The sequence below is a fragment of the Cucumis sativus genome, chromosome 3, assembly GCF_000004075.3.
Source record: "Cucumis sativus cultivar 9930 chromosome 3, Cucumber_9930_V3, whole genome shotgun sequence".
Classification (NCBI taxonomy): domain Eukaryota; kingdom Viridiplantae; phylum Streptophyta; class Magnoliopsida; order Cucurbitales; family Cucurbitaceae; genus Cucumis; species Cucumis sativus.
The window spans coordinates 4,017,701-4,139,846 of NC_026657.2; the positions used below are offsets into that span (position 1 = coordinate 4,017,701).

Consider the following 122,146-nt stretch of genomic DNA (forward strand, 5'->3'; position numbering starts at 1 on the left):
AATTATTGGTAAATGACAAAATTGTTGAAAGTATTGACAAAATATAACAAAAATTTCAAATTCTATATCGACGCTAGATACAGATAAATTTCTATCAATGTGACTGATAAAATACTAGTAGAAGTTTATCAATATCTATCATTGATAGAATATGCAATTTTGTAAATGATTCATACTGAAAATAGCTCATTTTGAGTTTATCGTGGTCTATCTGTATTATGATATACACATACAATAATGTGTTGTGGTCTATCGATCGCAATATTTTGTTATATTTATTTATAAATATTTTTAAAACTTTTATGGTTGAAAATGTTTATAATTCAATCAAATGAATATATTTTAGATTGTGATTACCTATTTACAAGTCAATGTTTTAAATTCTCATCCAAACCATTAATATACAATGGAAAAAAAAGAGTGCTTAATTTATTGAGGATTGAAGATTGTTGGGCAATAAATAATGTGTTGATCTTTATTATTGTTATTATTTATTTGGACAATAATAATGTGGTAAAGGCTAAAAGAACTATGAACTTTATTGGTGAATGACCATAGGCCCTCATGTTATTAGTATTTATTATTCTTATTATATACTCTAGGAGTGATTTTTGACTCAAAACAGACGATGGTCGTTTTTATGAAAATTTTGAACTATTTGATAAGAAAGGATAAAACTCGAGCTATATTAAAACCACACAATTGAGTCCAATTAAGTATGGGAAGATGGGAGGTTTAGATCAAGGCCCAAATTGAACTACTCCAGTTTAGTAGAGGATGAACTTCGACGCAGTTTTTTCTCATTCGAGAAATGGAGAATACTAGAATTTGTTTTGATTTCGAGAAAATTGTTTAGGTCAAAAGCTCAAACCAATCTTCTTAGCCTTCACTCAAGAATTAATTTAATTTTATTTGAAAACACTCATATCGTCACAAAGTCGAATCAACCTCTTCAAACTCTACTCTAAAATCTATCTACTTGAACCTCGAGAAGGAGGATAATTTGAGATAAATGGAACATAGCTAAAGAGTAAGTTGTATTTGCATTCTCGTTTGAGATTGAATGTTCAAATCCTAAAAAGACTTTATAGATTGTAATTGAAAAATTAAAAGATTTTCAATACATTCATTTTAAATTGATAATTTGACAATATTATAATTAAACACTACTTTGGATTTATGATTTTTTAATACTTTTATTGTATCCAAAATTTAAAAACGTTCAATTGTACCGTACAAATAAAAACAATGTTTGTATGCATGTGCAACTTTACTTTTATCATATCTTCTACTATACAACTTCATTTATTTTTTCAAAAGATCAATAATTATACGTTTTCTTTTTAGTGATTTTCTATAACTATATTTATAACCCAAACAAAAAGAAAAAATATATTAATTGTTAAGGTTACAAAAGTCAAAATGATCTAAAGATTGATGTTGGAGAGGTCGTAATAATGATGAGCTATGCTGACAAAATGAATTTTTTTATGTTAGATTTAGTTAATTATTCTAATTCATTCCAAATTGAACAAGTATAAAAATTTCTTGTTAAATCATTTACTTTAATTATTGTAGAGAGCTTAAATGTTATTTGTGATTGTATTCCATTTTGACATGTTTTTTTAATACACAAGATTCAAACCACTCATTTCAATTAGATTATGACTTTTTTTTTATAATGAAATTGAGATTTAGTTAAAGGAAAAAGAAAACAATCATATATCTAATTAATATATAACATCTTAATTAAGTGCACTAAAGAGATTTTAATGTGAACATGTATCAAATATTATACTTAATTGCTTGAAGAGGATATTCAGAAATTTTTAATTACAATAATACTTTTGTTGCTTTTAGAGAGTGAGATTATCAAGTAGAACAAAGAAGGGATTATTTATTGTAAAATATTGATATGAAATGAGAAATTTGAATAATTAGCCGTTATGATTCAATATTTTATTGGAGTGTGAGTGAGATGCACTCATTATTGAATGAAAACACTATATAAAATAATTCAATAATGGTCCAATAATTATTGGATATTATTATGCACACACATATCAAAACAATTATTGGATATGTGTACAAATATCACACTCAATTCTTTATTGCATGATTGAAAAAATATTCAAAGAAATACTACACTTGTGTTTTGTGTCAGTGTGTATATATATATGGTTTAGATGGGTTGGTGGTTAGCTTACATTTGTTTAATTATCATACATATGGTTAAATGGGTTGGCGGTTACTTAAATTTAATTATTGTTTCGTTTTTGATTCGATGGTGAATAGTTTTCGTTGAGGTTGAAGTAAAAGTGGTGAATTTTGTTTTTGACATTCGAAATATTGAGGCTTCTTGATTTTTCGTTGGCTTCCTTCCATCATGTTTTTCACGACTACAATAGTACGACTCGTTTGTTAGAAGGTTTGAGTTTCTTGAGGTTAAGTGCATTGTGGGTGTATCTTCAGATATTTATGCATGAGTTTCGTCTTTTTGCTTGAGTTATTTCGCTATTATTAATTATTTATAGCAATGTAGTAATGTAATTTTCCTTTTGGTTTGTACGTATATATATTAAAAAAACTTAAATTTGATCGAAAAAATTTAATGTTGAGGCATCCAACTGTACAGAGAGAAGGAAGATGGGTATAGGTGGAATTCTTTGAGACTATAAAGTGAGGGTAGTAGTGGAGTTTCTCAAAGTGCTCTAATGGATCTGAGGTATTGATGTGTTATCGATTGAGGCTTTGACTCTGCTTCATGCCTTACAAGTGCCATACGTGAAAGTTGATTTTTTGGTAGAATCGTACTCTCAAACTCTTGTGCAAACTATTCATTATTCCAGTAGTTTAAAAGACCCCATGGAGACATTATGGAGTGGAAGTTTCAAATTTGTGCCTGGATCTACCCATGCGGTGGCATATTCTATTGTGGGTTAGGCTATATCCAATGAACATGAGGAGGGGATATGGAAAAAAAATTATCTCCTAGTTGGCTTTCTTCTTATTATCTTAAGGACGATGATTCCAAGTTTAGCCCTTTGGGACAATCATTTTTTTTAATCATGTTTATGTTATTTTTTATCACAAAAATGCTTATGATTCTATATATCATCTTCTCATTATAAAAAAAATTATAATTATAAACGTGACAATCACATAGCATTTTTTTTTTCTTTTAAGAAAGGTTGCATAACACATATATTAAGTCAATGTGAATTTTAACGTTTTAAGTTGGATTTCAATAATGATTGAGTCAAACATTAAAATAAAGCATTGTTTGTTGCAATTGATACTCTATTAATTTAAAACCAATTTTTTTCAAAAGTTGATCAACTTGAAACCATGTTTAAACAAAAAGAAAAAAAAATTATGATTTAACAAAATCAAAGACACTTAGCTCGGCCACTAAAGCATATCAACTTTCTTCAAAAAGTTTCATAGGTATTATTCCTCCTATTCACATTTGATGTAATATTATAAAAAAGTAAATATGAATTGACCTAGGGCCAATAAGAGTAATGCAAAAATGGAAAAGGAATCCAAAGAGAATAATATGTGATAAGTTGTTTACAATTAAGAATACTCGATTGTGTGCAAGCTTACTCCAAATACCAACAACTATAAAATAATAGCAATAAAGGAAATCACGTATTTCTTCGAAGTTGTATCGATTAAAATTTCAGTGACATGTTTGATTGAAGGTGTAGAAGTTGGGGAATTTACCTCCAACAAGTCTATCCAATCTTTGAACTAATGCATTTTTAAATCTACAATGGATGTGGCCTCGCGACCAAAAACATATCAATCCCATTACTTAAGTTTGGGTTAAATTTAAATATTCATTTTCTAAAAGATAAAATGAGTAATTGCAATGAATTGACAATAACATTTTATAGAAATGATAATGCATTTAACAAAATTTATAGCAATAGACTCTATTGTTGATAAACTCCTATTAGTTATCTCGTCTATCACTCCTACTAATATTTTAGGCTTCATTGTTATATTTGTCCCTGCCAAATAAAATTTATCATATATTTTCTGGTTTAGTCAATTTTAGTTTATATATTTTAACACAGTCAATTTTAATTCAGAAATCTCAAGGCCCTCGAAACTAGATTGTAGTGGCACTTGGTTTAATAAGGAAAAGATTTGTGCAAAGAAATACAATATGTAGATATGTTTGTATGATTTATAATAAAAGTAGTAAAATGTAATAAACTTTTTGTTTGTTTGTTGAGAAAGACCAATACAATATAGTAGTAAAAATTAAATTTAAGGTTATGACAAATATCTCTTGAATTTAGGAAGTTAAATAATACCCTTTTCATTTAAAAATAAGTTAAAAAATATATTACCATTAAATATTATGTATAAAAGAATATAAGAATATCTTTTAATTTTGAAAAGTTTCAATACATCGTACACTCTAATAAAATTTTTAAAAATTATTTTTATTTTGATGAAACCGTCATTACTTCGTTTAAAAAATATTAAACTATTGTCATTAATATAACGATTAATTTATTTGAAGTTATCGTGTGTTGAAAGAAAACTAAATTTAGAATATACACATTTTTTTTATCTCTTAATATAGATACGCTAATTTTTCTTCAATTGTTCGATTCTTATTCATCAATTTTCTTAGCACCTAAATATAAAATAAAGCTTCAAGTAGAATCTAACCCAATGTCACAAAATTTCAAAATCAAAGTCTCACTAAGATAAACAACCAAATAAAAAATGATATGATGGAGGAGTATCGTTTTGTATCAACACGAGTCTCAATGTAACACAAGAAATAAATTTATTGCTATGGTTAGCAACAAAATGTATCTATTTACAAAAATATGATCGAAAACTTAAATGGCTTGTGAGAATTGTTGGATTTTAATATATTTTTTAAATAGTTTGGTATTTTGTTATTTTTAAAAATCAACTTTATAGTAAAAGGAAAAGGAATTATCGCACGTGTCGGCTGAGTATTGAGTGGGAGCCTTACTCCCTCAGCCGCGGATTCTCCACCTTCAGCATCCAACCAAGAACATACCACTCGAAGACTGACCGTTACTTCCATTTCCAATTCGATCATCGTTCAACAAATTGAATCAGAATCCAGAATCCTATCTCCTTCGATATGTGGAGCTTCTCAACATATTCCCATGGACTATCTCTCCTCATTCTCTTCGCTACTTCAAGTAAACCATCTCTCTTTTCTCTCTATATCTTCCCCAGTTGATTCCCGATGTAAATTTGAATGATAGCCAATTCAAACTCATTCTTTTAAAGCTGGGAAATCTGTTCTCTATCGAATTAAGAAACCCAGTTTGTAATGCGGCTTTGTTACTGTAATTTCTTTCAGGTTTGCTCGGATTTGCTTTTGGTGGAGAAGGGTTTTGTTCTGCACCATCTGTTGTCGACTCGGATGCTGATTCGAAGGCTTTGTATTACAAAGTGACCAATCCTACTCTTTCACCTTCTCATCTGCAGGGTCAGTAAGTTTTTGTGATTAATTAAAATGGGATTGTGTTAGAATGGGTACTCAACTCATCTTATGTGGAGTCTGCTGTTGAAATTTCCCAGTTTATCGAATACCCTCTGCCTTATCTGATGCATATTTTCATTGAGATTGTAATCACTCTTTGAACGAGATGGAATTGAATGTAACTAAGTAAAACATTATTTTCAGCGAATTAAAATGTAGAAACTGATCTAATAGACATATAGAGTCAGATGATATGATATTAAACTTACCTTAGTTGGTGGTCCAAGAGGAGGTCTTGTGTTCAAGCTTCTTTAATGTTTTTTACTCCTCCACTAACATTGATTGTCACTTGCTAGAATCTTCTATATATTTCAAGCCCAAACGTGAAAATGAGTGTTTGATGATATGCTTTTCAGTCAATTGGTGATATAACCAATATCTTGCTGACATTTTGACGATGTCATTTAGAGTTTAAGTTCACAAAGTCTAACATTGTTATTCTTGTTAAGTGATCTTTGTTTCGAAGTATGTAAAAGGCAAACAGAGCTTCTCTTTAGGATTTGGTTCGAATAATTTACACTGTGACAATAACATGTTACTTTCTCGACTTCATTTGATTTTTCTGTCTAGACTTACCTGGCTTCACACGAAGTGTTTACAAAAGGGATCATGCCTTGATAACCCCAGAAAGTCAAGTGTTCAGTCCTCTACCAGAGTGGTAAATTTGGCTTCTTTCTCTCCTTTTGAGTTCTGTTCATTCATGTTATTATTCTTTGCAATACTTGTAACTTGATGTACTTTTCAGGACTAATACACTGGGTGCATATTTAATCACACCGGCACTTGGTTCACATTTTGTGATGTATCTTGCTCAGATGAAAGGTTTGGATAAACCTTGCCATAAAATCTCCACACATCATGCATTCAAAGACATACAGGTTTTTTTAGTAATAGTTTGTTTGCATTTTCTTTTATCTCATGAGCTGCAGAGAAATCTAAATCAGGATTGCCCCCTACTGATGTTGAGAGGTGTACTTTTCATTTTTCTTATATACTTATATATCTTGACCCATACCAGAGAATTTGGTGATTTCTGCTGAATAATTATATTACCCAATTAACATTTCAAATTTTCATCGATTTTCTTCCTACTAGGTTTTTATTTGTCATTCAAGGAGCAGTGAAACTTACCAATTCGTCTGGCATTAGTGAAAAACTCACGGTGAGACAGAGTTGTCTATTTTCTTGTTCAAACTTTCTTGTAATAAGCAATTGACATGCCAAAATTTCATCTATGCACTTTCTTCTAGCTTTTATTTGCTCCTTTTGTAAGTTAAGATTGAACAAAAGGTCTTTTAAGTCATACTTCATAGATCAGGATTACATTTGATCTTCTCAGGCTGCAAATAAGTTCATGTATGTAATGTCTGTGCTGAAATACAATACTATTCCTTCGGCATTCTTTATTGTCCTGTTTGAATGCTTGGCTGCATGAAGGGTGAGGATTTGTTGCTAGTGAAGAAGTTCACAGATAACTGCAGCCCACCGAATTCTATTGTTTGATATGCATTTTTATATATGTCTTTACTTTCATTATCTGGTCTGTTTCTTATCTTAAAAAAGGAAGAGGAAATATAAATAAATAAGTATATATATTTTTAAAAGAATCAATATGTGAAATGCAGGTCGATTCATTTGCTTATCTACCTCCAAATTTCGATCATTCCGTCATGTCCGACTCTTCCGCTACACTTGTGGTATTTGAGAGAAGGTTTGTTTCTGCATGATACTTATAACGTACATGAATGGCTTTCACATTTGTGCAAGTGCACCCTTAATTTTCACCGAAGTTCATGATAAGTATTTATCAATACTTGCATCATGTATGTATACGTACTTTCACCTGAAACCAATGTTCTAAGAGATGATTATGCAATTGTCCACTGTATCTAATGTGACATATATCATTTACATCAACATGTGGACTTGAGAAATACTTCACTAACATTGTTAATAATTGGCTTATAAACTGTTCACCTTTTGTGACTTGAGATGTTCTCATTGAATCAGGTATGCTTCTTTAGTGGATCATCACACTAAGCAGATTGTTGGTTCAACAGACAAGCAACCCCTCCTTGAAACTCCTGGTGAGGTAAGCAACAATTTATCTCCTTGCTACTGAAAAGTTAAAAGGTAATGCAGCTTTTTCTGTTTCCTTCTTTTTTGAAGAAACAACACAACTTTTCATGGATAATATGAAAACCTGAATACAAGAACTCAGCAAAAATTGATAGAAAGTATCTGAACTTAACGAATTTAATAAACTATCCTTGGAACCAATGGTAATTCTAAACACTTTGGTTAGATATGTTCTTATATTGGCTTAGATATTTAAAACTTCTTCCTTGTTTCGTGTCAAATTACAAGGTCTTTCAACTTAGGAAGCTCCTTCCCATGTCCATGCCTTATGACTTCAACGTCCACGTAAGTTATGAGTTGCAATTGGAAGATTAGTTCTTCTGCCTCGTTCACAAGCTTTCTCATAGTTCAATTTGCATATCTTGGCCCAGATCATGGATTTCGAACCTGGAGAATTTCTTAATGTGAAGGTAATATCATGAAAATTCAAATATTTCATTTATTAGCTTTGATTGGCTTGAAACTTTGTATTATGCTGTTTCATGTCATTCAACGGAAGAATTTCTTCCTTGTAAATTGAATTCCAATTAAAAGTCCTGGATGATGAGTGTTTTTGCCTTAACCAAACCGAAGTGAGCTGAGGCTGTCTCTTGATCCTTAATCCCTGTTAAAAGAATACATGGTTTTAATAGTTATTCTAGTTCAAGCCTCTTAATTATATTTTGTTAAATTGTTGGCAGGAGGTTCATTATAATCAGCATGGTTTGTTGCTCTTAGAGGGTCAGGGTATTTATCGTTTGGGCGACTACTGGTAAATACTTCATTATTCTTACGTAACATTTTGTTGAAAGCATCTCATATATACAAACTTGAAACTAGCTTGACATTATCTCGGGCAGAGCTGGAAGTTTTCTATTTCAAAACCAATTGACAAAGAGAAGAATAACTCATCTATCTTATAAGAAAGTTGAGCTCTCTTGGTTTTTCCAACGTGGGATCCTCAACACGGTTTACCATACTTGATCGGATCTAATTTTTCTTTATTGGACCAAATATCCATTTGAGTTTATAGACTCTAATAATATATTAGGTACCATGAGTTTTCATCTCAAAACTATTCGACAATAAGAAAAGACGTCTATCAATCTTATAATAAGCGTGAGATCCTTCAACATGAGATCTTCAACGTTTTAGTATTGAAATTTTAGGGAAATAAATTATAGAAAAAACTTAGATTTAAGAGTTGACCATCTTGCTAGACATTATCCCTTGATCGTAAAGTTCACCATACACCACATGAACTTTAGATATATCAAGTAGAATAAAGGAGTTGTGAGAACAATGGATTTAAAATATATGTACAGCTTGTATCTTCTAAACTGCACTCTAGGCTTCTTCTTATGAGATATGAGGAAAATAAAAAGAACCACATAATTTGTTCCAGATATCCCTTGCTTATTGTTGATTCTGTTGTTGTAGGTACCCTGTTCAATCTGGTGATGCCATTTGGATGGCTCCCTTTGTTCCACAGTGGTTAGTTAAATGCCTACATGTTTCATATTTTCTCATTTCATCCACATTACAATATGGTGCAAACTATAGGGTTGGAGTTCATATGATATTTTTCAGGTATGCTGCGCTTGGGAAAACACGAAGTCGCTATCTGTTGTACAAGGATATGAACCGAAACCCACTTGATCACAAGTAATATGTTGCAATCTATCATATTTCATATATGGTAGAATTTATTTTAGATGGTTCAAATGAAAGTAGTGCATGTCACCTTGTAGACCCCCTTGATTTGTTTTTGGAATAACATAATATGTTGCAAATTTACAATCCACTTAGTTTGCTTTTTCTCAAACTTGGTAGTAATTTATATTCATTTTGACACTTAATTTACCCCATTTAAGTTTGGTCAAATATTCATTTTGATAAAATAAGATCTAACAATAATAGTCAAAGAAAAGTGCATATAACGTTTTTTTCGCACCTTGACTAATCTCACTCATTCACTTGACCCTACGACAGTTAGACGCCAAAGAAAATTATTGAGACTGTTTTTTTTATCACTAAGCCAACCTAAGATGGTTATGGATTAAATCCACATTTTAGCCTATAAATTTGAAATTCGTGTCTATTTATTTAAAACATCATAATCCATCTATGCTAAACCGTTAGCGTATCGAGATTGTGATATATTGTTACATTTGTAAGTATTTTCATTAGTTTTATCCTTTTAAATAAGTTTTCTAAATTTTAAGAATTCTAAAGACTCCTTAGATACGAAATTAAAGAAGTTTAAAGATTTAATTAGACATAAATCTCAAAGTTTGGAAGCGGTATTCGTAACTATTAACCTTAAAAAAAGTGCAAGTTTACCCTTTTTAGTTTCATTTATTAATTTTATAATATTAAATAGGATGATAATAAAAAAAAAATAAAGAAGATTAAGAATAAAAAAAATTGACATTAGAATAAATCGGTAATTTGAGAAAACTGAAAGGGAATGAAAAACTAACAAAATGAAAGTAGGCACTATACTTGTGTTAGAAACTAATTTTAGAATAAATGTTTTTGGTCAAAGCCTATTCATAAGCAATATTAGTTAAAAGATAAAATAAAAATAGGAGAAAATCATGTCAAAAATCCAAAGAGGAAAAAGAAAGGTTATATATTACAGTTTTCAGGATATTGTGCATTAACAATCCGAAAGATGAAGGGCAGAAAAATCAATTTCCGGATACACATTTTATTATTACCTCAACAGAAAACATATGGGAGTTGCAAACGGTTCATATATTATATATATATATTATAGCTAAGAACACATTATGAAATATCCTAAGCAACAAACCCATTTTCTACAAGCAGCCCATTTAAGCCAGCCTTAGATCGCATCCTTTTGCTTCTCAGCCTTTGGGATATCGCAAAGGCCAACTCCAGCGACTGCGAAGCATTCAGTCTCGGATCGCAGTGAGTATGGTAGCGAGAATTCAGGTCGTCGAAGGTCACTTCCTTCGACCCTCCGACGCATTCTGTTACATTCTGTCCAGTCATTTCTAGATGTACTCCTCCAGGATGACTGCCTTCTTGTTCATGAACATCGAAGAAAGCTCTCAATTCGGCCTAAGTAAAACAAAATAGCAACATCAACATTAATGTATGGAGTAAAAGTGCAATGGATGCTTGTAGGTAGAAAAGTTGGTTTGTACCCTTATTGAATCAAATGAACGAGTCTTCAGACCACATGGAGCCTTTATTGTGTTGCCGTGCATTGGATCGCTCACCCATGTGACGATAAGCCCCGCTTGGCGTACTGCTCTAATGAGATGAGGTAACTTGACTCGCATATTATCTGCTCCCATTCGGGTGATGATTGTAAGACGTCCGGGTCTGTTGCGGGGATTCAAAATCTCACATAACTGAACAAGCTCCGAAGGATCCATTTTGTCACTTACCTGCATAGCATAAAAAGCCAGGGATTAATCAAGCACAGATATAATGTTGTTGCAATGTTCTCTTTTCTTTCACTACGTCTCCAAAATATACCATCAAGCAAAAGGCTATTAACGAATTTGGCCAGATATAAAAGGACCATGTGATATTCAGAGAGAAAAAGGTCTTGGTTTGAGCCTCCAAATATAAAGTTCAATACATTAAAATCTTTGATGTCTCCTGGAGCAAGTATTTTGGGTATGAGAAGTCTCCACGAGAATAGGTGGTATGGACAATGCCACAGAGATATACATAAATTAATGAAACTAGTCAAAACTTGCATAATAATTACTTATAAACGTTGAAACAAAAGAAATTTAATCAAAACTTAAAAAAGAAAATCCTCACAAGCAACGGGGACCATGCTAACTAACACATTCAAGCAAAATACCTCCAAGTACAGATGCACTCAACTTTTTTTTCTCTTTATTATTGTTTTTTCCTTTCTAATTCAAAGAAGCTGGACTTTCATTGAGAGACTAAAATAATACAAAAATGGAGCACCCACAAACAGCCCAACACGAGAAAGCCAACCTGTTACTGCATGCCAAGTGACGGCATATTATTGGCGATTGAACATTGGTTAGTGTTTTAATGAAAGTCGATGACATCAATGAATCTAAATCCCAGTATAACGGCAGTAGTTTGGTACCTTAATTCCAAGAGGATTAGACACGCCTCGCAGAAATTCAACATGTGCACCATCCAACTGTCGAGTCCTCTCACCAACCCAAAGCATGTGAGCAGAACAATCATAATAGAGGCCTGTCGTTGAGTCCTCCCTCGTCAAGGCTTGCTCATATGGTAAGTGAAGGCACTCGTGAGAAGTCCAGAAATCAATTGTGTTCATTATAGGATGGTCCGTAGTGATTCCAGCAGCTGCCATAAATCCCAGCGCTTCATCTACCCTCTGAGCAAGTTCTTTATACCTGCACGCAATAAATAATATTCACTCAAGTACTTAGACCTTCATTCAATAAGATAATCTGCATTATGGGATGGTCCATGGTCTCACATATAGACGTGCTCATGGTACATCGGTCACTAATTCTGACTAGGCTTTGTCTGACCAAAAGCCAAGTCCAAAAGATAGTAAATTATGTGAAATTCCTGAGCTTCTGAACTCAGAACCTTAAATAGTATCTCAAAACCTTGTAAGTGCTTACCACTAAACTAAAAAGCCAACAAATGGGATACCCTGAATATGATGGAGGATGTGCAGGCAACAAAAATATGCCTCTTTTAAATTATAAGTAAATTACTTAATTATTTCACAGCCAAAGAGAATGTTCACCATAGAGCAATGTGTCACGGACGGCAACAAAGGTTCTGACACAGTGTCAGTTAAATGTTATTCATTACAATGTCAGTTAAATGTTATTCATTTAGACACTTAACAATTATGAAAATATAAAAATTCAAACTAGGAAAAGCTTTTCCTCTTTTTAAGAAGATGGAAAAGTTGAGTTCATATTGAAGAGCATAAATTTTAGAACATACAACCCATAGTCTATTGTTCAAGTAAGTCTGCTATTAAAGATCACAAATTGTAAGATGTTAAAGATAATAATTCGAAATGAGTACCTGTCTCCTTGCTCACTGTGTTGAACGAAGTCAAGATTCCATTGAGAAACTCTCTGCATTGCAGCATATCCTCCAGTGGCAAACGCTCTAAGAAGGTTCAATGTGCCTACGGATTGGAGATATGCTCTAACCAATCTTTGAGGATCTGGGGTTCGAGATTTCTCATCAAAAGCATCTGCATTGATGTTATCTCCACGATAACTCGGTAGCTCTACACCATCTTTAACCTCAAACGGGTCTGACCTGGGTTTAGCAAATTGTCCTGCCATTCTTCCTACCTGTCAACGCAGTTGGTTGACCAAATTTACATCAAATAAATTCCAGACTAAAACATTTCTCATCTTTTACATTACAACGCAAAGCTTAACGCCACGGTTTCAAAAGAAAATGTTCCAAATTCTAAAAACAGAGCTGTATCCTATGTTTTCGAGGCTTTTGAATACGTGCTTGATATCAAATTTAATATAAAACATGTTGATCGTTATTAGTTTCTTAGAATCTAAACCGAGATACCAACTAGACATTCCCAGAATTCATTTAACAAATGAATCTGAAAACAATGGACTAAATTTGGATAAAAAGCAGAACAGATCTAGATGGAGCCTTTGCAATCTCTTCCGGAAGAGAGTACGAAGAGAGAGGAGACTGAAAAAGACATGATAACGACAAACGCAGGGAAGAAAAAACATGGACAGAGATAAAATAATGCAAATCCCAATAAATCATGAACAGTGTAGTGAAATATGAATTAACAAATGATGTGGGGCAGTGACTTTGGTCTGCACCCATATCCAAAAACAAACACTTTTGACCAGAAAACATAAAAAATTTCCAACTGACAGAAGAGAGAGAAGAAAAGTCCTAAAAGAATCAGAGATAATCCTATAAAATTCAAGCAACAACACTCCATCATCCAAAACTCATGGGGAAACACAACAATTGAAAAGAAACAAACCTTTATAATAGGCATTTGAGCGCCATATGTAAGAACAATACCCATCTGCAGCAAAACCCTGAACGTATCCCTAATATTGTTCCCGTTAAACTCCTTGAAGCTCTCAGCGCAATCCCCACCTTGAAGCAGAAATGCTTCGCCAACGGCAGCCTTCGCGAGGCTCTCCTCGAGCTTGCGAGCCTCGCCGGCGAAGACGATAGGAGGGAAGGACTCGAGAACGCGAAGAACGGAGTCGAGCTCGTTTGGATCAGGATATTGAGGGAGTTGAAGGGCCTTCTTGGATTTCCAAGATTCAGGCGTCCAATTGGAGGATCCAGAAATGAAATGGGTGGAAGAAGAAGAAGAAACGGCGGAGGGAATGGTCCGGCAGAAATTGGCGGCATTAGGGGTGAAGAAATGGGGTTTGAAGAGGAAACATTTGGCGATGGAAGTTGTAGGAGCGGCGGAAGAAGAAGGAGGAAGGAGATTGGCAATGATCATGACGGTGATTCGCCGGGAAATTGTGAAGTGGGTTTCTTTAGTGGCTGGATAATGAGCTTACTACTACCCTATGAACGCAAATATGTTTGGTTCAAATACCCTCATTTCCCATTAAATAAAAATATATACATTTTTTTCTACAAAAAATAAAAATTTGCTATACTTTTTCATTATTTTAAACGATTTATCATTTTTAAAATTTTATTTTGTTAAAATATACATCTCAAACTTGGTCAAAAATTGAAATTCACTTAAGAAATTGACCTTGTGTTAAAGTATAGTCACTTAGTGTAAGAAGGATATGATACACAAACAAATATTGGTTTCTTCCACTCCCTTCTTGCTCCATATTTTTGTTTAAACACAAATACAACTTTTGTTATCCTTCCATTTTATTCTTTGTTTATCGGCTTCTTTCGTTGTTTTATACATTTATATACTTTTAAAGAGTTAATTTTAGTGAAGGTTATTTTCAAATTCAATTTGTATACATATTTCTATAAAGTTTTATTTTTCATTTTTTTCTAGATATTTTGTTAAAAGGAATACTCAATGGTCAAAAGGTGGATATGTATGAGAAACGTGTTATTTCCAATAAAAAATATTTGATTGCCATTAAAGTTACAATTCTGCTCAATTTTCAATTCTGTGTTTTATTGAAAAAAAATGGTGTATTTTGTTTCATAAATTTTGTTTCCTCAATTCTTAAAATTGTATGTTTTTGTACCAACTTCAACAAAAAGCTTGTTTTGATCCCTATATGTATATATTAAAATGATATATTTTATCGTATTAATTAGGATTTTGTCGGTTCTTTAATGAAATGATGATGTGATTGAGTTTTGAATTCATCATATTAATTAGATTTATAAATAACAAAGAAATCTCATTAACTTGAATCAAATAAATCTGTAGGCCGGAAAGCTACGTGTATGGACTCAAAGAAACCACTTATTTGCATGTAATGGTAGGTTTTCTCTCCATTTGTCACTTACTTTCCATTTCTTTTCACTTTGCGTGTAGACGTTGATAACAAAATATTAAAGAAATCCTCTACAAGACTTTCTTCTTCTTCTTTTACTGTATTTTGTTCTTTGAGCTTCTTTAGAAGATGGTGAGATGAAGAGAGGAAGAGGTAGAAGATGAACACACCATGTTTTAAAGTGGTTCGACAGGTACCTATATCCATTGTGCTCGAGAGCAAGTTATTATTTTAGTTCAATGATGAATTTCAAAATGATACATGTATTTATAGTATTCCCTAAGACTTTAGTTAAAACTCTAGTTAAAACTAACAAATTTAGCTACATTTCTTTTACAATAAGTGATAAACGGTTTTAGTAAAGTGTCTTCCACAAAACCAAAATTAAAATTTAATTATGTTTTTTCTTTCTCTTCAAAACTCAAATATTTTGCTTCCCCTCCTTGGCAACCTTACTCATTAATTTTAAAAAATTAGAATCTTGAAACAAATCAGAAGAACACTGAGTAAAATAATAATAATAATAATAAAAATAGGCATATTGAATTAAACTAGAAAAACAAAATAATTACAACGCATTATAAAATAAACTCTACAATATTGTAAGTAAATATTTCTAATATGACTCACAAAGCCCCCCAAAAAGAAGAAAGAATTGGGCGGAAGAGAAAAAAAAATACTTCAATTAATCACAAAATATTTCAAACTTGAGGTACTAAAAAATTTATATGTGGATGAAATTGCATTTAGCATATGAGTTGAGAAAAAGAAATAGAATGTCAATATGCCAAAATAGTGACTATCAAAATCTCAAACGTAAAGTAATTTAATTCATTTGATTAGCCCTTAACTATTTCTATCACAATACATAATAGATAATTAACCTATCGTAAAGTATTGTTACGACAAGAGTGTTCCAAATTTAAAAATATAAAGATTAAATTGAGATTAAAATTGTTTTTTTTTTAACAAATACTAATCATTCAAATAAATCTCTATACTTTGGAGAAGGTGGGAACTTGGTCCTTTATAATTTAGTAAAATAAACTAAAGTATTTAAATACTATAGCAAATCTATCAAAATTGATAAACTTTTATCATTGTTAGACAATATCACTTATAGAAATATATTAGTGCCCATCCATATCTATTATAGATAGAATCTAAAATTTTATTAGATGTTAGTAAATATTTTGTTAAATTTACTATATTTGCTAATAATTGAATAAGTTGTTTAATAATGAAGGAGAGAAACATGTAGTATATTAGTATTAATAAAGAGGGTGAAGGGTTTTAGGCGACGACTAGCATTGAAGGAGAACATGCAAAGGAGAGTTCTTCGAAATAGATTTTATTAGTAGTCTGTCATTTAGGATACAACGTGTCTTATTATTTGTGATAGAAAAGAAAGGTGATGTTTTTGGTATTAAATTAGTTTAATTGCTTTATTTTGTTTGACATGTGATGAGGGAAGAAGTTTGTTTTAGGAGAAGTTATTGAAGAGTCATCAAGCAATTTACAACAAAACACACACAAGTGTCATCCATGCGAGTAAGAGAATTCACTTATGAGTGACAAATTCTTTAATTACTTGGGGTGAACAATATCACACTCTCACTCTACTATTTTCCCACATACAATACAAGTTGTAGCACTTACACTTGTTTAGTAAAGGAAAAGGCAATAGTAAAGTAGTTTGTTTATGTTGATGATTCTATACGTTTTTCTAGATTGCATATTGCAATGAAGCTTATTGAAAAAGGTAGGATGAACTTCTCACTTATAGATACTTTGTAAGAAGTATTAGGGAGGGATATGTGTCACATGGTAGCTTCAAAATCACAAAGGAAAGACCCATACAAATAGTAGCTCGAATCTTTTGAGAAAAGAGGTAAGAGTTGAGAATTGATAGAAAAAATTGTTATGGTTAAAGAAAAATGGCATAATACAGAATGATAATAGTTCTCTCATAGGCTTTGTTAAAGCTAACAAACTTGTGTTTTTTCTTTAATCATAAGGGATTGTTATATATATATATATTTATTTATTTTATAGGATGAACTAATCACCTTTTAGGTGAGGATAAGTATGGAACAAACTCAAACTAATAAATGCTCCTTTAATCAATATATTTTAGAGGTACTCTTATTATTTAATATTGATGTTTCTAAGTTTGGGAAAGAAAAAAAAATGGGGGCAGTAGCAAAATGAGGAGGTTAAGTATATGTGAATGAAAAAACTGCTTTCATTGAGAGTCGAACTCAAGACCTCCCGCTTACTAAACGGGTGCTCTAACCAACTGAGCTATGAAAGCTTTTTGTTGGAATAATTAAAAATATCATTTAGTTTTAAAATATTTTAAAATATTTTCCCCTCAGAATTCGTTTATCAGAAATCAGATTTTCAATAATTCTGATGCTCTGAATAGAAAACAATAAACCTAAATTCTCTATTTAAAACATCATTTTCCAACTTTTACTATGGTTCAGCAATGTTATAACTATTTGTTATGACATAACCTTTTCTGAATAATTTGATCTTCATCCTATTAAAAAGATTCGGTAAATAGGAATAATATTCGCTTAAAAAAAACTAAACATAAGTTCTTGCTTGGCAAAAAGACCTGCTAAAAAAAGCACCCAAACCAAAACGAACATTTGGATAAAAAGAATAGGTAAATCACTCTCAATGTTGATACATGAAAGAAAGAAGAACTCCTTTCTTTTTTTAAAAAATAATAATCGTGGGCAGAAGAGAACTTCAAACTAATATACGTACCTTGATAATTCTAGAATGAAGTCCAAATTAAATTAAATTTTTTAATTTCAAACAGGATGTTCATTAGAAGAAAACAAGTAAAAATTCAAGAACAACCACCACAACCTTATTTGAATTGAATATCACTTGATACAAACCTAGATGATCTCAACCAAATCTTCATCAAACCTCATAATTGCTCCAGTTTCATTCAATACAAGGTCAATAAAAGCAAGAATAAAGTACAAAAAGACAGACAAGGGTATTCATTTCTTGAACTTTTCATTTAGAGCTGAAATCCAAGACCTGGAAAACATCCCATTCTAATGGAAGTTTGAGAAAAAGACATTTATGGACCTTTGTTTCTGAGAAACAGATAATATGGACAAGGACAACTAAAGAAACTATGGACCTATTTATTTGTCTGTCTAGAATCCAAAAATGGTACAAGAGGTCCTTCAAACAAGTTGAAAGTTAGGCCATGAAAATAGAGACTCGCAAAATTCACTCTGCTTTCGTATCGTCAGGTTCCACATTGTATTCTTCATCATCGTCGTCGTCTTCATCTTCATCTTCATCTTCATCGTCATCACCCATCAAGTTAAGTCGACTTAATTTTTCAAGTCCATTCTTGTCATCATCTTCGCCAAGGAATTCCAGGCCAAATTGTCTGTCACGGTGCTTCACTAAAATCCAACGCAACAACCGATCCTCCTTGTTTAAGTAAAACAACTCCTTGTTCATGTTGGGAGTAGCCATCATCGTCATCTGCATAAGTTGGCCCTTTACCATAAAAGAAAGAGTAATAATATCATTAATTGATTTAGATACACATACAAACAAATAGATCAATCTTTTGTAGGAACCACAACAAAGTCAGGAAACTTCACAATACATCTGATGAACAAGTTTTAGATAAGAACAATGCAGGGGCGTTTGGAGCAAGAAGTTAGCCATTATAGTCCTAAGTTATTATAGTTGGATTATAATTTATAATAATTTGTGTTTGAAGTGTAGATTATTTAAGTTTAGGTTACAATATTATGTGTTTGAAGTGTAAACTATTTTAGTTTGAGAAGAAAATAGTAAACATTGTAACAAAAATTAAAAAATGATAAATGCAAAATAGTAAACTATAACAAATAATAAATATTGTAGCAAATGAGGATTTTGAAATAGTGTTGACTGCGACTGGAAGTACAAAATAGTACTTATTGTAGTAGTGGTAGTTATTATAGTCTTAGGATAGTCTTGTTTCAAATGCCCCTTAAGATATTGTGTACATGATGATGCACATCAGGGTTTGAATAGAGACTTCCACTTTTGATAGTTCCAACTGTGTATAAATGAAAGGTCTAGTAGCCCAAGCGATATTCAGCCAGGCTCTTTAGTAAAAATATACAAGGATCATGATTATGCCTCCGAATAAAGTGGCTAGGTGATCGGGGTTTCAAGATCAGAAGCTTCATTAGAAGTGGCACTTCCAACGTGAGAGAGCCTCCAAGGCATAAAATCAGTGACAAGATTGGGCATGTATTAGGTACTAGATATGTAGTTTGTGTTGGTTAAGTGGTATGAGAGTAATTAGATAGATAGGAAGTTACTGGTAGCTATTGTACAAGGGTGGTTACTACTTGTTATAAATAGAGGGAAGGTAAGTGAGTGAGGAGGAGGTTATTCTGTGGAGTGATCTAGGGTGGGTGAGAGTAATCAAGAGGGAGGGTTCCAAGTGCCTTATAACTGTGTTTATCTTGTACTTCCTTATAATTGCATTATAATAAATTCAGATCTTGTTCTTGTTAGGAAGTATATGGCGTGCTCAACTGGTTGGTTAAATTAAGCAAAAGAAGTTACGAATGGTGGTACACGGCCTTGGATCTTTAAATTCAGTTGTGAGAAAATTTTAGTACTTCTCAAAGATAACTGTTGGTAGCAACAGTAATACTTTGTATCAAGATGATATCTGCGTTACAAATTACAAAATGGGTAGTTCCAGGTCTTGTGTCTGGTTCAGCCATGTAATAATAATTAAAACTACTAACTGAACGTTCACTTTAGCAGGAATTTAATGGATAAGGAAATGAATGAGCAACTTTTGATGATGGGCAGACGAATTATGATTGCCGGTCAAAATTCCCTGTCCTGGCTTATGTGAACCTCTGGTTGTTCTTTATGACGTTTTAAAATCACCTAAGTTCCATCTAAATCCTAAGCCCCCCAAAATAGGACTTTACCAAAGACAATCAAATTTTTTTAATGTACAAGTACCCTTATATATCAAGGCTATAGATAATTGGCGTTCCCTTCAATTATAGACAGTTTGTTCAAATCCAATCCAGTTCCAAACAGAACCCACCAAACTTTAAAACCTGAACCCCATACCAATTAAGAGGTTTGAACCAGGGACATGTTGGATTGGCTAAATTTGAGCTAAACAAATGAACCAACAAACTAGAAACCCTCTTGCTGAACATGGGTAGCCTTGTGACTCAATAACTAAATGAAGAAATGTGTGCTAGAATAACTAATAAAAAAAATTCAATTGTTCAAGAGGACCTATTAGGGTCACTGATTCAATGAAAAGCATCAGATAGAGTTGACATACAGAAACCTCAAACTGTAGAGACACATCTATTTCTTCGCAAGAAAGAAAATCACAAATTCACATAACATTACTTCTAGGATGTCAAGGACAATACCAACTGGGGATAAAATAAAACACAAAAAAATATAATGCTGACAGAGAAAGTCATTCGTGGCAGATGCAGTACTCCTTTTATTTCAAAGTAGGCAAAGGTCATTCAGTGTCTCCATAAAGGAATGAAATAGTCATTCACCCTCCTTGCTTTACTTGGTGATTTTACTCTCTAGGTGGAAATGACTAATAGGCAGATTTGGAGTCCTAGTCTTTCATTTGAGTTCTCTTGTCAGTCGTTTTTTAGTGTCTAGTGAGGATCTGGATCATCTTATTCAGTCTTGTCAGTTAGCTAAATTGTTGTGAAGTGGTTTTTTTAGGCTCTCTCTTAGTTTGGCATAGTCCAGGAGATTAAGAGATTTTCTTGAGTTGTGTGTGTTCCACTCACCTTTTCGATGTAGGGTAGCAAGCTTTGTTGTGCTTGTTTTTGTGCTATTTTGGGGGGTTCGGAGTGAAAGAAACAATAGAATTCTTAGAGCGATTGAAAATTTTGTAAGGGAGTTTGGTTTGCTAATAAATTTCATAGTTATCTTTGGGTATTTGTTTGTAAAGGCTTCTGTAATTTTCCTTTAGGCCTTAGGCATATTTTGATTGACTAAAGCTCTTTTCTAGATTAATTGAGCTCCCCTTCAGCTGCTCCTTGTGAATTCCCCTTGTATTCTTTCATTTATTCTCAATGAAACCTGGTTTTTCCCCCTCCCACAAAAAGAAAAGAGACATTAATTCCAACGTCAAAGCCTAACTTATTAAAAATTGGCAAGTAATATGGCAAAATGCATCCACAATTTAATCATTTGTAGTTCTTTTGTATAAAGGTTTACTGAGATCTTCGATGCAACCAAAATCAAAAGAAACTATTATTCCTTCCATCTTAATCAAACCCATTAAGTCAACTAAAGTCACTTTTATCACCTTTGAAACAATACAATTAAAAACGTATATGTTGCTTAAATGCATTTATGCTTAATTGACACAATATGAATGAGATTTAAAGATACAATCAAGCTACAAGAACAACAAAAAGGAAGATGATAAAATTCAACAGTAAAATAACAGATTTTCTTTTTATTGATAAGAACACCTTTCATTGAGAAAAAATGAAAGAACAGATTTCAAAGTCACCTGATAATATCTTCCATCAAGCTTCTTAATACCATAACCCAATTGGACAACACCAAATGACTTAATGTCACAGACAACCCCATTTCTCCTGAACACATGCTTGCCCACTCTAGCAACCAAGTCCAACAAAGCCTCCTTCTTTACATGGGGTTTCATCAAAAACATAACATCGTAAAGAGGCATCTTAATCTTCTGTTCTTTAGAACTAAAATTCCTATTTCGAACTTCTGAGAGAAATGGTAGCCTGCGCCGTTTCCTTCACTTAACTCCTGGATTTGAAACCATTTCAAGCGTTTAGATAGAAAAATAAATAAAATAGAACAACGAAATCGAAATCAGTTGTGATTTATATTCTTCTTCTCTACCTTAAAAAGGTTTGGTGTCGGATAATCCGCTAAGATTCAAAACTTCCAAAAAATAAAAAACGTTTCTAACTTTACCCTACAGGAGATCATATTTTAAAAAATTGAATTCAAGCTGTCCCTATGCCAGTTCATATGCAATACGCACAGATAGTGTCTTTCTATGTTCAAGCAAGCTCCAAAGTTTCTTATTTCCTTTGCTATTTAATTTAAAACGGATAGCAACAATTTAAATCTTTTCAATTTAGATTCTCGATTCCAGCCCATTTTTATTTTCATTTTCGAAGGTGAACAGAATAACTGAACATAAGTAAACAAACAAAATATAAAGGAAAAATAAGTAAATAAACAACAAATAAAAACCTTGGGATCTAAAAAATGAGCAGCAGTAGGCGTGAGGGGCGGTACGATCTCACCAACAGCGGGGCTGAACCAGTGTTTCTATTTCTGAGATGAACAACAGAGATAAGTAGCTCTGGTTGCTTGGGGAAGGGAGAGAGTGTGAGAGGGAGGGAGAGGCGGCGAGTTCGTCCAAAAGATGAGAATCTGGCAGATAAGAGTGCAGCGTACGGCGGCCGCCGCTGATACTGTGGCAGGCACGAGCGGCGTGCGTCGGAGCGGGATGCAGTGGCTGTTAATGAGAGGGTGTGTGGGTGAACGTCAAATAGGGTTTATGAAAAATAGTTTTCTCATTTCAATCCCCCCAACAACTTGTATGGTAAAATGCATGTAAAAGTAAAATTACACACGATTTGACAAAACTAACCTCTTATATATATATACATTTCAAAGGTAGCTTAGTAATTTTGTTTTTTCTTCGATTCAATCTGAAATTAATTAAGAGATTCTTCCTAAAATTTAAAAACTCTCAACAAAATTTCTTTGTCTCTCGATCGAGTGTCATAGTGTGTTTTTTATTAAAAATTTGAAGTTTACCAAATACTTATTGGATCAAAGTTGTTTTGAGATAGCCTCAAGCTAATTGGGAACATAAAGCATTATGTAATATGATCTCTTTTCTACTCAATGTATCAACAATTTTGTTCTCTTTCCTGACTTGATGCTTGATAAGGTAGGATATCGAGCATGCATGTTGATACTTTTATGTGCTTGTAAATACTTGATGAAAAAGTGGTTTGTGAGGAGAATGAAATCCTTGATAAAACATAATGCTCCAATTGCTTTAGAACCCTAAGAATAAAACTTTGTTCATATGTACTTTATGTTGTCTAGAAGAGCTTAGTTTCTCACTAAAGAACTCCACTAGATGTTCTCGAGATAAAATTGTTGAGCTCCACAAGCATCTATTGACCCAATTCAATTCAGCTTCAATAAGTATCTATGCTACTTCAAAGGGATTGTTGAATACGGGTAGTTTTAGGACTGGTTGACGGTTAAGCTTTATCTTAATCCTTTCAAAGCCTTTATGTTGATTCTTTCTCATTAAAACTCTTTCTTTAGGCAGTCACTTATTGGGTTGTTATAAAGCTGAAATTTCTAATAAATGTTGGGTAGAGTGATGTCAATCCCATAATTAAAGTGTTTTCTCTATGGAATAATTTTTGTGCTTACCATTTTCTTCTTATTTCTAGTTGCACAACCAGGATCAGTACCTATGAGGGTTTTTTTTACGAACATTAAACAAGGTAATTTTTTATAGAAGTTTTATCTCTCAAATTTTATGCTTTTCTTTGTATTCTTATGTTAGAATGCATATCTAGAACTTTCAATCTAGTTTGATCAATAAAATTATGGAGAGTTCAAAATCTTGAAGTTAGAAACAAGTTCTCCTTTCTTCTCGATCTTTTATCAATCTTTTCCAAGCAAAAAATTGTTTAGCTTTCTTGGGGTTGTTTAGCTATTTATTTAATCGATATTCTTATTAGTGTTGTGGGAGTTCACTTGATTGAGGTAGTTCTGCTTATAAAAGACAATACAATCTGACTATCCAATTAAATCTATATTTTAAGAACTGGGTTGGAAATACCAGGTTGTCAATTCAACCAACTCGAAATATATAAAATGGATTATCAATTGAACCGGTTTAACCTCTGGATGAACTTTTGCATAAGTTTATTTTGGTAGTTTCACGGAAAGGAAAGATTATAAAAACTTAAAATTTAAAAAATGGGGACAAATTTCATTTCCTCAAATTTTGGTTAATTCCAAATGATAATTATCTTAAAGTGTTAAACCCCTCTTCTTCTCCCCTATAATTTGTCCTTTGACAATTACCCACGATTTATGCCCTTTCTCAATCGCCGTCGTCCACCTACGCTCACCCAGCCTCTTACTCACTCTCAGTAGCCACCCCCCTTGGTCGACGGAGTCCATAAATCGGCTCTCGCTCTTTCTCTCTCTCCATCGCTCACCATCTGTCTCTCTGGTCCTCCATCACCCTGCGGCACTCCATCTTTTTCTTGCCGGTAATATGCCATCGACTTTTTATTTTCCATTCTTTTGTTTGATTTCGTAATCTAGGAATTGCATTATATTTGTAAATATTCGGGATTGTGTGGAGCTAAAAATATCACATTCCTTCCTTCTTCGATTGTTTTTTTCCTTCCTCCCAGCCTAACTGAAAAGTTATTTGAGGTCAGTCCCGTTAATCTAAAATTTTGGATTGGTTAAAATTTGCAAAGAAAATGAATAAATTGATTTGAAAATTTGAATTTATTTATGGATTCTGACCCAATTTACTAGATTGATATTGAATTTTAAATTTGGTTAAAGTTTGTAAACGAAGGGATTGAAGTGATATGAAAAGTGTAATTTCTGTATAGATCACGTACCAGATTGAATAAGTTGTTCTGGATGGCAGTATTAATAAGATGCACTTCTTAAAATTGTACGATGTCTTGAAGATTAGGATTAGATTCTGTGACTATCTATTAAGTTATGATAGGCATAGGCTTTCATTAATTCAAATGTAGAAAGGTATATGAGATGTGATTTGCTTGTTTATGTTGCTTTCACCAAATGCTGGTGTGATGAGTTTAATTATTTTTATTTGACTTTTTCTGATAAATTTAGTTGTAAGCTAAATGGCTTGGCATTTTTCTTTTGATTATACTACCCTTTGGCACAAGGTCATTGCTCTTAAGTATGAGCCCCATCCCGTGCTGTTTTTGTCGAGTGAGGTTAAAGGCATCGGAATTTGTCGAAGGATATTTCTATAGAGCCTCCCCTCTTTTTCCCATTTCTTCTGTTGTGTGGTAGGAGAGGGTAAGGAAACATATTTATAGGAAGATTACTGGTCAGGGAGTTCAGTTTTCTTTTACTTTGGGTTTAGTTGCTCTTTGACCAGTAGAGAAGCAACTGTTGTCATCTCTTTGTTGTCGTTTGGGGGAGTTTGACTTTAGGCAGGAGATAGAATTTGTGCGCCAGGAATCCTGGCAATTTGTAAGGATTCTCATGTAATTCATTTTCCATTGTCTGTTGGATCCTTCTCGTTCTCCTTCTAGTAAGTCTATTTTTTTTCAGTGTTTTGGAGGATTAAGATTTCTTAGAAAGTGAAATTCTTTACTTCAAGTTCTACATGGACATGTGAACACTTCGAATCGGCCCTAAAGGAGGATATCGTTGTTAGTGGGCCTGTTTTTTTTTTTTTTTTTTGTTGGAAGTTGGAGGAAGATCTGAATCACATCTTTTAGAGCTGTGAGTTTGCAGATTCTATCTTGAATTTGTTCTTTGAAAGTTTTGGTTTTGTGCTTGCCCGTCAAAAGGACATTAGTGTTATATTCAGGAAGTTCCTCTTCCATCCACCACTTCTATTCAGGAAGTTTCTTGTGGTTGGAAGGTTTTGCGCTATTATCTTCTTCTTCTTTTAAATATGAAAGTGTATGCTATCATGTGGAATTGTGTAGGAGAAAGGAACAAAGTGTTTATAGGGTTGGAAAAGGAGCCCAATGATGTTGGGGTTCTTATTAGGTTTCATGTTTCTCTTTGGGATTTGACTTCATCTTTTTCCTTAGTGAAATTCATTTCTTTTTGAAGAATGTTTTGTTCTTAAGTGTTAATAAGTTAGTTAAGTAAAAAAATTTATATTCACAAGTTCTGATAATTTATTAAGTTTTGATGTTATGTTCCTATTTTTATAAGTTGAGTGGTTTGTTTTAATTTGATGAGTTAGTATTCATTTTCATGATAAGTTTGTTTAGGTGTTTTTTCTATATACGTTAGTGTATGGGCCAACTTACACATACTATGACTAATCTCACGAGACAACCAGCCTGACCTACAACATTTGGGTGTCATGGAAACCTTTATATTAAATTCTAGGTAGGTGACCACCATTGATTGAATCCATGACCTCTTGGCCCTTTGGCCTTTTTTTTATATTCCCATTACCACTAGGCCAACCCTCGAGGTTTTGTTATGTTCATGTTTCTTTTAGTTTTGTTTGTTTAAATTTTACAAGTTTACCATTTTTACGATAAGCTCGTTTAGTTCTATTGTTTATTTTAATTTGACGAGTAAGTATCTATTTTCATGATAAGTTTCTAAATTTGTTAAGGTTTATTGTTAATGTTTTGATAAGTTTGGTTTGAATTTGATAAGTTTAGTAGTGTTTATAAGTTTCGATAAGTTCGTTAAGTTTTGTTGTCGTGTTCATAAATTTTGATAAGTTCGTAGTTTACTTCGATTTAATACCATCAATGAAATTATGTTGTGTTTTTCATAAAAAAAAATAGTTTTTTTCAATTCCCAATTCTACTTCTTTCATTATTTCATTTCTTCATCTACGTCAGATTCTATGCACGTATGATTTTGACTTGAGAACAAATTGTACCACGTTTTATGAAACTATGAAAAACTAGGTGGATTTTATTTTATTTTTTGGCTGCACTGACAAAATGTTGCGCTCGACAAACCCAATCAATCATGTTATAGGTAAATAAACGATTAAGTTATACTTGGTGAAACTCTTGTTTCTTCATAACTTTGGCAAATTCCATTCAGATTCTAGACTTTGCTTTTTCTTGGCTTTTCAAATACTGAGATCATTGAATCTTTTGCTGGTAATTTGAACATAATTTTTATTTATTTATTTACTTTCATGCCTTATGGAACAATTCTTTTAATGTCTACTACAGGAAGTATTGGTGAATGTAGTTTCATATGAAGCTGAGCCTAAAAGAGCAAACTCAGGACGATGTCTCTTAGAAAACCGCCCCCTCCTCGGCTTCTTCTCGACCAGGTCTCCTGTATGCGAAATGCCCAGCAAATCCTTAGAAATGTTAACGTCTCGATCCATGATGGCAGTGCACTCGTGCTGTCAGGGAGCAATGGTTCAGGCAAAACAACATTCTTACGAATGTTAGCCGGATTCTCCCGACCTTCTGCCGGTAGGATCCTATGGAATGGGCATGACATTACAGAATCTGGAGTATTCCACCAATACAAACTTCAGCTGAATTGGCTCTCACTTAAAGATGCCATTAAAGAGAACTTTACCATCATTGACAACGTTCAGTGGTTCGAGCTGCTTGAGGGGAAGCATGGCAAATCAATGCCTGCCATCGAGCTGATGGGGCTTGGAAGATTGGCAAAGGAGAAGGCGAAAATGTTATCGATGGGGCAACGTAAGCGCCTGCAACTTGCAAGATTGTTGGCGATCGATAGACCAATTTGGCTGCTTGATGAGCCTTCAGTTGCATTAGATGATGATGGGGTCAAGTTGCTGGAATACATCATTGCTGAACATAGAAGGAAAGGTGGGATTGTCATTGTAGCAACACATATTCCAATAGATATTGAAGATTCCATGATCTTGAGGCTTCCGCCACGTTTCCCTCGGAGAATAACCTTGGTCGATATGCTCGATCGGTGTGACATATCGTAACTTTACCAACTCAAGCATAGTTCAAATCAAGCAATGGTAACATTCTTTCTCATTCTTTATCATTTGTTGGTTTCCATCATTAGAATTGTTTTTAAAAATAGCTCAGCTTAAAGCTAAAAATAATACTTCATGTTTTATGTTACAAAAGATAAGACTTTAAAGTCAAATACCATTTCGGTTCCTTTACTTCAGAGATTGTTCTATTTTTAATACGTGTTCTTGTGCTTCCATTAAAAGAAATTTGATTCAAGTTGATACTTTTTTTAATCACTAATTGTGATTTTACTATTATTTATCATATGAATACAAATTTCCTAATGATCTATTCTACTGATGTGCTTTTTTCCCCCATGTAAATGAATCAACAAATTCCATTGGGTTTTTGAAAATATATAATACACCAAAAAACAAATGACAAAAATATAACGTAATTGGAAATAGAATTGGCAGAAGAAAATTTCACTCAAAACAAATTTAATTAATCATTTGAAAATATCTCAAACGTATACTATGCATCAAGGACCGAAATGATATTTTAACTCAATACTTATCACTTCTTAAACATTTCTATTCTTTCTCCACTAGACCTTCAAGATTTTACCAATCAACTTTCTTTGGAAGTAGAGACAAATTTTGATGTTCATCAAATTGGTAACTACCTATTTCTTTTTGCATTCGAAACTGATACTGATACCACCTGAATCTTGAAGCAAAGTCAGCAGTTTTTCAACAAATTTCTCGTGGTTTTACGAAAGCCAATGTCATCCAAAAAACTCTTTCACCCACTAGTTTAAGCTTTTGGATCAATTGATAGTTTAAGAAAGATGTTGATTGTGGAAATTGTCATTGATATTAAGAAACTGATACTTCGAGTTATCAGACTCAACGTCAACATAGATGGTTTGAAATGGGTGTGTTAGATGGTTTGAAATGGGTGTGTTTGATACCGATGAAGTCTGAACGGTTGTCAAAGTTCTGTTGGCATTGTGGAATCATTGGGCATAATCTCGAGGAATGTAGTGGAAAAGTGAACGATGAAGAAGTTGGGAAAACTTTTTATAGGAAAAAGGGTTGAGTTTTATTGATTATTGCAATAAATTTTCATTTGATACAAATCATGAAGGCTTCAAAGATGATTTAGTAAACGAAGGCAATGAGAGGATGAAATAAGACTAATGAAGATTCTATTTTGAATAAAGGGAATATGCTGACTCATTTTCTAAGTTTGTGAAGTTACAATTTCTTGTTCGTGTTGGAATGTTCGAGGATAGGGGATTTTTTTATATTTTGTCTTATGATGTAGGTGTACACGATGATTTCACTCGTGTTAAATTTTTGGTTTTGTTGTTTTTATTTTGTTTGAAATAACGTGTAACATTGTTACTTTGAGTAGATTTAGGACTCATTTGAATAGTTGTTATGGGTTTTCTTTTTAATTGAATTGGTTTGAGTGATGGACTCTTTTGTTGTGGAAAGAGGAGATGAATGTTTGAATTTGATGATCATAACTATAAATTTGTAGGAGGATTTTTGTTCAAATGATCTAAAGATTTTTAGAAAAATGAAATTTAAAATCTCAAAGTCAAGGTTTGATCGGTTTGGACAATAAATTTGTTAAGTTTTACCAATTTAGACTATCACTTCCAATTTCATCTAATTGAATCCTAAATTTAAGCTTCAATTTTTACTAATTGGCCTATTGTTTTTTCAAGAAAAAAAGTGTAGAGATCTTCATAAACTCGAGCTAAAATAATAGTTTGATCACTGTACAAGTTTTTTTATTCAACAACTTTTCCAAAATCCATAAATTTCAACAAATAAAAGTAAAATTACAACATCTCAAACAATTTGATAAAATTGAAAGTTGTATAAAAATTGGTATTGGGTCAAAATGGAATTTTCATATAATATTTCATATCAAAACAAATACTCAGCAAAGAATGATGGATTTTCAATATCAAATTGATGTAAAAATAATAATAAAGGAAAAGAAATAAGAGAAGAAAAAAAAGGTAAAAATACTGATGGGTTTAGTTGAAGGATTTGAATTGACTTTCACCCAAATGGGGGTTTAGCTTAGACAGCCTAAGCCACTCTAAACCCAACCACACCAAAGGATATCAATTTAAACCAAGATTACACCAAATTTTCAGCCATGATTGTCAAGCTTAAATATACAAAACTATTCATACTTTTACATTCAAGTTCCTTAAAGCTAACTATATACTCTCTGTTTTGGATAATAACAAATCTACAGCATCCCAACTCTCTTTAATAATATGTAAGCCTTTTGTTTATTGACCAAACCTCATTACCAAAAGAAAGATTTTGAGATTTGGCAATGCTCTTGCAAAAAATATGGAACTGGGTTCCTGGAGCCAACATGAAAAATGAGAGCACGGATCGTGCATGACGCATGCACGAGTGTCCAGGCAGATAAACTCTGTCTCATTCTCTTTTTGTCTCACTTGAATTATCCATTATCATCCGGTTATGTACTTGATCTCTGCATGCTCTCTCAACCATTCTAGCACTTTAGCTCCTTCTAGTATGTCTTGTACCTAAATGATTATGTGTATGAGGTGAAATGGGGTTTTTTACATTAGCTTGTAATATGCTAATAGTTGTGACATATCATTTTCAAGTTAGAATGAGCAAGGCATATGGTTTGACTAATGACCAGTCAGGAAAAGCATAACGAAATCGAGAAGTTTCTATTTGTCTTACTGACCTGTTCCTGCACCCGGTCTTCGTCATATTCTTGTTTACTACGTTTAAATTCCGCAACAGAGTTTTCCACCTCTTTCATGAGTTCCTCTGTGTCCACCTGCAGAGCAAGCAAAGATCGGTGTAATATTAGATAAAGCATATTATTTTTTATGTGCAGCAGGTTTAGGTTTGGGAAGCTACTTTAGGAAGTTAATGATTTTGATGGTTTATGATATTATTGTCTTGTATAATAGTGTTTGGTAACCATTTGATTTTATTTTTAAAAAAATTAACCCTAAGTACATCTCTATGAGCTCTAAATTTCTTGGTGTGTTATCTACTTTACATCAATGTTTACAAAAATTACCTCAAATTATGTAAACCGAGAAAAAAAAGGCTTTTAGAAACTTGTTTTTGTCTTTGGAATTTGGTTAAGAATCCAACTCTTATACTTTTTAAGTTGCAAACTGCTGTAAGAAAATTGAAGGAAATAGACTTAATTTTCAAAAAACCAAAAACAAAAAATGTACACAAAATATTCTCGTCCAACCACAAGAATGCCCACACGCCACGACTAACCATGAATGCAAGTTACATATCTTTGAGAAATGGGACTTAGCTAATTAAGGGTATTAATTTTATTCAATTTCATAATTATATTATATTTAATGGAATAAAAACTTAAGGTTAAATAGTAAAAATTGAACTTATCCTAAAATACAATTGAAAACAAACTAAGATACTATCACCTGCAAATTTTCACGTTTAAATATATCTCCCACTGCAAGATTCTGTTTGATAACATGCGTAATGTTGTCCCTCTGATTTTCAAGGTACTCCTTCACAGCCTTAGGACTAGATAGAGTAGCCAACTGCTGTTCATTTAATTTCATGTTTGCCTGTGCCACAACAAAAGATATGAGAATTGTTACACTGCACTCACTAACAATAGAGATCTTTAGATTTAGGCATTCTCCATTTTAAGTTCTCACCTGTATCTGCAGTAGTTTGGCTCCATATAGCTGCCTACCTTGCTCCTCAAATATGGAATGAGGAATATCAACTTCCACCATCTGAAAAGGTTTGTTCCAACTTATTGTTAATTTTCCCAAGCCAGATTCCCCACTGTTAACTCTTAGCATAGAAAGTGCATAAAACAATTTAACTCAACTCTAGTCTCTAACAATTATAACTAGTTGAGGCAACGTCGAGCGTGCAGTTTCATCAACCAATAAGATCCTTGTTTTCAGAGACTAGGGTTTTTGGAATTTTGTCCAGCACAACACAACTAATAACTTCATTTTTTTTTTTTGAAAAAAAAGATTTTTTATATAACTGAGCTTTTTTCCATACAAACAAAATCATGGTCTCGAATCCAAATCCCTTGAAAAAATTATAAAATTTTGGGTCTTGTGATAAAAATAAATGTTATCGTCGAGTCTTCCATGTTAGAATGATACTTGAAGCAAAATTACCTTTTAAAGAACTTGTTTAATAAGGAAATCAAGTTCTTGTGATCATAGTCAAAACAATGTCTATACACACACATATACTGCATTGTCCAAACACACTACCCAAAGGTCAAAATAGGCATATAAATCTTCGAAAACCTATTTCAGATAGTAAAATACCTTGCAAAGTTGGTCAAGAATTGCATTGTCCGTTGCCTGATCTTTAGCTGTTTGCTCTACTTCAAGGCATCTTTGCAGCAATGCTTCCTTGACCTGTCGGTTTGAAGCAAAAGATACAAATATAAAACCCTTTCAGAAAAAAGCTATTTCATATAGCAAAATGCTTTCTGTATTGCAAATACGAGGTAGATTGGAGATATGAGAGTATTAGGTTACCTGTTCTAGGGTTGTAGAGCCGGGGAGAAGCTTATCAGCTAGTGAGTCATCCAACTGAGGTAATTCTCTGTAGAATAGTTCCTTGCACTCGACCTAAAATCAAGAAAAATAGAGATGAAAAAGGAAGATATTGAACCATGATATTCCTTGCATAAAATATAACAAGAGCCAAAGTAAAAGTCAGAATGATAAAATATGACATTTCTTTTCTATTTGCTCCGGCATCATTTATGATCTCCTCATTAGTTGAACAAATGAATAGGAAACTTACTGTGAATTGAGCATGAACACCGCGGAGATCTTCTTGATTCCATGATTCAGGAAATACAAGGGGAAATGACTTAGTTTCACCTCGTTGAATGCCAATTAATGAATCAAGAAACCCAGGAAGGAGTTTATCGCCGTCTTCCGTATCAAAACGATAACCTATAAATGGTAATAAGGAAAAGAGAGGAATTTTCATGACTTGATCATTGCGCTTTCCAGTATTCATGATTGGTAGCTTAATCTAACCTTTGCTCTCTGCAGATGGAATCTTTTGACCACCAGATTCATCTTGGCCAATTGTTATTGCTGATATATCAATTACAGCAACATCACCCATCTGCACACATTTGTCAAATTGTCAAGATGTTCGCACATTTAAAAGACTCACCTGTAATTTTGACTTTGCGATGATTTGATAACTTGATAAAATTTTAAAACTCCCTGTTATTAATCATCCAGCAACAGAATCGAGATCACCACCAAGTGAACATCAGTGGTAAAACATTTTCATATAGCCATCAATCCTGGTCTATTTCTACTATGTTTCAGAATGACTGAAACCTACTCGACAAATAGACAACTTAATTTCTTACAAATTTTCAGTATATGATAGAGAAACTTTTTGGCTCCCTTAGATTTGTACCATTCGATTAAATAATAACCTCTATTTCCATTTGAGAAACAAAATATATAGAGAAAAAGGAACATAAATAGGACAGGGTCCAAAATGGTTACAAGAGTCACCTGTAATCCTCGATCAGTCACAATTCTTAATGTACCAAGGAACTTGTGGCGGCGCTTTAATTCTTGTTCGGAAGTTTTTTGAGCATCTATTTCGTTGTCTATTTCAACCACCAGCTTCAAGTTTTTGTATCCATTCTCAGGAACCCATCTGACTTCAGGTGCAACATCAACAATAATGTCATATCTGGATCACAAAACCACTTCAACCCATGAATATATTTATCACAAACCATAGAAGAGAATAATGAATGGTAAATAACCAGTGCAGTAGTGCACTATAACCTTTAAAGTTAAAAAGAAATGAGCATTGAGCAAGGTGAAAAAGTCAATCACATAAGGTGTAACTAAAAAGCTTGAGACAGTAATAAGATAAAGGTAAGCTTTGTGCAAGAGCAGTTTAATTAGCAGAAATATCCACCTACATCTTAAGAGAATATAAAAGATGCACATTTGGAAAACCTGAGAGAGCCTTGAGAAGAAAAGGTCTGCTCCAAGTCAGAAAATTTAGAGGCAATACGAACGGAGTCTTTCAGTGCCCTTCCTGCTACCTACAATACATGTATGTGGTATAAGATAAGCATTTAACTTACCAATCACCTCAAAAAAAACAAAAGATCAGATATTTTATTATCTTTCTTTGCATCAGAAAACTACTTTTATTATTTACGTAGGCGTATGTAATAAAACACTAGGGGGGTATTTGGTGGCCTATAATAGGTTGAGTTTGTAATGTAATCCAAAACCCATGTTTGGATTGCACGTTTTGAGGCCAATTTGTAATATAAAACTCATTCCGTCATGACAGTTTTCAATCTAACACTCTTTCTCATTGTTATCATGCTTCACGATCTCATTTTCATTTCATCTTCGATTACTCACGCTTTCCAACACTTCTCTAATTCACAGTATTCCTAAACGCTTTCGGCACTTGAGTACTTCCTCCAAAAAGACTTACTTTCTAAGTATGTCAAAAGAACTTTTGATTAAAAAGTGCTTATAATTGGTCAAAAACACTTTCCACCCTTCCAAAAATCAGCGCAAACTCACGTTTCAGATAATTTTTTGGTTGTATAGGGGAGAAGCTGCTCAAAATGGAAAATTTTGAAGCAAAGCTACAAGCAACTATTGAATCAAAGTGAGCCTAGATCAATTACTGCAACTCTATATGCTTCTTCATCGATCAAATATTTTATATGCAAATAAATAAATAAATAAATAAGAGAGTAAATAATCATCACTTTTAACTTACTGAGGACATGGCATGAGGAAGGGTCCTCTTCAAAATTGATTCTACGGTGGCTTTCTGCATATGGTCCTTTCCTACGTAACTTACAAGAATACTTTCTGGAACTTTTCCAGGACGAAATCCTGGGATCTGCTTATAGAAAACCAGATTATACAATTGTCATTGTCCTTCCAAATGTCAAGAAAATAATTAAAAGTCGATAGCTATTAGTACTATAAGATAACTCGGGAATGGATCGTCAGTTAACATGTAGAGTGAAGAGGCACTGTAGAAAATAAAAATAGGAAGTGACAGTAGAGTCTCAAGCAGCACATGCATAAATATCGCATCTCTGTTCTAATAATAATATAATATATAAGAATGACCCTATGATGTGTATTTTCAGCCCACGACTTGAAAGGAAGTTCGCATCAATGTGCACTGGGTACTTTGTTTCTAGCTGTCAAGGGTGATTGAAATCCCATTTGGAAGTAGATATGAACCTAGATTATTACTAAAAATAGCATCTCCTTTAGTATGGGATCTTTTCAGCAGAATCTATAAGCAAATTCACAAAGATATAGGCTCAAAACTGGCAATATTAATCTTGAATGGCTCATCGTCCAAGTAAATAAGTCGAATATTTCTGTTAGCACAAAACTTGTAAGATAAAATCCAAAAAAGAAGAGCAAGTTTTTTTTTAAAGAAAAAACTAGACCCGTTTTGTAACCATTTGATTTTTAGTTTAGGAAATTAAGCACACTTCTTCTCAATCTCTTACAATGATTTGAATCCTTTCAAAATAAAAGAGTTAAATTCTCCAATTTTTTTTTAAAAAAAAACTAGTTGCATACAAAATCAACGGAAGTTGCATATAAGTTATAGTAACTTGTTACCTTAACCTGCTTCATGAACTCGGCCATAACCCTTCTATGACAATCCTCACAAACAGCCGGTGGAACTCCTACACTCAATCTAACCTGAACAGAGCATTAACTGAATAATCATAAATAGAAATGCACAAATAAAGGTTCAATTTCAACAAGGAAAAAAAGAAAAAGGAAAAACTCACACTGGAATTGGGTTCTTCGGTCTCGGAAATATCCAAGTCGGCAGGAAGCTTATCGATCTTAGGGCCAAGATCAACGGAAGAAGGCGAAGAAGGTGAAGCAGCAAATCGGCGGGAAGTGGTGGAGATTTGAAGAGGGTGAAGGAGGTGAAATGGGGGAGGAAAAAATCGAAGATTGTTGGAGTGAAGTAAATGGGTTTTGGAGAAAGAAGCAGAAATTGAAGAAGGAGAAGAAAGAGAAGGGCGCCATGGAAGGTGATTGAGAAGAGTTGAAGAGAAACTGGATGTGAAGAGCTCCATTAAGGAATTGGTTTTAGGATAGAAGGTTGCCTCCAAGTTTCAAGGATGAAAGAGGATAACGATACCGTTAAAACTAAGACTTACAAATTGGTCTCAACTTTTGGGTTCGTTTAAATATTATACCCTAAACTTTAAATATTTTCATTTTAACCCTTCATGTTCCAACCTCCCTTTGTAAACTTTTGTTGTTAAACTTATGCACTAAACTTTTACATCTACTCGTGTATGTATTTAAAGGCAAATATGCATATGTGAACCATTTACATGTGTTTGAAGTTATTATAGTTTGATTAGAATAGAGTGTGTTTTGAGTATAGATTATTTTAATTTGGATTATAATACTATGTGTTACATTATTTTAGTTTGATAAGAAAATAGTAAACTCTATAACAAATAATTAGAAAATGATGAATGTACGTCAAATAGTAAATAGTAAATACGGTAGTAAATAGGAACTGTTAGAAAGTTTTAAAATAGTATTTATGTACTTAATTGAAGACTTTAAATAGTATTTACGGCAACAATATGTGGTAATTATAGTCATAAGCAATCTTTAACCCAAAAGGTTCCTTATTTGTCTTCTTCCTCTTTTCAAGTACACGATTCCAATTTTCTGTTTATTTGTTTATGAATTATTTGCTGGCCCGACTATAGAATAGTTTACTTTCTTGTAAGTATACATTATTTCATCGATAAACTTAATGGTAAAAACGTTTCGAGAGTTGTTTTAAAAAAAAAAATTCAAACGTTAAAATGAAAATTTTCAAAGTTCAGAGTAACCTACTAATAATTATTTGTTTTTTAAGTAAAAAAATAACGCAAGGGATTTAAACATCCAACCTGAGAAAATAATATACATCAATTATCAACCCACGTAACCGAAGAGCTTTGAACTGAGTGGCTATATATGTTAGAGTAGAAGTATTTATGAAGTTAACAGTGTTTAGTTACAATGATGCTTATATCTTTGGATGAAGCATATAGATTAACTTTTTATATCATTACTTGATTCATCACTTCTTGTTTTTACCCTTTTGGATCACACAAAAAATTGCAAAATTCAAGCCTAAGATATAACAATAGTTGTAATTATACCTTCAATTAAGATATAACAATAGCTGTAATTATACCTTCAATTACACCATGTTTATACCAGTATAAAAATTAGACCCTCAAACATACATAAATCTAAGTATGAGAATCTCATTTGGTCCAAGAATAAGTAAAAGATTAAATGGGATCTAAAAAAATGGAAGACAAAATGTAAACAAAAATAAAGTAAATCCCCAGCAACATCTATTTATATTTAGTATAGATTATAAATTGCTCCTGCTGTTAAAATGTAGGCATCATTCTGTTTCTGTTCATCTTTGACAGAAAGCCCTTTGTTAACTTTTTGACAAAAAAAATGCCTCAAAGAAAGTGTTTGCATATTCTGAATTTGAGCTGACAGGAAATCATGGAAATACTCTCATATCTCTCTGTAAATACATAACGAAATCAAATTTTATCCAAGCAATGAATTGTTTTTCTTTCCCTGTCCAATCTAACAAGTCTAGATTAGGCATCTCCTCTTCCATAGAAGATTCCGTATAGCAAAACTTCTCTTTTTATACCAAAATATCCATCCTTCCAATCCTTCAAATTCAACCTTGAGATCCCTTCTCGGTTGCGTCACCCGTTGCACCATCCTCATTCTCCACGGCTTTTGTAACACCAACTTCGGCAGGTCGAAGTACTCGCTCATGAAGCATGTACCCTTTCTATTGACATAAACAACAAAATAACAGTTAGGGGTTTGCAGTTATCATAGCTTTGATGCAAATTCTAACATTAGCTCTGCTTCAACAAGACAAACAGATGCAAGTATAATGTTATATCATACATGTTTAGTTATTGTGTTTGACTTTGCCCCCGCTAGGGTAACAAGCCCACGCTATTAAAACTTGTGGAATGCAAAGATACCGTTACCCGGTCTTCTTCTGTTTAAGGACTAGATAACTCTAATAAAATATTAGTACATGCACATATATGATCACCTCACTTATAGAGGTGTGCGAACAGTTTTACTTTTAACTTGATATTTCAAAATATACATTACATTACATCCGGTCTAATTCAGTAACCATTAACTAAAAAATCAATACTGTGATTAATACTTTCTTTTCTCAACAAGTTCTTTATAAATCTGGTATTGAGCTATAGAAAGCATCGCACATCTCAATGGCAAACTCTGAGAGAAGCTTTTCATTTACTGAGTTTTTCTTCTACCTCCGGAAACTTTTCCCAAACATTTCTGGCCCATAGCATCACCCCCCCCCCCCCCCCCCCCCAATGCAGATCTCAAGAAACATCAAGGATTTAATTCCCTTTCCTAACTGTTATTCTTTTTTGGGTTTTGAAGCCATTTTTTCATAATGCTAATAGATTAAGAATGTCAAGTTATTATCCTGGCCTATTTTTCTTATATCATTTGCAATTTATTCTTGCTACAGCGATTGGATTTAAAAAAGGTCATACAATAGGCGATTTGTTCATTTGGTACTAATATAGTAGATGAGCACCACTAAGAATGTTTTTAACTATTTCTTTAAGAATTTATTCTCATTAAATGTAAGATCCATTCTTGTTCCCTTAAGCTTGAGCAGCACTCCTAGTGTAGAGACCAGAAGCTCAGAACGAATTTCAGAAAAATAGATTAAATGGCAATGTCTCGTTATCTAATTTCACCCCTCAGAAAACAAGCTGAAATGAAGGCTATCTCCCCTTACGAAAGAACCAGGAGTGGTCCAGACACCATAAGTTCTCAGAACAATCTCCTATAAAACATTAATTTCATAGATGTTTCATTATCCTACTATTCAACATATTATATTTTCTCTTATATAAAAAATTCTTTATACATTTCAGCTATTCACTAAAGAAACCTCACCTATTTTTGCACTTCATGCTTTAGTGCGCTAACCACTTCAAAAAATACAAGGCTACATACTTGATAACACACAAACCACTTAAATCTAAAACTTTTAAAACAGTATGCTCATGCTACGTAGTTATTTCCCCCCAACAAACCCCATTAATCAAATAGAAGCTACCTGATCTGAAGATTAGGTGATTCATTCTTTTATGCAACCAAATAGAAGCTAGTGCTCCCCAATTTTATACTCCCTATACAACCAAAACAATGGCTACCCAAGCTTATAGTCCCCATTTTATGCTATACAAATCCATGGTTAATACAATTGTGAGCTAAAACACCCTTGTAACATTTGAGTTCATAGCTTTTTCTTCTACTCGAAGTCAGGCCATAATGATCACCAAAAATAAAAACAAACATTTATAATTTACACCAGATTTTCAAAATTGTAGAAACAAACGAAGACATCCATATTTGCTATGAATATCTCCTAAGATTTTGTACCCACATCTAAATGTATAGGAAACAAAGATATTCAGACAACTTACAAGTTATAGATACAACCAATTCTCTTGTGCTAGAGCTACAAATTAACCCTTGCCTGATGGCTCTTGAGAAAAATTAATTGATCAAAGAAAAAGCTCACAAAATTACTGTTTAATTATTTATGAGAACGTAAACTTTGTCTACCCTAAAATTTGCCACACACGAACTTCATATGCAAACTAAAGGTGTATGAAGAATTTGAAATACCATAATAGTAAAATGTAGAAAACAATGATTAGGGCCACAGGAAATACCTTCAATACAGCTGCAACAGTACCAGGTGCCTTAGAACCATCTGGTACTTGAAAAACTGCATTGTGCCTATGTGGATCAAATGGCTCATTTGTAGGATCAAACATTTCCACTCCATACTTCTTTAACACCTGCAAGCAACAAAATTTAGTTGAACTTCACTGCCACATATATGCCATGGAGAGTCAAAATCAGACGGAGATACCCATTGACCAATTAGTTAAGTTGAATTTAATATTTTAAATTTATAGTAATGCAGCAGATGGCTTCAATTGGCTAATTCTTCACATAGAACTTACAAGTTCGACGGGATCAAAATTCTCACCATTTTACCCAATCATACAACTTAGAAATTGAAATATAAAATACATGAGATGCCAACAACCTAAACAAATTGACATGGGTTCTTCTTTCATAAAATTTGAGGAACTTCACCACTTAAATCATCCAATTATTAATGTAATAAAAACAGATTCAAGTGAACAGCAAACCTCAAGAACAATTTGTGCATGAGATACTAACCTCAGACAGCTGTTTCTCCGTCATTTCAACACCGTCAATAAGTGTTTTCAGTAAGGGTACTGCCCCTGAAGAGTCATTAGTTGAATCAATCTTTGAGAAACTTCCCTTGACTACGGATGAAGCTCGTCCTAGATTGTCTGCAACGTCCAGCAAACTCTTTGCAAAGTTCTACAATACATATAAATGATTGATGTCAGGAGAGAGTCTTGTAAGTGAATATTAATGCATTCCCCCATGTCATTGCAACATGATAACAAATGTTAAAGACCATAGATAGGCATTCCCATGTCATTGCAAATGTCCAGCAAACTCTTTGCAAAGTTCTAAAATACATACAAATGATGGATGTCAGGAGAGAGTCTTGTAAGTGAATATTAATGCATTCCCCCATGTCATTGCAGCATGATAACAAATGTCAGAGACCATAGATGGGCCAAACTTAAATCAAAACCTGTATAGCAAACTTCTTCGAATTCTCAGCTTCACGCTTTGTCCTGGCCATCACATTCTCCATCTCTGCGTAAGTGCGAATAACCTTATCTTGCATTTGTTCAATCTCTTTGTGCTTTACCTTCAAAAGCTCTTCCTTCTCAGCTACAACTTTCACCAGATCATCCATGGAAAGATTGTCATCGCTATCAGAATCTGAAACAGAAATCAGAGTTGTTAGTACTCCATCAAATACATGCATCAAATATCAACATCCGGATATGAAACCTGATTCTCCGGTTCGACCATTAGTTTCAGCCGTTGGCTCTGCATTAGTTTTAGAGCCCCCATTCCTTGGAACTGTATTGCCATTTTCCTTATTAGAAGTCTCAGGGGATGCAGATGTTGATAATCCATGTTTTTGAAGAAAAAATGAACGATATAACGTTGATTCCTGAATAGAAAAAGAATTATAAACGCTCTCCAATTTAAGAAAATATATTAAAAAATACACCAAAGTTGATCAACAATATTAAATCCAAGACACCCAGAAAAGGAACTAAGATGGGGGAGGTCCCAAATGCTTACAACAACAGAAAAGAATTAAAAGGCAACTAAAATCATATAAACTTTATAAAAATGGAAGGAATTCGAATAACTAAATTGCAGTCACGTTAGAAATTTTGAGAAAGTCCCAAAACCCTAGCTAAACCCTCGTAGCAGAAAACAAAACGGAGTAAGTAGCAGGTGTTTAAATCGAACCTTGTCTTTTGATTGGTTAGCAAGAGAGTGCAATCGATTAGTGAGAATTGGGAAGTGAATGGGTTTGTCGGATTGAGGGGCCGACGAGAGCAGCGAGCTGCGAAGAATGGTGCGGGAGGAGCGTGAGAAAAGCTTCGTGACGAACATGGCTAACAATGATAAAGGTGAAGAAAAGGCGGAGAGGAAGATGGGATAAAGGTTTGTCCAGGCGAAGGAAGGGAAAGGAACAAAGAGAAATGTGGTTGAGGAGAAGAAGAAGACGAGGGAGGAAGGAAGGAAGGAAGGAAGAAGAAGAAGAGGGTTTTGCGGTGGCTTTAAGGGGAATTGACGAAACTACCCCGTTACTTTTGTTTGAGTAAACGACGTCGTTGTAGTTGCTTGAGGAAGAGGTTGTGTTGATTTACATATACGTCACCTAACTCAAAATAACATCAAAACTAACACAAAGGAACACGTATTTGTAAGAATGATAGTTGTTTGTTTTCTTTATGGGAAAAGTTTTCAATTTATACTCCCAACTGATTTAAATAGATTGAATCATTAGTTTAATATTTATAAAAGTTTTAGATTTAAATTAATATAATTATTAGTAAGATATAACTTCCACTATCAATTCATATCTTTCAATTATTAGTACAAACAATGTTTTTTTAACAAAACAATTCATTAAACAAAATCCTGTTTGTAAGAAAAACAATAAATTAACCCTAGATTGGTTTTTTGGTTTTAATATCAAATTAATTAATTTTAACTTTTTTTTGTATGAAACAAATTTGAATTTTTTATTGATAATTTTATTATTTTAAATATTACTAAAAGAAAAGAAATATATGAGATGTGATCAAATAATCAAATTAAATCAGTTAGAGAAAGTCACCCAAAGTTAAGAGTAACGCATGTGACTTTTGATTTTGAATTGGCTTTAAAAAAGAAAGCTAATTTAATATTATTATTTGTGTTTGTGTCTAACAACTATTTTTTAAAAAATAATGCTTTAAAAAGATAATTTTCAAAATGATATATTATCATATTAATATACATGTTTGTGAACAACTAATTGCATCTTATGACTCAAAATTATCGTGGATTTCAATATATTTTTTCTCTTTTTAAATACTTTATTTTCATCTAATTTTTAAGAATTTTTTTTTTATAATCCCAAGTCACCGTTGATAGTCTTTTAAAGCTTCTAATCTTGTCATTTAGATAATTCTTATTTACGGTTAACTCAAAATATTGTATATTAATTTTTTTAGAGTTTTTTTTGTTTAAAGCTTCAACATATTGTGATGGTTGAATCCTAATCCGTGGAAATGATCGATTTTGCTCTTGAACCCAAACAAGGAGCAAATGGTGGTTCTCAACTATATTATGTGGAAAGAGTCAAATTGAGGATTTTCAATCACAATCCCAAGAGATCCTTAAAAATATGGATGTAGGTCGAGCTTGACCAAACCATGGTAAATTTGAGGTGTCCTCTTCTCTAACTTTGTTCTAATTATTTTTTCATTTAATTTTAGTTGCATATTCTTGTTGGTTGAGATTGATTGTATACTCTATTACATTCTTTTTATTTTATTTTCTTTTCTTTTTATCAAATTTGTTATTTAGCATAAATTAGCTAATTTTTTAATTAATTTAAAAATTATTTAATTAATTTAATTTGGATATATTTATTAAAAAGTTCAACTAAAACCCCTATTCATCCCTCTAAAGTTGCCATACCGATCCAACAACACACCCCTTAAATAATCATAGACCTAAACGAGTCTTGCACGATCCAATGGATCTACTCAAACTAACCTAATTCATTCCAACAATCCACTTTCAAGTGAAAACCACAAAACTTGACTCTAGTGATCCTAATTTTAAGCTTGAAAAAAAAAATTAAGAATTGTAGAATCGTCGTGACAAGGAGTGAATAGGAATTCTTCAAATTGATCTTCACAAATACAATAAATCTCTCAAAAATAAAATGAAAAGTAAAGTTAAAGAGCTTGGCAAGAGTAAAACTAAAAAATGAATGAATTATAAAGTCAGTTACTTTGAGATTAAGTGCCAAAACGCCATCAAAAATTAATGAAGTGACGTAAGATGGATCTATCACAAACCAAAAGCCTATATTCGTGTTGCTTTGTTGTTCATAGTTATTTGCATATGTTTAATTTTGATGAGGTCAATTACTATCATATCAATATAATTCAAAATAGTGTATAAATCATATCGTGACATATCTATAGTTTCTACTTCTACTCTAAAATTTAGCATTACGTGTTTGTACCTCCATCTCTTATGGATGGTTTGTTTACCTAATGATTTCAAAATGTTGCAAAATTTGAATACACTTTGTTGCCATATCAAACTAAATTAGGTGCATTGATAACTTATGACAATCTCATATATTCCGCACATCCCGCCTTACTTAACTACATATAAGAATGATCAAACCTTGAAAAAAGAACTCAGGCCAATTATCTTTTGAAGAAAGAACTCTTAATGTTAAGTTAGAAGTGACTTTAGTCTATTATATAACAAAATTTATGCTTAATTTATTTGTTTATTATCATGTAAAATTGAATGAATATTTGAAAAATTATTATAAATGACAAAATTGATAAAAATATTCAAATAGCAAAAATTTCAAAATTTAATCAATATTTTGGTTCATTTTTATTTCAAAAAACAGCATATGATATTTTCTTTTCATAAACAAAACGGTATACCAAAATAGTCATTCAAAAATTGCGAAAGAGGTTAACTTATATTTAATACAATACTCAAGATATCCTTAAGAAATACTCAAAGGATTCCTTGAACATTTCATTTCGCTTTTTAAAGTAGTAATAATAATATTATTAATAAATCATTTCTTACCTCTTAAACTTAATTGAGCTAGCCATCAATTTCCTCTCACGTGGAACAAAATATTTAATACAATACTTGAGATACACAATATTATAACAAAACTATTAAATAAATATTCAACAATTATAACTAAAAGAATTCTCAATTTACCAATAAAACAAAATTCTCTATGCATGGAGGTATACATGACGAAACTGAATGTTAAAAGTATACCTGAATGGCAAAGCTCCAATAAATACAAAATAATACATATGAATTGTTTTAATTATTATTAAATAGAAAAATAACTTGAAAGAATGAATGCTGATGGACAAATTAATGCTTGCTAACTATGCTTCCAATAGACTATACTTATAATTATACATTATAATAATTAAAACATTGATATTGGGGTTAAAACATTTAAGTTCAAGAAAACCTTGAATGAATGTTAAAGCAGCCGTGTGCGTACCTGAAACTCCGATCTCATTTAGTCATAGGGATTTCTAAAGTTCTTCAAAAGGTCTGGGACATCATATCCCAACATGTCATCCACCGACTGAATCATTTTTGGTTTCAACTTTTCAAATTTGTCGAAGTTGTAACCGCTTAATGTTTCTCGGAATTGTTCGACGTTTGGGAAATCTCCAGCGGGTAAGTGATATTCTCTTTGTACCTGTGAGTTACTAAGAGTTTTAAGTATACCATACCTTGGGAGTTGTTATCTGTAGATACGAAGTTTAGGCTGCTAACAATAATTTTAATGAAATACCTTTCCGAATTCATCAGCCAAATTATCGATTAGTCGCTGTTGGGTCTTGGCTTTGCCGATCATGGTAGGCATCTCTTTCCTAAGATGGCTTATAATGTAGGCATGAATTTTAGCAGCTCTTGCTCGCTTAACGAATTCATTAATCTGTCAAAACCATTGTTATCAGAAACTTTCTTCTTTCCGAGGAGAAAGGAGGGTGGGGCATTTTTGAGGAGACCATTTTCAAATCCATAAAATATTATATTACACAAATAAATACCATTTCAATCAGAAAAATAAGGATAGTTAGACTTGGGAAACTCACTCTTCTATCACATGCCTTCTTTGGGATATCCTTCAAATCAGAAAGAAGATCTTCCTGTTCTTTTTCAAAGAGGTCTTTTCCGAGCGGACCTGTAACGGCTTCATTAACAGGTTTGTCATTAAACGAGCTGTCACAAGGAAACACGTGAATGTATGAGCAAGACATCCCCATCAGCATAAGAATCCTATCAAACTAATGGTCTGGACAATGAAATGTCAACTAGATGGTAATATATGCAAAATGAAGCACTAGAATGTCCTAAAACAATTTTCAACTACATGTGAATTGGCAAGATGCATCATTGTCAACTATTCCATTAGAAACCACTCATCATAAATTGCATAAATCGATTTAGCTGATAAAAATTTAAAAATGAAAACAAAAAGTTTACTAGTATTATATCAAAGCAAGAGACCGCACCCAATATAAACACGTACAACCTCAGGAGTATTCAGAACCTTCCCAAGCGACCACATTAATGCTCCATAAACCCTCATCAACTGAAATATCCAAAAGAGAATATTAGATTACCTGAGGCCATATATTTCATCTTGTAAAAAGTAAACCAGAGTAAAGATAAAAATAATAATATGAATAGTAATAAGTTACTTGCTGCGTGTCAACTTGGTCTGCCTTGTTCAAGACTACTCGAATTTTGTCATCATGCCCACGTAATGAAGCTATAACCCGTTTGAATTCATCACTAATATCAAGTTTATGGGGATCAAATAAAAGTAAAATAAGATCGCACTTGGCAGCAAACCATGATGTAACAGATGTAAACTCATATGCTCGCTGTGTTCGTTGTTTTTCTCCAGACAGAACTCCAGGAGTATCCACAAACGTAATGTGTTCTAGCAGCTTCACAAAAAATAACAGATTAAGGCCATGAATAGAGTATTAAAATCCATATTCATGGCAACAACAAATTATATTCTTACAGGATGCGGCATTTGTGAACACTCAAATTTTGATAGAAAAGAAGTTCCAAATGTTGTCAGACCATTAAATGGCATGTCTGCTTGGACAGCAATCGTATTTCCAGGAATGCTTCTTTCATCAGGTCCAGACTAAAAGGGAGCAAACAACAATGAATTAGGTTTGAAGACCCAATGGTGATCTGTTCTTTTGTAATTTTCGAATTTAAAATGAAAAAAAAAAAAAAAACTACAAAATTGACATCCATCTTTGATACCCATAAAATTTTCAAAGAAATTTAAGACGAAACTTTCACACCACCACCAGAAAGCATGAACAAAATACTTCATGGAGTTTAGTTTTGTTCTCCTTCTCAGAAACAAAGGCTAAAAAAGATGCAGCAGAAACTATTATAATGTGTAGTAAATGATCAATTTTCACAGAATAAAAAGCATGTGGCAAGAAGACAAAACCAGATAAGAGTGTCTACGAATTAAATAGAAATGATCAACCATGCATAAAAAGTGAGAGATACAATTGAAGTAACAAGTAATACAATTTGTTCAGAATCTGCAAAACAAAAATTGTCAAACGGTTTTATTTCATCCACATGCTGCTTCCACAGGGGGAGAACATATTTGAAAAAAGCACTTACCATAACAACAACAAATCTGTCAGTTGTAGGTTCTGGTCCAATGTGGGCTCCTACCAAAAGTGAATAAAATGGGAAAGAAAATTGAATCAATATCAGATGTTCATGTTCAAGACACAAAAATGGTCCCCTGTTGAGAGTAGGGGTGAATGATTGGTATGTGAGCGGGGCGTGGGGGGAAGGAGGGGACCTCATCCCTCACTCTCTGACTCATGGAAACCTCCTACTGCTTTGGGAAAGTACTTTGTACTCTCAACATAACAAGTACAAGATCTCATGTCTCACCTGGATAACTGCTTTTCAGCAGATGTTTGATAAATGTCGTTTTGCCGGTAGAGTATTGACCCAAAAGCATAACCATTGGTTTAGCATCGAAGTCACTATTTGCCTGAATCATAGGACAACCCAACATAAATATATACTCACATTGTAAAAACAATGGTCCAACATACCATCAAAGCTAAATAAAAAGAATATATTTAAGAGAGAAATAATCTCACATGATATATGTAATGAAATATACAATTAAAATGCAAAAACAATGCCACTCACCAGTAATGGAGAAACAAAATCATTAAATCGATAACTAACTTCTAAGGGCTTCAACTTCTGAATATAAAGTCTTTTCAAACCATCAACGATCGATGTAACGGAAGAAAGAGGTATCTGAAACAGAATTTTGGTTTCAAAGTCATAAGCCCAGACACCAAGTTGACACTGCTAAATGTTCATGATCACAAACCTTTTTAGATGACTTCGATGAAAACCAACTTGCTGAAACAGGTGACTGCCCCTTAGAGCTACCTGCAAAGTCATCAATTACCAAGTTAAAAGAGGAAAGCAAAAGCATGAATGAGCCTCCGTTCATAAATTGCAAAGATAAAGTTGCTACCATTTGTCTCATGGTCATTTGACTTCTGTTTACGGGCTTTCTTCTGTGTGATAGACAAATAAAAAAGTTAGAAATTCAAACCTAATTACAAAAGGTGTGCCTTCCTAGTCCCATGCCCTATAGTATTCAATATTTAAATTAGCAAAACAAATACTTTAACTTCTTGCTTTAGCCTCATGAGAAGCCCCATGGCTAGTCCAAATCCCAACCAGCTCAAAGTTAAAATTTGATCGACCCAACTCATTCCTTCAATGAACAGGATTGGATATGGATAATTCTAAGAGAGTTCAATTTTTTTGGTTTTAAACAAGCTAGGAAGAGACCTGAACCACACTTTTGATGGACTCAATTTTCAGTACAAAAATCTTTATTGGCTGCATAACAGAAAAGCTATGAAACTGAGCACTGCAAACCATCAAAGAGTGACAATTGGAAGAGAAGCCAGAGCCACCAACAAGGTACACCCCTTTTGGAGGATATATTATAAACAGAAACTAGTCCTACCTACAGGACAAAGACTCCCAAACTAAACTGTTATTGCCACTCAAATTTCATTCCTCATTAGTGGTGTCAGTGGGACATAGTGATTAAGATTTACCAGAGTAGGCAAAAGATATAGGGAATGAATAAAATCACAGGGGACACTTATTTGTGAGCTTGCATGTTCTTCACCAACAAACTTGGGTCTGTTTGGAATGGCCTTTTAAGTGTTTAAAAACAATTTTTTGCACTTCAAAATTCTTTTTCAAACATGTCATTTCATACAAGCCCTACGTTTTTAGCTTTCGTTCTACCTAGTTTGTTTCAACCTTCACCCAATCCAAATCACACTTGCGAGGGCATTTCAATCAACTTTACTTTGTGGGTCAAGGTCGACCTGTGTCAGAAAAGTATGATTCAATTTTGCTTGTGGTTGATCATTGGTCAAAGTATGTCCACTCCATCTTAATGCACCATCCTTCTACAATCAGTGTATTGAAAACCATGCATTACATGTGTCTCACTTCAAAGAAGAGGCTCTTGGTGCAAGAATGTCCTGCACCTCATTGTCTCATACCCTTTTTCTTTACATAATAACAAAAAAAAAAAAGAGAGAGAAGTATCCTCCAGAAATCCCTAATTTGCCTTTTTTCCCCTTTGGACTTGATACGGAGAAAGTCCTACATATTTTTCCCCTATATTCTAATTTCTTCCAAAAGTGACACTTAAAATCCCAATCAACACCCATGCGACTTGGTATATGACTTGGAAGTAACCATACTTGAGAAATATATTTCTTTTGTGGCTAAGGACCTTGGAACTTACTGTCACTTGTGCTTGCTGCATATTTGGTTTGTTTTAGGTATAAAAGATGTATAAATACATGCCATTTATTCTTGTGATTAATCCATCTTATTCCTCAACCTAATCATTTGGCAGAAGCTTAAGTGTTTTTTTGGTTCCCCTTCTGTCACCCCAGGCTCCCTAGGCAATCTCCAAATTCCTTTAATGAATTCTGAATTTTAGTTTTAGAAATTAAGCACAAGTGTTGTAGTCTACGCTTTAAGTGGACTTTTGGGGCACATGGCTAGTAAAAAATGTAAAACCTTTCAACGAAGATCTCTAGACAATTCACCAGACATGGAGTGCCCCACTGCATCGCTCCTTTCATAAAGGAAATGATGGAGAATTTTGGATGCAAATCTATACTCTAATATATTGCTAATTAACTACAACAACAAAAGTTTTCTCTGAAATCAACTGTAGTTGAGTCAAGTGGTTCTCTTGTAAGAATAGTAAAGTCACGCTAAGTTGACCTAGACAATCAAGATTATTAACAAATAAAACTACTAATTAGAAAAATTAGTTCTTTTAGCAGTTCAATTAGACTACAAAAGAAGCATACTCACAGCTAATATGACATCCAGTCCCTCCATTCTAGGAGGATTCAAACTCTTCAAATCAACTGCAAAAAATAAGAGCAATTACAACAAATCAAAAGTTTACGATTTAAGGACAAAAACATAGTAAGTTGAACAGTATAGTAAAGTTCCCAACAATTTGAAATTGGGTTTTGCAAGGTTGGCTTAATAATAGGGGGTTGGGTTATAACGGCCACAAGATAGTAATGATTGAAAAATATGCACTCAAACAAGGAAACGGACCTTCGCTATTTGAAGTCAATACATCATGAGTTACTTCCCCACCCGATTGCGCCAGAGAGACAAGCTAAGCATAATAGAAGAAAAACATTACTTTAGAAAAGAAGTCGACATTTTCAATCGACATACTCAAGATTCTTAAACCACAACCTGCATTGCAGTAACAAACTCCTTGAACCCAAGATATCCTTGCCGCTTGGAATCTGCAATTGCCCACACCTTTGAACAAAATGGTATACAAGAAATCATCGTCATAATAAAAGAAAAGCGAAGACACAATCACAACTATACATTTTTACCTGCCAAGTTCACGCGATCATCAACATTAAACCAAAATTTTCAGGTAATGTTGCCCGAACAAAAGGGTACGTAAGTTGCATAACACAAGGAAAAAAACTAACCAGAATTTTCAAAATACAGTTCAACATGAAAGCCGAAGAACAAAAATGCCAAAACCCAATAAAACGGAGAAAAACACGAAAAGAACCCGAACCTGCTTGAGATCTTGGCGAGGCAAAGTCGACATGGAAAAGAACTTAATAGCATCATTCCCCGTAATACGCCCATCACCATCTGAAGTAAATGAATTGGGCATACCAGAATCAGCGTAATCAAACGTAATCGACATTGACTCGCAAGAAAAACATACAATCATAAAAATAAATAAAAAAACAAATACCAGAATCAGCGTAATCAAACCATTCTTGATAGATCTTCTGATGATCTCGGGAGCAGGAACCGATAGGATAGGAACCGATTTCCATAAAAGGTGATCAGAAAAGAGCGGATATAGTGGTTATAAAGCTCCGGTGAAATGCTTCTTCCACCGCTTGATTCCGTATGTTCCAGTTCCAGGCGAATTCCGAGATCAGGAAAAAGAAGAAACAATCAATGGAATGAAAAACACAGAAGAACTGATTCCGGAGTTCTCTCCCTTTCAGTTCGTCCCTCTTTTGAGGAGAGAGAAGGGAGAAGGAACTGGAAACGGAAGCGAAGAGAGCGAGAGAGAGAGAGCAAGGGGGGGAAATGGGAATTGGAGGTTTTTATTTTCTCTTTTGGTTTCTTCTATTCCCCTTTGTTCGTTAACGTTTCATGCCGACGATGCTGTAATGAAAGTTAAAAAAACGCCGTCGTATTAAATAAATTCCGGTGGGAACCACGTGGCAGCCATTTGGTAAATCCTCCAATTTGTCCATCAACCCTTTTTTTTTTATTATTATTAATTTCAGAACTTCTTGCATTTTATCACACCTCTAACGTACTTATAGTTAAACCTAATTCTAAAAATCGAGAATCTTATCCAGGCAGAAATAATGCACTAACAATAGAATTCGAATAAAGATTATCTATAACTATAATATCGGCATGAGTCAGAATGTCCATGATAGTTTACTCAACAAGTCTATTATTTTGAGGATTTGTCTAATTCCGGAGTTGGAAACACAATTATACAAAGATGAAATTCACTTATTCTTTGTTTTTTGAGAAAAGTGTATAAATTACTCTCTTAATAGTTGATCCTAGATCTTGAACAATGAAACATGTCAACCTTTCACTAGCTCAAGATGTTGGTTCATAGTTGAACTATCTATAAACTCTTTGATCAGTAGATAAATTTATGATGCTTAATGAGTTGAATATAGCTACAATGTTAGTTTCACCCAGAACTTTCCTGTTGTATCAATTTACATTTTTCACACATTTAATTGTAAAAAAGAATATACAAATTAAACATTTAATTTTTTAAAATTAAGCTTACAAAGTGTTATAAGTAAATTGATTTAGTTTTTTTTTAAGATTGTTTTTAGAATAGTTAATACATAAATTCTTATAAGGGTAGAAGTCAACAAATTTTGATTTGATAAGACGATTATATTTTGAATGGATAATTTTTCAAATAAATCTCTAAATTGGTTTCCTTGTGTAGTTTAGAAATTTAATTGATAAAATTATAAATCTAACATGATGTTTATTTAAATGAAACATAATGGAGCATTTACATTGATACACTTATGAAAGTCCAAGTTTTTAATTGATACAATTATTTGTTTAAAGTTTAAATTGGTACAATCTTCAAAGTCAAATGTTATGCTAGTTCATCATGTTGGCAACGATTTTAGTTTACGTATATTAAACTTTTAAAATAAACTTCCGTTACCACTGTTCAATGAGAGACTAGGAAGCACGAACACGTTAAAACGACAAAGTATTAGTGTCAGACACGTGTTAGACATCAATACGTCTCGACGTGTCCCTGACATGTGTTAGACGAGCAAAAGTATATATCGTCCTTTATTTATTATCTTTTTAATTTTGGACACATGAAAACGCACAATGACACGACACCAAACACACATTGGTGGCACATAAGAAACCCAAAACCTTTCAAACCAAAATGCTACAGAAAGAGGGTGATCTCGCATGTTTGAGATTGGCGCACAAAGGGAGACCATCGGTTAGTGCATGACTATATCTGACTGTTCGTAGAAGTTCATCAGTGACTTAGTCTATAACTAATAGATTTTGGAAATTTATCATAAATAACATTTTTAAGTTTTTGTATTACTAAAATTACATCCTTCATTTCATGTGAAATCAACCATTAAAATTTAGTTTTAAATTTTAGTTTGTCTAATTTATTGATAGTTTTTAGAGTTTTTTTTTTTTAATATTTCCAAATCTCATACCAAATCTTATATATATTTTTTTAATTTTCTTCAAATTTGGTTATTGTTATTAAATACTATAACAAATTATTACTTTTAAAAATACATATATTTATGCCCTAAATTTCATCCAGAAAAGTCGTATAGAATGTCAATGTTATTTTTTATGTGATTAACACCGACATCCACATCAACTATACATTTTTCAAACCCTAAACCCTAAATCCAAACTATAAAATCTCTTACCTTGAAGCTTTGGCTAAATATTTTGTTGATTCCAATTACTTACCCACTTCAAAGCTTGAAAATTAAACCAAGAAAAACCAAATATTTTTTTCAAAACTCACCACTGAAAAGCGGCAGTGGATAGAATCGGCGACCACCGACGGAGCTGGAGCAGCGCGGTCGTCCTGGGTGGAGGTTGGTCGAGGTTGGGTTGCTACTCCTTGGCCGCTCCTGGGTCGAACGGAAGGCAGTGGACGTGAAAGAATTTTAGTTATTGGATCTTGAGTCTTACTAACACTGAGATGGTCCAAGATGAAAGAATTTTACCTTTATTTTATTCGACATCGGGCATACATTGTCTCAATATGTCCTGGGATGAAAGATTTTTGTCTTTATTTATTTGATCCCGAGCCTTAATTTCACCGAGATGCCCCCAAGATTAATAAATTGCAAAGAAGATATAAATCACAAGGGCATATATGAAATTTGTGAAAAAAATGACCGCACGTCAAGAACTTTTTTTAATTGAATTAATCCACCAAATCAATTTGAACTTACAATTCAATTAAAATTACCATCCAAAATAATTCAATCTCAAACAAAGGAAGATACTTCAATTAGAAATTATCTTAAATTTTGAGTATTACAAATTATTCTAAATTTAGCTAATAGTCCAATTAATAAATTGAACATGGCCAAGTAATTTAAGTTCCTTGACCAAAAATCCAACCCAAAGTCTTTGAGATCAAGTCTAATTTGTGTTTCATAGTAAGTAATCGAGTCCGAGATCATCTAAAGTTCTCGAGAAACTTTATCAATAGAGAATTTATTGGGAGGAGAAGAATAAAGAACAAGAGCTCTTAAAACTCTTACGACTTGAAGATTGAAACTATGAGTATCTAGAAAACATAACTCTTTCGAAGCTAAAGCTTCAAGGAGACAACAGAAGGAAAACTTCTTTTAATGATCGATAGAAAACAGAAAATGACCATATAATAGAGATTGCACTCGTTATACTATATTGAAATCTATACGAATCCAAAATTTATTTTATGAATCATCAAAAATCACATTCAACAACTACATCCAAAAGAAAAAAAAAAAAAAAGCTTGTGCGTAAGTAGAGAAAGAGAGTTGTTGATACTAAAAACTTTCTGTTGGAATCCAATGTCCAAAGCCTAGAAATGTAAAAGAGGCAAAAATGATGAAGTTAAGTACACCATTGTGTTTTGAGCTTTTGGAACTTCTAATGACCAATTTTCAAGTCGTGTAGAGTATAAGAAAGCTTGGATTCAAAGAGAAGTGAGTGATGATCAAGATTAAAGCAGTGCTAATTGTTATTTGTTAAGCTACAAGTTCCAACTATTAGGTTAGTTGTAAAATTAATGCAAATTTCAATGGACACCAAATAATAAAATTGTAACATCCCAAATTGGACAAAGTTAAACTAGTGATTTATTGAAAATATGTGGATTGAAATGGGATGTTTAAGAGTAATAATATAAAAATTGGACAAAATTAAAATATTTAGACCAAAATGATATCTTAATCTAAAAATAAAAATATCAAAGAAAAGATTTTGTTTTCCTAAGTTTGATGCAGTTTTTACAGCTTTAAGTTTCAAAATATGGTTGTTTTAGTTCTTAACTTTCGAGTTTTGATTTTATTTTAATATTTAAGGGATGATTTAGTACTCTTAAACGGTTTAGGTTGGGTTGGGTTGTCGGATTGTCATCCCTAAGTATCAACCAACCTTTTCTTGTACTCCATTTTATTCAATTATATATATATATATATATATATATATATATATATATATATATATATCATTAATTGATTAGGTTGGGTTGAGTTGAATTAGATTTTTCAACCCCAACTAGAGACCCAACCCAACTGTTGGGTAGTTCGGGTTCTTCGGTTATTCTCACACATTATATATATATTCATTTGGAAAATAGTTTTTTAATTGGGGTCTGTTAAAAAATATAACAAAGCGGCAAAATATTTACCAATTTCGAAAACGAAAAAAATGGCCACAGACCCACAATGAGAAATTTCAAAAATGCAATTCAATCAAACCCAACCTGAATTAATATATAAATTGAACATGATCTTTTAGATTTGGCTGATTTGGAACACAATTGTTTATAGTTGGAACACACTCTTTTAGATTTGATTATCTAGATTTGATCATTTTGGTACAATCGATTAGATTTGGTTATCCTATATCCAACTATTTTTTTCACTATATTTTATATTTGGACCAACTAAATAACTATGTAAAAAAAATTAAAAAAATACATCTTTTATATTTACCCCACGATCTTGAACCAAATAAGAATTTAGAAAAATAAAAGAAAAACTGCAGAAGAAAAGAAAAAGGCGATTGGAAAGAAAAAAAGAGAAAAAGCGATGAAAAGAAAAATATCGAACAAAAGAAAGAAAAAAAAGACAATCGAAAGAAAGAACAAATCTAAAATATTTAAAAATGGTCAGTTTTATAGAAATTTTTATCTTATTACATAGACCAAAATTTTACCCATTTATATTTATGAAAATTAACCTTTTTAATTAGTAATGATTTAATAAGATTAATATCAATATTTATTTTAGTAAATAAATAACTATCAGTAAAACATTTCTCCAATATATTTTTACAATAAAAATTATTTAAAATGTAAATACTGTTTTACATAAATTATTAATTAGTTACTAATAATATAAGATAAAATAGAAAAGAAAAATCGGAAAAAATCATTAAAAATTTCATTACACCTATAAATATTTTATCAATTTTATTTTTTACTTTTATTTTTATAGTTTTCCAATCTTTTAAAATAAAGAGAAAGTTAGGTAAATACAAGAAATTTTAATTATCTATTTTGGATTTGGATTAAAATTTTACTAACAAGTTTATCGCTCCCTCCCATTTTTAAAAATTTTCTTAAAATATATATAACGAGTAAACTAAGATCCACTCCAGAGAAAGAAAATCAATTTTCAATAATAATAATGGTTTACCTTATTTTTTTCTAATAATAATGAATCTTTGAAATTAATTTTAATTATATTTTCATTAGGAACATAAACATTATTGATTACTTATAATTGTTTGTTTGTTTATATTATTTCATTCATTATTACTTAACCTATTATATTTATAAAAATTTTGTTAGTAAATCTCAAACCAAATTACGGTTAAGTTTCAAAATATTATAATTTTTTACTCGAACTAAATTTACTGTTTAAGTTTCAAAATATTATCATTTTTCATTCTTGAATTCTAGTTTTGTTTTAATTTAGTTTTTATATTTCAAAATTTATTAATTTAACTTAAATTTTGTACCACATATTTGCTTGTAGTGTTTAATGTTTATTAAATAATTTAATGTTCATGCTATATGGTGAATTTGTAATTTTAGAATAGAAGACGTAGGAAATAAAGAAAAATGAGTCTGTTGTCTAACTGAAATTTGGATAATAAATTAAGATTATAATTAGATAAATCTATTTATGTTCCGTGGTACCTTTTTGTTTAAAAAATTTGGCATTAAAATTCACAGGCAACAAGTATTTGGTATAATTTTTAAATTGAACTTTATGCTGAATGAATAGAGAAGAACGTTAAAGAAATTATAAATATTTGATACAAAACTCAAATGGTGACATTTTAGAAATGAAATTAGTCGAACATCTTGGAATATTTGTTTAGCATTAAAACATGGAGAGGATTTTTGAATGATAAAATGAAGAAAAGAAAATAGAAAGAAAAAAAGGGTGAGTGGATGGTAATATAGTGAGAGTGGGGGAATGGAAGAGCCGCACCAACACCACACGGTTCCCAAACGCAAATTTCCAAGTGGCCCCCCTTTTCAAATTGGGCCGTTCCTAATTCTTATTCCCAATTACCAACAACCTACCCCCATTTCCAAACACTCACCTCCTTAATTCGGTTGCCTAACACTAAATTAAATTACCTATCTCTTTGGTTTTGGTGCCATTAATTTATTTTTCCATGTGAAATACATAACAAATAATAAATAAATAAAAATTTGTTTTGAATCAGATTCCATCCAACACCCCCACCAAATATGAACACCCCATAACACATGATTTTTTATTTTTTATTTTTAATCAAAATATTTTGTAATATCTAAATAGTATGAAATGATATTACTAATTGATTACAAATTTAAACATAGAAGTAAGAAAAAAAGAAAAGAAAAGGAAGAATAATATATAGTTGTGAGGATAAATGATTGCTTTTGATTTTTGATAATCTTGTCGGGTAATTTCTCTTTTCTCTATGCCTGCCGTGCCAGCACATAAAAAAATATAATAACAAAATTAAAATTAAAAAAGAAGGTGGAGATTAATATTAATAATAACAACAACAACAATAAAATATTGAATTATTGCATCATCATCATCATCAGCATCATCGCCGCCGGTGGTCAAAGGCACAACGCGGTACATCGAAGATCATCGCTGCTAAAATCAAAAAGATCGGAAGGTGGAATGTTGAGATCGAAAGGCAGAGGGGTTTTTTTCCGAGGAACGACAGGGGAGGAAGCGATGTCGTCGCCGTCGTCGATAACGGAGGAAGAAGAATCGCAATCGCTATGGCAATCCTCGGGGAGAAGTGGGGGAGTACGAGGGTAACGACGAGAGGGAGAAGTGCTAGTAAGGGCAGGAAGGGAGGAGGAGGGAGGGCGAGGACCGCTGAAGGATTCAACGGTGGAACTCAAACTACTGGAAGTAGGTCTAATCTGATATCGGGGATCGGGGAAGGGATCTGGAGCGTTGACGGGATGAGGAGGATAATCGAAAAACGAGGTGGGATTGGGAAGGGGAAAATTGGTTTTAGCTTTAGAGCCACGGAGGGTTATGGCAGCGTGGTCGTAAGCACGGGCGGCGTCTTCTGCGGAATCGAAGGTGCCTAACCAGACTCTCGTCTTCTTCCATGGATCTCTGATCTCTGCCGCGAATCTTCCCCATGGCCTTTTTCTAACACCTCTATATCTCCGGTCGGATCCGGTGGTTGGTGTTGGTGGTTCACGCGGCGGGGGTACAACGGCCGGCCCTCTCCCTCTCCTCATAACGGATTAAATAAAAAGGAAAAAGAAAAAGAAAAAGAAAAAGAAAAAGAAAAGAAAAGAAAAATGATGGAAAAGAGGGAAGTTGGAGAGAGATTGTGGAGAGTTGCAGAAATGGGAGATTGAGAATCAATGGAAGAGAGAGAGAGAGAGAGAGAGAGAGAGAGAGATGAAGAGAGAGAGAGGGTGAGGGTGAGGGTGAGGTCCGTGAAGAGGAAAAACTGGAAGCCACCATCTCCACCTTCTCAGCTTCTTCACCAAAATTAAATTAAAGTATTTATTTTATTAATTTTTTGTATTTTTCTCTGGCTGTAGTATTATTATTCTTTTATTCCTATTTATTTATTTAATTACTTTTCTTTTTTTTCTTTTAAATTTCTCGATTTCTCGACCATGGCCTGCCCCCACAAACCGACTGGCCCCTCCATTGCTTTTATTTTCTTTTCTTCTTAGACCAGTATTTTTATTTATTTATTATTTTTAAAAAAGATTTTATAATTTTATAATTAATTAAATTCTTGGTGTTCAAACTTCAAAAATTATCTTCTACTAAAATTACGAATCTATCCCTTGTATTTGAAACTGAGATGACCAATATGCCCTTCCCACTCCCACATGCTAACCACTTTCATACTTCTCCTCTCCCCTCACAACCGAGGACTCTCACTATTTCTTTGCCTCTCCCCTTCTTCAAAATTAATTATCTTGAAAAAAAAAACATATTTTACTCCATCTTCACACGAGATTCTCAAAAAATCTCTAATATTTACTCCTACGATGTTTTCTCTTTAATATAAATTAAAACTTAAATCTTATTGATGTTCGATATTCGTGATGTTGTAGTTACAAGTCAGTTTAAGTTTTGATCTTTTGAGACTCAATAAAAGTTTAATTTTTCAAGTCTTCAATATTTTCAAAAAATACAAGAATTCAAATATTTTAAGATGAAAAAAAAATATAAATTTCAAAAACTAAAAGCTGCCATGTTAATTTTTAACCATGTTTGTTAACGTATGTATTCCTCCCACCTACTTGAATTGAGGATGAACTTTAAAGCATCATGCATGACATATGACATGTGAGTATGGTAGTCCAAGCATACATTGCAACTATTCCATATTCTGATGAGCAGTTACCATGGGCTCATGCTTCTTGGCCAAGACTTTAGTCAAGCCTGTCAAAATATGGACATGGGTCTTAGTCCATATGCCATATGCATCACGAACGCTTTGGATGCATCGGGTTCAAGAACTGTAGGACACTTCAACAAATTAAATTTCAGGCCGTTCATCGTATTTCTCCAAGTTGCATAGTTCTCTCCCGTTAATTCTTCGTGCCAAGGAAGTAATGTGCTAGTTGCTCTTTAAGATTGCTAATACAAAACAAATTATTTATATAAAGCACCTTTGCAAAATTCATTTAATCCAGACCATTTTTAGCAAAACTTAACAAACTATATCATAATTTAATTTTGCAATGAAACTTTGAGTAATTTGGAGTAAATGCCACGATGGATGCATATTTATATAAGGCAACGCTGCAACATTGTATGGCTCTTGCAATTTTGGTCATTGTGTCTCACAGCGTCACCTATGGTGCTGCGACACTTTAAGACAGCTTATTAAGCTTCTTTTGATTGCCATTTGCGTTCTGTTGATGCCACTTGATTTCCATTTTGTCCAATTAAGTTTCAAAAATTCTTTTTAATCCTCTTAAAATAAATTAAAAGATTAACATATATCTAATCGCATTAGAAATTATTTTGACATAGGTCTAGCGAATCAATTTTGAACCATTTAAAATTAATTGGAACCTACGTTTGCATGCAACTCTTGACTGTAGATCTTAATTTAATTCATCAAACTTGTAACTCTTATAAAATAATGAATTTATTAAAACCTTTGAATTTTTGTTATAACGTTGATCAAATATAACAATATATTTATCAATCAGGTAATGTCATGCTTGATGCAAAGTTCATCTTTCACTTATAATTTTTAACGCTTATAATCATCATCCATGAAAATAAACATGTATTTCATCATTTATTCCATCATACAATATAATATTTATGTTTGGAACGAGACCAAAATCTCACATCTGTTAGATAAGAGGATGATCAACTACCTCTATTGGTATAAGATCGTTCAATATCAATATATATCATACCATTTGTGGATGTATTTTGGAGGATTATCCATTGTTCTAATAAATATATCACAATGAGACTTTATTAGGTATGATTATTGGAGAATGAGACTAAAGTTCCACGTGGGTTATATAAGTGGATGAAGTTGTCCTAACAATTTATACTATAGTATGATGGATGAACATGTTTATCTTTTTAAATTGGTGTAACATACATTAGGCAATATAAATCCATTTCATAATTTAAACATATATCGGATGCATAATAAATTTAATAACAAAATTGGACCAAATATTGATACCCTAATGCAATTAATTAGATTTAACACCTATGTTAATTCAATGAATAAAACTAAAGGTACAAAATTCTAACATCAAACATTGCCTCTCTGTTTTTGGTGTAAGAGTGTTGGGACGCTCTTGCTCTTTTGTGGAAGAGCAGCGCAAAGTACTACACGGTGCCTTAGGTCAGAGCTTCGACCATAAACTCAATTTCTTCTGCCCAATTTTAGCCCTAATTTCCACCGATCTCCTTTGCATCTCATGCTCATTGATCGGACTTACATACTCGATAACAAAAGTAAATGTTAAAAAACGAGTCATTACAATTTTAATCATATAAACGTGTCAAAGTTTTAAACATTCAACTTGCAAACCCAAGTTCAAAATGTAGAAAATACGATAATCATGTTAGGTTTTATGTCATAAAACTTGTAATTCGTGAGAATTATATTCAATAATGAAGTTGTTGTTTAAGTATTGTTCAAGAAATTGTTATTGAAAAAGAGACTTGCTTATGACAAACTCATAATCAAATAAACAAGGTTCCTTGACTATAGTATGTTGATCATTTTAGGGGTACATCTGATTGGTGTACATCTGATGTTCAAATTTTCATCATTATGTTGATCTTAATATTGAATAAGTCATAGATTTTGTTATTGGTGTACATCTGATGTTCAAATTTATATATAGAATGATGTTTTATGTATATAATAGGTATTTGTTAAAACGATGAACAATAACATTTTACCAAAGATAACAAAAAAAAAAATGATTATCTATAAAGATTATTATCAAACAACTCCAATTTATGGATATCGATGAATATATCAACGTATCAATTGATATTTTGATCTAACTACTCAATGTGGTCGTTGGTCAATGGATGTGTTTCTCGACGATATCCTTGTAAAGACATTGATGTGTAATATACTTTCTTTCTCAGAGTTAATTATTCAAGTTGTTGGTGGCAAAATTTGAAAAAAATGAACTTGCCTAACATTCGGGTGCTTTTAAATGACATGTCATATAAGAAAAAAGAAAACATCGATTTTGTAGGGTGATCGCCACAAAACATAAAAGAGGTAGAGCAAGTTGGAGATGGAGAAGAAGTTGCATTTTGGTTGGGCTTCCATGCTCTATTTAGAATGGGGTTTAAAGGTATTATTTATCCCTATTTGGAATCCTATTTTCTTTTCCTATTTAGAAACTGAGAATTTAGAGTTGGATTTGGGTCACTAAGGATGTTCCAGAATGCATGCCATATTCAGAAAAAGAAATATATGATATATAATTCTTATTTGTTTGACCTTTCATTTAGAAAATTAAAGACTTATAGTCACAATTAATTTAAAGGTCGAGTAAGTACTGATTTAATTAAACACCAAAATAAATTAAAACTACGAGGGTCTAAACATAAATACATTTTTAAATATGATATATAATACTTTACGAAAAAGAACTCAGTTGTTACTCTTCAATTTGCACCCTCTTATCTACTTTACACTAAAGTTCTAATTTCATTAACTACATTCAAATGTAATACTTTCTATCTTCTATAAAACCATCCACAAATTTTAAATTTTCTACCATATCACAAATTTAAAATTTATATCCTTTCATCTTAAATCACTTATAATAATAATTATTTTTTTACATTATTTGACAATTCTTTTGTTTTTTTGGCTAGGATAACTCTTATATCTAAAAATATAAGAAAATAAGTTTATTAAAAGAATGGAATCTTTCACTTTTAACTTTGTATTGAGTTGATAATTAATGTTGTAGCCATTTGATAGGTTTAAAGTAAATTAAAACGTTTGCATTATTATTATTATTATTATTACTTAAATTACCACTTCAAACTTCTAAATATTTTGTTTTTAGTTCAATAAATTCAATTATAGTTATTTAAATTTAATTTACTTTTATTTTCTAATAGGAAATGGAAAAGTGAGTAAGCTGTGGGCTGCTGGGCTTCACATTTGGGGGAGAAAAATAGTTTAATTGGACTATGTATTTGGGCTTTAATGGGCTCCCGAGTATAACCCTTGTGAATAGGAATTATAGGGATATAGCAGGGTGATTCGTTTTCCTTCTTTTATCTTTTCGAAAATTAAAAAATAAAGTTATAGACAATATGTTTATTTGCCAAATAACTCAACAATTTTTTTTTTTGGAACTATTCTCTCTAAAGTTTGTAAGTCATATCTTTATTTTTCTTCTTTTCGTTTTTTCGTACTAAATTATGTTTAAAATGATTATTTGAAAAACTAACACTACAAATTGTTGGGTTTTTTTATTTTTCTTTTAATTAATATATTAACTATAGAAAGTGTATTGAAAAAAACTTATTATCCCAAAACATTTCCCTTTCCTTTCCAGAAATTGAGTTCTCTTCCTTTTCCTAGTAGGAAACAACTATTCAGTCTTATAAATTCTACTACTCCTGCGTCTCAAAATAAATAAATAACAAACATTTCTTTCTCTTTTCTACCCATTCTGTTCTTCATCCCCAACAACAATTTCAGGTTCATTCTAATCAGTAAGGTACGTTACATCTAGGAGAACAAAAGTTTATAGGAAAAACCATTATTGATTATCCATTATGGTTGATGTACATTACACCTACAACAACAAAATAGTTGCAGAGGATGTCTACAAAGCATCTTTGATTCTTTATGACATGGCGTTAAGTAAAAGTGTGGAACCATTTGAAGAGCCGATAGATCGTTTCAACAATCAACTTTCAAGTACTTCCACTTCTCTAGTCAATGAACAATCTCCAGTAGTCAACGAACATGCTCCTGTAGTCAATGAAGTTCTACCCAACAATGATGACGATAATGGCAATAATGAAAATGTGGCAGCGGCGGTCGTGGTCGGTAGAGATCAGGGTAGATTTCCTCCAATGGCAGTCATCCAAAACATAATTGGAGAGTGCAGCCCACCATTTGTGAAGCAATTGACGAAAACAGACGTGACTGACAATCAAGGGAGATTAGCACTTCATAAAGAGTTTGTGAATCTTAATTTAGATCCCATGTTCAATGATGATGAGGATCTGGAGGATGGAATTAGTGTTATTGTTTATGATATTGAAGGAAGAGAATACGACATGATATTCAAGCTTTGGGCTTCCAAACTTTACGTGCTAACAAAAAGTTGGAAGGAGTTTTACAAGACCAATGATTTGACGCAACCGGGTGAATTTATTAGTGTTTGGATGTTTCGACATGTCGTCACTCAGAAGCTTTGCTTTGCTATTATGAGAGGACAAGCTTAAGAACATTATTGATCAATTGAATTATAGGCTTTTATATAGTATAGTTTTTAACACGTGTCATGCACGTGATATTTATGTTTCATCTTATTTTATTGTATAGTTTGGATTTTTTTTTCACAACACAACTTTGTTTTTGTTGAGTATTTCATTTTCAATTGATTAATTTTTCTTTCAATTGTTGTTTAAGATTAAACACATAAAGAGTTCTTAAAAATGTTATAATGATTGTTAAACAATTATACTTTGCAACGGTTAGAAAAATAAATTAACTATACTACATTAGTTTACCATACTAAATTTACATAAACTTTTAGAGAAGATAGTTGATGAATGAATATAAAAAATACGAATTGAGAGAAGATGAGAAACTAACTCAATTTTTTTTTTATTCTTATATGCGTACATATAAATATTATTAAAGATGTCAATTGATTAGATATTTTTTTATAAAAAAAATATTAACTTCATAAATCACATACACGATCAATTAAGGGTATTTTTCTAATTTCTATGGTTGTTTGCGTTGGTCTTCTCATATGCTTTCATTTTTACCGATGTTTATAATTTATTGGATCAAATCCATCAACTTCTCGATTTGATCAGTCTAGCCTCTAGGTGGGTAGATCGAACGAACACTCGATTACTAATGAAGATGTTCTAAAGTGCAATATCAACTTGAAATATCGATGAAATATAAAAGATTTTTAACAAATATATTTTTAAATAAACACATCCAAAAAAGCATTAAAAAAAAAATGAACAACCCACAACTGCAAAAATGCAATGAAACTGAGATATTTCTTATTATTTTGAAGGTTATCCAAATCGTGTGCAAATTGACGTTGAAAAAGAGCTTTTACAGCCCTTCATGTTTAAGAATTTCCAAAAGCTTGTATTTTGCATAAGAATTAATAATTAAATGAATTATTAATTATTATCATTTAGAAGTTAACTAATAAAGTATTCATTAGTTAAAACTTTTAATTTTCTTGATAAAATCATCTATTAGTTTTTTCAATTAGTATAAAAATAGGAGATGGCAGCATTGCCCTCTACTTAATTATAGAATCTACTTCTAAAACAAAGGTAAAAAATGAAAGAAAAATATATATATACCTTTAATTTTTTTCTTTTTTTTGATAAAATCACCTCATTACTTATACCCAATAATAACTTAAACCTCATTTGCATTTCTTCCATTTTTCTTTATTTAATTCAGTTTAACTTAATTCAAAAAAAGATATTGTAAGTGATTTTTAATTTTTTTAATTATATAAATTTGGTTTTTTAAATCTAAACTATTTCATGTGAAAAGCAAAAGAAATAGGACAATATTTTTTTAAAAAAACTTGTTTGAATGTAAATTTATAGTTTTATTATTTATTTAATAATTTAAATGTAATATTACAACTTTTAATTGATAACCAATTAAAGATAAATTTAATTTTTATATTGACAATAAAATATAACAATTTTTTTTTAAATATGTATTACATGTTAAATACAATAAAAAAATCAAATATTTTTTTTGGAATAATATATCAATTTATGTATATAATTATATAAGTAATAAGCTTAAAAATATACGTAGTTTATATTCTTACCTTCTCATATTATTGTATATTTGTATTATGAATAAATTGGATTTTATGGTTTAATTAATTGCATTAACGCTTTATTTCATTCACTCAATTACTTGTTTAATTAATTATTTTTAAATTAATCTCTTTGATTTTGGACTGAATTTTGTTAGCTTTTTAAATCTTATGCTTGTGAGATGTGACTTAGATTATACCTTAATTGCATGACTAACGTTTAGGATTGTTTTAAAAATAATTAGGCTTAAACGTTGGAATATTGCTCTCTTAACTTGTTTTGAGAGCTAATTGTATTTGAGAGACTGATTATAACCTTTTGACTTCTTGGTTTATGAAATGATTGCATCTTTGTCTTGACATTCAAGTTAAATTAAGTTATATGGTTAATTTTGTTTTGTTGTAAAAAAATGATCATTTGTGAAATTAAATCCTAATTAATGCTAAGTTTTTTTTTTCTCCCAGGTTACTTTACTTTGGGTACTAATTAGCTTAATTTGATTAATTTAGTTTAATCATTCTTATAATCTAAATAAAATTGAATATCAACTAATATATCCCAAAATTAATTCAAAGGAAAATTGTAATTCACTTTTAAACTAAAATTAAAGCAATATGACAGGATCCATTTATTGCATCAATGACCCATATGTTCATAATTCATAATTCATAATTCATCTCGAAAAGAATCGCACGAAGAAATTTCAGTCAACAACTTTTGAAATACAACGTTTTTGAACAACTTTTTTCTATCTTTTACTCTTCCTTTATTTTACAGATTTACCATAAATTTCATACTAATAACATTTTCTAACTAAAAAATATGAACTTGAGGGAGAGGTCTCATAATTGAAAAGATTAAGATTAATTTATGAATTGAAATTAAAAAGTGTCATTGAAAAATGTGAAAGTAAGATAGCTTTGTAAGAGTGTTGTCTCTTTCTCTTTTGGTGTACCAATTCGAACGTTGGGATTGCCAGCTATTGCCTTTTCTCCTATGGCCTCATTGCTTCAAAACATTTTTTTTTTCATTTTGTTTCTTCGAAAATATTATTTAATTTCATTAAGGTCCTTCTACAAATAAATGTAATAATTTCTGAGAAAAATAAATACAACTTTATTGATGGGTATGTTTAATTAATTCTTTTTAATAGGGTTGAATTCTTTGTGTCGTTATAATGATGAAGTTTATACTATTGGTAACAAAAGTATTACCTCAAATTCTTAACATAAAGTGGGAGAATTTTTAAGTATAGCACTTGTACAACATTAATTGATAATTCATTGGTATACTGTTGATGCATCTAACAATAATTAACTTTTGGTCACAATGTATGATGGATAATGAACCCACAACTTAATATATATATATATATAATTAATAGATAATGAAATGAACCCACAACTTGTTTAGTGTAACAAAAACATTTTTTCAACCATTTTCGTTATTTAATTTGGGTATGATGTGTTTTTCTATATTGTTTGATTTAAAATTATATTATTATTTAGAGTATTAGAGGGGAGTTTTGTTGTCCTCATCTTCTTTTTCCTCAGATTGTTTTTATTCATTGACCTAAAGTCTTTAAGGTCATCTTCTTTATTCTTGTTATCTTAGAATCCAATAATACATTTGATGAAAGTAGTTGAGAAGAAAAAGGAATGCTGAAGTTAATTTTCAAATTAGATGAGAAAGTATACAAAATTGAACTTGGTGTTGAATATTGAAATACGTGTTGAAAAGAAAGACCTTATCTTTAATTGTGCGGTTGTGCCATTGACTAAACTATATAGGAAAATGAAATGTGACAACTTCAAATCCAAATATTCTCAACAAATTTCCGTCACCCCAAACCCATTCTCAACCAGCCTTTGCTTTCATTTCTTCCTTACGTTTTTATTTCAACTTACTCCCTCACTTACTAATAATTATTCAAGTTTATTTATTTATTATTTACGTTGAATAAAGTTTTTATAGGATAAAACTAAATAAGATTTTCAGTATCCAATTTTTTTTTCCCTTTTCGAAGGATATTTTGCCATGTGAATGTCAAACGAAAAGGACAAAGTTAACACGGGAAAAAAGACATCTTTATTGTTTTTAGTTAGTTCGTGAATTAAATGAAAAAAAAATCTATTAATTCAAACAAAAAAAAGAAAAAAGAGAAAGGATAGTCGAAGAACTATATTAAAAAAAATCTATTAATTCAAATAATAATATATAATAAGAATTCTAAAAAAAGAAAAATTGAACATAAAAATAAGAAGTAAAAAGTGAATTGATATATGAAATTAAAAATGGTGTGGGATCAATTTATGTCTCTATATGCAACAAACTGATCAGTACTCCGTGGGGAACTCGCATTGTCCATACTCTGCAGGATGAAAAAACGACATCGTTTGTTGTTACGTAAAGGAAATAATACAATTACAAAAGAAAAGGGAGGGAAATGTAAGCTTACGTGGAGGTTGAGTGACGACATAAGCAGCACCACCAAAATCACACGTGCCAACCGCACGTTTCATCTTCTGGTAATAGCTATTAAAAGCATAGGAAGCATGTGCCTCAAGGGAGTTAGGGTTGTAACAGGTGGCACCCGGTTGAATGGAACTGCAATCAGCCCCTCCTTCGCCACATGCATAGTCCAAACCGGCTTGTAATTTCTCAGGCGCTACCTTCCCATTAGCCACACACCACGTCTGCCCATTCTTTATCACCTTACTCCCATTCACCGCGGGGGTACTCCCTACCCCACCCTCCACATCAGCGCTTGTTAAAGGAATCTCATAAACCTTCTCTTCGTTTGGGTAAAACAAACCGTAATTCCTCTCTGAAGTGGGCCCCTGCTTTTTATTCTCATTGAATAATGCAAACAAATATGCGTTCAGTGGCTCCTTTGGCCTCAACGGCGTCCCACTTCCCGTTAGCACCCTCTTCACTAAATTTCCGTTATACGCCGCCGCATTCTCTATACTCGCTCCGATTTCATTCTCATCCCCTTTCGATGGCCACCCTGTCTCCGTCACCACCACCGGAATGTCCTCGAATTTTATCGCCGACAAAGCTGCGAATACAGCGTCCACTTGAGCCTCCAATAGATTCGAGTATTTTAACCCATTGCCGGAATCGATAACGCCGGCGTTTTCACGAAACAGAGCGTAATCGATTGAGATTTTGTCGGCGTTACCGATGTAAGCGAAGAAAGGGTAAGCGTTAACCATGAGGTGGGATTGGGATTGACGTATAAGATCGAGCATGGGTTTCATGACGGGTTCGATTAAGTCAGGTTTGAAGGAACCGGAGGAAGTTGGGTAAGAAGAAGCGAGGGCGGAGAAAGCAAGGGGGGTGGAGACTTTAATGTTGGTATGGAGGTTGAACTTTTGAAGCGAGGCGTAAACGTTTTTCATAGCGGGGACGAGGAAATTGGTAGTATTGTTGGGGTCGACGAAGACTTCATTGCCAACGGCGATGGCATCGATTTTGGTGGAGGGGTAGAAATGGGATATGTTGGATTGTACCCAATTGTCGGTGAAGGAAGGATCGGAGGCGGCGGAGGAGAGGTATTCGTTGGGGAGGGAGACGACAACGGAGATGTTAGAGTTAGATAAAGCGGTAAGGACGGTAGACTCAGTATCGAAGAGTTTGATTCGGTCGATTCCATGGGTTTTGAGGAGTTTAACTACGTCGTCGGGTGAAGGAAGGTCATCGGCGATTCGACCGTAGTTAACGCCAACCCAACCAGCGGCGTGGGAAAGAAAGGAAGAAAAGAGGAGGAAGAAGGAGAGAGAAGAGAAGAATGCCATTGGGATTTTGGATTTGGAAAATTGGAAGAGTATTTGATTTGATTAAATAGAGAAATAAAAGAAAGTGGGGAAGACGACCAACCACTCTTGTCTTCTTGGTATTAGGTTACAAGTGGTGGGTCCCATTCTAATGAGTGAAAATTAGAAAGAAGTAATTTTAAGGGATTTGTTTTATGTTTCGGTAAATCTCCACAACCTTTTTTTTTAATTTTTTAGTTTAACTGTACATTTTATAAAATCAAATAAATATAAATATAAATATAAATATAAGAATGAATGGTATGAATGGTTTTAAAGGGCAATGATAATAAATGATGTTGACCTTATTTGTGTAGATATTTGAAAATTAGAGTTATTAAGAGGTAAAAATAGATATTTGGTTGAACCGAATTTAAGGGGGAGTGTGGGGATGTTAAGTTGGTTAAGGGGGAGAAGAAAACGGCACGTACTTGACCGTTTCCCATTCTCACTATACATATATATATTCATTGATTTAAAACAAAATATATAATTATTAATTTAAGAGAGAGATAGGTAGTCGTTTATTTGTGTGCATTGCTTGCATCCGACGGTTTGGATTTTCTTGATTGATCACCAACTTTCAACTCATTCTCATCAATTTCTCTTTTCTTCATTCATTTCATCTACATATCTCTCTCTTTTTTCTTTCCATTTTTAAGATATCTATATCCATCTCCCAAATTAAATCTCCTTCTAATATTAAACCCTCTAATTAATTTCATTGACTAATCAAATATTAATTCACTTCAATCTTAAGTTGTTATGTGGTGTTTTTGGGACGAAATCTAAAGGTGCGTATAATTTGATCAACTTATAAAATTTCAAGGTTTAAATTGATGTCATTATTAGTATGTGGTTTAGTTGATATATATTTTTAGAGTACTCTAGCAAGGTATAGGGATATGCCCTTTAAGAGTCGAGCACCTAAAAAAAGGCTAGTCAAAGCCTCTAATCTTGCTTGCTTTGACCTAGTTAACCTCCTTCTATTTCACCAAAATCTTAATAATCAACCATGCAACTTTTGCAAATGTATTTACCCTAACATGGTACATATTCCATGGTTTCCAAGCATATATCACACGGCATACTCTATAAATAAAATTTTCTAATTCTAGTCCCATTTCTATTTGTCAGGGTACACAAAATTTTCTGTGCGGCTTCGAAAAGAACACTTGGTGTACTTAAGTATTCAATGTTTGTCTGACTTGACACCATGCTAGTGTGAGTTTTAATGCAAGCTAGCTCAAATGAAATTCTTTAATGTGAGTGAAGTTTTGTCCAAAGATGGACGTCCTAGACTAGCGATATATGTATGTAAAAGTAACTTTTATCTCACTAAATTATATTGCGTTATACTCTATAGAAATGTCTATATACCTCATTTTGTTGCATATTATTAAAAATATTCAATAACAGCACCCATTTACTTGATGATGAGTGTTAATAGACCAACAATACACTTGATATAAATACGTTAATTATACATCTAAGGCTTAACATATCATTAATATATATGAAAAACTACGAGGTAAAATTTGTGAAAAAAATCAAAAGTTATTGACATATTTATAGAAGAAAGTATTTTAACTTTTCCAAACCAATTTTCTTTCTTGCAATTTAATAGCTCTAAAAGCAAAAAATGGACACACCTTGAAGTACAAGACTTCTTATCTTTAATATTGGGATTGACAAGAAAATGGTACAACTTATAACTCAATTTATAACCCCAAAACCCATTTATGTGAGAAGTTGGTTTAGTTAAAGTTGGGTAGTTGGCTTACTATTTTACTTTTCCCTTCCATAGGGTGCTAGATAAACTGCTTCCTATTATCAAATGTTAAATTACTACTTATTTTTTATATATATAAATAAATGGACACACCCTAATGGACCTGAATCGCAAATGAAGTTGGATTATTTTTTATCACTTTTATTTTAATTACTAATTATTTGCCATATTTATAGTTACTATTTAACTCTAAGTGGTAATGATATCGATAACGATAATGAATAAAGATGTAATAATAGCCACATAATTCTCAAACACAATCCGGTTGATCTCATTCTACTCTTCAATCGAATTAGTTCTTTTTTTATTACAAACTTTGGAAATGGATCCCACGTATTTCACTACAGTCACTGAACACAGATAAACAATAAACATGTAATCAAACGAGACCTACTTTTTAGATTATGGTTGATTTATTATGTTTTCTCTCGTATAAACACAACCTATAACTCTTAAACATGACTTTGAATTTTAATAAACTTGTTTATGAAAAGTTAATTACTTTTCAACTTAAAGGTGTGAAAGTTAAACAAACCTACAATGAACCAATCCAACTTCGATTCAACCACAGGAAAATAAAAGTCCAAAAGAATGTTAGAAATTTAAACATAAGATCATGAAAAGACCATAAGAGATATTATTAGAGAGAAAATCAGAAAGATATTTTAGGAGAGAAGAAAAGATGAGAAGAAGAGTGGAGAAATTTGCATTCCAACGAAAATATATAATAATTTAAATTTGTCTTTTCCTTCCTCCTATTGACTGCATAGTCTCAAACTAATTGTTCAAAACAAGAATAACGTCCCATCAAAATCATGACTTTTTTCTACTGAAAAAATCGAACTTTTTATTTTTAGAAAAGAAGACAATGTCGATTACCATTGAGATAATTCATGTTGACACACAATGATCATTCACACCTTAAAATTAATCCTAAGAAAAACCAAATAGTTATTTATTTTATAATACAATATATTTGAAGATCATTAACTCTTAACATGAATTAGTGGTTATATATAACTCTAATGGTGTAAAGGGTGTAGGCCATAGTTGTGACGTTCGAAGCTACATAGTATTAAACCGAGTACAACTTGATTTTTATCAATTGAATTAATCAACAAGAAAATAAGGCTTGAATTATTCTCTTTTAGGATTGCCATGAACCTTAATACTAAACTTATTTTAGGGTTATTATTAAGTATAACAAAATGAACCAAAAAATTTATAAACATAACAAAATATCAGTAATAGACGGTGATGATTATTATGATCAAATCCAAAACTTAGAGTCTATTAGATTAAAAAATTTAGGATGAAATTACAACTTTTTGAAACCAAACTAAGTTGATTTGAAAAGAAGAGTTACGTATTAGAAATTTATTGGGGAACTCGTAAGAATATGTATACATGAATTTTGGTTTTGCAAATTAAAATTAAAGGAAGTGGTTGGTTGTAGGTTTAATGTCGGCAAAACGCAGCCGTTTGTCATTGAAAATTATAGATATCAAATAATTGATTGAGTTGGTTGGCCTTTGCTTGGCGGGGTGGGTTTCTTTCTTTTCCATACTATTTCTCCCCTTTCACACTTAAACACAAAACTAAAACCATTTTCAAGTTTTTATTCATTATGATTTATGATATCGTCTTGAGCATTTAATGTTATTTGTTCATTTGCTTTTTTAATATGATATGTCCTCAAATTTCATTCACTTCAAACCAAAAAACAAATCAATGTTAATCTAAACAGTGAGCACAATCTTTTTTTGTATTTTGTTGCTATTTACTTTTCTTCATGTGTGGGATTCAATTAGTTTTTCTTTAATGTAATGTTTGTGGTTTTTGTTTTAGGGTAGTTTGCCTAATGCTTTAATTTAACGTTTCAACTTCAATATACACATACATATGACACAAATTGAGGTGAATACAATATAATAGATGATAAGTCATTAAATGATATATTGTTTTATTCTATGTATCTTACACAATTATTAAATACTTTCTTTGTGACAAACAGTAAAGGAAGATGAAGCGAAGAAAACGTTAACTAAAAATTTTCTCCAACAACGGACTACGCACTACTCGCACAAGCGAGATGCACACCACATAATCCTGCACGTGTGGCAATCCTATTTTCCTTCTTGATCTCTTTCTTAATTTAGCCTTCTATGTTAATTTAGGAATATATTTGACCCTTTTTTAAAAGATAGTTAGTTTTATATGCCATTTATAAAATTTTATTGTTTTCTGAACATAAAGATTAACATATTTTATTCTCTAAAATATTTTAATGTTCATAATTGAATTTATTATTTTAAGAGCAAAAAAATTTAAACTATTTATAAAATATAAAAACAAAACTTAAATAGACTAAAAGAATTGGTGAAAAATTTTAAACTTCATTTTAGTACAACCCCTAGAGTAGAGACAATCATACCAATACACAAACTTTGATAAATAGAATTTAGTGTTTTCTTTAAGCTTTGATAAATAGTAAGTTTTAATCTCCAATGTTAAAAGCATTCAACTCGTGTATTCCCATCCCAATGAATTATCTTGTAAGAGAAAAGATTGTACCATGAAATTCAAGATAAGGGATATGATCCCCCCTTCTGTACCTATGGTCAAAAGAATAAGGAGTAAACAAACAGACTTTCCATTCCCATTCATCCTAATTAAAATTGTTAAATCTTCAAACAAACACGAGTTTCACATGTTGAAGAAGGTTCTGTGCTTCTCCAGCAAACAAACTACCTCTAAAGAAAGAATATTACCTTTTGTGATTCGTCAAATAGCAAAGCAAAGTGCTTTCTTGATCAATATTTTTCAGTTGTTTATTCATTAAAATAAAGTAGTACCCATTTTCAGATTCATTATGAGACAGATAACAACTTACCTGCACTCCACACCAAAACCTTCTTTTCTTCATGATTTTGGGACTTTCTACAGCATTAAAGGCAGTGAACATTATACCTTGTACTGCTTTGAAAAACAATGTCCATCTTTCAATATGCTTATTAGCTTCCCAAGCTTTGAGTACAGTAGGCACATGGCAGAATTAAGCCTTCTTGGTAAAACCGTGTTATACTCTAAAGATCCTTTTCGCAGCCACCTACCTAGGGTTATTGTAGAATCAGACGATTGTAGTTGAGATGCACGTACGCTAAAAATCTTTGAAGCTCCTTCACAAGAACTGTTATTTTACCTTTTTGAAAGTTTCATGTCCCAGAAACAAAGATACACAAGCCAAACATAATCACATTGTAACTTCAGGATGTACTCAGAAAAATGAAACAGGAGGAATCGACATCAACAGCATTTACGTATATAAAGGAGTCCCAACATAGTCTCTTTCACTTCTAGAGAACTGGAAGAGGCAGAAATCGTAGTCATAATTTATATAGACAAAAGCAACATCCAGCAGCAGAATTTCAGGCATATACTAGCAGTAGTAAGAAAATTATAGGATTGCGAATGATGTTTGAGGAACTATTTTGTCTTCGAGGTTAACTTAGATAATAGCACCTCCACCTCCAGTCTGATGAAGCATTGCATCAATCTCATCTCCATCCTCCATTTCCAGCTGTGATCGTACACAAATAACGTATGAAAACGAAACTAGAAAACAGTTACTATGGGTTAATTTCTGAGGCAATGAAAGGGATGGCACGATACCTCTTCCGGAGTCTGCTCTGCACGCAGTCGGCGGCCGTCAAACAAGAATGCAATGGAGTTCAAATCAACCGACTGCCTGTCACAGTAAGCATTCATTAGCTTCTTCAGTTGGGTACTCCTTTTGATCCGGAAGAAAACTTCATTCCCATCCTATAGAAACATGGCCAGCAGACAAGAGGATAAGAAACACACAAAGGAAGATCGCATATTCAAGAAAAGTTTTATTGACTTAGGGGCTGTTTGGGGGCCGTAATGCTATGGGATTGTAATGTGATCGTAATCCAAAACCCATGTTTGGATTATGCATTTTGGGCCCAATTGTAATACAAAACTCCTTCCATTAGTTGAAAAAAAAAGCTTCACAGATTGAACATCTCAAATCTTGGAGGGAAAAGAAGAACATAGCTAAAACCCACATGGAAGAACTATAAGGGACCAGGCAAAGCAAGATAAAACAAACCATTGCTGCATTTTCCTTCTCCCCAATACAAAATGAGTAACGAAGAGACCATATGTAAGGCAAAAACTGTCAACTCAACCAAAACTCAAGAGATAGAGAATGTAGATTGAAAGAATCCCAACTTGAATCGCTTACAATCTCACTGTATGCAGAGCAACATGCATAACAAAAGTCCTGTGATCTGACCCATTGGTAAGCCTTTGGAGTATTGAGTGAGATTATAGTCCAAATTCAAAGTTTCATGCAAAAGTTTCCCAATAGATCATTCACAGCTAAACATACATCTGATCGTTCACCCTATAAGTATTCCATCAAATTTAAAACTAAGAAAAACCCCATCATACAAAAGCCAAAATTCTAATAAATTTTCAACAGAGAACAAACAAAACCCAAAATCACTAGAACGATCCAGGACAAAAAGCATGCAAATTCCACACAACCCATTACAGAGTAGAACGTAAGAAATGGATCGAACCAACTTAAAATCATAACCAGCCCAAGAAAACACACACACAAAAAAAAAAAAAGGGAAGAAAAGAAAATGATCCTCATAAGGTTTGGAAGATGAAAAAACCTGGCCCTTGACTTTGAGGTTGATATGAGCTGATTGATCGGTAGGTTTCTTGTCCTCTTCTTGGTTGGTGACACCCGACATTATTTGAAGTTGGAAGAAGGGAAATTTTGGGTGGGGTTTGTTTGTAAAGAAGAAGGGTTGGGAAAATCTGGAAGTGCTTAGTTCGCCTTGGTTTTGCACTATATGTGACTCTGAGTCTTCAAAGGGAAAGTGGGTGGAGGTTTTGAGGTTCTAAATGGACGGTCAGGATGTGTCTATGGATTCATAAATCCAACGTACCTTAATACACCAGTAATGGAATTATGATGTTGCCGTAGAAACGACGCAGTTTTAAAATGCTTTGCCTTTGTATGTATTTATTTATAAATGATAGATTATTCTATTTCATAGTGGTCTGTTTGGCACAACATTATTCTCTTTTCAATCAAGATTAATAATACTTCCTCCCAAAAATCAGTCACTCGTATGAATCTACAATATGAAATCTATCTTATGAGGTTTGAATATTTGATTTTTCAATTTTGTCGCTGTTGTATTCAAATAAAAATCAAAGAAGAAAAAGTTTGCATGGTAATTTAAAATTTACATTTCATTGGGCGATACAAAGTTTGGTATATATATGATAACTTATAATGTTTGTATAAAGGTATATAACTTTTATAAATACAATTGTAGGATTGATAAATAAGATATTACAATATGAAAGGGTTTAGGGTGTGGAAACTAATTCTAAAATTTGGAGGAGTTTATCTAATTAGTTTTAGAACAACACCCCAACTTTTATAATTTTAATGGTTGTGATTAGATCTAGCTTGTTCATGTAGATTGTCGTTATATGTTCTTTATGGACTCGATTTTCAACTCCTATGTTTTCGCAAATTGATTCCATAAGAAGTAAAGAGTAAGATTTGGAGCCATAATTATTTGAAGATTACTTGTTTACTCTCCCATCCTATGTGTGGTTGTCAAATGAAGCTATATATCTATATATAATTCCCTTCATTTGATATATTTGGTTATGGTTACGTGTCTAGTGAAGGGAGTTAATGGTCCTCAAAGTTGCTCTTCTTTTGACACTTAACTAGGGTTTATGTAATGCATGATATCAATTCGACCGAGAAAGCAAAACCAACTCAAGACTTTGACGTTTTTCTTTAAAAACTTTACTTGGGAGAGATGATGGAGAGAGTGTAAAAGAGGAAATGTGAAATTGATTGAGGGAAAACACATAAAAGTTATGATAACTTAAGAGGACAATTGAAAGTAAACTGTCAACCTGAAGTCTTCTTTTAAATTGTATAATTTCTTTTTTGTAATATGTTTTTTATATTATGTTCACATTTTTCCATTTCAAAATTGGAAGGCTCATTTTTAAAATAGAGTTTCAAAAATACTGATTTTATATAATTTAGGTAAAACACAACTTACTATTTTATTTCTATTCAGTCTTTACATTTTAAAATATTACACATCAGAATAAAAAAATATTGATTTTTAGTGAAAAAATATATTTTTCTTATATAACTTATCAGCGTATTACCACGTGTAACGTATATTTTTACATCAATACAATTACACATTTAGTCCTTTAAGAAATATTAAAATGGGAGACACTAATTAAATCTAAGTCACACAATAATTGATACATGAAAATGATCCAATTTTATAAAAAAAATTAGTAGAACTTTATCTTTTCTTATTGTTTTTAGTCTTGAAATGACATTTTTTCTCTAAATATACTAATTTATCAAGTATTTGAACCGTAAATCTAGGTGGTGTTAACATTTTTCAATAAGTTATCAAAATTTTAAAAATTATTGAAACATATATTAATTTAAAGAACTAATTAAATTAAAAGGTTTTTATATAGTACATTTAACTTAACGATAAACTAAAAATATATTAATTAAAATAATATTTGATATATTTTTATTTTAACGTTTACATATTTTAAAATATACATTTGACTATTTTGATGTTAGAATTTTTTAATTAAATTCTATATAGTCAATTACTCTAATTATTCAATTATATATATATATATATATATGTTACATTTATGCTAAAGAGAGTTTGAGAGACTTGCTTCCCTTAATGACTATCTCTATGTTTATAAGACACGAGCTATGAAGTTTAAATCTCCCTTTGGAAGTTGTACCTAACACATTTATTTTAGATTCCTATATAGAGTTTGTACCCAAAGGGCCTTATAAGAAAAATTATGCTTCACAATTCATTAATAGATATATATAATGATTCTCTTTTCCTTAGAACTTCGTGCCGATTGATGTTGCTTTTTAAAGTAGAAAAATGAAAACCTTGGAATCATATTCTTCCTCCTCCCTCATTTTTCTTCTTCCTCCCTCCCTCTCTTTTTCTCATTCTCTGTGGGTGTGGTTGCAAATAGATGACGTGGTGCAGAGCAGAGCTAGCAGATCCCACACGGCCTCAAGTGGACGGTACCATGGTTGAAGACGAAGATCAACATGGGATGGCGAATCCAGTGTGGGCTCGACCAGTCCACACAACAATTGTTCATTGATCGTAATTCATCAGTCGTTGATCACCCTTTGAAACCTGCTGCACCCCATTTGGCGACTTGAAATTTGTCATGTAAAAATCTCTTAGTTTATATATATATATATATATACTTTCTGTTTTGGTTCAGAATTTTGTCGTGGTAAGGATTAATTGATAGACAAGAGTATAAATGACAACAAACTTCACTCGTATAAAGTCTTAAAAATGAAAACAATAAATAAACAACAAAAGGAAGGTAAGCAGAGGCTTTGGGGTGGGAAAACCCAAATTTGCATTGTTGCATTTTACCAATCACTCATCATATCCTTTCTTAACAGCCTCAAGGATCATAATATATATACATATATATATTCACACTTGAACCCATTTTTTGCATCCTTTCTAGGCTCTTAATTTTCTCACTTTTTAACCTTACTAATTAATTCTCCAATATCCTACATCCTACCCACATGATTACATGTTCAAAGGTTTCTAGTATCTAACCCTTCGTTCCAAAATGTTTCCATTTGAATTTAACATCTATGATTGCATGTGTTCAAACAAAATGACAATCAAGGAAGAGAATATTGTAATATATATACACACACATATGAATATTATATTAATTTCATCATAATTAAACTTAAGAAAAATAATATGAAGATGTGTTCGTTTGTTTGGAAAATTACATAGTTTTAAGGAAAGGATAGATGTGATTTCCAAAAAGAAGTGCTGAGAAGTGGATTAGGCAAAATCAATAAGAAAGTCTTGATAATGTGTTATAAAAAATATAATAGGTAAAGTTATGTTATGTTAGGTCAAATTGGATCAAAATTGTCATCTTTAACACCATCTCATTTGTCTTAAATGATGTCGAGTGAAATCCAACTTAATTATATAATTATGTAAATATCATGGTAGTAAAATATTTATTATCTATTAGAAATGGAAAACAGAAATAGAAACGTGAGAACAACTTTTTATTGTTTCTCAATTTTAACCAATTTTTTAGAAATTCTTCTCAAATTTTGAAAATCAGACATGGAAACAATTATCAAATAAGTTTGTTTTGAAAAAACGTAAGTAAAAAGATTAGAAAACAAGAAACAAAAATGTTACGAAACTAATCTTATTGTCCAAGTTTTTCAATTTTTGAAGGATCAAAGTTTGAGATTGATTAGAACTTCAAAGCTTCAACTAATTCTCAAGTTTCCACCGCTTGGAAACTTCGCTTTGTGTCAATCTTTTCAACCTATTCAAATGAAAGAGTGATCTCTATTTATAGTATTCATAGGCCTTAATGTGTTATGTTTAAGCTAATCAATTGCTTTCAGCTCAAAATTGGACTTGACTTTGAGTCTCTAATATCTTATTTGGATTACTCGATCTGATCCAAATTATAATTTTAGGCCTTATTGTGCCACTGACCATTTTCTTTGAGCTTAATTATTATTGAATTTGATAAGTCTCTTTGTAATCAAATGGCCAAAAAGAATACAGATGACATACTTGTCTATTTATCATTTTGTTGTGCAGCTTCTATATTAAGTACTATTAGGTTGTTTTATCTCGAGGGCGACATGACAATATCAAAAACGGTTTATGTATTTTGAGTAAAACTACAAAACGTGACTTAAGAAGAGAGAGTGTTCCATGACTCAACCTTTATCTAATTAACAAGTTTTTGTCTTGTAGTTTTTAATCATAGTCTAAGCATTTTGTCTAGGCGTCCACTAGCCAGATGACTAGTTTATGCATTCTATCTAGGCGACCAATTTTAGACATTCTATCTACACGACCTTCAAACAAGTGAATAATTTATGCAATCAAACTCTAGGCGTTTCGGTTTTAATAAGCATTCAAAACTCACATGTTTAATTGTTGTTTTACTGTATTGTCTAGTTCGAGTTCCAATACTATTAGAAGTGTTCATGAAACAAAAGTGTAGTTTACAACAAAATTAATTAAGATTCTATTTATAATAAAATTTTGGATATATTGTTCCTTTATTTAAAAAGGAATGAGTTTTAGGTTATATCATGTTTTTATATTATTTCCTTAATGTGATTTTCATTTTTTAATAACCTTCCAATTCTAAACCCAAATTCAAATAAATAAATCAAAATATCAGCATTTCTCTTCAAGATGTGTTTGTACAAGTTACGAAAAAAAAACAAAATAAAAAAATTCTATAACCAATAGTAGTCTTTATAATTAAACTTATATATTTTTGTTTTGGAGAGATTTTTAAAAAATAATTAGAAACAAAAACAAATTCTTTGACCAAATTTTATTCCAGTTGAGCAAGAAATTTTGGCAAATTAAATTCAATCATGTCATCGTAACAAAATTGTGATGACTATAATTTGATTGGATTTGGATAATCAAGTTTTCTCATATCCAACCTCATGCACGCTTCGGATGAAAAATCAGGCCAAATGAGCCCAAGTCCTAGCTCAAGCCCAATAAAAAATAGGTCCAAGCTCAACAAGCAAATGAACCCAAGTTCAAATCCGCCAAACAAATAAACTCAAGTCCACCTAGAGTTCACGAAATTTCTCTATAAATAGAGACTTACCATTCATTTGAGGGGTCTTTAGTTGAAGGAAGAATTGAAGCTCCAAACAATTGAAGATTCAAACTTCTATAAAACTCTCAAGATGTGCAAGTTTTTATCAGCTTCGGGAACATCATTTTTTGGAGATTGTATTCACAATATCCATCAATATATCAAAAAATTCAATTCCACGAAATACATTTCTTCAAAATCTCGTATAAACACACTTAATTTAAATATTTTACTATTTAATTCTTGATTTTTTAAAATTAAACCTACAAATAACTCTTCTACTTCTAAATTTATCTAAATTTACTGCTTAAGTATACCATTGAGATCAGGCCGAAATTTGAAAAAACTTATTTTTAAACTTATTTTTAATAAATAATATATTATTGGCTAAAAAATTTACTCTTTTATCAAGAAATAAGAAAATTGGGAAATGGTAAAAAGCAACCCCTCAAGGGTTTGAGTTATAAAATTAGCACCTTTTTAAAATTCTTTCATACATCTTTTTTCGGTCCATCTCGAGTGAGATTGACCATCTAGATATTTATTAAGATATTAAGATATTATAATTTATTGATTTTTTAGGTTTTTGGTGCATTTCAAACGAAATTCATCACAACATATTCTAAACATTTTTCAAAATTTTCCAAATCTTTACACCATCCAATATTAAAAAAGAAAAACAATTGATAAACTATGTAGATTAACTGACATTAGATTTATAGATCTCAATTTATGTGACAAAATTTTAGTAAGAAAGCTTTAAAAATTAATAGTTTATATAACTATGGAACACATAAATTAGAAGAAAAGTTGAAAATAAATTCAATGTTTTAGTGAAATCTCGAACACAAAACCTGAATGGTAATGGTAATGACACCAACTATTTCTCACTAAAATCATATGGTAAGAAACTAAAAATAAACAATTTTAATTTTCAAAAACAAAATTAGGAAAAGGATTCTAGAATAATAGGTTAACCAAAACACCTAATACTCTTTTTTTTCTCTCTTATCATTAATATGGTGTGAACAAAGAAGTTGGTTACAAGCATGGAATATATTTGTACCCAAACATGGGACACAGCCCTAAGCCAAAGAAAAAATGAAGATATCAAACAAAGCATTTGCCTCTACCATGATCTTCTTTCTTTTAATCCTTCCTTTAACCCATTCCTTCAACTATCAACAAGCTCTCTCCATTAGTCTCCTCTACTTCGAGTCGCAACGCTCCGGTCGCCTTCCCTACAACCAAAGACTCACTTGGCGCCACCATTCCGGCCTCACTGATGGCCTCCATCAAGGAGTATATACTCTTCTTTTCTTCCCTTCACTCTTTCTTAACGCTTCTTTAACTTCCTATGTTCATGATAATTTTCAATGTGTATCCTAAAGTTGTATCTATTTCTTTGTACCAACTATTATATTTTTATGACAAGCACGTTCGAGTTTTTTTCTATGTGTGATTGGATGAGATCGATTAGGAGAATTATTTCAAACTAAGTTTATTTTTTTAGGTGGACTTGGTTGGAGGGTACTATGATGCTGGCGATAACGTTAAATTCGGTTTACCAATGGCATTCACCGTCACAATGCTGTCGTGGGGCGTTATTGAATATGGAGAACAAATTGCAGCCGCGGGAGAGTATATTCATGCCCTGGAGGCTATCAAGTGGGGCACTGATTACTTCATCAAAGCTCACCCGCACCCAAACGTCTTATGGGCTCAAGTAGATATTATCCCAGCTACACCTATTTACATGCATTCTTCTAATTATTGGTTGTCATAATGAACAAAGGGTTTAATTTTTCAACCATTGGCAGGTGGGAGACGGGGCAACAGATCACTACTGCTGGCAGCGGCCGGAAGACATGACGACGTCGCGACAAGCCTACAAGATAGACGAAAACAACCCGGGCTCGGATGTTGCTGGAGAGACCGCAGCAGCAATGGCAGCTGCAGCAATTGTTTTCAGTAGAACAAACCCACATTACTCTCATCTACTACTCCACCATGCAGAAGAGGCAAGTTGAACAAACTTAAATAAGTAAAATAAAATGAAAGCATTCAACCAAAAAAATAATTAAATGAAGCATGCATTAAAATAGGGTAGTTTTAGTCTAATTATTTAAGAATAATATGAATATATATATTAATTTGTTGTATTGCAGTTGTTTGAATTTGGTGACAAGTATAGAGGGAAATATGATGAGAGTATTGAAGTAGTAAAAGGGTATTATCCGTCCGCAAGTGGGTACATGGATGAGTTGCTGTGGGCAGCAACGTGGCTTTACAAAGCAAGTGGAAAAGAAGAATATTTAAAATATGTAATTGAAAATGCTTTGGATTTTGGTGGGATTAGTTGGGCCATCAATGAGTTCAGTTGGGATATTAAGTATGCTGGTCTCCAAATCCTTGCATCCATGGTACAACTCTCTCTCTCTCTCTCTCTCTCTCTCTCTCTCTCCCTTCCTTGATTTAAACTATTGATTATTATTATTTGAATTTTATTAGTTGGCAGTAGAGGAAAAGCAGAAAGAAGAGAAGTTGATAGTAGAAGCATACAAATCAAAAGCCGAGCACTACCTATGCAGTTGCCTCAACAAGAGTTCCACTAATAACAACCTTAAACGCACCCCAGGAGGGTTACTATACACCCGCAAATGGAACAATCTCCAATACGTCACCACCGCAACTTTCCTTCTCACACTCTACTCTGACCATCTCGAATCCTCAAATCAACGCCTCAGATGCAGCAACGATGATGAAGTGGGGCCTGAAGAAATGTTGAGTTTAGCTAAGTCACAAGTTGACTACATCTTGGGGGAGAATCCAATGGGGATGAGTTACTTGGTTGGGTTCGGTGGAAGGTACCCGGAAAGGGTGCACCACAGAGGAGCGTCGATGGAATCGGTAAAAGAGAAAAGGGGTTTCATTGGATGTGTGCAGGGGTATGATGACTGGTATGGACGTGTTGATGGGAACCCTAATGTGTTGATGGGTGCGGTGGTGGGTGGGCCTAATGAGAGAGATGAATTTAACGATGAACGGTCTAATTTTAGGCAGACTGAAGCTTGTACTTATAATACGGCGCCCTTAGTTGGTGTCTTCGCCAGGTTTAATCAATTACAATCTCAAAACCATGATTTTTAGACTATATCACCCACAAACACACTGTGTACCCAAAACTCAACTTTCCCGATATACTTTTAGAAAGGAATGAAAATAATTGAAATTTGTCCGAAATATTTAAGAAACGAATGACGAAGAAATAGAAATTGTCCTATGCATATATTTAATTCGGTACTTGTGTTGAATCACTTTTTTAAGCACAGAAATGAATGGTTGAGAAGTTACAAATTATATTTATAATTGAAATGATGTGCCCTTTTGTCCCTCGTTCGAGTATCTGTTCATCCATTACTTACCTTACATAACCTGAATTAAACTTCAACTAACTAATAAAACCTTACAAAGCCTAAATTAAACTACAACTTAACTCATTTCAGAAAACGTGAGTCATATAATAAAAAGAGTGGAAAGCGTCAAATGAAAAGATGAAATGTAAAAACAGTGGAGAAGAAAGGATATTATTAAGAGAATGACGTAGTAAGTGAAATGTAAAAAGAGGTTTGATTGAAAACCATCAAAATATGTGAGTTTTGTATTTTGAATCAGGTTGTTCAGTCCAAAACACATGAATTTGCATTACCTTACCAAACAAAAAGACAATAATTGTAATAGTGAGTTAAAATATCTAAAACGGATATAGAAAATTAGATTGCCAACAAAGAATAACGTACACAGTTTATACATATATATTGGATTAATTTTACAGGAATATATTTTGAAACAAATAGAAACACCCTCAAAATGGTATGATTTAAGTGGGATAACTACATAATTCAACTAACATACAAGTGGTACAAGTCTTTCATGTTTAAGTCGAGTCTGTTAGCTACAAGGCCGGTAATTCGGCCCTTTGTTTATGTGATTATTAGGGTCATGACTTTTTTCCATGGCCGCTTCAGATTCTTTGGCGAATTTGTCACGTCCATGAACCGCATCAACCTCCTCCTCCTGATGATCTTTCGACTGTTTTTCAGTAGCCATTCTATTAAACTCCTCCGCGGTCGACGGAGCTCGTTCAGCCTTAGATCTCTCTCCACCACTGTGCTCGGCTTCATCTTTACTTGGTTTGCCATAGCGGCGTGGAAAAAGAGATGGTGGGAAATAATCAGCCATAGACATAGAGCTATAACTATAAGAAGCAACGAGTTGGAATGGATTTGTCATACCCATATTAGTATTATTATTGCTTCTACAAGCTGTGGGGAAAATACCAATCTTCTTCATTTTTATGTTGGCTGTGAGAATCATCTGTTTAATCAAGGAGAGTTTTGAGTATGAATAATGTTGAAATGGGGATGAAGTTGGCAATCTACGTGGCCTTCTCATAGGGTGCCACTTTGAGGTTTCTTTATTTGCCATATCTCATCCCAGCTAAGGGTATGGTGTGATATTGAGGTGTACCCATCTATCTCAAACTCTCTCTCACAACTTTATTTTTTCTTTTTTGGCTTCATTGGATTTTGGTGTATAGATTAAATACTTTATAAGTTAATACACAGTTTAATTTTAAAATTTTAACTCATAAATCAATTTAAAAACAAAAACACATTCTTCTAGCCTGAATTTTGAAAACGATTTTTTTTTATTTTTATCAGCAGATAAGAATTTAAGGAAAAATATTAGCAGAGTACTTTGACTTTCAATAATTACAAATGGAAAAAAGAAAGAAAGAAAAGAAAAGAGAAGCTTTTATCTTTTTGGAATTTTGTGTATATCCCATGTTCATATATATTTTGTATACATACAGAAAATCAATTTTAAATGATAAAATTATTAAAATCATTTATAGAATACAATACAATTTTAGATTCTAAGAAGTAGTATTAGAATTTAAAATTTTATTATATTTTATAAATATTTTGATTTATTTAAAAATAATTTTGTCAAACAAACTATTTTAGTATATTTGAAGTATTTGAAATTTTTATTAGAAAGAATATTTTGATTTTGAAAAAAAGTATGTTTTTAGTCCTTTGATGAATATGAGTTTTAAAAATATATAAATTCGGGAGTTTATTGAAATAAATTCATTTAACATTTAATTTAGAATATTATCTTCTAAAATTCATATAAAACTACTAGAAAAACGTAAAATTTTAAAACTTATGAAAAAACTCATATTAGTGAAAACTAGAGGACTAAAAATATAGCTTTTTGTTTGATTTTTTTACATCACTTTAATTTTTATGATTAAAGTATTTGAATTTTAGCCTCACGTATTTTTTAATATTGAATTCCTATTTTTAGTTAAAGATTTAGTTGTAATTAAAAAAATGTATTTACAGATACTTTCAGTAATTTCCTTCTTTCTTCTTCTTCTTCTTCAGCCACGACCCTTACTCCGCTTTTCTCCGGCGGCTCTTCGAACCTACGTCGACGACCACGATTCTCTGCCACTGACTCCAGTAGTCGACCACATAGATAGACGCCGAGCATTCTTTCTCAGTTGACCCACGAATCTGACTTGTTTCGCGAACACCACTTCGAACAACCTTCATAGCACCTTTTACGAGCTTCGGCATTGGCCCACACTCTGTTTCCCTTCAAATCAATTTACCCATATCGTTTTAAGGCCCAGCTCTGCAAGTTCAAACTTTTTTGGGCTCCGACCAGCAAGGTTCAGAGGCTTTTTCGGTAAGTCACTAAGGATCATTGCTCTTCTTTCATTTTCGGATAATATTTTAATTGTTTCAGTGTTATTCTGAACTCTTAGAACTTTTTTTTGGGTTAAGTTTAGGTAAATTCCCAAGTGTTCGATTAAGGTTTAGCAAGTTTGGACACGTTTCGAATTAGTTCGGACTCAATTAAAGTATGAGTTTTTAACTTGTGAAAATTTGTTGGTTCTAGTTTTGGACTAAATTGGAGTGATTAATTAAGGTTTCTGGTGGATTTTGGTCAAGCACGTTCTTGTTCAAAAATCTATGGGTGTCAAGGTTTTTGAATCGAGTTCTAATACGTAAACATTATGTTTACCGTCTGGGCATCTATTTTTTTTTTTTTTCAAGGTAGTGGATTTTTGGACAGAGAACTGTCTGTTTTGATTATTGTGATTTCATAAATTTTTAAGAGTATGTTTTATATGATTAAAGGATGGAATGAAAGTGTTTTGTATATTTTTTGTGGACTTTTTTCAAATAAAAGTAATATGTGAATGTTTTGAATGATGGTTGGAAATGTTTCAAGTGATGTTGAATTGAAAGTGTTTCTGTTTTGACTTCGGTTACTTTTGAAAAGTTTTGAAAGATTTTGAATTATTTGATTTGATGAGTTATGCTACTGAAATGTGTATTTGAAACTTCATTGTTTTGTTTCAAACGTTTATGAAACAAAACATTTCGAATGATTCGATAGGGGCTATCTGGATAGGCTAATTTCAGTGTTTTGGGGATTTTATGATATTTTGTTGTAGCTCAATTTTGAATTGACAGTACATGATCTAACTGAAAGTTACTTGCCAAAAGACATGTATGTGTTGCACTCAAATGGCCTCACACTTAAGTATTTGATTTTTGTTTTGGTTGACATTGTTAATCAACATCTTTGATTGAATGAATGACTGGTGTTACTGACAGGTAACTATTTCTGCTGGGTTACTTCAACTAACTATGCAACTTTCCCACTCGATATTTTAAAGTATTGTAGTATTAAAAGTTTTGATTTTATTAAAGTATTGACTGAATGAAAGTTCTGTTTGATTAAAAGTATCAATTGAAAACTTTGTATTTGAAAGTATTGAATGATTAGTACTAAAAGCAATAAAAATAGAAACACCGACTTACGTGGAAATCCAAGTACCGAGAGAAAAATCACTATATTTTTGTTCTTATTATTTTCTGATAAAAATACAATAGGTACAAGAGGGGGAATAAATAGAATAGTACATAGAGATAAAAAAGGAAACAATATTTAGGGCATTTCTCCCAATGGGCTAAGTCCACTAACTCTAACAATTAGTGTTTTAGAAAGTATGAAAGTTCTGTTTATTAAAGCTATTAAAGGATACTGAGTATTTTTGTACTCATCTTGATTTTTCAAAAATGCTTTTTAGATGACATATCAGGTGATGATTATGAGCACATGACATGAAGGGTTGTTTACCTTAGAATTTGATTGTTTGATCTAAAAGTTGTTTGTAGTAACTTGCTTTTACTGATTGATGTAAGTTGTGAAAGTTATAATGGTTATCTGTCCTTATTTTTTTGTTTTAATACTTCTATTGGAAAATATGGGCAGTTACATTGATTTTGTTCTTTGATGTTGTTGGGTTTATAAGCTTCCCTGTGTTTTAGAGTAATAGCATTTAACCCTCTCTCTCTCAGCTTCTTAGCTTACCTACAATGGCCTCAACTACTGATGAATCTTCTCGTATTCTTCACGAAATCGAGACCTTGAAATCTGCCAAGTTCGACTTAGAACGTCGTATTTCAGCTCTTGAATCACAGCTACACAACCTCAATCAACCCCACAACAATGGTGTTTCTAATGCTTCTTCCACTTCACCATCCACCTTTCCTCATGCTCTCTCCCCTGATATGATTTACAGATACAGTCGCCACCTCCTTCTTCCTTCCTTTGGAGTCCAAGGTCTGGTTTCACTCTTAATTATTTCCTCTTTCTTTCCTTTTTTTTTTCCAACTCAAATTGACTAATCAATTTTAAATTGGCACTTTTGTATTAGGACAATTGAGGCTTTCTAAGTCTTCAATTTTAGTTGTTGGAGCGGGAGGATTGGGCTCGCCAGCTTTATTGTATCTGGCAGCTTCTGGTGTTGGTAAGATGATTGTACACTACAACTTTATGTATTACAAGTACTGAGTTTGTGTATTTTATTCTTTTCAATCGAGTAATGGGTTTGTGTTTTATAACTCATACATATGTTTGGAATTATGATTCTAGGTCGTCTGGGAATTGTTGACCACGATGTAGTGGAGCTAAATAACATGCATCGGCAGGTACCCTTTTGTCCATTTGTTTTGTTTAATCGTGGCTGAACATTACTTCTAGCCATAATTAAGACTTTAATGCTAAATTGCTCATGTTTTAAGTACTTTTGGCCTTTTTGTTGTATATACTATTAGAACTATGTATCACTAATATGATTCTGTTACAAAATTCTATATCGACTGACTACTGAATTACATTTAATATATCAGATCATCCATACTGAGGCATATATTGGCCAGTCAAAAGTAGAATCTGCTGCTGCTACATGTCGATCGTATGTTTTTTAGCTCCTGATATTTTGTTACTTTTTTTAATTTTTTTTCCTACCTTCAGAATTAGAAGTTTCAGGGCTTTTATACTCAAATTAACCATGGTTTTGTAGTACTAATGTGCGTTCATCTCAGGATCAACTCTACTGTCCAGATTGTTGAGCACAAAGAAGCTCTTCGTACATCAAATGCTTTAGAAATCTTTAGCAAGTATCCTTATTTCGATGACCTTAGAGTTTCATATTGGTGTTCTTACCCTATCTTAAATTATCTGCTTATGAGTGGCTGTTTTTTACTATTTGCTGTTATGAACATTTTTCTCTTTTCTTAACTGCAAAAACCTCTTAGATATGATATTATAGTAGATGCCACAGATAATGCTCCTAGCCGGTACATGATTAGTGATTGTTGTGTGGTTATGGGAAAGGTAAATGATGCACTCTATTCTTCTTAGAAAGTAAAAGTCAAAGCAGAAATATATAGAGCGATATGTTCTATTAGTTTAACTAATGTCTGCTAGGACATACCTGAACAGCTTATTATGTACCTTTCCTTCGACTAAACTAATCATGTTATGATCTTCTTACAGCCTCTTGTGTCTGGTGCAGCACTTGGTTTGGAGGGGCAGGTACTCTAAGCAGTTGAATTCACTTAATTATTCTAGAATCGATTAAATATATCTTTTTGAAAGAGGATATTTTAGCTTATTGTTTAATCTCTGATACAAAATCAAGTCATTAATCAATCTTATTATCGATTCTTTTGGTGTAGCTCACAGTTTACAATTACAATGGAGGCCCGTGCTACCGATGCCTATTTCCAACTCCGCCACCAACAACAGCATGCCAAAGGTGTGCAGACAGTGGTGTTCTAGGAGTAGGTAGGTCGAAGAATTGCCTCATTTTCCATTAGGCTAGTAATCCTTTCACGCAGGCTCTTGTTGATTTGTCTGCTCTCCAATGTTATTTTCCCCTTGAATATTCTATGTACTGCAGAAACCAGAAACATATGTAGTGCAATATAATGTGTGTTCTAGTTCTTGTGTGATATGATTTTCATGTTCAAGCTTTCTTTGTTAACCACATTTTGGGCTGTTTATTATCCAGTTCCTGGGATCATTGGTTGTCTCCAAGCCTTGGAGGCCATTAAAATTGCAAGTGCGGTTGGTGATCCACTTTCAGGACGGATGCTTCTGTTTGATGCTTTAGCAGCGAGAATCAGAATTGTATGTTTCACCTTTATGTAATGTTCTACAAATGATTAATCTTAATGCTATTACATGTTAGTACCATAGTTATATTTTTCTTGGTAGGAAATCTCCTCTCCTCATTCCAACATGAATGGGAAAAGAAGCCCTAAAATAACACTCATGTGAGTAATTTTTGTTGGATCATCCGAAGTAGAGATGTCCACCCTCCATGAATCATGATATGTCCAACCTATCTTCTCAAGTTTCTAACATTTAGGGTAAATTAAAGTGACTTTTCTTCAATCTTCAGTGGAAAGAAAAGTGGGGAATTCTTTTCTTAGTTGGGGTCTTCAATTTTGCATTCCCAATTGACTTTTAGTTATTCTTCACCCTTCAACTTTTGAACTGATTTGAGTCGATCCATTATAGATTGTCATTTATCGGTTTCCCTTCTTTTAAGCCATGCTAAGTCTTATAGTTGAATTCAGGTCAAGATTCGTGGAAGGTCGGTGCAGTGTGAAGTATGTGGAGAAAATTCTGAATTCAAAGCAGCACAATTTCAAGAATTTGACTACGAAAAATTCACTCAGACTCCATTATCTACGGTACTCTTCGAACTACATATGCAAATACTTTTCCTTTATGCATACCATGTAGCGTACTTTCACTTTCTTTCTAGCCTAGCGTAGATTAAATGCTCCAATCTAATTTGCAATACCGAACACGTGTTAAGCAGTTCTTTTGATTGTGGTGGGATGACCCGAATGATTGGACTTTCAAGGGGGTTAAGAGTTATTTTGTATAGTTGGAATCCCTACGTGTAGAGAGATGTGATGTTTTAAAAGTCTTTTTGGGCGTGCACCTAAGCTCATGCACCTTGAAAAGGCGAAACTCACAAAATAAGGTGCCCCAAGGCTTATTAAAGCCTTTAGTGTATTCTTTTAACTCTTTTTCTGAGTTGTTTTTATAAAAAGAGAAAAAAGGAATTCCTGTATAATTCTTGTGCTGTTGTTGACATATGCAGTCTCCTCTGAAGTTAAAACTGCTAGAGCCAAACTCAAGAATAAGCGCCAAAGAATACAGAGACCGACTTCGTAGTGGGGAACCACACGTGCTTGTGGATGTCCGGCCCGAGCACCATTTCAAGATTGTGTCTCTTCCCAACTCCCTCAACGTCCCACTGGCGAGTTTAGAAGGAAGGGTGGAAGAAGTGGTATGGGCTTTGAAGGAAAAGGAAGAGAATAAACAGAATGATGATGTGAAAGTATACGTAGTGTGTAGGAGAGGGAATGATTCACAAAGAGCGGTGAAGTACCTGCAAGAGAAAGGGTACCCTTCAGCTAAGGATATAATTGGTGGATTGGAGGGTTGGGCCCAGGAGGTAGACCCCACTTTCCCTTCCTATTAATTTGGGTTCCCTTTTACTACTTTGTCATTCACATTCACTTATTAGCATGGGATCGTACTATTGACTCCAAGAAGATAGAAGAGAGGAGATAGAAGAGAGATAGAAGAAAGATAGAAGAGTCATAGAAGAGACATAGAAGAGACATAGTGCATGGGGCTATATGTATCTCTTTTCTTCAATAAGAAATGTGTATATACTATTCTATTTATTTAGAATTGTGGAAGTGCTTTGATGGATTATGCTTATTTAATTTATATTATTGTTGGGATGCAACTAGATGTGTTCTATTGTATTTACTAAATCAAATTTATTATTATGCCAACATCAACTTAGCTTGCTTTGTAGTTAAGGACTAAAAAATTCATAGTTCAACCAAGGAAAAGTATCAAATTTATTATGAGGTAATAAAATTTTAAATTATCTACTTTCAACTGAAGAAACACAAATATAAATTCAGAATTTCATGGGTTTTATTTTGGATGTAGGTGTAAATTTAAAAGTGATTTTAAGGATGTGTTTATGAGTGATTTTAACAAAAGAAATATAATGGAATTTTTCTAAACTATGAATAAATTTTGTATTTTTCTCAAAATTGTATTTTTTATTTGAGAAATAATTGTGGTAAATATTTATTTCTATTTACTTTATTGTTAAATTCTTATTTGGATAGTTGATATTTTGAGTAAGTGAGTGTTAATATAGATATTCAAAATTGTATACAAATTTCTCTATAGATTTATCGGAATCTTTAAAAATCTATTACTGTTTTTAAAGGAATTTGTTTCGTAACAAAATCATTATATATATTTTAAAATATTTTGTTTCTTACTTGAATACTTAAAAGTCTAATTTTTTTAGAAAAATTATTTTTTCTAGTGAACATATAACAGTCTATTTTTCAAAAATTTGGTTATTTTTAAAAAGTATATACTTTGTTTCCTTTCGTACGTGAATATATCAAAGTCTATTAATTGTTTTTAAATATTTCTTTCAATTTGATGTGTGAATCTAAATAATAGGGAGTGTATAGGTAGATATTTTTTTAAAGTCTTTAAAAAGTTTATCGATGATTTAGATGAGATATTTTAAATAATAAGATTCTTTTTTCTTAAAGTGAATATATTGGTAGATTTTTTTTTTTTTCATATATGCTCATTTAATATGAAAACCAAAATAAATAGTTAAAAAAAATATATTTTTTAATTTAATTAAACTTGAATATATAGTTTCTTTAAAAAAAAACTTATTTAATTGATAGAGATTTTTATTAAAATATATATTGAAGCCGAAATAGATAGAGACTTTTTCTTCAATGAATATATAATTTTTTAATAATATTATTTAATGATTTAATGGTTAATTTATAAAATACTTTAGGGTTTTTTTCTCTTCTTTGTTTCAAATATAAAAGTTGGTGAAAAAATCATTGGCATGTTAAATAGTCAAATCTAAGCTTACCAAAATAGCCAAATATGTAATGATATGTTCCAAATATAAAACCAAATTTAAACCCTCATTTTTTACGTATAAACGAATATAAATGATCATTTTCCAAATATAAACAAATATAAATGATCGTTTTCCAAATATAAATGACCAAGAAGATTTGGTAATTCAAATTTCAAAATTATGATAAAATCTTTTAGATTTAAATTTGGTTGTTTAGAATTGAGAAGTGAAATCTAAACCCTTTAGCGAAGAATAGTCAAATTTAAACTTTCCCTTTTTAAATATATTAGATCAATCAATCGATATATTTTTTGAAAATTTTCATTGTGGTTTGTGGTATTTTTTTCATTTTAAAATACCCCTTATATAATCCCATAACCAATTATATTAAAATAGGAAAAAGGGAAACCAAGTGTTTATTTATATTACAGTATAGATATCGTTGAATTTCCATTTTCTTGCATTATTATTATTATTATTATTATTTTTATTTTTTACATTACTTTTACTTCTCTTGTTTACGTGATATACGTAGTCATGATTTTCGTTCAATCACTTAATTTTATTTTTAGTTACGTCAATTTTGATACATTGTCTATGTAGGAATGAACATGATAAATCGAAAAATCAAGTACCAAACCAATCAAATTGAAAAAGGTGGTCGATTGAAGATAAGAAGAAATTCAGTCGATATCAGTTTGTAAAATAATCTAAACAAACAACATTTTTTAAAATTGAAAAAGCTTAAACTGACCTAAAACCGATTTGTACTAATTTTTGTGGTCGGGGTTGGTTTGAACATTTACTTAATCAAGCATATTTCCTAAGCTTATCTATAATGGACTACAATGCAATAAATTAGAAACAAATAGTAGTCTAATTTGGTTAATCGTAGAATCATGGAAGAATTGTGATATTTGGATACATTATCAACTTGAAAAACATTTTTTTCTATTATTGTTTGTTCTTTGTCCAATAGAAGATTTTCTTCTTCATTGGAGGCTGGTCCAAAGAAATAAATAGATATCTATACCAGTGCATTCATGATTCCTATTGTTTCCCATTTATAAATTTACGTATAGCTAAAAGCTTATTAAAAAAGTATTTAAAAAAATAATGCTATTTCTTTTGTTTTCATTTGGATGGGTGTCTCCACCTCGAAAATTGTGCCATCAAGTAGGTGTGGGTTTTGGCTTCCTCTTTTGAATTTTAATCCGAGTAGTTGCACCACATCAACACTTACCTTTTCGGTTTATAAATTTTAAACATAGCAAACCGAATCAAAAAGTTTAGATTATGATAAGACTTTTTTCTAATGTTTATTAATATAGAATATAAGTTTGACGAGAGAGCGAAACTAAAAATTTCATTTTGATAATTTCACTCGAATTCGACGTTAATAAATAGTTAAAAAAACGACGAATGTGAAAAGTTAGGTCATCTATACAAAAATTGAATGGAAAATTTTGGAACAAATTTATATGGTTTAATTTTGAATAAGGAAAGGATTTTGGTTCAAATTTGCATTATTTGGAAATGGACCACCACCACCACCAATACAAAGCATCTTTTCTTCAAAACATCCGCTTCCGAAGTGTAACGCTCAACTCGCCGCTCCTCTTCTTCTCCACTCCCTCTCTTCCCTCTACCTTCTCCACTCACTCTCAGGTACCTCTTCATTTTCTTCTTAATATTCCTTCAAACTTTCTATCTTTACTTCAATTAACCAAACTTACGATTTCTCTTTCAACTCTTCCAATACTTTCTATCTTCTCTCTTTTTTTTTTTCTCTTCCTTGCTTTTGTTGATTACTTGTTATAGTGTTTCACATGGAGAGGAGATGCAGAACAATCCTCATCTGGGTCTGATATCTCCTAGTTTATATATTTACTTGCATTTTAAGACTGGTGTTTCTTTTTTCTTTGAAAAAAGTGTTTTTTAAGTACAACGTGGGTGGAAGATTTTAACTTGGGACCTCTTGTACTTGGAAACATACTCATTTAAGCTAAGCTCATGTCGGCTTTAAGATTGATGTTTGTTAGAACCAGAAGAGTTGGGAAGCATTTTGGCAGATTCTGATTTGGGAGCATATTAATTATGGATATATTCTCTGCTTATTTTCAAAACCCTAGTATTTTTCCGTTTTGGTATTCTTGGGGTGATCTCATAGCCATTTTTTATAGCTTTTCTAATTGAGGGTCAGCTTAGATTGACTTTCTACGTGTTTAAAACTGTTTTTCTTTACTTGATTATGCTTTCTAATGGGTGGGTCTGCTTGGATTGACTCTCTAAATGGCTTAGCAAATTATTTCAAATATGCTTACTCCATGAGTTTTAGGGACTATTGACTTGCCGTCCTTTTTGTATGAGATTCATTAAGGTAGGCCCATGCAGGGAGCTGAATGCTTTTGGGTTTTTTTTTTATCACGCTCTATGTGTTTTTCTGTAAGGCAGACGCAGACGCAGACTTCTGAAGTAATATTTTTGTCTGTTGTTGTGTGAACAATAAGATATATATATATACAATTTTATTTATTATTTAATACTTCTCTATGCTATATGGTTATGTCATAGTTGATTGAACAAGGTGTTCTGTTTTACTAGGACTCGAGGCTAACCAATATACTTTTGACGTTAAAATGGCTGCGTCATCATCCTTTATGTCACACTCTTTGCAAGCGCATGCTTCCACTGAAACAGCAATAAAATGCTGTAAGGGGTATATGTATGGTAACTTATGTTCATCGTATTCTCGGATTGGATACTCCAGATCCAAGTTCCTAACAAGTCCTAAGTTTTTGCATAACGAGAATTCAACAAAATGGGAACATGTTGAGAAATGTCCAACGAGGAATGAAATCCAGTGCCGAGCTGTGGAAATTGAGAATTCAGTTTCTCCTTTTATTAGCAAAAAGTTTGAGCTTGATGATGTGATTGAAGCTCAACAATTTGATAGAGAGATTCTCAACCATATTTTTGAAGTTGCACTTGATATGGAAAAGATTGAAAAAAGTTCATCTAAAAGCCAAATGCTCAAGGGATATTTGATGGCTACCCTGTTCTATGAGCCCTCAACTAGGACGAGGCTTTCATTTGAATCTGCAATGAAAAGGTTAGGTGGGGAGGTATTGACAACTGAAAATGCACGGGAGTTTTCTTCAGCAGCCAAAGGAGAAACCCTTGAAGGTGATTTAATTATTTCACCTCTTCTTCACCTTCCTACAGTAGTTCACTTGTAATTTATATGCGCTTGATTCAGATACGATCAGAACTGTTGAGGGATATTCAGATATAATTGTGATGCGTCATTTTGAAAGTGGTGCTGCGAAGAAAGCTGCTGCAACAGCTAGCATTCCTATTATTAATGCTGGTGATGGTCCTGGACAACATCCAACTCAGGTTTGTCAGCACCTTTGTTTTTTATCTTGAATGGTTGTCTGAAATTTGAAAAAGAATGTTCATTTGAGAGTAAACACTAAACAGTAAGGAAGTGCTATAAACACAATTATTGGTAATTAAGTACAACATGAGTGGCAGAAATTTGAAAACAGAATGTTCATTTGAGAGGATTTTGATGCCCAAATATTTCACTGAATTTTCAATCGTCACAAGAAAATTCAGTTTTGGCGAATTAGTGGTTCCATACCTCTCTTATTGCATTCATTAGGCGATGTAAATAGTAAGCTTCCATAGAGTTTCTTGCAAAATGATTAAATAATTGACTAAAACTGAGATTCACCACATGCCGTATCTCTCAGTTGTTACATGCACATTACAAAGAATTTTTAATGAAACTAATCAATTTAGTGTATTTGTTATAAATATATAGCCACTAATTAAGTACGTGCAACTTTATCTGCGATTCTCCTAGCATCTGTATTTGGCTGTGTTGCTGAATTTCGTTCAATAGTCCAAACAAGTAATTTGAATGTTGGTCTTTCCATGTGTTTGATTCCAGTGGCTACCATGAATACCATGAATATAATAAAAGAATGAGATATCTAACTTAATTTGGTCATTAAAAATACATAAAGAAAAAGAAGTATGGATATAGGTTCCAAAGCTTCTTTTGCTAAGCTTTGCAAGAACTTGAAAATAATTCTGTTAGTAATCTTCTGCTATGATGCATGTCTGCATCTATTTCTTTTTTGAGAACCTTGACCTTGTTTTTGTTCTGGCAGGCTCTTCTAGATGTATATACTATTCAGAGAGAGATAGGAAAACTTGATGGAATTAAAGTTGGGCTCGTAGGAGATCTTGCTAATGGGAGAACTGTACGGTCGCTTGCATATTTGCTCGCCAAGTATAAAGATGTGAAAATATACTTTGTCTCTCCAGATGTTGTAAAAATGAAGGTATGTTTTAATTTTAAAGCAAAAATCTAACATAATTGCCTATTGAATGACATTCTTTGTTGTGCCATGATATTTAAAAACAATGTTTGGAAACCTGACCTTGCTTATTTGTTGCTATTTTAAAGTTAATGGGAGCAGTCAAAACGGTATAAAGTAACTGGTTACTTTAAAATCTTCCAACTATTAAACTTGTTTGTTTATCTAGGATGATATAAAAGACTATTTGACATCACAAGATGTGAAATGGGAAGAATGTGACAACTTGACGGAAGTTGCATCAGAGTGTGATGTGGTATATCAAACTCGCATTCAGCGGGAACGATTTGGAGAGAGGATTGATCTTTATGAACAAGCTAGAGGCAAGTACATTGTGGATAAAAATGTGTTAAACGTGATGCAGAGACATGCTGTGGTCATGCACCCCCTCCCTAGGCTTGATGAGGTAATTGGAATGAACCATAAGCATTTCCAAATGTTTATCTTTAATGGGAAAATGTGGTGACTATAAGTTATACATTAATTTGCAGATCACCATTGATGTAGATGAGGATCCTAGGGCTGCCTACTTCCGACAAGCAAAGAATGGTCTCTATATACGTATGGCCCTTGTGAAACTCTTGCTACTTGGTTGGTGAAGAATGCCACCTTTCTAAATTTTGACATCTTAAGCATGCTTTAATTTTATAGAATGATTCTGTTTAAACAAATTACTATGGCTAGACGGTGGGTAGTACCATGGGTTATAAGTTTGCTACCAGGTGAATGGCTTCATTCTGTTTCCTAGGGAGAAATGCAAGTGCAATTTGCTTCGTTGAAATATCGAAGGGGTTTGTTTGATAACGTTTTCGTTTCTTGTTTTATGTTCTCGGTTCTCGCTTTTTGAAAAACATAACTGTTTGATAACCCATCCTTTTTCTTGGTTTCCAAAACTTAAGTAAGGTTTTTAAAATTGGGGTTGAATTTTAGAAACCACAAAAAAATAGTTTCTTCCTATTCCGTTTTTGTTTTAATTTTATATTTAAATTTGAAACAAAATTTTAGAAACAAGAATGATTATTAAATATATTATTGTTTCTAGTTCTTTAGAAAAGGAAACAGAAAACAAAAAATAAGAAATAAGAAGTCGAAAACGGAAAAAAGAAAACGAAAACGTTATCAAATGGGTCGAAGTTACCCCTTTCTCTATTGGTTGTTGGGGTCTCTGATATGTCATTCCTTTGTAGAAAGTCTGACTAATAACTGTATAATTCTAAGTCTATTCTTTTGGGGTCAAAATAATGAACGATATGCATTTATAATTAATATCTAGGAAAAAGAATTATTGAAGTGGTGTATCAAGCTTAATTTTTAACTGTTAATTTCAACAATTTAAACATGGCAGGTTGTACTTTCAATTTCATTTATTTAAGTTTCACATTTGATGGGTAAGTATATCAATTTTCACATTTGGTTAAGTTTTCGTTTCAATCTCCGTTAGAAAGAGGTCGAGCACCTTGGTTTGGGCCTTTCAAACCAATCTCTTCCCATAGGCTCGTTTTGGTCTAAGATAATTTTGTCATCTGTTTGGTCCAATTGCCTGAACTATGATCTATCGTCGTGGGTTTGAATTCTCATCTTTTATGTTTGTCCACTTTTACCTATAGGATTTCTCCGTCAATATAACCTGCAACTTGTAGGGCTTACTTGCTAAAGTGCCCTATATACTCACCTTGAGTTTCTTGGATCTTTGCTTTGAACTTAATAGTTAACATAACAGCTGTTTTGTTGGTTTTCATTGATCTCTTCCTCCTAAAAATTTAGTTGCAAAACCATGTAACTTTCTTGAAGGAACCAATTAACTTCCTTTGACTACACCTTATCACATCTTGTACTCCATGAAAACCTCCATCCAAGATTTGTAAGTATTGAGATGTTTCCCGAGATCCTTCACTATGTCATATGATGTAATTGTTGGTACCTTGAATTTCAGTTGTAGTGCATGCATGATCTCATTTTTAAATCCATGATCTCATCTGTGAATGAAGGATCTACTTATTCGATGAACATCGTATCAAAATCTTTGATTGAATATTGCATACACTATGAACCTCTCAAGTCAGTGTTTTTTGAAACAATCTATCGATGTTCATTGACACACACTTTAATGAGTACTACATTACTTAGCTAGAATCGAGACAGTGTGCCTTCATATTTGACCAAGATATCCTCAGTGCTCTATTGTTTCCTTTTTTGTTCTCACCTGGGCATCTAACATTGATGGTCAATGCTTCATTACAACCTGTTGTCAATTGTGAGTTTCTTGAGAATACCCGTGTCTTGGTCCTCCACGAAACAAATTGCAGTGTTCAGATTAAGCACATAGCAGCATATCAAATCAACTCACCCAAGGTTTGAAATTACATAGATTCATCAATTACATGTTGATGTTCTTTTTCACTCTCTCATTTATATTATGGTGCAATGATATTCGTTCTGGTCTGGATACAAATCCAATTTTTCATATTTGTATAAAACACATCAAAATTGCCGTTTGTGACGAAATTGCTTTGGAGAGATCTTGAAGTTCGACATGTACATCTTTTCCCATAGTTTGTACTATTATGATTTGAATGATTGTTAATTTGTAATACAAAATCCTAAAAGAGTTGGATAAATAAAGAGCAATATGCTCCCTTGAAGGAATATACAATATAGAAAAACCTCCCTCTCTTTTCTAAGTGCATTTTTTTTTTGTAGTACTTCATGTTTTTTTATTTCATTTCTTTATGAATATTGAAGGTTAAATTATAAAAAATATCTAGATGTAGTTATTGATGAGTGAAAATTTGAACCACCACATAGGAAATAACTAAATGTGTGCTTAAAAGGAAAAAAAATGTTTCGATTTACAAAATCATAGAATTTAAATCTTTGGAAGTGTGGGTAAGATTTGTAGAGTAATATACTTAGGTACAAATCAGTCTCCACTCGTGATTTGTAAACACAAGAATAATATAGGTGGAAAACTTCAAATTTAGAAAAAACCATGGCTCACTCGAAAGAAATCCACTATGTGAAAACATGTTACAATTAGATATAGATTAGTTCTCTTTCAGATCCTTACAAGAGTACTCTCTTAAAGCTTTTGTACTATTTACACTTTCGAGAAGAGAATATATAAATTTACACTTTCGAGAAGAGAATATATAAAATTTTGCTAGACTTGAGCACATCTATGCATAAAGTATTTTTAATTGGAGCTTAGAACTCCTTTCATAAAATTTGGAGCCCATCATTTCTTTAAACCTTTCTGATATAAAACCAATTACCCTTTCAATATTTTGCCAAAACACAACACTTTCTGTCGTCCCCTTCAATCTATCATATAGAAAAAAATCTAACTTCATGCATATATTTTCTTAAAGGAAGAATAGTTATTCACTTAACAAATGATGATTGAACTACCTAAAGTCTTTGTTAGATGTGCTGTGCAAAGTAGGTGAAAAGTTTGTAAATTAATACAGAAAAACATATATCTTTTCATGAATGAGTGCTTTATTTTTAGCAAAGAAACTAAACAACATTCCTATACGTACAAAACCACATTTGTCTTTCTTTCTGTGTCGTCTATAAATATGGCCAAAAAACTTTTCCTCTATTTTCCACTACAAGAACAACTCCTATACACTTTTGGGAGAATATTTAGTAGCTAGCAAGATCAAAGGTTGAGAGAAATGATGAACAAGTTCAAGAAATCAGAAATTGTAGTGCTTTTAAGCCTCACAATTCTTCTAGTAATAACTCCTCTTCTTTCCTCATCCCTAAGACCAACTTATCTCTACTTCATCTTCAACCTCCTCATCATTGCCCTTGGAGTACAAGCTGGGCTTCTCAATGACCCTCCTCCCGATCATCAAGACAAGACCAACAAGCTTTCTCTAACTTCACCTGAAACCGTTGCTTCGTCCACGGAAACCTCCGCCCTCAAGAAGCATAGGGCTTTGGAGAAGGCTCACTCCGACAAGATTTCATCCGGCAATGTCAAAATGGAATCTCTTAAGAAGTGTCCCTCCGCTTCGAGTATTTTCTATATCGGAGAGGGCGATAGCGAGGCTGAGGAGACGACAGGGACGATCGAGGACGGGGAAGAGGAGGTCGTTGTCGGGGGCGGTGGAAATAATAATGGTCAAGAATTGTTTGCTCAAGCTGAGACGTTTATTGGGAACTTTTACAAGCAGTTGAAGATGCAGAAAGAAGAGTCTTGGAAAAACATTCATGGTTTCTATCAAAAACGCTTTTGAGGAAATGAATGAAAATTATATGAAAAATATATGAACACAAAGACACAAAAGAGAAAGCTGTTGTAGGTTTGTACAGTTTAATCCAGTTTTATTGTATTGTGTTTCTAATTTTACTTCTCTTTCTGTAACGAAAGCCAAGCCATAATATATATAATTTAATTTAAGAAAAATATATATGAAGATGAATCTAAGAAGACTAGCTAGCAAGGTTATATTATATCGTCTAATAGATATACATACCTAAGTAAACTGCATGGTCTGTTTGAAGGAAAAAGAAAGTTAGAAGCCTCACTCCATGTGGGTTTATGTTTGAACTCAAATGTTTGAGGATCAAGCAGTAACTGTATTAGCAATAAAATGTCAAAATGATATGTTTCAATTAAAGCAACAAAAACTATGGTAGCCATTACGGTAATCGTAACAATTACGGTAACAATACCTACGTAATTTTTCAAGCGCATTCACTTGGATTGACAATTTTAATTTGTCAATTAGTTTATCGTTTGTTGATTACAAATTTGAAAGTGGGTCCTAGATGTAAGTAGGATTGCACCACACAAGTGAACAACATCGAAAATAATTAAAAAGAGCTCACTTTTCTTATTTGTATTGATCGATCTATTATGTTTTCTATAGGAAAACATGGACTAAGCACAAAGCTTGCAAATATTAATAAAGAGGCGAGGTTGATATTGCAAAGATAGGAGACATATATGATCATTGCAACCTTGAAAATGTTGGTCTTAGGCGTTGGCCATAACATAAAATTTTAACATTGAAATGAACTAAAAGAACCAAAATTAAAATATTCTTTTATGGGCAAGGCAGGAGGTGAAAAAGATGGTTCAATGAGAGAAAATGAGATATTTTGGTGGGAAAGAAAAGCACTTTAAGAAAAAGTTATTAACTTTTGAAAAGAAATTCTTCATAAAAAAAGAAAAGGACATACCATACATACACATACCAACAATTTTGATAGGTATATATATATAAAGGAGTTGGAAAAATGACAAATTTTAAACACATACCCTCACATGGCCCATAGCTCCAATTTTGTGCTCTTCTAAAACACACTTTTAAGCTATTTTATAACATCATTTTCCTAATTTTATTCTTTACAAAAGTTGAAAAGAATTGATCTTCTCATTTTGATTAATTATAATAATTAGTATTTGTTTATTAATGTTTTTTTCATTCTCATGGTAGAATCTTTGAGTACAAATTTATATTAATTTAATGAAGTTAAGAAGAAAAAGAAGATTCAGTTATGAATAAATTACTTAGTTTCATGGTCATATTGTTGTGGTATGCATAAATTTTATAAATATTGGAGTATGATTCATCTTCAATTAATTAATTAATTAATTTATTGTTTGAACATATTAAACAAACACTCTATCCCAATTTTTGTAAGTTTAGTGTACCCCTAATATCGCAATTTTTGGTGTTTCCTTTGATGCCTGTACCCAAGTGTAGTTCAATAGAATCTCTTTTTTTCTAATTACTTTTGTTTCGAGTAGAAAAGCGAGGAGTACGAGACCTAATCATTGTTCCTCATGAGCAAGAGTCCTCTCATTTCTTCTATACTAGGTTTCTCACATCGTCTATTTGGTTAATAATTGCTTTTTGCTACACGTTTTTTAATGCGTCACTATAAATTAACATTTATAGTGTCATGATTTTGGTGTTTCACTAAAGTTGAAATTTCTTGTAGTGTATAGTACTATATTTTATAGTCTAATTAGGTTACTATTGTCTCGTACCTATGTATATAATATAAGTGTGAATGAAATAAGATATTCAAATTCCCTTAATTCTCAGCTAAATAAAAAAGTTAAAAGCACTTGTGTAATGGTAAAAATAACATCATGAAATAAAAAAATATTGTTCAATAATACTTTGGGTGAAGTTTTTTTTATTAATTTTTATTTAGTTTTTGTATGTATGTATTTAGATGTATATATGAGTAGTGTGGGTGTGGTAACATATTTGTTGCTAAGTAAGAATCTCTACCTTTTCATAGAACAAAGGGATCTAAAAAAGTTGGAAAAAGGAGAGGTTGGAGAAAAAGCCATGGCACACCTGTTGTAAAAGCCAGAATATACTACACACCAATTTGATACATACATGTATATATTATAATTTTACACGTTAAATACAATACATGTTGTTTTTTAAGATAACGACATAGATTTTTTTAATATATCTTTTTTCAGAGTATTGAATCACTAAAAAGAGAAATGAAACTTACAACGTAAAGTTACTATATAAACAAAACACGAGTTTCATCCCAAAGTCAAGACACAAAGAAAACGCAATCAAAATAGAAAGGTGAAACAAAAACTTATTAAACACAAAAAGTAAATTAAAACACATATAACTCAACGTATATCCCCCGATAGAATCCCTAAAAACCTTAAACTAAATAGTTTGGCTAACCCACTTAGGAGAGGACACGAGGTAATTACTTCATATCGACTACATGTTACTCTACCTCCATGAGATTCTACAAACTTTATGGCTCAAGTTGTGATTACTGTGAACTAAAGTTGACAAATCCAATTGAACTCTATAACCTAGTTGATGCAAGATCTTACGGAAGCATCTTCGAATCTCACCAAATCACATATCTCTCCAAATAGCCTTACTAAAAGGACACTCAAAGAAATAAAGAATCACAAGACCTAACTCTACCATTACATGTAACACAATCACTAGGGATATGATAACACTATATGAGTTAATTATATACTTAGTTTGAAGTTATTCAATAATAATACTAATTAGGGTTCGTTATGGTGTATGAATTCCCCATTAAGTATAATCCAAGTCTGTCTTGTTCATTTCAAAGGGATGGAAGAATAGTATATGAAGTAGCCCATAGTTTAGGTCTAAAAGTTGTTTCTACAAATTTTATTTGTTCATTTATTTTTATATGGTTCATACTGTCTAATTTTACCTTTTTTTTGGGCTTGAACACACAAAACTTCTTTGGTTTGTACCTATTAATTAATTGCCTTTCTGTTCTTTCTATATACTTTTTAATACAGTGGAGATTTAGGTTGGAAATGTCTATCATCATAATAATTTCTAATTAATGTTAAGATTGAAAATATAATAACAATAACAATTATTGTTTTGATTGTTATAAATATTTTAACTACTGTTTCATGGTTATAATTAACAATCTTGAGTTTTAATTTAATTTGACTGTTATAGTCTAAAATTAAGTTTAAATCTAAAATTGTTTTTTTTTTTTTTTTAAAGATTGATTAAAAAGATGTTGGTTAAATTAATTTTTTCTCTTTTTCCAAGCTCTTGATTTTCCAAAAGCAAGTTTTTATCAGATTTCATTTGAAAAAAATGGTAGGTAGCTAGATCAAGTAGGATGTCACAACAATATACATGATAAGAGGGCAGTTACGAAAGCAAGCAGAAAAATAATAACATAGAAATTGATAACCTAATTTGATGCAAAATCACCTATGTCTAGAGGGTTGTGTGCCTAGTAGAATGAAACTTCACTATCTAAAGAGTTTAGCAATTATAACGAAAGTACTTTATGTGACAGACTCTCTCTTAATTTAGTGATTCCCGTGTAGTTTGCTCTTCAATGTTTCAACTTAGGCTTCCAACTCTCTCCTCCCTTCTACAGTATACTTCTTCAAGCTTTGTATGACATCTTCTCTAATACAATATACTAAGGCTCCCCTAAGAGTGAGATCCTCTGACATTATTCATTATATTTAGACTTCTCTTAAATACAATACCAATATCTGAACTCCTCCCAAGTTCTATAATAGCTATTGAACTATAAGTCTTTGGAATAAGCATAATGATTTTCACCATCAATACACTAAAGTTCTCAAAATGTTCAATGCATCCAGTATTCTAATGAGGTGGCTAACCCTAAAAATGGATGGGAACACAATATAAATATGGCTAGCTAGCTAGCTATTGAAACAAACTTTTGGAGAAAATAAACATTATTTGCAGGAGAAGATAAATGTTGAAGATATGCTGGAGAGTAAATGCACACCAAATATGCAAATCAAACTTTCCTATATGGAAATAATATTTTGTTGAAGCAGTAACCCTAATATTTGTCTGTTGTAGACATGTTGTGCGTAGCTCAAATTTTGCCTTTAATAAAATCAGCTAACCAATGCACTAACCCAAATTTTGCCTGTACATGTGTTAACCATGGACAGCGATCAACACACATGATTTAGCACCAACAAGTTGAGTCAAATTTTACTTTTAAGGTAATGGATATTCTACGACACAACAACAATGATTGATATTTGTTTTCAAAACATTCAAACTATGGTTAGACACTTTTTCCTTTCTTAATTACAATGAATACGATGCCCAAGACTTTGCTTAAATAGTTGTTAATACACATAGAATATAATTAATATCTCTATGAAAATGGGATACTATTGACCTGCCTTAGAGGTGAAGTTATTTGACAAAAGGAACATAGACTTTACAAGGTTGTTTCCTAGCTCCATTGCGTTCCACTTCTACATATGTCTCAACCACATGAATGAAAGACAATTTCTTCCACGAAAGGAAGATGATGTTATCACTTAAATTGGCGATTGAAAGCCAACTTATAATCATACGACCAAATATACAACCAAATGAGTTGCATTAGATCAATTTTGTTTTATAACTAACTAAAGTTAGAACTCAAATGCATGCATCTCGAGTTTCATCAATCCAAGATCGTGACATATTTATCAAATCAGCCCATTTTTGTTTTAAATTTTGAGAAAAAGTATATATAGCTTTCAAAATTTATATAAGTTCTAGGTTTGTCAATTATTATTTAAACACGAAATTCTAGAGCCGTGTAATAAGTTTTTGTTGCAACAGAGAGTAAAGAGTGAGGAGAAAGAGTTTGGAGGCTGGTTTATTTATGAATTTGCATGACTTTTGACAACAAATGATTTGTTGTTGGATTTGAATGCTTAGGAGACTAATTTGGGATATTGAACATCATTATAGGCTAATCTAGTAAGAAATAATAATAAGTTAGTTAGGTTTGCAATTCATTGTTTATGATGTGAATTGTATTTTGCCCTATCAACCTAAGGAGAAATTGTAGTGATTATATTGCTTGGTTATATGGTGGAAGCTTAGTGCTCATTCTAGCATTGCTCTAGAATTTAATGTGAGGTAGATAGCATGTTTAGTGCATATTACATTCGATTTTGGAGGTTAGATAACTTGATACTTAGGATCATTGATTGGAGTTTCGATCAATTGGGTTAGGCATAAACAACGTATTAAGTCACAAGTGATAATTCAATGATTTTAATGGCATTGAATAACTCTACTCCTCTCACAGCTAAGATATTTTGGTTGTTTTTGCATCCATCTGTACTTTTTCAATTTAGTTTTCTTGTCAACAAAACCACAACCCCCGTTTTTACTACTTTTCTTAGATCGATTTAACTTTAATTTGAGAGATTCTTTCTTAGGCTCTTTGTGGTCGGACCCTGTTCTTGCTTCTGATGCTAGCTACTTGTTTTGTTGAAGTTGTTGATAGGTGGATATAAACTTTATTTGATTAATAGAGGTTCGTGTAAACAACAGTCAAATCTCTGGAACAACTGCATATTTTAAAAGGGGTCTTCAAAGACCACTCAAAATTTATTATTGTCATAATAAATCAGTAATGGTTTATTCTAGCTAATAGCAAGAGAAGGTCAACTAAGATTAAACTTATAGACATTAAATTCCTGGCTGTGAGGGAAAGAGTCCAAAGTGGACACATATCCATAGAGCACATTGATATATACAAAGTTAATGCTAACATATCCAACTAAACAAAGGGATTACAACTTAAGATCATGAGCATACTGCTCTCGTATGTGGGCTGTTTTGCAGGATTTAGTGGAGTTTGTGCTACTTCATTTTAATTTCGACATATTTCATATGTAATTTTGAATAATTATTTGATCCTAAATTAAGTTCCTTCTAATATGTCATATTAAGTTAAAACTTTGATCTCAGTCAACTAAGGAAGGATCAATAATTGGCAAATAGGGCATGTACGTATCATATTACATGTAGTTTTTGTCCTATACACCGTCTATAGTTTGATCTATCTCATTAAGCTAAGTTATATATATATATATATTAGTATTGGGGTCTACTAATTATTTTTAATTCTGATGAATAACCTCTTTGATTCATACCTAATATAGTTGGTTGACCAGTTTGCTTAAGTTACAACTCCCTTTTTACTTCCTAACAATTTTTTGATCTCGAAGTCAAATGCATTATTATTTGAAATATGTGTGGTCCAATGGGAGAGATTGTTAAAAATTTCTTATGAAATCCACATTGTCCATTAATTAATTGATTTTGTTGTTATTTTTGGTAGTTAAACTTATAATAGGAGAGGCAGATTACTACAACCCGTTTCCTTTCATCCCATAAAGAAGAATTCCCCATCCTATAAAAGGAGAAGAAACTAGGGAGATTAAACATAAAATGTGATCTATCTAAACTTGGAAAGTTATTTACCAAATAGATTCAAAGGGATCTTTGGTTGTGAAATAATCTAATTCTCTTAGATTCAATACGAAAAATAGACAAGAGTTTTGTAATTTGAAATGAGTTCATTTCATACTTCCATCATCATGTTTAATTAAAGGATGGTCATTCAATAGTCTATTATTCAAAATAGTTCAATCATTATTGAATTATATATATATATATTAAAGTAGTTGGGATTTTTATAATTGGATTATTTAATTTCATTTTTCATTTGTTAATTATGTATTGTTTGTAAAAGTATCCAACCTCGAAAATTAAGTTCAAACAGAAAACGAATAAGACCAAAACAATTGAAAAAGACAAGGCGGCTTATTAGAAGAGTTGACAATTTAAATGCTTTTCAATTACATACAACTTGCCTTCCTATCAATTTCTACCCAATTCTTTCAAATAAATACACCCAAAATTATCAACATGAATAATGTGTATAATTGTATGAACAATATCTAACCTCTTGTTTTGATATTTCTAAACGTTGATTGTTGAACTAAGCTCACCTTGACACCTAAGTTGGACCTAATTAACCATTGATCTTGAGTAACAAAACTTGAGAAAGACTTGGGGTGTATTTCTATTGTCCATTAGTAGCTAAGATGCATTTAAAAATTGATGTCCAATCATTCATCATCGTAGCTAAGGTTATGTAAAAAGACAAGGTAGTTGAATGGAGGAAGCAATCAAAATGGAAAGAGTCTTCCATTAAGATGTATGACAATACAACAACTTTATTATTTGGGGACTATATTTTGAGTCTAATTTTCATTATGATTGTTTGATATACTTGTTTAACTAAGAATGATAATAATGGTGAGAGAAAAAGGAGGAAACTTGTTGCTTATTGCAGCATATTCATCTTGTTTACTCCTCTTTGCTTTGCTTTTTTCTGCACTCTTTGCCCCATTTGATCTTCTACCATTTCATTCATGTACGTACGTCCTTTATGTTTAATTTCCTCCCTTTTTATGCTTCTGTTTATATTAATTATTATTGTTCGTTTGGTGATCTAGTTGATCATGGTATAATGTTTGAACTATCTACTAACGTGTTAAATTTTCAAGCATTCAAATGGAGAGAAGTTAGGTTTGTAGTTTAGGTTGTGATTATATTGGTGTGATTTAGGATTATTTTATGTTTAATGTTTTGGTTTGTAAATACAGTGAGATGGCAGACTATGGGAAGTTGGAGAGATGGTTTGAGCAACAATAACAAATCAAGAGTTATTGTTGATGAGAGCATAGAAGAGATGGAGCCTCTTGAACTTCTAATGGGAAGACTTGTGAGAGGTATGGTTTTTGTTTGAAGTATGAAAAATCATTTTAATTGTTTCTATACAAAAAAGAGTTAATTTACGAACTATTGCTATTGAAAATTGCATCAACAGGGAGTTTGGGACAAAGATTATAAAAAACTATCAAAGTTGCAACGTGTTAATGTTTTACTAATTTTCAAAAACAGAAAACAGTTTGAGTGAAGTTAAATATTATTTGGTGGTTTACATACAGATGAGGATCATACCCAACTAGAAAGAACAGGATTTGCTTGTCATACAGATTTACATTCCAAAGTATGTTTGACAAACAACCCAACAAGAATCAACAACACCAACCTTGAATTCTACATCTCAACCAACAATGATTCTCAACAAAATAACTTTTCTCCAATCTTAATTCATCCATATGCAAGACAGGAGGACAAAATCACCTTAAGAGATGTTACTCCACTCCAAATCATATTCCAACCAAACAAAACCCTTTTACCTCTTTGTCAATTCATCCATAATGTTCCTGTCCTCATCTTCTCCACCGGTGGCTTCACCGGCAATCTCTTCCACGAGTTCGACGAGACCATCATCCCTTTGTTCATCACTTCTTACCACTTTCAAACTCGGGTTCGGTTTCTCATTACCGATCACAAAACTTGGTGGGTTCAAAAATACAACCGAATTCTCTCTGGTTTATCTCGTTTCAATGTCGTAAATCCAGCCGAAGATGGATCTGTCCATTGTTTCAATGGAGGTGTCATAGGATTGAAATTTCACAACATTTTATCCTTGAACAACACTGATATTCCCGGGGGTTATTCCATGTCGGATTTTCGGAGTTTCCTGAGACAAACCTATAACTTAAAAGTGAATAATGTGAGTGAATTGAGCGGGAAAAAACCAATGGTGATGTTGATATCTCGTCAAACCTCAAGGAGGTTTATGAACGAAGGAGAAATGGTTGAGATGATGAAGGAAGTTGGGTTTGAAGTGATGACAACAACGCCACAAAGAATGTCGAATTTGGACAAGTTTTCGTCGGTGGTTAACTTGTGTAGTGTGATCATTGGGGCACATGGGGCCGGGCTAACGAATGAGGTGTTCTTGGCAAACGGCGCGGTAGTGGTGCAAGTGGTGCCATTCGGGCTTGATTGGCCTTCTACATATTTCTTTGGGAAGCCAGCGGCTGAGATGGAGCTTCAATATTTAGAGTATAAGATTGAGGCAAAGGAGAGTTCTTTATGGGATAAATATGGAGAAAATCATCCGGTTATTAGAGACCCTGAGTCCATATTTGCCCAAGGTTACTTTGCTAGCAGAGCTATTTATATAGATGAACAGAATTTGAAGATAAATTTGACTAGGTTTCGGGATACTATGATTCAAGTAAAGAAATTGATCGAAGAAAAAAGAGGAAGTTGGTGAACTGAAACACGAAACTCGTCTAGAATAAGTAAAGTCACTTTTTGTGCATCAACAATTTTTTTCTTCCAACTCGTTAAATAAAACATTCTACTATGGAACAATTGTACAATTCGATCATAACATCCCAAAATTTCTCTATTTTCAAACAATATAGATTACATTTACACATCATGACAACCTAAACTGGTTGCCTTGAATTTTACATTGCAACCAATACTTATTTTGATACAATAACTTGTACTCAGAAATGCAAGTAGAATCATGGTTTACAACATACCCACCTCCAAGATATTCAAGGAAAATGAGGGCATCAGAAAGCATAAACTTACTATACAGTTATGCTAGATTATGCCCAATTGAATAATATAGAAATTAGAGATACTTTCTTTTCTGTAAATCACGAATCATCAAAGAGGCTGCAGAGTTCTCCGCCTCTTTTACTCTTGACTTCTCATCTCCGATTATAGAGTGCGTATCATTAAAAGTGGAAATTTTAACACAGCAAACAAATCTTCTTTCATGTGGGCGTCCAAGAACTTCTTTACTGCAAGTAAGAAATCCATGAGGTGTTTAGTGGTTGAACACGTTGGAAAAAGGAGATGATCTGCGTTGAACTTTTGTTTCTGACCCAAAAAATGACTTGCAATAAAAGCGCAACATTCTTCTAGAGCTTAAACTCAAGAAAAAAAAAGAGGATTTTTTTAAGCATACTATATATACATGAAAGTACTACATTCAGGAGAGAGCAGAGTTAGAAGCAAAAATATGAAAGAAAAAAACCTTCCAAACAAAATAAAATTTGCATTTAGCCTTAATATATATTTTTTAGTTAAAAAAGAAGAAAACACTCTAATTATTACTACTTTCCAAGGAGCCCTGAGGCTTCACAAAAGGTGTACGTCTTATTTTGTGAGCGTCACCTGAAAAAGAAATGTGCCAGACCTGATCCTTGAGCCTAGGCGTGTGTCCAGGAAGACCTTTTAAAACAATACTCAATATAATGCAAACAGGTATCCAAGAGTTCATTCACATAAAAAATCAACATCTAAGAAGGAAAAGTAAAAGGAAGCAAACCAAGTTTGTGTAGTTTTACTCATACAAGGTAAAAGTATATTGCACAGAGGGTGGAGATTCAAAAGAACACAAGTTTTAACAAATCAGTGTATAGATATTGTTGGAAACAAGAGGCTTTGTTGATAGTTTATTGCGTTGAGAGTATTTTAATATTGTAGTTTACCCTAAGTTTATTTCCTTTTTTGTATTAATGCTTGCTAAAACTTATAAAGTTATCTTCCCTTGTAACTTTCAATGTGTGTGAAAATAATAAAAAGTTACTCTCTATCGTGGTTCTTTCTTCCTGTTTTAAGGTTTTTCACGTAAACCTAGTGTTCTCTTTTTACCATTTAACAAATATATTAACATCAAATTTAGCTGAATAGTTCAATGTCATTGCTGAAACTAACATCATGCCTTGTAAAAAACAAAAAAGAGAACAGGTGAGTAAAGAGAACAGGTGAGTATTGACAACTAAAATGAATCTTAAAATTTGAGAGAAAAAAATAACATGTCCATGAACAGAAAGAATGAAAGTAGTTTGGTGAAGATATAAGATTACAAGACTACAATTGAAGCAGGCAAGCCTAAAAAGGTGCATTTCATCATAATTATTGAAGAACTCAATTTCCCACTTGGTTAGAAAGCAGATATATAAGTTGGAGTGTTCATACTTGTAAATGAAAAATCCACAACTACAACATCTAAACTACCTCCTAATTCAGAGTCCAAACAATGCAAGTATGCAACGTCTCAAATATCATATAGTATTTACCTGTAACTTGGACTCTGCCACTTTTTCCTGCAACAAAAATCATGTAGCTTCTGCTTTGCCCCTTCAATTTCAAACGAACCATCAATACCATCAATAGTTACAGCCCTTTTAATTTTGGTATCCGTAGAATCCGACAGTATGATAAGAGCTTCTCGGGCAGCATTAAGCCTTGCGATTGGTTTTTGCTTCGAAGAGCCAGAAGCAACAAGCCTACGGTCAACATAGACTTTCGCGACGTACGTGGAACCCTTTTCCTGATTCTCAATATGAACCTGCTTCCCTTTTTTCTGGCAATCTTCAAAGAGCAGAGTTACAGGTTGGGGATCTGCCTCTAAGTCTTCAGGAGTATAGATAGGCTTTAAAAAATCCTTAATAATCTACAAAATATTGAAAAAAAAAGAAAAAAAGAGAACTAATTGGTGTGTAGCTAGTAAAAGTAATAATATTAAACATACTTCAAATGTAACTAAGAACTCACCGCCCATAGTTTTTGAAGATCAAACTCAACATCTACATAGATAGCACCAGCCACAGATTCCACAATGTCAGCAAGAACTTTAGGAGCCTTCACCAATCCACCATAGGGAATTGAGTTGTCTTCTAGAGCGACGGCATCGGCAAACTCTCTAACATTATCATCAAGATCGTCTGCGTTGCGTCTAACATAACTATACAATCTATGGAGGACTGCAACACGAGCAAGCTTCTCGGTGCTAACGTTAGCAGCTCTAAGTAAAGTGAGTTGGCCTTGATTGAGGTCCGGATAAAGGGGAAAAAAGTAAGTGGAAATAGCGAGGCCAATAGCTGAATCTCCGATGAACTCGAGGCGGTCATAGGAGGGAGAGTTGAGGTAGGAGGAGTGGGTGAGGGCTTCTTCCAACAGCTTCTTGTTCTTAAACTTATAAGATAGTATGCGCTCAATTGGTGTCATGGAGTTCCTCAATAAAAAAAAAAAAGAAAGAAAAGAAAGGAAAAGAAAAAAGAATGCTATCATGGAGGATTCTCTAGGTCAGACCTTAAACGCCGGCGACGGTGGTTGGACTGTGAATCGTTTGAAGAATGGAGAAGGAGGCGCAGGTGGGAGCTGAGTGAGTGGAAGGGAAGGGGTGAATTTCTGTGTATATTTGGGTAAAGTGCATCCTAACAAAAAAAAAAAAAAAAAGAGGTCCACGTCAATACATTTGACGATGTTATAAACTTATTATTGTTACAGTTATAAACTTATGAAATTCTAAATCTTTACATATTTTTGCTTCCAAAAGTATTGTAATAAATACTGGACTGGGAATTTGAACTCAGGACCTCTTGTCCATAGGAGCTTAGGTGTCAGTTGAGCTAAGCTCATTTCATTTATTTATTTACGTTTTGCATGTATATATTTATATGTGTATGCGTGTATACATGTATGGTGTGGGTGGTAACATATTTGTTAATGAGTAAGAGTCTTTGTCTTCTCATAGAAGAAAGGGATCTAAAAAGGTTAGAGAAAAAGCTACTATTTACCTTGCACATTCCCCTTTAAAGTTTAGCTTGCTTCTTAAGAAATGGAATAACCCTACTCACTTTAATGGAATAACTTGGGTTTGATTGAAATACAACTGAAATCTCATCTCCAGTTTATCTCGTTACAAGGTCATAAATCCAACTGAAAATGGAGTAGTTCATTGCTTCAATGAAACTATAATAGAACTTAAATTCCACGACATTTTGTGGTTGAACAATACTAATGTTTTGGGAAGATATTCAGTGTCAGATTTTTGGAGTTCTTTAAGATAAACCTATAGTTTAAAAGCGAAAAATGTGAGTGAAATGAGTGGGAAAAAAAAACCAACGGTATTGTTGGTATCGAGAAGACTATGGATGAAGGAGAAATGATCGAGATGATCAAGAAAATTAAATTGGGTTTGAAGTGACGCAACAATGCCTCAAAGGATGTTGAATTTGGACAAGTTTTCATTGGTTGTTAACTTGTGTTGTGTAATCATTGGAGCGCATGAGAACCGGCTAACAAACAAGGTGATTTTGATGAACGGCACGATGTATGTACATGTGGCATCGTTCGAGCTTGATTGCCCTTCTTCATTTTTCTTTGACTGACTTTCAAGATACTATGATTTAAGTAAAATAGTTGTTTGAAGAAAAGAGGGAGACAGTAAATTGAAGCACAAAACTCATATAGAATATGCAAAGTTACTTTTTTCTTTCCATGAATCCTAACCTGTTACATAAAACAATTACTACAGACAAAAAAAAAGGTGGTGTAAATTCAATAATACATCTCAAATTTATCAAAATGATTAAGTATATTTTCAAATTAAAAAATAGTTCAACGATAATTTACATATAATCGTTTTTATGAAGTTGGAGGTTTAACTCTTCCTACTCTTTATTATACTAAAAGAAAGAAAGAAATGTAAGTGTACTATTTTAGAACGCCAACTTCAATTTTTACATCTAAACTAACAATGATTCTCAACAAACAAATTTTCGCCAATCTTAATTCATCCATTTGCAAGACAAGAGGACAAAATTAGCTCGAGAGATCTTACTTCACTCCAATTAATCTTCCAACCAAACAAATTAAAGCCCTTTTACCCCTTTTGTCAATTCGTCCATTATGTTTCTGTCCTCATCTTCTCCACCTGCTCCTTCACCGGCAACGTATTCCACGAGTTCGACGAGACCACCATCCTTTGTTCATCACTTCTTACCCTTTTGGAACTCGGGTTTGGTTTCTCATTACCAACCACCAAAATTAATGGGTTTGAAAATACTACTCTAGCTTTATCTTGTTACAATGCCATAAATTCAATTGAAGATGGAGTTGTTTATTACATCAATGGAGGTGTTGTTGTAGGACTTAAATTCCACAACAATTTATCATTAAAAAACAATGGTATTTCCGGAGGTTATTCGATGTCGGATTTTCTGAGTTTCCTAAGACAAACCTATAATTTGAAAATGAAAAATGTAAGTGAAGTAAGTGTGGAAAAAACCAATGGTAATGTTGATATCTCATCAGACATAATGAAGTTTATGAACGAAGAGAAAATGGTTGAGATGATGAGATTGGATTCCAAGTGATGAGGACAACACCACAAAGAATGTCAAACTTGAATCAAGATTTTGTCAATTGTTAACTGTGTAGTGCAATTGTTGGGGCATATGGGGCTAGGTATTGAACAAGGTGTTCTTGGTGTCGTTGGAGCTTGATTGGCCTTCTACCTTTTTCTTTGCAAAGCTAGCGGCTGAAATAAACCTTAAATATTTGGTGTGTAAGATTGAGACAAAGGAGAGTTATTTGTGGTAAAAATATGAAAACAAATGATACGATTATTAGAGACTCTGAGTCCATATTTGCCTAAGGTTACTTTGATAGTGAACTATTTATATAGATGGACAAAATTTGAAGATAAATTTGACTGAGTTTCAAAATACTATAATTTAAGTAAAGAAATCGATTGAAGAAAAAACAAAAAGTTGGTGATTTGAAACACAAAATTATACATAATATTATCGTGCATGAACCATTTTGTTGTTCAAACTAGTTAAATAAAAAGTCTATCATGAAACAGCTCTGTAAATTCAATAATATGTCCCCTAGTTTGCAAGGGAAAATAATTGAAATATACTTGTTTCTATGATAGTGTTAAAAGACAAAGAAGAGGTCTACCGTTTTACATATATGATTGGTTTCAAAATACTTAAAGTTGGTTAAAAATCAAAAGTTCCAAACTGTTAACACTAAAGTTGGATAAACCATTGGGATAAACCATGGAAGACCAATGCATACAAGATATAAAACTATAGTAAACTTTTCAATTTGAGACTATAAATTACAACCATCCACAATGCCCCTAAATTCTAAAATTGTTTCCAACAAATTGTAAGGTCCCCAATTATTCACACATGCACGATCCAACTGGGATGAAAGATAGGAGGGGCTATAAATATATATAGTTAGGGATAGGGTAGCTAGGTTATTTCTTTTCTTCTTTGTGGTGTAAAGGTTGCTGTAGCCGAAAAGGGTCTCCAAGCTTGATATTAGAAGGCTGGTATGTGTTCTGATATGTTTTCTTTATTATTGTTATATTGTGACTGTTGTAATCATTTTTTGGCTTATATATAAATTAAGGATCATCATAGTACTGTCTTTGTTTAGCCATTGTTGGGGTATTTTAAGTGTTATTCTATTAGGTAGAATCACACAAACATGCATTAAATATAAAAACAGATAGATAATATTTACAGATCTTGACAACCTAAACCGGTTGGTTTGAACTTTACATAGCAAAAAATAATCATTTAGATACCATAACTTCACTAGGAAAGGCAAGTAGAATCATGATTTACAACATACCTACCTCCATGATATCTAAGGAAAATGAGGGCATCAGGAAGCATAAACTCACTGTACAATTATGTTAGATTCAACCCAAATTGAATAAATATATATGCATTAGAGATGCTTTCTTTCCTGTAAAGCACGAATCATCAATGAGGCTGCCGAGTTCTCTGCATCTTTTACTCTTGATTTCTCATCTCCCACAATATAGAACGTACCATAACAAGTGGCAATTTTAACCGAGCAAACAAATATCCTTTCATGTGAAGGTCCTAGATCTTTCTCCACACTGCAAGCAAGAAATTCATAAAGTATTTAGCACTAGAACACGTTTGAAAAAGAAGGACAAGGAGAAGGGAAAAAGATAGTCAAATAACTTCATGGTATGTAAATGATCTCTCTGAGTTTTATCTTTTGTTTATGACCCGCACAAAACGACTCGAGATAATCCGCACAAATATCGAAGAGTTCTATTCACATAAAAAATCAATGTGTAAGATGGAAAAGGAAGGGAAACAGGCCTTTAGTTGATAAGGTATGCACAGAGGGTGGAGATTCAAAAGAAAATAAGTTTTAAACAAATAAGTGTACAGATATAATAACATTAAAATTAATTGAGAAGGTCACTGTCGTTGCTGAAACTAATTTCTCTAAAATAAGTGAGCATTGATCAGTGAAATGAATCTTAAATTTAAAAAATGCTGCAACTTTTACAATGAACAGAAAGAATGAAAATAGTTCGATGAAGATACAAGGTTACAATTGAAGCAGGCAGACTTTAGAGAAAAAAAATGCATTTCATTATAAATTACTGAAAAATTCAGCATCCTACTTGGTTAGAAAGCAAATATATAAGTGAAGGTGCATGCTTTTAAATGAAAAAGAGACAACTACGACATAAAAACTACCTCCTAATTCAGAGTCCAAAACAATGCAAGTATGCAACATCTCAAATATCATACAATAAAAATATATACCTGTAATTTGGTTTCTGCCACTTTCTCTTGCAACAAACATCATGTAGCTTTTGCTTTGCCCCTTCAATCTCAAACGATTCATCGATACCATCAATAGTTACAAATGTTTTAATTCTGGTATCCATAGAATCCGACAATTTGATGAGAGCTTCTCTGGCAGCATTGAGCCTTGCGATTTCTTTTTGCATTGAAGAGCCGGAAGCAACAAATTTACCATCAACATAGACACTCGCGATGCTATTGGATCCGTTTTTCCAATGCTTAATATCAACCTGCTTTCCATTTCTTTGGCAAACTTGAAAGAGTACAGTTACAGGTTGGGGCTCTACTTGTAACTCTTCAAGAGTATAGATAGGCTCTAGCAAACCCCTAATAATCTACAAAAGATTGAAGACGAAAAGAAAACTAATTGGTGCCCAGCTAATAAAGTAACAATAGTCATACTTCAAATGTAACTAAGAACTTACCACCCATAGTTTTTGAAGATCAAAATTAACATCTACATAGACAGCACCAGCCACTGATTCCACAATGTCAGCAAGAACTTTAGGAGCCTTCATCATCCCACCATAAGGAACGGAGCTACCTTCTAGGGCAACAGAATCAACAAACTCTTTAACCTGAACAATAAAAAAAAAAATACAGACATGAAGTTAAAACAGGGCAAAAAAAAAAAAGAAAAAAAAAGAAGATTTTTAGGAACAAAGGAGAAGTGAAGGTTAATTTGAAGACCTTATCATCCATAGCAGGTGAATCGCGCCTAACATAGTTATACAATCCATGGGTGACTGCAACACGAGCAAGCTTCTCAGTGCTAACATTAGCAGCTCTAAGTAAAGAGAGATGGCCTTGATGGAGGTGGGAGAAGCGAGAAAAAAGTAATTAGTAACAGCAAGGCCAATAGCTGAATCGCCGACAAACTCAAGACGCTCATAGGAGGCAGAGGCAGAGTAAGAGGGGTGAGTGAGGGCTTCTTCTAAGAGACTCTTGTTGTTAAAGTTATAGGAAAGAATGCGCTCAAGGGCAATGACGGAGGATTCCATAGAAGAAAGTTTAAAAGGGAAATACAAGAGAGAAGAAAGTAGAAAATCAAACAAGGTGTGGAAGCAATAATGAGAGGAGATGGATGGATTTAGGAATGGTTGAGGAAGGTGAGAGTGAGAAGAATGGAGGAGTGAAGGGAAAGAAAAAGGGTTTTTCTAGGGTTTACGTAGAGGGAAATTGGGAGAAAAGGAAAGTGTAGACCATATTTGGGAACCCCGTTGAAGCCCATCCCGTCCCTTTCTTTCCTACCATTTTTAAATCTTTTATTAATCTATACTATATATCTTTTTCTTTTATAGTTTATTTATGTGCTTTTTCTTTTACACATACAACAAAAGTTAGTGATTAATTAGTCACACACCTACGTATCGAATACAATCTCTCACCAACCATCTTATACTCTTGTATCAAACCTAAACAATCTTATACTCTTCTACTTAATCTAAATGATTTCATAGCAAGTCTAAGTGATCTCATAGCAAATCTAAACAATCTTGTACCAAATCAAAATGATCTATTAGTTATAGTGGTCTATCTCTGATAGAAAATTATTGACCGTTTAAATATTGGTACATGATCGTTGATCCTATACCAATATCATTTAGGCCTTGTACAAAAAAAAGAAATAATAAGAAATAAGGAAGAAGAATAAAAAAAATTTGAAAGAGAAAATGAAGAAATTGGTAAATACTTACATAAATAGCCATAATATAGAAGAAATAATATAACAAAATTAATAATATGAAGAGGTGATGAATAGATTGTAAAGAAGAAAAAAAAGTGAAAATAGTTAGGGTAAACCTAAAAGTTCATAATTGGCGTTTTGTTATATTTATTAAAATTAACTTTTATTCATTGTAATTTACCTTCTAACTTTATTTTTTAATTTGAAATTAATCACGAGAATTATTGTCTCATTTATCGAGCTATTCACATTCCCTTCTTATATTAACTTATTCCTTCCCACCTTTCGAATTCTTCTTTTTGCCTTTTAACTTTATTCTTCAATTTAAAATTAATTATTCTCTTCACTATTCACATTCTTTTTTCATATTTACTCTTTTATATCTTTTTCAACCTTTCAAATTTTTCCTTTTTAAATTTTTGAGTATAAATATCTCATTCTTTTTTCTTTTTTTCTTTTCGTTCAGGTTCACAAGTCACGAATAAAATGCTAAGCGTGAAAAAGAAATCAAATGATAGATAAGAACATCTTTTTTATTCTTTCATCTACACTATTTTCTCTAGCAATTTTTTTTATATGATTGGCAAACAAAGATAAAAATTTATTAAGAATTTTCGTTGCATTCCAAGTGTTTTTAATAAAATTATTAAGAATTTTTGTATGATGATAATGTTTTTAATTATTAAGATCAATTTCGGTTGCTCTTTCCAATCATACTTGCAAATGTTTGTGGAATGAATTTGGGTAAAAGATCATTTTTTGGTATTTGAGACCATCAATATGGATGTTTCCTTTATTGATATTTTCATTATTGACTTTGTTATATTTTTGTACTTCAAAAAAAAGACAAGCACACTCTGTTATAGGGATTTTTTCTAAAAATAATGTAAAATTTGAAACATATTTCAAAAATAGGGTGGATGCAAAACTATTTTAAAAAATAGGTGTTTTGAGGTGAAGTCGTGTACCCCGTACACGACTTCCATGCAGTGGACCCCACATATTCTATTTTTTTTCTTATTTTTATATTTATACTACACTGGGCCCCACATTTTTTAATTTTCTCATTATTTATATACGTGGATCCCACACACTTCACTTTTTCTTATTATTTATATATACATACTCACATATAATATAATATATATTATACATTCAAATTCTAAAAATATCTTTCTTTATTAAATTAATTAATTTTTTATTTTATCTTTATATATATTTAAATATCACAATCTTCAATCTTCAATTTTTCTTATTAAATTCATTTTCTACTTGAATTTAAATTTTTCTTAATCAAAATTACACATATCTTCTTTTCCAATTTTTAATTTTTTTTAAAAAAACTCATATATTAACAAATATGTTATTAAAAATATATTAAACAAATAAAAATAGAAATAATAATAATAATTTATATATATATATATATATATATATTTAATAACTCAATCTTCAAATTTTCTTATTAATTCATCTTTTCTAATTTAATTTAATTATTTCTTAACCAAAATTATATATATCTTTTTCTAATTTTCTGTTTAAAAAAACACATATATTAACCAAATATGTTATTAAAAAATACATTAAACAAATAAAAATAATAATAGTAATTGAAAGAAGTTGAAATGTACTCTGAAAATAATAATAACAATAAATTTGCAATTCAAAATTATCCATTAAGTTTTTAAATTTAATTTGTAATCGAACCAATTTTTGTTTTTTTCCTTTTACCATAAACATGAATTTCTTTTTATTCAATTATCAATGTGTCTGGCTTCAAGTGTTATTATTATTATTTTTTTAGTAATTTTAACTTATCTCAATTATTATTATTACTCTTTTAATTTGTTTAATATATTTTTAATAACATGTTTTGTTAATATATGAGATTTTTTTTAAAAAAAATGAAAATTGGAAAAAAAATATATGTATAATTTTGATTAAGAAAGAATTAAATTAAATTAGAAAAATGAATTTAATAAGAAAATTGAAGATTGAAGATTGTGATATTTAAATATATATAAAGAAAAAAATAAAAAAAATAAATTAATTTAATAAAGAAAGATATTTTTAGAATTTGAATGTATAATATATATATTATATTATATGTGAGTATGTATATATAAATAATGAGAAAAAGTGAAGTGTGTGGGACCCACGTATATAAATAATGAGAAAATTAAAAAATGTGGGGTCCACTGCATGGAAGTCGTATACCCCGTACACGACTTAACCTCAAAACACCTATTTTTGAAAATA

The 122,146-nt window shown here is 32.3% G+C and overlaps 15 protein-coding genes and 1 non-coding gene across 19 annotated transcripts; 6 read left to right on the top strand and 10 right to left on the bottom strand.

Annotated features, from left to right (window-relative positions):
- Positions 1-4,963: 4,963 nt before the first annotated feature.
- On the top strand, positions 4,964-9,555 carry LOC101218090 ((S)-ureidoglycine aminohydrolase). The gene is made up of 13 exons (XM_004149291.3): positions 4,964-5,204; positions 5,369-5,497; positions 6,122-6,209; positions 6,297-6,373; positions 6,481-6,520; positions 6,647-6,713; positions 7,177-7,262; positions 7,562-7,643; positions 7,919-7,975; positions 8,062-8,100; positions 8,371-8,441; positions 9,110-9,163; positions 9,260-9,555. Exons 1-13 carry the CDS (start codon positions 5,144-5,146, stop codon positions 9,336-9,338), a joined length of 930 nt encoding a protein of 309 aa, XP_004149339.1. The 5' UTR covers positions 4,964-5,143; the 3' UTR covers positions 9,339-9,555.
- Positions 9,556-10,272: 717 nt separating this feature from the next.
- On the bottom strand, positions 10,273-14,237 carry LOC101218330 (phospho-2-dehydro-3-deoxyheptonate aldolase 2, chloroplastic). The gene is made up of 5 exons (XM_004149292.3): positions 13,668-14,237; positions 12,713-12,990; positions 11,781-12,057; positions 10,846-11,091; positions 10,273-10,759 (listed from the first exon to the last, which is right to left on the bottom strand). The coding sequence occupies exons 1-5, from the start codon at positions 14,145-14,147 to the stop codon at positions 10,475-10,477; spliced, it is 1,566 nt and encodes a 521-aa protein (XP_004149340.1). The 5' UTR covers positions 14,148-14,237; the 3' UTR covers positions 10,273-10,474.
- A 3,132-nt stretch (positions 14,238-17,369) lies between these two features.
- On the bottom strand, positions 17,370-17,443 carry TRNAT-AGU. The gene has a single exon. It is a non-coding gene; the product is annotated as a tRNA-Thr (tRNA).
- A 548-nt stretch (positions 17,444-17,991) lies between these two features.
- On the bottom strand, positions 17,992-22,759 carry LOC101218568 (hypothetical protein). The gene is made up of 3 exons (XM_011652215.2): positions 22,429-22,759; positions 21,704-21,972; positions 17,992-18,669 (listed from the first exon to the last, which is right to left on the bottom strand). The coding sequence occupies exons 2-3, from the start codon at positions 21,884-21,886 to the stop codon at positions 18,391-18,393; spliced, it is 462 nt and encodes a 153-aa protein (XP_011650517.1). The 5' UTR covers positions 21,887-21,972; positions 22,429-22,759; the 3' UTR covers positions 17,992-18,390.
- Positions 22,760-24,267: 1,508 nt separating this feature from the next.
- Positions 24,268-29,364, top strand: LOC101218803 (ABC transporter I family member 1). 3 transcript variants are annotated; one of them, XM_031882794.1, is made up of 3 exons: positions 24,268-24,491; positions 27,162-27,946; positions 28,791-29,364. In XM_031882794.1, the coding sequence occupies exon 2, from the start codon at positions 27,221-27,223 to the stop codon at positions 27,908-27,910; it is 690 nt and encodes a 229-aa protein (XP_031738654.1). In that variant the 5' UTR covers positions 24,268-24,491; positions 27,162-27,220; the 3' UTR covers positions 27,911-27,946; positions 28,791-29,364. The 3 variants fall into 3 exon arrangements, with proteins under 3 accessions (XP_031738654.1, XP_004149342.1, XP_031738653.1); XM_004149294.3 differs by lacking the exon at positions 28,791-29,364 and adding an exon at positions 28,621-28,765; XM_031882793.1 differs by lacking the exon at positions 28,791-29,364 and adding an exon at positions 28,496-28,604.
- Positions 29,365-29,917: 553 nt separating this feature from the next.
- LOC101219032 (trigger factor-like protein TIG, Chloroplastic) lies at positions 29,918-36,173 on the bottom strand. The gene is made up of 13 exons (XM_011652216.2): positions 35,775-36,173; positions 35,599-35,682; positions 34,727-34,852; positions 33,937-34,025; positions 33,478-33,661; positions 32,980-33,070; positions 32,738-32,892; positions 32,467-32,559; positions 32,251-32,343; positions 31,612-31,692; positions 31,369-31,518; positions 30,642-30,737; positions 29,918-30,471 (listed from the first exon to the last, which is right to left on the bottom strand). Exons 1-13 carry the CDS (start codon positions 36,069-36,071, stop codon positions 30,394-30,396), a joined length of 1,617 nt encoding a protein of 538 aa, XP_011650518.1. The 5' UTR covers positions 36,072-36,173; the 3' UTR covers positions 29,918-30,393.
- Positions 36,174-37,335: 1,162 nt separating this feature from the next.
- LOC101219271 (grpE protein homolog 2, mitochondrial) lies at positions 37,336-41,791 on the bottom strand. The gene is made up of 6 exons (XM_004149296.3): positions 41,500-41,791; positions 41,026-41,191; positions 40,760-40,953; positions 40,309-40,476; positions 39,789-39,917; positions 37,336-37,834 (listed from the first exon to the last, which is right to left on the bottom strand). Exons 1-6 carry the CDS (start codon positions 41,644-41,646, stop codon positions 37,718-37,720), a joined length of 921 nt encoding a protein of 306 aa, XP_004149344.1. The 5' UTR covers positions 41,647-41,791; the 3' UTR covers positions 37,336-37,717.
- A 2,696-nt stretch (positions 41,792-44,487) lies between these two features.
- Positions 44,488-51,090, bottom strand: LOC101219512 (EH domain-containing protein 1). The gene is made up of 16 exons (XM_004149297.3): positions 50,702-51,090; positions 50,516-50,595; positions 50,173-50,241; positions 50,026-50,089; positions 49,771-49,826; positions 47,882-47,924; positions 47,732-47,793; positions 47,542-47,655; positions 47,275-47,377; positions 46,993-47,042; positions 46,361-46,489; positions 46,029-46,280; positions 45,840-45,919; positions 45,420-45,546; positions 45,116-45,259; positions 44,488-45,019 (listed from the first exon to the last, which is right to left on the bottom strand). The coding sequence occupies exons 1-16, from the start codon at positions 50,784-50,786 to the stop codon at positions 44,834-44,836; spliced, it is 1,644 nt and encodes a 547-aa protein (XP_004149345.1). The 5' UTR covers positions 50,787-51,090; the 3' UTR covers positions 44,488-44,833.
- Positions 51,091-57,367: 6,277 nt separating this feature from the next.
- LOC101219993 (ethylene-responsive transcription factor 3) lies at positions 57,368-58,012 on the bottom strand. The gene is given in 1 exon segment (NM_001308917.1): positions 57,368-58,012. A coding segment is annotated over 1 exon segment (645 nt).
- A 9,495-nt stretch (positions 58,013-67,507) lies between these two features.
- On the bottom strand, positions 67,508-69,149 carry LOC101219747 (glucan endo-1,3-beta-glucosidase 13). Its single transcript, XM_004149298.3, has 2 exons — positions 67,780-69,149; positions 67,508-67,692 (listed from the first exon to the last, which is right to left on the bottom strand). The coding sequence occupies exons 1-2, from the start codon at positions 69,119-69,121 to the stop codon at positions 67,658-67,660; spliced, it is 1,377 nt and encodes a 458-aa protein (XP_004149346.1). The 5' UTR covers positions 69,122-69,149; the 3' UTR covers positions 67,508-67,657.
- Positions 69,150-74,087: 4,938 nt separating this feature from the next.
- On the bottom strand, positions 74,088-75,853 carry LOC101220230 (small ubiquitin-related modifier 1). The gene is made up of 3 exons (XM_004149300.3): positions 75,638-75,853; positions 74,604-74,753; positions 74,088-74,511 (listed from the first exon to the last, which is right to left on the bottom strand). The coding sequence occupies exons 1-3, from the start codon at positions 75,716-75,718 to the stop codon at positions 74,440-74,442; spliced, it is 303 nt and encodes a 100-aa protein (XP_004149348.1). The 5' UTR covers positions 75,719-75,853; the 3' UTR covers positions 74,088-74,439.
- A 5,947-nt stretch (positions 75,854-81,800) lies between these two features.
- Positions 81,801-84,029, top strand: LOC101222829 (endoglucanase 11). Its single transcript, XM_004149310.3, has 5 exons — positions 81,801-82,028; positions 82,240-82,452; positions 82,547-82,747; positions 82,895-83,149; positions 83,238-84,029. The coding sequence occupies exons 1-5, from the start codon at positions 81,828-81,830 to the stop codon at positions 83,874-83,876; spliced, it is 1,509 nt and encodes a 502-aa protein (XP_004149358.3). The 5' UTR covers positions 81,801-81,827; the 3' UTR covers positions 83,877-84,029.
- Positions 84,030-86,144: 2,115 nt separating this feature from the next.
- Positions 86,145-91,987, top strand: LOC101220467 (adenylyltransferase and sulfurtransferase MOCS3). Its single transcript, XM_004149301.3, has 12 exons — positions 86,145-86,489; positions 88,175-88,439; positions 88,534-88,626; positions 88,752-88,807; positions 89,009-89,073; positions 89,204-89,278; positions 89,417-89,495; positions 89,658-89,696; positions 89,840-89,948; positions 90,175-90,293; positions 90,746-90,862; positions 91,282-91,987. The coding sequence occupies exons 2-12, from the start codon at positions 88,193-88,195 to the stop codon at positions 91,663-91,665; spliced, it is 1,383 nt and encodes a 460-aa protein (XP_004149349.1). The 5' UTR covers positions 86,145-86,489; positions 88,175-88,192; the 3' UTR covers positions 91,666-91,987.
- Positions 91,988-94,612: 2,625 nt separating this feature from the next.
- Positions 94,613-98,795, top strand: LOC101220705 (aspartate carbamoyltransferase, chloroplastic). The gene is made up of 6 exons (XM_004149302.3): positions 94,613-94,782; positions 95,719-96,300; positions 96,374-96,513; positions 97,296-97,469; positions 97,675-97,911; positions 97,997-98,795. Exons 2-6 carry the CDS (start codon positions 95,754-95,756, stop codon positions 98,102-98,104), a joined length of 1,206 nt encoding a protein of 401 aa, XP_004149350.1. The 5' UTR covers positions 94,613-94,782; positions 95,719-95,753; the 3' UTR covers positions 98,105-98,795.
- Positions 98,796-108,895: 10,100 nt separating this feature from the next.
- LOC101206708 (alpha-1,3-arabinosyltransferase XAT2) lies at positions 108,896-111,128 on the top strand. Of its 2 annotated transcripts, none has more exons than XM_031882460.1 (3): positions 108,896-109,028; positions 109,480-109,605; positions 109,825-111,128. In XM_031882460.1, exons 2-3 carry the CDS (start codon positions 109,494-109,496, stop codon positions 111,006-111,008), a joined length of 1,296 nt encoding a protein of 431 aa, XP_031738320.1. In that variant the 5' UTR covers positions 108,896-109,028; positions 109,480-109,493; the 3' UTR covers positions 111,009-111,128. The 2 variants fall into 2 exon arrangements, with proteins under 2 accessions (XP_031738320.1, XP_004147554.3); XM_004147506.3 differs by lacking the exon at positions 108,896-109,028 and adding an exon at positions 109,073-109,247.
- LOC101206949 (ribonuclease 3-like protein 3) lies at positions 111,126-119,455 on the bottom strand. The gene is given in 8 exon segments (XM_031882943.1): positions 111,126-111,552; positions 112,837-113,213; positions 113,315-113,842; positions 117,299-117,470; positions 118,159-118,535; positions 118,626-118,778; positions 118,891-119,033; positions 119,036-119,455. Coding segments are annotated over 8 exon segments (2,088 nt in total). The 5' UTR covers positions 119,202-119,455; the 3' UTR covers positions 111,126-111,380.
- Positions 119,456-122,146: the final 2,691 nt, after the last annotated feature.

Coding starts and splice junctions, on each gene's coding strand:
- LOC101218090 (XM_004149291.3), top strand. CDS start 5,144: ATGTGGAGCTTCTCAACATATTCCCATGGACTATCTCTCCTCATTCTC. Junction 5,205..5,368: donor CATTCTCTTCGCTACTTCAA/GTAAACCATCTC, acceptor AATTTCTTTCAG/GTTTGCTCGGATTTGCTTTT. Junction 6,210..6,296: donor TTCAGTCCTCTACCAGAGTG/GTAAATTTGGCT, acceptor TGTACTTTTCAG/GACTAATACACTGGGTGCAT.
- LOC101218330 (XM_004149292.3), bottom strand. CDS start 14,147: ATGATCATTGCCAATCTCCTTCCTCCTTCTTCTTCCGCCGCTCCTACA. Junction 11,092..11,780: donor CTAATCCTCTTGGAATTAAG/GTACCAAACTAC, acceptor TATGCTATGCAG/GTAAGTGACAAAATGGATCC. Junction 10,760..10,845: donor GTTCATTTGATTCAATAAGG/GTACAAACCAAC, acceptor TGTTTTACTTAG/GCCGAATTGAGAGCTTTCTT.
- LOC101218568 (XM_011652215.2), bottom strand. CDS start 21,886: ATGCCTCTTTACGATGTTATGTTTTTGATGAAACCCCATGTAAAGAAG. Junction 18,670..21,703: donor TTGATGGAAGATATTATCAG/GTGACTTTGAAA, acceptor TTTATGGTAAAG/GGCCAACTTATGCAGATGAC.
- LOC101218803 (XM_031882794.1), top strand. CDS start 27,221: ATGTCTCTTAGAAAACCGCCCCCTCCTCGGCTTCTTCTCGACCAGGTC.
- LOC101219032 (XM_011652216.2), bottom strand. CDS start 36,071: ATGGAGCTCTTCACATCCAGTTTCTCTTCAACTCTTCTCAATCACCTT. Junction 31,693..32,250: donor TTCTTGACCAACTTTGCAAG/GTATTTTACTAT, acceptor AAACCTTTTCAG/ATGGTGGAAGTTGATATTCC. Junction 30,472..30,641: donor AAGACCGGGTGCAGGAACAG/GTCAGTAAGACA, acceptor ATAATCATTTAG/GTACAAGACATACTAGAAGG.
- LOC101219271 (XM_004149296.3), bottom strand. CDS start 41,646: ATGTTCGTCACGAAGCTTTTCTCACGCTCCTCCCGCACCATTCTTCGC. Junction 41,192..41,499: donor CTAACCAATCAAAAGACAAG/GTTCGATTTAAA, acceptor TTTTCTATTCAG/GAATCAACGTTATATCGTTC. Junction 37,835..39,788: donor CTGTTGCAGCTGTATTGAAG/GTATTTCCTGTG, acceptor TTATGTCAATAG/AAAGGGTACATGCTTCATGA.
- LOC101219512 (XM_004149297.3), bottom strand. CDS start 50,786: ATGGAAATCGGTTCCTATCCTATCGGTTCCTGCTCCCGAGATCATCAG. Junction 50,596..50,701: donor GTTTGATTACGCTGATTCTG/GTATTTGTTTTT, acceptor CATTTACTTCAG/ATGGTGATGGGCGTATTACG. Junction 47,656..47,731: donor CATCGAAGTCATCTAAAAAG/GTTTGTGATCAT, acceptor ATTCTGTTTCAG/ATACCTCTTTCTTCCGTTAC.
- LOC101219747 (XM_004149298.3), bottom strand. CDS start 69,121: ATGGCATTCTTCTCTTCTCTCTCCTTCTTCCTCCTCTTTTCTTCCTTT. Junction 67,693..67,779: donor TGTCGTCACTCAACCTCCAC/GTAAGCTTACAT, acceptor TTCATCCTGCAG/AGTATGGACAATGCGAGTTC.
- LOC101220230 (XM_004149300.3), bottom strand. CDS start 75,718: ATGTCGGGTGTCACCAACCAAGAAGAGGACAAGAAACCTACCGATCAA. Junction 74,754..75,637: donor ACCTCAAAGTCAAGGGCCAG/GTTTTTTCATCT, acceptor ATGTTTCTATAG/GATGGGAATGAAGTTTTCTT. Junction 74,512..74,603: donor CAGAGCAGACTCCGGAAGAG/GTATCGTGCCAT, acceptor GTACGATCACAG/CTGGAAATGGAGGATGGAGA.
- LOC101222829 (XM_004149310.3), top strand. CDS start 81,828: ATGAAGATATCAAACAAAGCATTTGCCTCTACCATGATCTTCTTTCTT. Junction 82,029..82,239: donor CTGATGGCCTCCATCAAGGA/GTATATACTCTT, acceptor TTATTTTTTTAG/GTGGACTTGGTTGGAGGGTA. Junction 83,150..83,237: donor TCCAAATCCTTGCATCCATG/GTACAACTCTCT, acceptor GAATTTTATTAG/TTGGCAGTAGAGGAAAAGCA.
- LOC101220467 (XM_004149301.3), top strand. CDS start 88,193: ATGGCCTCAACTACTGATGAATCTTCTCGTATTCTTCACGAAATCGAG. Junction 88,627..88,751: donor TCTGGCAGCTTCTGGTGTTG/GTAAGATGATTG, acceptor TTATGATTCTAG/GTCGTCTGGGAATTGTTGAC. Junction 90,294..90,745: donor TAGCAGCGAGAATCAGAATT/GTATGTTTCACC, acceptor AGTTGAATTCAG/GTCAAGATTCGTGGAAGGTC.
- LOC101220705 (XM_004149302.3), top strand. CDS start 95,754: ATGGCTGCGTCATCATCCTTTATGTCACACTCTTTGCAAGCGCATGCT. Junction 96,514..97,295: donor CTGGACAACATCCAACTCAG/GTTTGTCAGCAC, acceptor TTGTTCTGGCAG/GCTCTTCTAGATGTATATAC. Junction 97,912..97,996: donor CCCTCCCTAGGCTTGATGAG/GTAATTGGAATG, acceptor ATTAATTTGCAG/ATCACCATTGATGTAGATGA.
- LOC101206708 (XM_004147506.3), top strand. CDS start 109,118: ATGATAATAATGGTGAGAGAAAAAGGAGGAAACTTGTTGCTTATTGCA. Junction 109,248..109,479: donor TCTTCTACCATTTCATTCAT/GTACGTACGTCC, acceptor TTGTAAATACAG/TGAGATGGCAGACTATGGGA. Junction 109,606..109,824: donor AATGGGAAGACTTGTGAGAG/GTATGGTTTTTG, acceptor GTTTACATACAG/ATGAGGATCATACCCAACTA.